Source organism: Platalea leucorodia, assembly GCF_965183815.1.
Source record: "Platalea leucorodia genome assembly, chromosome: Z".
Taxonomy (NCBI): Eukaryota; Metazoa; Chordata; class Aves; order Pelecaniformes; family Threskiornithidae; genus Platalea; species Platalea leucorodia.
Genome location: NC_138858.1, coordinates 81,454,316 through 81,578,061, shown reverse-complemented (window position 1 = coordinate 81,578,061; position 123,746 = coordinate 81,454,316). Strand labels below are relative to the sequence as shown.

Here is a 123,746-nt window from a genome sequence, read left to right as displayed (position 1 = left end):
GGTATAACTATATGGGTTTAATTTCTGTGCGTGTATAAAGTTGAAGAAGTCATAAACTTTAATAAAATCCATGTAGTCCGATACTTCTTGGAGCTTATCTCATTCTTGGATGTGGAGAGGCTGATCTTGGAAGGAGACTTATTAACATTCACCAAGACTTATCCCCAGACAATGATTTTTTTCATAATATTTCTCTAGTATCTTGCTCTTCTTTTTTATCCAGTCATTATATATATATATATATATATATATGTAGTTTGTGCTAAAATTTGATGCTTTCATCAGTTAGAGGCTGAATGAAATGCCTCCTTGTGCTTGCATTTTCATGTACCATGTTAGCTTGTACAATCAGTCCTTACTCAATTTACACGGTGGGGGCAAACCTTTTTTCCCCATAACCTCCTGACTGCAAGTGAGGGAACCCAGAAGGCATTCTCAGCAGCAGGTACGACTATCCCTGCTCATTCCAGACTGAGAAAACACAAGCAAATACAGCTTCACACTTCAGGTAGGAGTGGTTTTGAAGCACATTGGTACTCATGGAAGGGCTCAAGCTACCTCTCTGCCTGACTTGCCACTGCCACCTGCCATGAAGGGTAATAAACCTCCTGCCACCTCTAGTTGCTCTCACCACAAAATGTCAATACTGGGTTGGGAGGAAAAGAGATGTAGAGGTTTGCATTAGACCTTGGTTGCATTGTGCTCCAAGGTTAATAAGCATGGGAAAGGCTCCCAAAGGTGATGCCAAAACTTTCGCTAAATATAAGTACCCACCCAGCGAGCTATGTGGGTAGGTCAGACTTGAACTGTACTTGCCATAAAACAGCCAAGAGTCATTACAAAACTGGATATTTCAGATCCAAATTCAAGGGCGTATCAGTCCCTTGATTTGGGAAGATCGCTTTTTCCCCTCAGCTGTACAATTCTGTTGCAGTTTATTGACATACATTCTGGCCCAAGTTTCAAATGGGTTTATTTACCTGCACAAAACCAGATTACAGTAAATCACAGCAAAGGATTCTTCCTCTGTCCTGCTTTCTATGATACTTCCAGCAATGGTTTTGCGTCGGTTGTTCAGCACATCTCTTTGCCTTTATGTTATCCTTGAACTTCACATCATAGATAATTTAGAGTATCTGAGAACAAATACTGGATGACTCTGCTAATGATCTGGTACTTATAGCGGTACCTTCACACTTCTTCCTGGGAATCCTTGCTGAGTTCTCCTGCACTCAGCTTGCACAGAAATACACAAATGGTTGGGTGAATACATGAAATAGTGGGAAATAGCTGCTCAATTTTTTAGTTAGCCATTACCTACACCTTATGTCACAAAAGTGGTCATGGCACAATTTCCATCTGAAGAGTCTGTGTTTGGACTAAGGCAACATGATTGATAAAAGGTGAACTTGATTTCTCCAGTTTTGAGAATTTAACATCCCATTTACTCTTGATTGAGTCTGTTCTTAAAACACGTGATATAACTATTTCATGCAAAATGAAATTAAAGTGAGATTAAAGCTACTAAATATTTGCACTTTCTGCTTACTCCAGGAGAGATTCCTCTTATTATGATACACAATACATAATTTCAAAAAATCTGTCAGCATTTATTAATTTATGAAAGCTGGAGAGCATTAATTAATGAAACACACTTCTCAGGTGAGATGGAGGGATAGCTGTTGATGCATGTTGAAAACAGTTGGTTTTTTTTTTAAATGCTTGACTGTGGAGGGTCAGGGTGGGATATTACTGTTGTCATATCTGAAGACTCACAAGTCTCAAAAACATTTATTATAAAAACTAAGGAGATAGGAGCAGTTAAATGCTAAGGCTATTGGTTACATAAAGAGTGATATAGCAGAGATGAGAAGAAAAAAGTTTTGTACTACACAGAATTTGCTTGTTTCCCTTTTGTGCTCTTTGCTCACCATCTGTGGAGCACAAGTTAAAAATTTACAACCAAAAAGGGTTATTTACATGATGTGAGACCAGCTAGAGGCATTTTACTCTGTCTATCACACAGAATATATATGTACCAAGATCTAAAGAGGTGTCTCTGCCATGAGAAGGTCACAGAAAACTTCAAGAGGCAGTCCTGGATTTCCAGGTATAGACAACAGCAGACTCTTTTAAGAAGGTAAGATAAACAAAGGAAAATAAAACAGTGTGTTAACTTTTGTAGGTTATTACCATAGAGGTTGAGAAAATTATTTTGAATGTGCAATATTTCTTTGCACAGGAAAAGCAAGATCTGTGAACTTCACAGAAGTGAAGCCTAGCAAGCAGCAGAAGATGGTTTGGAGGAGATACAACCTCGAGGGAAAGTGGCTATGCCAAGCCATGAATGCAACAGAGTAGCTGACTTTGCTACATATAGAGATAATAGTTTTGATCTGCAGCCACTTTTGAAAAGCCATGACAATTTAACAGAAAGGAGACTTGTTCCCCGAGAAATGAACTGAAACTGTCCTAGCAGCCTGATGATTTGATGGACCATGTGTATTATCTTTTGCCGCAAATTTAATGGTGGTTACAGTTGCTTTACCTTGGCCATTTTAGAATTGGGTTAGCCTAATAGGAATGTCCCAGCTCCTTCATATAGCCAAAACCACAAATCACATCACATCAGGGAAGGTTTGAGGTCTGATGCCTGCCAGCACAAGGTGACAGCTCTCATGGGCTCCCCAGCTGTTTCTCCATGGGATGGAGCTTGTCCAGGCAGGGGGTTTGCTCCTGCACTGGCTCAGTGACTCCAGCCTCAGTTATCCTGCTTTTTCCCTTTTATGGCACTCACCTGCTATCCCATGCTGGCACTGCCCTCCTGCTGCTCCAGGGGCTTGGAGCACATCTCAGCTGCTCAACAGCTGCAAACACAGCAGCCCCAGAGCCATCCTCAGCAACCCAGGGCAATTCCCATGGCCTTTTTAAGATCAAAGCTGTGCTCAGAGTCAGCTGGGGCAGGGCAAGGGAAAAAGGGTTGGATTTCTGTAATTTTATTCATCTCTCCTTTGGCAAATATTTTTTTCCTCTAAAGTAAGTTAGCCCTGATGCTGTTAATGATGCCTTGGATTCACTATGTTGAGTGAATCAAAATACACGTCTGATTTCTTACCCCTGAAAAACAAAGAGTTTCTATATACAACTATAAAACTATGTCCTAAAAGGTAAAGGTAAACTTGCTTCTCCATGTAATTATTTGTTAGCTAGTATCCAGTATAGTGTAAAGCTCAAAAGACTTTTGTAGACTAAACCCCAAGGTTTTCCTTAACTTTCACATTTGGACTCTCTTCTTTAGGAAGAATCTTCCACTCAAGAGTGACAGTAAGCAATGCTGGATGTCCTAAGATCTTCTCTTATCTTTAGAAGTTATTTCACTTCAGCAGTATGTTAATGTCACTTCAGGCAACTCGAAAATTCTCTGTGTCCGCATTGCCTGTCATTTTAAACTCAAATGTTTGGCTTTACAAGTACAAACAGCTGTTCCTAACAATTTTCAAGGACTGGAGAGTGACTCTGAGTATAGCGCACTTGTGCAAACACAGGCTAAAAGGTCTGTCTTAAACAAAGTCCTGAAGGATTGAAGTAGCTTTTTAAAAAAACACCTGTAACCATAGGCTGCAAACAAAAACTACTACCAAACAAGGAGCACACACATTTAGGCCAGTTTATCAAAAACTACAATACCATATGTTCTACATTATATGTAGTTATTATACTGATGTGCACTTACTGGGAACATCACTGTCTGGTTGGTACTAATTCATTGGTATAAATTCAAATTCCTCCTTAATACAAAGCTAACATGGATTGATTTTCCATTTTCAAATCAATACCCATGTATTTTTCCTTCCATCATTCTTCCTGCATTTTTATCTCTGACATCACAATTCCCTTTCATAACAATATTATTTGCTGATGATTTTTGTCCTTCTTACTCTGCTCTTGAAAATGTCAGTCTGGAAAGCACACCTACATGGAGGGAGCCAGGCTGCTGGCACAGGAAGGACATGGGGGAGAAGGGATCAAAACATCACTTTTTCCAATCACGTCTTTTTCATTAAAGTGTCTTTCACTGGTCTCTGTCAGTGATGGCACAGTGCAAGCAGACAGACAAGCTCCAACACACTGCAGATCCTCTTACGGAGATACCTAATGGAGATCGTTTCTGCAAGACTCAATCGGGTTTAATTGATTTGGTACCATGATCAATGACTGTGTGCTGGGTTTAGGATTCTCTTTACAGCCTGAAAGCATGAGAAAAATCAGCATTACCTGTTCAGCCTACTCAGAGGAAAACATCTTTATGTTCCCCAAAAGCATAGGGGAATAGCTGACATTTCAGCCCTATATCATCAGCTGTTTTCAAGCTGCAAATACCAGCCTGGGCACAGCATGGTTCGAAATACAGCAAAGTCCACAGGTTTTGTCAACAGAGCACATGTTCCCACTGAAATGCCCTTTTGCTGAAACACGGGGCATTAGCTCCAGCCTGGCACTTGCACCTCTCAGCCACCTCATGCTGCAGGTAACGCAGGTACAACATCGTCTCTGCAGCCGCATGAAGCTGGGGTCTGCCTCCTCTCTCACAAAGAGGTCGACATGGAAAATGCACTGCAAGTGACCAGTGGCCCTATTACCCTGCCATATACTGTCCTCAGTCAGGATTTGATCATATCTAGAAGCTGCCATGGTTTAAGATGAGCAAACTGCAGTGGAAGAACAGCTATAGTTTTCACGATTAAAGGGATCCTTCATTCAGCAAGCAAATAGCACCATCAGCAATATCTGCTGCTTTTCCCCCCCTTTTCTAAGCTTATTAAAAAAAAAAAAAATATTGACAAAGATGCAGTGGTGTGCCCAAGGTTTGTTTTAACCCTGAAGAGGGCAGTCTGGGATCCTACTGCTTTTGGAATCAAAATTTCCATCATCTGCTTAGAAAAGTTACCTTTTTTTTTTTTTTTTTAACCTTGTGATGGAACAGAACCCTTGGTAAACACGGATTCATTGCCTGAGTCTGCTGCAGATCTTTGTATATGACCTCTGCCAAGCCTCTGCATTACTTTTTTTCTCTACTGCATAGAAACATTATGTGTAATTATTACCCCAAACACTGTAGTGTTAAGAAACAAAGGACTAAAATTCCTGCCATTCTCCTGCTACGGAAGACAACCACACCATTTATTCCCTTTCCTAAACTGATTACCTCTCATCTTAAAGTGATAAGGACTTTTACTGTCACAGAACTTCTCATCACTACACAGTGAAACTTCTAGAGCTTAAAACTGGAAGCCATGTAATTGCTCCTTAAGACTGCTGCATCTGTGCAGGACTACCACCAGTGTTTGCCTTCCTTTTAGCTTCTCCATTCTTCTGACCATCCCAGAAGCAGGCTGCTGGACCATTTCCATTCATTTCTCCTGGCTATTGGCAGCTGGAAAACTGGAGGCATTTTGGTAGTATCATGAATCCATTCCCACCCTTGCAATAAATTCCTCATTAATACACCTCAAGGTCCCATTTCTCTTTTTTATCCGCATTTACACAGTAACTTAGCCTCTATAGCAATAACAGCTGATGGTTTCTCCACTTGAAAATATATATTTGCCATGAAAACCAAAATTTGCCAACAAATTGCACTTTACAGGCTCTTAAGTTTCCTTCCAGGTCTACTGCTGGAGTGTTCAAATGATACATCTTTTTCTGGATGATATTTCTGTCCTTACAATGACTATGCTTCTTGACTCCGCTGTGCTAACAACTTTGCATGATCCGTAAGTTTTTGTCCATGCTTAGTCCAAACACCATTTGTATCTCTTTCATTGTTTGTATCCCTTTCTTTGTTTGTCAGGAAAACACAGTGCGCTCATAGAGTCCTATGCATGTTACTGCTTACAATCAATAATACAAGTTGTATGTTTTCTCTGAAAAAAACACATTTGCATTTGTGCATTAATGCAGTTGCACTGAACCCAGAGATTTTTCCAATCATTTTTGGTATGCAACACCTTAAACATTTCCTGGTGAAGGAGCAATTTTCTACCTGGGGAGCTGAAGCCTACAGACAGTTTAAGTCATCTTCTACCTCTGGGGGGACAGGATGGCATGTTGCAAGCCTTTTAACTGAGCAAAGAACATGACCACTCTTTTTCCCTACGATCTGGAATAAAAAATAGCTCCGGTCCACACCAGGAGTGATTCATACCCCTCTGCCTACAAATGCCATTGAAGTTCACAGATCTGCCCAGAAGCCTTAGGAGGCATCTTTGCAGCTGCTGCTCCTTCAGCAGCCCTACTCATGCTGAGAAGGAACCGTCTGGGGTATTTTTTTTAAGACACAATAGCAGTAAGACTTCTTAGCAGACAAAAACACAGCTCTTTCAAATGCAAAAAGTCAGCATTTATAGTGTGGAAAAAAGAAAAAACCAAACCCCAAACTTACTAGAGGTGCAGAGCTTCACTGAGGATTTAATTATATCCACAAGTCATGCTCTTAGCAGGATCCAGGTTCTCACAAGTTACCTAATAGGATTTACATTGGTAGCTGCTCTTCCTCCTCTTCTTCTTGCTTCACTTCCTCCTCAATCACCCCAGGCCGCTGTGCTGCTGAGTTTTTACAGCTCAAACTTGCACCAGCTGTTGCAGTTTCAGCCTTCCATTGCCAAGGGAATGTCTCTGCTTCATGTGCTGGCTTCTGCATATGGTCACAGTAAAGATGCTGCCTACAGAAATGAAGACTTTTCGCTTAAAAAAGTATTATAGTCATAGACCTTAACCATACCCATGGGTTGAACCTCAATGTTCCTCCAGCCACTGCCCTGGCAAAGCAATTTCTGACTGTGAAGCCCTCTTTGCGGGCTATTCTTTCCAATGCTGCCAATGCAGCCCCTTGCCAGCCCATTTGTACCTTGCTGGCCCACTTGCTGCACTTCCAGGGACTTGGGTTTTCTCCAACATGGTTCATCCATTCCCAGCCTCTGACGAGTCGCTACTTGCAGCGACATCTCAGGCAAGGGATCTCATAGAAACCAATGTCCCTCAAGATCTGCCATCAGGGAGCTGTCTCTTCCTCCCTAGCTTCAAGAAGATGTGTGTCTTTTAGGGTGTAGCTGGACTACAGGCATGTTTCCACTAACCAGCACCTTCTCTTGCTATTTGAGAAGCTCTAATGAAATACGTGGCCTGGCTTATTTCTATCCTGTGTGGTGTTAACCTCTGCTCTGAGGTTCATGCCAGGAAGTCAAATACTGTCAATATCGGAAGGGACAGGAAAATTACTAGAATCATAATAGCTACTCTGCAGAGATTTTCATGGGCACACAAAATGTAATTGCTCTCATGTGGCATTTTTTGCTCTGTGCACAAAACTGCAGCCTGAGACTTGGTTGAACCAGATACTCCATGTGCTGCTGGCAACCCAAGATGTGCAGTGCACATCTGAACTCCTTTAAGCTAATGACTTTAATCATCAATGCCCCACTCTCTCCTAACCTTTCCACCTCCTAGTCTACAGCTGGCAGACAGTGTGTCAGTAGAGACAAAAAGTTTAATACTTATGCAACGGGGGAAGATTACTACAGGAATGCTACTCTGATATATGTCTTGCCTGTACTTGTAAAATACAATTTAAAATGGACTCTTCTATGTCTGCAGCAGACATAGGGTAACTTTGAAAAATAAGTTAAAAAGAGTTCTTGTTTAACTTAAAGGCAAGAAAGCAGAGCTAAGAAACACTCACTCAGAAAATCTGTATTTAAATCTCTAGTTTTGTCTTCTATCTCTCTACTCCAATCCCAACACGCTTCTGCATACTCGAGTTCAGAGATGCTCCACGTAAAGGAATCACAGCACTCGTTGTGGTAACGCCCTGGTTTCACAGTAGACCTAACTGTGATATGAGTGGGTGCATTTTGCAGGGGGTTGGTATTGGAACATTTGGGGTTTAGATCAGTATTAGAAAAAGTCTCCAAAACTGAATAAAGTTCCATTCTCTGTCTAAATAAACAAGCATGGGGAACAAGCATTTTTTGTTTTTTTGTTTTTTTTTTTTAATAAGGAATGTTGTCAGTCCTATTTTATTATGCGTAATAGAAGGAGGTGAAAAAATCAATATAAGCACTGTATCTAACCTATTTAAAACTACAATCACAATGTTATCTGAATGCCTTACAACATTGTTTAAATCCAACAAGTAGACAAGAAAACAACAAATCTATGCAGGGTTTTTTATACATATGGTGAGAAAGTTTGCAAAGTGTTAAAATATATTTTCTGTTCTGTATGCTTCTGGTACAAGGAAGTGATGTGTAGAATACTGTATATTTATGAACAGAGCCTTGACTTATACAAGCAATAATCAACTTCAAAACATACAATGTATATCTTAAAATATCCCCTAGAGCTGCTCATATAGTCAAATCCAGCACCTACTAACGTTCAGCCAGCTGACTCTCTTTGACTCCAGTGGGCACTTGACTAAGCCCATGATAATTGTGAAGTACCTGACAGTCTAATTGTATTCATATGAAAAAAATCACATTGCATAGATTTAAACAGGAAGACATGCAATAACAAGACAAGTCACAGTATAGCAAAACCTTGTTTCTTTGGTGAAACAGAAGCAGATATAAAAGTTACAAAGATCTTAGACTTTCATTCACAAAAAACCAGACATTCACATTATACACTATACAAGATAATAATATAAATAGAGAAAACTATTATGTGCATTGTTTGGGGGTGAGAGGTGGGGAATGAACCGGCCAACACAGTGACGCATTGCCACGTTGAACGCACAAAGATTGGGTACGCTCGATGGAGCAGTCACTGCAATTTCTTAAGAGATGTTGTCTGGAACTGTTAATTGTTCCCAGTGATGTATGGCAAGGTCACTCCATTGGCAGCTCTGCCTAGTACAAACTGTTACTTGTTGGCTGGGTTTCAATTCTTCTCCTTTCCCTTTCAACTTTTTGCATCATATCCCCACACTAACACAAAGGTGTAAACCTCCCATCTGTGTTTGTATTTGTAATGTTATTTTAAAAGGTATATCATAGGGAACTTACTGTTCTTTATTTTCACTTTTTTTTTTTTTTTTTTTTTTTTTTTTGTCCTGTGCCCAAAGGTGTGCAAGGCACTTTGCAGAAATAACAGTCCTTTCTGTGGAGAGGTCGTTTCAAACATTACCTTCTACACTTACTGTACACATACAGGTCAGTCGTCGAGCTGACCAGGGTAAGAAACCATAATAGAAAACTCCTACGTACACACTGCACCAACTACAACCTATATTCTCTTTGTGCACACATTTCTTTCTAGAAAGCCAAGATTCTGATTCTTCTGTAAGTCACACAGTTCTCACCCATCTAACCGCAAATAAATGATCCTGTTTAGTAGGAATTTTGTTCTCCAGGGAAATAGCAGTTGAACTGAAAGATGGTTCCAAAAGTGGAGCTCAGGGGCTAATACTGCACTGGCGAGCTCTTTTAATCTTCTTTGCATGGGTAAAATAACATCCAATAAATTAAATCAGTATGGCTTACTTCATTTATTTATGTACGCTTCACAGCTGCAGCATTCATACACAAACATTCATTACTTTATAAAAAGATTAAAAAATGGTTATATATACAAAATTATTTACTTTTTTGATTTTTGTTTGTTTTTTACAAAAAAAATCCCCCAAACACCAGGTCTATCTCCATTTCAGAATGCAGAGACCTGTAATATAGACCTTGTGGTTAATGTCGTGAAAGTAATTTTTTTTCTTTTTTTTTCTTCTTTTTTTTCTTTTCAAAAAAGTGGCCCTGGCTGATAAAGTTAATGTATTAGCACTTGGATTTTTACAGGCCCTCCTTGTCATACACAACTCCTCCATGCAGTCCTTTCTTACGATTGGTGAAGCTGGAATGGAGAGCAGGAAAAAAGTTCCAGATTGCAGTCCCTAGTTCATGCTTCATGCCATGTTTATGTGCTCTGTCTAAACTTTGCGTCACATGGACACAAACTGCACCTTGGATGGGAATTGGCACAGTTCCCATTAAAAAAAAAAAAAAGTCATGTAACTTGTGTGTTTATCTTCACCTGATAATAGCAAATTTCAGTCAGTGAAGTTATTTCAACCATTTCCAGCCTAAGTAAACAACATAAAAACGTCATAAATGACTGAAGACCTCTGAGGCCATTCTAACCATAAATATGCCTGAAATTAGTGTGACTTTTCATTTTATATACAGGATTTTAAAAACAACACACAATTAAACAACATTAAAATCATCTTATTTACATTTTCATTGGTGCTAAAATTGAGCTGTTTAAATATTGCAGAAGGCTGGTATATATCATAAAATGGTCCACACCGATGGCATATAGAAAACTAATAATCTTTATAGGCTGGAAATGGTTTCCTTTTATCCCCATAAGCACTTCTCCTTTTTTTTTTTTTTTAATTTTCTGATAAACACCATATTTTTGCAAAATGCATTGTGAATACCGCAGTCCATAGTTTCAAAACAATTTGATAATACTCCTATAAGTGATAGAAAAGGCACAGAAAGTTATGACTTTGGCTGAAATGGTGGAAATCCCCATTCACCATTTAGCTCTCAGCGCCTTGAGTCCTGCCACGTCCTGATCCAGCGATGATAGTGTTTTGATGAATTTAATGGTGCTCCCTTTCCTGATGAAGAATGTTTATAGTAGTATTTCTTAGAGTAAGTCCTTTGGTATGTGGACGCTGCAATGAGAAGGAGGAAAAAAGGGAAATTAGTTTAAAATTATTTAAGTCTCACTTCACATTACAGTTCCACTTATTCTTGATTAATTAGAGGGTTAAAAAATTATTAACTGGTACTATGACCATGTTACAGACAGGAGAAACATCTCTTACACACAGTTACACCACAGTTGCAGAAAGAATTGTTAGTATTATTAGGAACCTGTTGGTTTCAGGGGCTTTGTAAGAATGTTGTTGTTTACTTTAAAAGAATCTTAATGGCTTCTGTAAAAACAGAAAGGGAACATTTTCATTAATTTTGGAGGCCTGATGTTTTTTCCTACAGATAGAGTGAGCAGTATTGCTGTCATAATTTGTCATACCAGATTTGCACTTCTCTTAAAATATATGTTCATTACTTATTAATCTTAAATTAGTCTATTGTTTCTGATCCAGCACTGGTTTGCTTTCAAAGAACTCACGATTCATGCAAGTAATTTTAGGCATATCCCATCTTCCATTCCCTTGACACCGGATGGTTGGAATATGACGCTGGATGAAACCATCTTTGCAGTGATATCTAATAAGGGAGTTGATCTCATAACGCGGTTTCATCTTCCCAAAGGTCTTTGCATTTTCCACAACAGGAGGCTGACCGCAAGCAACTGAAAGGAAGAGAGAACATAAACCAAAACTTCAGTTTGTAAATGCACTTCTGAATATGGTAGTGACCTCCTAACTCTGGCTAAGGGAAGATGTCAAGGGACCTCAGTTAGACTCCCAAGAGACGCATCCAAATAAGGACAGGGAGATCAGTCCTTTCCATAGTTCTCCAGTCTTGTAGACCAAATACACTAATGATGAAAATTGGAACACAGCAGATAGTATGGTTAGTATTGCCTTTTTGGTTTAAATTTCTGAGGTAAATTTGAACCAAAAAGGTTGGCATACTCACACAAAGAAGTGATTTTCACTGGAAAGCTGCAAAACCTGAAAACCAGTGAAGTTATTACAGGCATTTAAGAAAACAATACTTCTCATGTCTTCCTCAACAATAGACTATTTAAAAGCACTTAGAACTGGTGGACCTGTCAAGGCCCAGAAAACATGTTAACAAAAAGTTGTAAATGGTAATTGGGAACAATGGAGCACACACAAGATTTTGGCTGCTTCTTTACTTTCCCAGTCTCAAGAGGCAGAAGCAATTCCTAAAGTATTGCTGTACAGCTCCTGGTAACAGTCAGGTTTCCTGTAAGTATCAGCTCTAACAGCGTATAAACCAAATGTGCTTTTCAGATTTCAGTGGTGCCATTAAACTTAATGGTTTTGGAAAAGAAGACGACAAAGGTCAGCATTACTCGATGGGTGAAAGGTATGCTCAACTGAAGCTGAAAAGCTAACCACATACCAGTGGTGAGCTGCACGCTCTGACTGCAAACCAATATTCTGCTGCCCACATACTTCCCAGTGATGCCATCTCAGGAAAGAAGAGTTGGTAATATTTTCATGTTATGCAAGTAAAGCAGGCCTGCCAGGCACATGAATGCCTCTTTTGCTGAGATCTCTACCTAAGAAGAAATTTACCTGTCTTTAACCAAGAGTTTCAACTGTGTACAGTTTTGTGTCTGACTCAAGAACAGATTAGGTAGAGATGTGATACGTGGATACAGATGAAGGATGACTTTGTGAGGCTAACTCAGTTGAAGGCTCACTGTACTCGTCACCAGAAATCAGCTAGAATTTGTCATTTTAATTTTATAAAACAGGAATTTAGAGAATTATGCTATTGCTACTGGAAAGTTTGTACCTGTTCCTTTCTTGCAGGTATAGGTAAGGTGATAATTGCATGGTACATCATTCCACTGCCCATTCTCATGCCATATTATAACAACACAGTCTTCTCCAGCAGAAAAGAAGCTGTCTGGCTGGTTCGGTCGCCAGTTCTCATATTGCTGCAGAAAAGAGGAGCAAAACCATTATTCCCAGTGCTGGAGTACATTTACATTCCATTTTACAGAAGAACACATGATATTACCTTTGGTGAAGAGCAATCTCAATTGTTTGATTCAGGCTGTTAAGCATAACCTAAACAAAGCTAGATTTATAATATCCTCCCACTTTATTATCAGATTATCTCAATGGGAAAAAATATTCTGATCTAACTTCTCACTTATTGTAAACTAATGTCAGGTGAACAAAACAAGGTGACAATTCAGTGCAAGCAAAATCTGATCCTAAGTGTGTTGAAACACACCCTTTCCTACATAGACAGACATGAAGGGGAATGCCAGAAAATGCAGTAAATAGCCTATTACCCTCGTTAGTGCACATCTACTAAATGGCAAATTACAGGCTAACTTCTCAGACTCAAATTATTTATTCTCTGACCTCATTTAATGAAGTAATTCAACGGGATGACGTGCAGAATTAGGTGTAAAATAAGTAAAGGTGTCAGAATGTACCCGCAGATCATTGCAGATTGGTATTTCCATTAAAAAGGCCTAGGTGGCAGATTCAGCATATACAGCAGCCTTTCAGCTTTAGAAAGGATGATCCAAATTCTGCCTACTGTAGAAAAACTAACTCCAGACATCTATGAATAAATATGAATAAAACCAGAAACTGGCACACTAGTTTTAGAAGTAGAAATCTGATTGTTGGTATGTGACAAAAAAGAAAGAACCTTCAAATGGCTAAAAAATATCTTTAGCATAAAAAAAAAACGGTTCTTAGCCCTGCACCTGGGACACACAGCTGGCATATTGATTTGGGCATCCAAGCTGACTACATGTGGGTCTGCACTTATTTAGCTACACAGCTCTGCAGCTTTCAGCTCTATCTACCTAAAGATATGCCCCCACCAAGAGCTGTGGATGCTAGCTGCTGGCAGGCTGTACACGGCTCCATGCATGGGCTAAACCCACATTTATTCCACTGTAGAATGCACTCTTTCAAGCATGGGTAAGTTCATCATTGCACGATGTCATTTTTGGGGTGAAAATTAGGGAGGATTTAGTTGTTTTTTTCAATCAATAAGCAGGAAAAATAGAAACAAAGGGAGTGGCACACCAATTGAAAATCTACGCAGTAGTCCTCGTTAGGGGACATATAGCTTACAGTCAGCAGAGGTGGGATAATCTTCATCCCACTTCCAGTTTCATCTTGATCCCAAATGAAGCACAGTAATTTGAGATTTGCATAACATTACATAAAGAAAAGCGAGAGAAGATTTGGGAAACTATTCTTAGTGATTTTCTTTGGAATTTCTGTTGTGTCACTCCAAGAAGAATTTAATGAAGGATAAAATTAGATATCTGAAAGAACTGGAATTCACATAAATGTGAGACATTAACCAGGCAGCTAGCCCCTTGTATGGTCAAAATGACACAGTTTCTACAGTGCTTATAGTTTCCTCACTGCTTACTTCTTTCTTTCTAAGGCTGGCCCATATAAATGTTACAAAAATTTAGCTTTCTATTTTCTTAACTTTATGAAATAACCATTACTCACTGCCTGGGTGAACACATTTTAGAAATAAAGTTAACGTACCCCACACAAGTAGTATTTACCTTACAATGAATCAAACTATGAAAAAACTGAGTTAAATACTTAACTTTTTCCTACCACATGCCATCTTACCCATCACAGGTTTTAATTATCCAAGCAATTGAACAATCGTGGTCTAAATAAATTTGTTCTGCACTGAATTTATTACCTCTAGTAAAACATCCCCCTTTTTACGTGGAACTAACTTAATTCCATCTCTACATTTCAGTGTTTAATAGTCCTAAACTACAATACACACTAACTCATTTACTCAGGTCCAGAATTCAGCATTTCACATTAGCTTCTAAATCAGAGTAAGAATTTTGCAAGCACAGTAGCCAAATACCATACGTATGAGTCAAATGGGATCTGCGATGTGGGGGGCTTCCTGCAACACCTAGTGCAAAAAAGAAATGCAAGCTCTGTGCGTATCTCCTGAGCCAGCGAGAAGGAAAATGGGGAGGAAGGAATATGCCCATGCATAGTGTGTATTAATGTAACTCAGAGTGCTCCAAGACCTCTTTTCCAAAAGGGCATTTTGGAATGGCCACTGAGCCAAAGGTCTAGCACCTTTTTACAGCAGAGCTGGTTAAGGATGCAGGAGTCTGATCCAAAAAGGTCATGTTATTACAACATAGAAAGCTACTGCCTGCTAAACCAGGGATAGCTGAGTGCATGCACACACTGAAGGCTTAGGCTTGCCAATGCTGCTGCACCAGATACCTGCTCCACCTTCTCTACATGGCAGGCTGTGATGCACCTTCAGGAGCACCACAAAGCACAAGGCATTGAAGGAAAATTGGTGTACGTTTCCCTCGCACTGCAGGGAAGTCTGTATGTGTTGCAGAGGTGGGGTAAGCAGAAAGAAGTGATCACCTCTCACTTTCACCTCTGAATGGTAAAAAACCAGCTGCTCACTCACTCTCTCCCTTCCCCAGTGGAATGGGGGAGAGAATCGGGGGAAAAAAAAGTAAAACCCATGGGTTGAGATGAAGTTATTTTAATAGGACAGCAAAGGAAGATAAAATAATACTAATACTAATACTAATACTAATACTAATACTAATGTTGATAAAAGAACATACAAAACAAGTGATGCACAATGCAATTGCTCACTACCCACCAACTGATGCCCAGCTCATCCCTGAGCAGTGATTGTTGCTCCCCAGCCAACTCCCCCCAGTTTATATACTGAGCATGACATCATATGGTACGGAATAGCCCTTTGGCCAGCCTGGGTCAGCTGTCCTGGCTGTGCTCCCTCCCAGCTTCTTGTGCACCGGGCAGAGCATGTGAAGCTGAAAAGTCCTTGACTGGTGTAAGCCCTACTTAGCAACAACTAAAACATCAGTGTGTTATCAACATTATTCTTATCCTAAATCCAAAACACAGCACTATACCAGCTACTAGGAAGAAAATTAACTCTATCCCAGCTGAAACCAGGACAGATAGGCAGCAACTTCTCTAGCTGAGGCAATCCAATTGCTTTCAGGAATATGCCCAGACATACGGACACATAGAAAAATTAAAGAAAACATCCAGGTTAGTGGTAGAAAAGTTTGATCAATAACGTCCTGACAGCAAAGGAAAGACTTCAACAAGCCTTGCAGCTGTTTCTTGTGGAAATGATACTAGAGAGCTGTTTGCTTCCATAGGGATCAGAGTGTGGGAATGAAGGATATTTAATGGCTATTGGGGGCATGTAAGCCGAAGGTGCTCAGCAGCTTGCCAGCTCCCACCCTAAGCACATAGACTCCACATGCTCTTACTTGCCTTGCCATAATGACTCCAAAATTTGTGTTTGCTTTGCTGGCAGGGCTGCAGCATAATGGCAAAGGAATATATCTAGGCCCTGTGGTTTATTCAGGAATGTCTGATATCCTCCAGTGTGGCTTGCTGTTACCTCACATCTGATATCATCATTGCATGGATTTATTTTGGCTGAATAACTCTGATTTTGCTTGGGTTTAATGCCAGAATTGCTTAGCAGAGGAAGTTCCAGACTGCTGAATTGCTTTCTTAGGTCTCCACCCAGCTCTTCTGTAGTTTTTCAATGCCTTATTTAGCCACTGATAATGGGATAATGATACAAAAAGATTCTCACAGTTTGAGTGGAATAAGTTGCTAGACAAATAAACTAATATTTTTGCTTTCCTCTTACAGATTACATTTTTGCATGACCATGAACATGATTCGGGTTTTAACTTACACTAGTGTAAATCGGGGGTGACTGCACTATCTCCAGTAAACCTACATCAGCAAAAAATTAATGGGAAAGAACCAAATCCCATAAGTTATGTACTGATTTGTGCTGTTTGTTTTCAAAGGTATCCCTTACAATCTCTCATACCAAGTATGCTAAGTGTAGACTCCCCTGCCCTTGCAATAAGTGCAGTAAGTGCCTAAGATACTCTGATCATAATTATTTTGTTGGGAAACACTGCTCAAAATATCCCGACCAAGATGTCCTTTTTGAAGTGGCTATGTCATTGTATTGCCTGTGTCCTTGTATTTCAATGCATTACAGTCTTTTAGAAAAGTATATTGTACAAAAAAAACCCAAAACAAAACAAAAAACCAAACTTCATTCGTTGGTAACATGTACCATATAGGTTTTTTTTAGTTTTTAAGATCATATCCAAAAAAGATCAGCCGTATTCACAGATGAGCCAAAAACTGCTGGCATCGTTCCAGCCACCCTGCTGCTAGGTTATATCTTCATGTAAACCGTTATTGTCTCAGCAGACCAATGAAACCACACTAAGGAGCACTGTGTTTGAATTGATAAAGCTCAAGACATCCTTTTGCCAACAACCAAGCTTCAATCAACACCTTTAGCAATACTCTTAGCTGCATCATTCATAAGATACGACTTATGTTTCTGAAAACCTAGATAGATTCAAATGCTAAGTTAATACATGGAAGAAAACCGGCTATGACCCTTTTAGTCCTCAGCAGAAATATTTGCACTGTGTGATCGTACAGAGGGACCTAAAAACTATTACTACCCTGTTTTTTAAGCAACATTAACGCAAAACATGTTAAGTTTTCCCCTGGACTAAAATGCAAAGCACCTCCAGACTGTACATTTTAGGACATACAATCTTAATTATGTACATGACTCAAAATATACTTCGAAGGAGGTTTGTCCCACTATACCTTTCTCCTCCAGCTATGAAGCATGCTTTGCTGAGGTGGCTGTGGAGAGGGAAGTTCAAAGCAATGCAGGGGGATGAAGGCTGGAAGCACACACCTTAGGCTCAGGCAGACACCACTGCACCAGCCACCCTGCAATGCTCTCAACATCCATGATGGCAAGACACTTGGGGTTTTTTATCAGAAAACTGAGGTTTCTGTGTGATCAGGTAACTGCAGGACCTAGCCTTGGGGACAGGATTTTGGTCCCTGTACGTTCATTTGGTCCTTTGGAAGCCACACCACTAGTCTGTCTTGCCATCATTTCAGGCTGAGAACTGGAGCTCCTGTTATGCTCTTTATGCCATTAATTATACCATAATAATTAATTAATCTTTCTTGTACAGTTTTTTTGCTGAAACCAAAGCCTGCACTGACACATTGGATTTACTTGTTCTAACTTTCTCTGCTAAAGAGCACTGAAAATTTTCCTGCAGAAAGAGGGTAAATGGACCATGGGTTAGAGCTGCAGCTCAGATGGGGTTCAGTTCTTCAGGCTTACTACGTGGCATTGGACAACGCACTTGGCTGGCTGATTCCCAGTCTGTAAAACAGTGACAATGTATTCTCTTGCCTCACAGGAGGAGCTTGGATGTGACGGTTACAAGAGCCCTTGAAGACATTTTATTAAGTTCCACATTTTTGGGGAGGATTTCCTTATATGGCATTGAATTAACTCACAGCCATAATCTGCCAGTTGGGTGATAGGCTGACTTTTCACATAAATTAAATCTAAGATAGCCAGGACCATAGCAAGAGCTATAAAGCAGCTAACTTTATTAGCTAGTCACTACTTTTTCTCATTCAGATGGCTGCTAATTAAAGTGAATGAACATAGCCTTCCCTTCATGAACAAGATCCTACCTTGTGGGAGATTTGTTATTTAAATTTTCAGATAATCAGCCTTATTTGAAGGACTCATTTCCTTATTAATGAGTAATCCACTCAGATTTTTCAGATGTTTGCACTGCCAAGGTGAATCTACAAGTAAGCAGTATCTCAGCTTTGTGACACTCATTTGGAAATTTCAGCCATTCCTTTATCTCCAAAAGGCACACCAAGTGGCTGAGATCAATCACTTGGATTTTACATTCCAAAATAGTCAACAAGCACTTTGTTTAATGAAGCACAACAACGTAAACTACTGATGCAAAAAAAATTTACTGCTTGACCTCCTTATTGTGTAAAGGCCAATAATCTTTAGTACATAACTAAAGCTAGGAAATAATTTACTTGAAATACATCTATTTAGATTTACAGGGTTAATACTTTTCCTTCTGGGAAAAGGAAGCGTGTTTTCAGCGTGTTTTCAGCATGTTTAAATAAGCTTAAAGTACAAATATCTCTTGGCACTTTTTGGCATTTGTAATTTCCAATGTGATTTTTATTTTCTTTCATTCTGGCTGCTTCCCTATCTGATTGTTTCTTAATGCAAGACTAATGAGGTGAATAAAAAAAAAACAACGAAAGATGTAGGAACTGGCTGACTGGATGCTCTCTGTTCCATCTCATTTTAAAGTGAAGCAACATTTCCTCCCTGGTATTTATCACTAAACAAGCTGAGACTACCACTGCAAAGCTTACGGGCTATTGTCCTTCCCCCCGCCCCCTAACTCTGCTAAGAATAGGAATACGCTTTTTTCACAATAGCAGACAACTTCTTAGAAATCTTTATCACGAAAGCCCCTGAACAAGTCCCTTGCTGTGGAGGTTCTGTTATAATTGGATAGCTTAACTAAAAATTACATTTCACTTTCAGTACATCCTGGCAATTACCCAGTTTTATAGGTTGGCTGAACTACAACAAGATCAGCACAAGGTTACAATGAGTACATGGATCAGTTCAGAAAACTCTTGTTTGTGGCTCATGGTGTTATACAGCACTGATTCTGTTACATGAGACACACACGGGAAATTTGAAAGGGATTGCATTTCCTTTCAACAGAAAAAAAATCAAACAGATTACTGTGAAGATTTGGCAATGTCTGAAATAATTCCATTAAGTTCACCTAGTATTCAAATGCATTTATACATTGGGAAAGACAAGAAACTACCTTACAGCATATGCTCTGTTTCACTTAATTTCACCCTAGTCCTGCAAAGGATTTTTCTGTTTAATTTTATGAATGAGAGCAGTCTGACAGAACTCACCAAAAGCACTCATGAGATTAGAAACTCCATTCAGTGAGTGCTTAAGCATATACTTTGCTTTAAAGGCATAGGTGGTGCCCTAAACTCTATAGGGTAGATCACATGCACCGTTCAGACACATGCTAAAATAACTTGCTGAAGGAGGGACCGAGCTAAGTGTGTTGGTAAATCTTTGCTGGGAGAAACTGTAGTCAATTTGAAGACAACTGCTATATTTAAACTTATCTACAAGTACACACAAAAATCACAGGTCATGATCCTGATATTTTTTTAGATCATAGTTGAATGGCTTCCCTCAAGCCCTTAATCTGGGCTTTATTTGCATGGGATTTGGGAAACAGGTAGGATTTGGATCAGGCAGGCACTCAACACTGCCCATTACAGAATCACACTGTGAGCAAAACAAACTCCCAGAAGGAGCTTTGCAAAAGATTTCACTTGAAAGGGTTTTTTGGTAACAGAGCAGTGAGATGCACTGAAAAACTCTTTGATTTCCTATGCAACAGCTTGCAAGAAGAGGACTCTGAATAACATACACTCACATGTATATCCATGAATATCCACAAGCACTGATTGGAGATTGAATAAGCAGTAAGATCTATGCAAAAAATAATTTGGGAAAGAAATCTAAGGAATACAGATGAAACAAGTGAAAAAGGGTAGCTGATAAAGCTGAAACATAAAAGCACTGTCAGTCCTATCTTTTGAGGGGAGTTGATCATGTGGTGGAGCAGATGACTAGCTCTTTGACTTTTTTTTTAAACAATATCATAGTATGACAACTTTTCCATGAGAAGCAGAAACCACTAAGTATGGCAAGAAGCTCCCACTAGATGGCAATGTCTACTCAGTACTGAGTCATGATACTAACTGAGTAGTTCCCAGATAATTATTGTTCAGAAAAGAGATCTCTTTTATTAACTCTTTAAAAGCTAATTGAAGCCAGTGGACACAACTCCATTGACTTTTATCTGCTCTGTACCAACTCTTCGTAGAGTAATAACTTTCATCATGGTTCACACACTGTATAGTTCAATTTTGTGGGTGTACTGTGTGTGCTGGGCTTTCAGAAGTCACCTTAGTACAGAGACTGAAAAACGAGCGGCAAAGAGCTGGTGAAATTCTCTTGCTAATGGGCAGGTGTTTTACTGTGGAAGAAAAGTATGGTAGGGTGTTAAATGCTGGTTGGTATAATACAAGTTCTTTGGGAGTCACACTAACATAATTGTATATTATCAACACGATGCAAATTGCATGGGGTGTGACTTATTCTTTTTGTGCAAAACTACCAGGAGAGCCACTGAAAAAAGGAAAATCCTGCACTTTGTCATTTATGTCAACAATTACTGCAGGTTTGAAGCTGTCCAAGAGTTTAAGCCCAGAGCCAACTATAACGAGGCTCTGAAGTAACTGCTGACCCCCCGGGTAAAAATGAGACAAAAAACCACTTTGTCTAAGAGGCCCTCCTTACTGCCTATGACATACTGAACTAAAAATATACCTGTCATTAATAACATTATATAGTTCTCCTCCATTTAAATGCAGGTCAAATGAGCATCTTAAAAAGAGGCAGTAATGACTGACTGCAGCACAAAACCAAAACATTTGGTAGATTTAAAATCTCCTTCTCCAAGGATCCTGTGGGACATGGGCACAATGAGCTTTTTGTTTGCAGCTGACTACAGTACTTTTTAGTTTGTTTGCTTTATTTAACCCTCAGAGGCAGGCTCCTTCCCTACAATACTCCATGCCTTTTGAACGTCTTTGTGTTCAATAAAGTTACTCTTTCTGAGAGGGGTGCAGTTACAGATTTGCGCAAGTTAAAGCATTCTGATTCACTGACCAATAAAGGAAGGAAAAAAGAGGGCTTTGTTTTTGCCAGAATTAAACTTCTGTTTTGTTTTGCATTTGTTTTTTTTAATGTAGCTACCTAACACTGACAACCTGAGGTCCAGCATTGCAAAACACAAAGCATAAACGCTCCTACGCTGAAGGGAAGAAAAACTAACGTAGAGTCTCTGGACAGTTTTAAAAGTGGCAATATGCCCCATTACTTTCCTAGCTGGCAGCATTCTCCAAGTGACAGACAATCTGGCCACAGACACTAGCCAGCTCCTTATTACAGCACTAATCTTATGTAATGGGAGTGAGCTCACCGCCCTACAAAGCACTAATTATCAACAGCATTTTCCAAAGGATATGAATAACTCCCCTTGTGAGACGGAGGCCCAAGGCACAACCCCAAGTAGCTATATGCGCTTAATCCATAACATGAATAGCTCCAAAGGACTCCTTTACCGCTGTGCCTGCTCACAAGGGTCCTTAACAGTGAAATGCCAGCAATCCAAATACAATGGAGAAGCTGCCAAAAGCAACACCAGATTTTTTCTATTTGGATGGGTGTGCTTTACAGCTGTAAAAGTTACTGTTCACAGAACTAAGTGAATTATTTAAATTCAATTTCCCTAAGATATTTTCAAATGTCACATTGTGTTCACTCTTCCTTTGATCAAGCCAATTATTAAATGTCTCCACTGATAATGTAAGTTTTGTTTTTTTGTAGTTTGTATCACATCAGGTTTAAAGTATACAAAGATCCACGTAGGCATGGACAAATTCTTTTCACACAGTTGTGTATTTAGGCCTTGCTTTCTTCCCCTGTATCACTCTGATTATTCCAAGTGTATTTGTTTTTATTGCTTAGAGATTTTTATGATAATTGTGGGATGAAGACTGTCCATGATTCATCCACAAAGAGTTGTTCACTATCACAGAAATGTTGGGAGAAAAGTCTACAGAAAAGTGCAAGAATAATTTTGATTCTGGAATTTTTTAAATGTAAACAAAGTCTTACATATAGCCATTTTCATTCCTGTGTAGAATGTAAATCAGAGGAAAACTAACACTTTCCCACACCAAATGCCAACAGAACAGCCTTATAACTACACTGCAATAGAAGAAAAGCAGAGCTAACAAAACATGCTCTTTAAAATACTGTATTATTTTCTTCTGCCTTTTGCATCTGTCAATGTAATCATACCTGAAATGTCTTGAACAGAAATTGGCTTGATTTTCAGGAAGTAATGAATAATGCAGCTCTAAAAATGTTGGGGTGCTGTGAGTTCTCTGAACACACTTTGGTACCTGCTTTCACTACCTTCACCTTTGAGACAAATTATCTGAAGTTAGGGACTAGGCAGATAAGCCAAAGTTTGCAGCTTACAAATTCCCTTCCTAGTGGTCCACGCGATCTCAGATGTTGCTGGTATTCCAAGCCCTTGCTTGTGGCAGTGGCCCCTAATCTCCAGCTCTCACTGAACTTGCACCACAAGTGAGGATCCAGGTTTCCTGAAAGAGTATTCACTTTTTATGTTGTACTAGCACAGCTGGAATCAACTCTTTTCCCTTGATACAGAAAGGGAATGGTTGCTGCTGCCAAAGTGTTTTTCATATGGCCTATCAGCTCCAGAACACAAATCCACCTCTCCCAACCACCAGAAACACTGAAAAAGTCTTTCTTTCAAAAACAGAAAAAAGAAAAGAAAAAAAAGAGAGAGAGCAGGAACACACTGGAGATGAGAAAAGATTACTTCCTGCTATACGGATACAGTACAGAAGATCAGACAAATTAGATTCATACAGGTGGCCAGCAATGGATCCCACAGTTTAGTATAATTATAGCTTATTTTGTTCTGCATATTGGGCAAGGTAGCCTCAGCTTATCCAAGCAACTCCTTTGAAGATGTTCTCTGACCTTTGCCAAGAAGCTCCCAATTTGGTTTTTAAAGAAATTGCAAAAAAGACAAATATAAGGAAATTGGCCTTGCCAATAAAATTCAGTATAATGAAATGTTACCTGGAAAGTAATTTGTTTATGGAAAAGTAGCACCTGGACTGAAAACTAAACTTTAGGGCATGAGAGGTATGACCCAACTACTTTATTCATGTTCTTTTGCACTTGTCAAGCCCAGTCTGTGTTTGGGATGTAGTGGGTACAGCATGCTGAAGAGGCATCTTTTACCAGGAGATAGTGAGACTTTATCTACACAACCCAATCCATTGCGTAAGATTATGCTATTTTGTCTGAAAGGCAAGAAACTGCTGAGCAGTTTTAAATTAAAAAACGTTTTACAATTAAGAAATAAACCTGCCAAAATCCCCTAAAAGCACACAGATAACTATGCATCGAACACTTCAGTGAGATAGATCAAAAAGCCTCCTCAAATTCTCTTTGCAGGAACAGAGCCTACAATACTTTGATTTACAAGGGTGCCCATTTCTATTTTGTTAGGATAATTTTCCTTGACTTAAAAGTTCTTGTTATGGAAAACAGGTAGACTCAATACAGACACGGACAAATGTCATGTGGACCAAAATTTTAAAATACTGTTCCTTGCTTTCCCACAGAATCTGATTGTACTTGCTTCATTATTCAAGACACCAACATTTTCCTTGAGGAACTCTGAGAATCAGAGCGTGTATTTACAAGATCACTCTTCATTTATTCCAAGGCTTGCTTACTGGCATTATTTTTGCAAGTTAAATATAAATTCCAGTTGATACATGAAAAACATGCACAGGAATAGAGGGGTTTTTTTGATCGCTGCTGTTTTTGTTGAATTGGGTTAAAAAAAAGAATGCCAAGATATTGAAGGTGGCTGACTATAGTTAGTCCACCACCAGGCACCTAAATAATTGCCCTTGTTTTCAGTAAGGCTGTGCGCCTGTCAAGGGTACTCTAGGTTCAGTGTAGGTTTTCCAGTAAGAACCTTAATTCTATATGCTCACTTTTTAAAAATCTTGGTTACATTGTCCCACATGCCTTAACAAACCAACCAACCTTCCATCCCACTGAAGGGGCATGAACTGATCTCATCTGGACACTGCACAGAAAACTGAATGGCCCTTGCTTGTTTGACTGGCGAAACTACCATCCACGGATTCATGAGGTAAGGGAAATTTCCGCAACCTCATCTGAGAATTTAAGCTTTCTCACATTACCAGACCAATGACAAAGGTGAGTTTATCACTCTCATCTCACATGAATTGACAAGAACTGTGCTCAAAAAAAGCCCCCCCCTGTATTTTGGGAGCCAATGGAAGTGAGGCAGCACAAGATTTATATGCCAGGGCTACACATGACTACGAAGTCCACAAAAAATAGCTAAGGTGGGCATGTGTATTCAATAGCTCACTGTAGTTAGAAATAATGTGCGGTGCACTTGGAAGTACATTTGTTGGTTTTCACTAAGGAACTCATAAATGTGCTTTGTTCAACTATCATGTTTAATGGTGGCTGGCACTTAGCTTTTGGCATGAGCTGAAAATGTCAAAAAATGACTGATTTCCTTCCATTGAACTCATTGGTTGAAAAATCTTTTAGGTGCAAAGAAAAAAAAAAGGTATTTGATCCCTTTTCCAGAAATTGCTAATAAAATACATGCCAACACCTGGAAAAAGAGTTCTTTTCAACATACTGAATATTTAAGTTGTGGGTTTCCTTATGTCCATGGAAAATTAGTACCAAAGTAATCCAAACCTTGTTCCATAATCTCCAATGGTAGAGCCTGTGGTCCAATGATTCCCAGTTCTAGGGGTTTTCTTTTGGTTCAGAAAGAAATCTCATGGGAAAGAGAAATCACTAAAATGTATCACGGCTATTTCATCTGGGCAGTACTGGGTCAACTGCAGCACTGGGCCAACAATTCCATCCACAACATGCCTTGCTGTTGCTGTTGTTGTTCATTTGCTTTTTCTTTTAAGTCTACCAAGCATCAGAACTCTTTTTTTTAATCCAAAACCTAATAAAATCGTGTAAACATGATTTTCAGATTACACCAAGCTGTTATTGAAAAAAAATTCAAAGATCAAGATAAATGTACATCATAAAAAAAAAAAAGATGAATGTACATCACTTGTAGATACATAGCCTAGCTGAGAGCTGGAGTGACTTCTGATAGCATCTCCAAGAAAACTCATATCAGGGGAATCCTCAGCAGACTTGACATTTTCCTTTGTAGAACTGTAGATAGATAATATTATTTTGGAGAAAGCATGGATCTGGGCAACAAAGTTAGAAACAGCTGAATTACAGATGCACCCTGATATGTAAAACACAAGAAGGCTATTTAGATTTTGGCTACACACAAGAGCTACCTCTAATCTCAGAAATTAAAGTTAGAACCTGAGTGTTGATAACCATAAAAATGCTTATTTTTATGACCACAAATTATATTAACGCATTTAATGCCATCATGACTACTTACTGTTCACCTGCAAATACATAAATGATGTAATTTTTTGACGTACACAGTATTCAAATTCATTGGAACTTTAAGGCATCATCAGGGAAATACATTTGATGCATATGTTTAATTATGTTATTGTTCCTGTTAATTACTAGAGAAGTAATAAATTGCTGTAACCAGAAGAGTGGTTAGAAAGTATGAAAACTAAGTTAAAAACTAGGGAAAAGGGGCAAATGAGGAAGCTGCTCAGAACCATGGTACCCAGAAACCATATGGAATAAGTTATAAGGGAAAGCTATTGAAGCAATGAACATAAATGATTTCAAGAGACACCTAAATTGTTTCCAAAGGAAGAGACAGAGGGAAGTTGTTAAAAAGAAAAGAAAAATAAAGTGGCAAAAAGATCAATCAAAAGAGAAATCTGTTGGACTGATGGTCTTATTCTGTTCCTAGAGTGTCCTCCTTTCTTAGAATTGAAAATTAAAGTAAAAATGTAATACCACATTTGCCCATTAGCCTGAATTAAAAAAAACAGAATCTCAGCCCTAATTTTAATTTCCTTGAATTCATCGTTCAGTGACACCCCAAATTTTTCTTTGGAATATATGCGCATGTATCTTGTTTTACACTTCCCAGTGTAAGATGGGCTGCCCCTTCAGGCACTACATTTATGCCCAAATTTATCTCACCTAACTTTAGACCCCTTAGTGAAGTGTAGGCTCCTTGACCAACCACTGCAGACAGCCTGGACCACCCCTGAGCTCCAACCAAACGTAAACCACCCTCAGAGGGTGCCTGCTACTCTCAGTGAGGTGCAAGAAGCCACATCAGGAGACAGAGAATGAACTCATCCAGAATGAGTAGAGTTCAAGCCCATGGCCCACCTTGTGCTCCCAAAAATACATGAGGATAGGCAAGAGAAAACAAAGAAATGAAACTCTTCTGCTTACAACCTGCAAAGACTTTGTGGCTCCAAGCACAAATGGGTGCATTGGTACCACCACAGATGCACTGAGCAATCAGTCAGGCAACAAAAAGTTTCATCATCTTTTTCCTCCCAGCTGTGCTGTCACCTGCCACACATGATAGCTTCCCCAAGAAATGGCTTATTTGCAACTCATTTTAGAGAACTTTAAACCTCTGGTTATCTACATGAAATGGCAATAAACAAAGCTTGCTTTATCCCAGGTGTCTTTCTGTGTAAGTTGCAGCCACGTGGTATCCAGCAATGATCATTGTGTGCATGTGTTAGCATGTGCACATGTGTGTCCAGATGCTTTCTGCTTTAAGAATTTGCAACTGGAAAGGAAAATAATAAACATAACCAGTTTGCGTTTATTTTTATGTAATGTTCTTCAATGGCTGTTAAACAGCAATAAATCACCTGTCCCTTCTACAAAAGAGACTGTTTTGAATTGGAAAGAGCTCTTTCCTGTATCCATCAGCTCTTTGATATAGGTTAGTTAAAGGTGGGTAGCCAGTGTTCTCTCTCTCCTTCTGTTGATTTTCCTTCTTGTTTTAAGGCAAAGAGGTATCAATAGCATCTTAAAATTTTATGGACAGATTATTGGTTACAGGCGTCCTGAACCACCTAAGGATGGCTGCTTCTCCATCCTAGCTATAAAGCTGCCATACAGATTAGAACAATCTCCAGTAATACTTGAGAGGCTCTTTTGTGCACTCTCACAGACCCAGCAAACGCAAGAGCTTGAATGCCATATCTTCATCCGAAAAATGCATTCTGCTCCATATACAGAAAGGAGAATTGCCACACGTGTGTCCTTGTGTAAGACCAGAAAAGCACAAATCAGCTCCAGCAGAGACACTGAAGTTACAGTCTCAGATTTTTTGAGTTTTTCTCTTTGGAAGCTTTGAGAGCTCCCACACATACAATAATAACTAAGAATAAGATTTTAGAACTATACCGCAAAATATTAGCTATCCTGAAAAAAGAGTTTGCTGGCTGTTTGCTTGGGTGCATATTTAGTGACTGCATTTTTCCATGCAGCTTCCGTCATTGCTGGTGGGAATTTGATAAGCCACCACAAAAAGAAATGAATGAGTTATTTCATTTTAAAGGCATCTTACCAGCGGGCTACCATCAGTCCAGCGGAAATCACGCTCAAACATCTTGTCATTGAGGCCAATCCACTGGTAGTCATGCCCAATACCTAAGGAACCAGATGGATATTTTTATTAACCTTCCCATAAATGGAAGAGATTTCACCAAAGAAAATAAAAAGAATTCGCGCAGAATGAATCAGACATCCTGTTCTGCAGATTCTTCTACTCATTATGCAAACAACTATTCACAGGCTGGTTTTCAGCTTTTCAATTTTAATTTGGGATGTCTATAAAAATGAAGATTCTCATGTAACAGTTTTAAACAATCCTGTCTCTTCCCTCCTGATGGCATCTCCTCAAGAAAACAGATTAATTTCCCACCTGAGTGAGTATAAGGGGAAGAAAAAAAAACCCAAAAGATTAAAATAATAAAAGCACATATTTTAATCTACGTTTTTCAAGTTGTGGTTAGGCTATGACCAGTGTTGTCTAGATTGTGCAACACAACGTACAGGAACCATTTCTTTATGCCTACCTAATACAATATATGGTGGCATGGTCATTGATGTCAGGTGCACAAAAAAACTAAAACCTCCAGAAAAAAATGTTTCCTCAATTTCCAATGCCAAAACAACAGTTTGTGTTCTCTTCCTCTAAAACAAAGTATTTTCTGTGTAAGAAAAAACAACTTAATAATGATAGGGAACCTGCACTGACTGCAAAAGTAAACATGAAGAACACAAAGTGTGCCTTGTAAACATTTTAAAAGTATGTTTTAAGATGGAGATGTAAAAGCTGAGTGATCAGGAGGATATTTCACTAGCTCTAAACCCTCAGTGACCACTCTTGTTTAGAGGAATCCTAACAGTACATACGGTTCACAAAGATCTGCTCCTCATGAGACAAGATGCTTGTCAAGTGTGCTCCCTGGAGACGGCATTCCCTTTCAGCTGTGTCCCATGTACGCCGGTGGGCAAAGTATTTGTAGCACTGTCCTTGGAACTTGTGCCAGCCATAATCACAGGTCTCTGTGTCTGTGACAAACAAATAAATCACATCTCCGTCAATGGGCGTGAAACACAGGGATATTTCATGCAAGCAGATGGATTTTCTGCAGGGCAAAGGTTCAAGAAGATATCCACCCATCAAGCAGTACAAACAATCAACACTCATCCTTGAGACCTCATTACATTTTCAGGTAGTTCTGTTTACCCAGTTTCAGTACAAGCTGCAAGAATATTACTTATTTACAGAGTATAATTGCAACCGGCAACTTTGTGAGCTTCCACTGATCAAATTGTGCTGTATCCGGACAATCTCAGGAAGACATCTTCAGTCCATAACTCTGGATGAATGAAATGTCTGGATCTTGGACTGCAGTTAGTCTACATTTCATCTGAGTTTTCTGACTCTGTATATGGGGATGGGAATTTTTACTTGCAGGGACAAATAGTTCTTTGAGTGACTGTACTGAATTACCTTGGTTTGGAAGAAACTGATAACTGAAAATAATATCAAGGAAAGTGCTTGCACAGTGCAAAGCTGCAATATTATCTTTCTAAACTTACCCCTCCAAATCCTCCTCCAAAACCCATCTTCCCTGACACAGTCTAATTTAATAAACTTTAGGCATCAGTTTCTAAGGAAGGCTGGAAAGCTGAAATACAAAGTAATGAAATGCACATTGTCTGTGCTTGTATGAGGGATGGTACTGATAAGAATGCATAGTAGACAGAAGTTCACACCAGCCAGTATATCCTTTCATCTAAAGAGAAATAAACATGAGCCTTGGAACAGTAACAACCTGTGGATTTGACGTTAATTGTTTTGTCAAGGTTAGGCAGCTGTAAACAGAATAGATGGCAAGAAACAACAAAGTTCCGGTTCCAAGTTTGCTTCTGCACCAACACTGAGGGAACGAATTGTAGACAAAAATCAGTATTAATAAGATCAGCATAACAAATACAATGCCTGAATGTGCCTGAGCTGTGCTTGAAAATGAAAAGAACTTGTAACTGAGAAGAGAGGGGTTTAGGAAGGAATGGGAGAAACAACAGGGAAAACTGAGACTGTTTTGAGTTATGGCAGATGAAATGGCATCACTTCAGCACAAGATTATAGCTTGTTCCGACTACAGCCAGTTCCGTCTACCCAAGTACATGATGGCTGACCCTGAAGGGCCTCATTTGCAGGATGCTTGAAGAACAGAAACACAAAGTATGGCCTTCTTCACCCCACCCACCAAACAGGAATTTGCCACTTCCCACCAAATTTTATCAATCCCTAAACAAAACTGTGCCTGAAATTAACTGTCTGGCCTTTCAAGAGATATAGATATGTTCTGGGTATGAAACTGGATTTCTTATTTTCAGTAAGTCAGTATAGTCAATAGTCAACAACATGCTTTGGCCAAAGGGGCTCTTTTGGCACTAGTGCAGAAAGCCAAGTATTACAGAATGTGCCGGCGGCATATGACCGCAAATTCTTTAACTATGATATTTCTTAGGTTTGAGCAGCTACCACCTGAAAGACAATTGTGGAATAATTTTTTCACAATACAAGGCTGGTTCTTTACTGATAGCAGGAAGAGGCCATTCACATCCTAAAGCACTAAAGTCTCAATTTTTTTTTTTTTTTTTTTAAGTTTTTAAATGTCCCAAGATAAAAAGTAGACTTTACATGTACATAAATGAATTTACAAGTGGAAACATATCACTTCAGAGGCTTACCAGAATTTCTCTGACAATTCCTGGCAACACTAATAACACAGCAGTCATTGTCTTAGGAGTCTGGTACCAAAATCATTTTCTAAAAGTCATCAGTACAGACATAAATGTACCAAATACAAAAGCATAATAGAGCTTATCTCTCTTCTATTTTCAAGAAGTTAAACTGTAGAAAACTGCTTGTGCCTTGAGTAATCCCAGCTATGAAAAAGGAATGTAACCTATACTATCAACTTGTTAGTTTTTTATCTTTTCCCTCTTTGTATTCTGTATGAGGTGCAGGCTGCAGATACAGCTTTAATCTCTGGCATCTAGGCCATTTTAAAGTTTAGTCTGCCTTTGGCTTTCTAGAACATTTGTTTAACCACACGATGCTGACTAACAGTGCTATGTCCTTTGTGAAGGCACTTAAGATTTTATTATTAATCTTGTTCAGGGACTCCTTTGTCCCACAGGAAAGAAGTCAGATAATAACGAGCAGCATTGCATGCTGAGAAAATCATGGCCAGAGAGCATTTCCAGGCTGTTCTAATCAAAGCTTCCCTGCCCTCTGCTAGGGAAGAAGTACATGATTTGAGAGAAGATCTGCTGAAAGGCACATGAGGGAGGCAAAAAGGCTTGAAAACACAAAACCTAGAAGACTGGCTTCAAAGAATGCGATATAATGGCCTGAGCATGAATCATAAATAACAAAATTTCTCTTCTTAAGATAGAGGATGCCAAATGGTGACATAGGTACTCTTAGTTGAAATGCATGCACTGCAGTGCACATATAACTCCTCTCTCCTATTCAAAATGGTATGGTGTTTTCAAAAAAAAAAGTTGAATAACAACTTCTGCACCTGTTTATAGCCCAAATCTACAAAGACAGAAAAAGACAGGGCTGACAGCTACAAAATACATAGAATTTTTAGAAGGGGAAGAGAGGACTTTTTTGTGGTTTTTTTCTTCTTTTGAGAGGAGAGGTTGATGAGAAAAGGGGAAAAAGGAATGGAATGGGGAAAGGGAGAGTCAGGAGGCTAGAGGATGAAAATGCAATCCAGGCAAGTAAAAACGTGAGGACTGTTTCACCTCTGCAGTGCTTTGTCCTGATTGTGTGTATCTTACTACATTAACAAAGCTGAAAGGGTGACACAAAGGTAAGGGCTCCATATGGGTGTAAGTTTTTAATGCCTTTACTGAACCAGTAAAGTCTCACTGCAGGTGACTGTAAATTTTCTGACCCAATCACCTGTAAGGAGAGTAGGTGCAAGCACTTACTGAATACAATACTCCATGTTCATTGTATACTTATCCAGGGAGGTAATCACAGCTTTCTGTAACCTTATTCTAGAACATGATGGAAAGACTGAAACATTTATGGTGTTTTAAAAGTTGTCTAACTAGTCTTAACATTTATGACAATTTACAGGCTTTTTCAGTGACGTGTGCAAGGAGTTACTTACACAGCTTCTGTTCTCTGTAACTGCAATGGTATAACAACATCTCTAAACATTGCATTAAAAAAAAAGTTCTCTGTAGGTTTAATACATAGATAGGTACTGCTTTGTCAACAGCTGCAATAAGGTGCTGAGAATAGGTCCCTTGTCTTTAAAGAAATTCCATAAGAGGCTTAAAGAAAATAAAGACTGAAACACAGGTACTAGAACATGACAGTCTTACTCAGCTGTGAATTTTATCTGTGACTTTCTGCCTTCAGCTAATGAACAAATGCCTGAGGCCCATTAGCCCACACATCTTGAGGAGAAACCATTTCTCTGGTAAATATTCAAAATAGTCCCTTGTCAGCTGAAAGACATCAGTTAGAGACCATCTGTTTTCAGAAAGTATCTTTGCACTGAGCCCTTCTCAAATGCTTCCATCCCAAGCTACCAGGTCCTGGGAACAAAATGAATCAAATGAGACCAGAGTAATCACAGACATTTGAACAATGAACTTGAGTTATAAAAAACCATTGTTCCTGACATGATGATTAAAAAACCTAGTTGTTTTGTTTTCAGAACCTGGAAGAGAACAGCTGGTTGTATTATTCCAAGGAAGCATGTCCTGTAACAAACACATACGTGCCATTTTGGCACACAGGTCCATGCATGCAGCTGCATTTGGTAAACAGGCTAGCCTAGGTACACCTGCAGAGATCCTGCAGCAGAGAAAGCCAAACCTTAAGTTTAAAACACAAACACCATTCATTGAAAGTAGGTAGACACCAGTTAGAATAGCAAAAAGAGGAAAAGAAAAGGAAACTCTAGCCAGCCAAGGAAGGAAGAGGAAAATCTAAACAGGTGCTCATCCAGTTCTCATAAAGGACACTTATTCTTGAAATTGAGGTTCAAATTGGAAGTCTCTAGCATTTTGTTGTTTCCCATGTAACTATTTATGCAGTAAAGTACTCCTCACCACAAATATAGATGGCCAGATAATGCAACAACAGCCGTAGACTTTCATACACCTCACTATTCTCTGCAGTTGGTTCCAACAGCCCAGTGTGAGACAGGGTGTCAAACAACCCTCCTCTCCTCTTTTGCCAAACACGCAGCTTGCAAACCAATGCTTCAGGCAGCAAAACTGGGAGGATCTGAGCTCTGGGCTCATTTATCTGATCACCAAGTGCTCTCATAAGGGCTTTTCACAGAGGGATGACAATGGAAAGACTGATGGCTCCCCCAGGATAAGACTAGCATCAAGATCTATTGTAGCCAGCAGTCACCCTTTGAAAAAAGTGTTTTTGGGATATTTCTGTATTTTAAGAAGTGATGTTCAAATGTCACCAAGCGGCATGCAGAATATGCATCTGTACATTGAAAAAGTACATGTAGTGGGCAAAAAAGGGTATGATCTACAGAGGTACACCACTCACTTTTAATCTAGTCTGAATGAGAAGCAATGCTGACTTACTGAGCTACCAATCTAGTTTAAAAAGGAAACACCCTCAGCTGCTCTATTTCCAACATCAGACAACTTTAGCTCTCTTCAGGAAGAAGTTCCTGGGCTCAGATTGTCTGCTGAACTGTTTCCACCTGGCAAGAAAAATGTCTGTCAGGGAGCCAATTACAGCTCATTGAGTCTCAGGATTGATTTCCCTCACCCTAGGTTAGATCACCCTGAAGGCTGCTCTAACTTCTATCACCTGCCGGAGCTCCCTGATGTGCACTGCACTGTCCTCTGGTCACATCCCCTCCTGACACTGGCACAGGCGTAATACATCAGCTGAAGATCGCTTAGTCTAGAAAAGTCTCACAGGGACATTTGTGAGATATTCTGAGCTCTACATTTTTTCTACACCAGTGTCGTGGGACCAGGACATGGTGGAGTTGTCTCCTCCTTTGAGCTTCATTTCCAGAGGCAATGCACACTCGCTATGTCCATTCCCTTCCATGGCATTTTGAACACTCAGCACCATCCTTAAGAAAGTGCTTCAGCTTGACTTTTTTCAAAGCTTTCTAAAATGAATAGTATATATTGGAGAGAAAAAAAAAAAAAGAGTAATGAAATATAATCTTGGTGTGTTCAACTCCACCTTTCCTGTGGCACTGAGGTACACATTCTGTCGTTCTGGCTGGTCTTTAAATCTAGTGAGGTCAGGACTGGTGCCTTGAAATAAAGCCTGCTTGCCAGACAACCGTGTGTGAATTGCCAGCACAGTTTTATTTTGTCTGGTGGAGTGGAAATTTGGCACTAAATGCTTTTCCCAAGTCCCAAACCACTGCAGGACTTTAAGTGGAGGAAATTTAAATTCCAAAGCTGAGTGAGCAGGGCTCTGGTTCTGATTGACAAACTAGGAAATGTTCCCATTAACCACCTAAAATGTGCTCTCAGGTTGGTCATAAAAAGTAGCTTAAAGCTACCATGGTACTCAGAGCCACTCACTACTATGGATTTGCTGGAATGAAGGGGAGGAGGAAGGGAGTGAGAACACTTATTTCTTTTGTTGTGAAAACACTGTCAACTTATAATTTTGGAGAACAGATTCAGAAAGTCCTTTCAAATTACGTTAGCCAGACTACTGAAAAAGTTAAACAGTGAAAAGTGCTGGAGCTGGTCAACTTTGAGAGTTTTCAGCTCTAACAAACAAATCTCTATAGGTTGAGCTGGAAGAGTTTGCAAACTGCCTTTCACTGAAGGTGAGAAATAAACATGAAAATACACAACATTAACTAAACAAATCCGAAGATCTAGTTCATTCACCTGTGACCAAAACCATTTGGCTAAAGAAAAAGAAAAAAGTATTTTCATAAGCTTTAGAAAGTACTCTTTAAAACACCATTTCTTTTTCCCGTGGAAATGCCTTCATTAATTTTACTGGTAGAACAGATTTTGCTACTTTATTTCTCCTCCTACATGCACATATTGAGTGAGCATCTTGCACTGTAAATATTTCTTGTAAATAGAGTGGGATTTCTTGCAGGCAATGTTCTAACAATTACAGAGACTTGGATGTTTAATCTGATTTCAGTTGTCCAGTTTAGAAAGCCTTTTACAACTTCCTTGTAATTGTGATCCTGCACCTACTTTTCCTAAAATAATCACAGAACAAATCAATTTGAAAATTCTGGGATAAAGTTGTCAAGGCTACAGTCCCCAGTGGATGGAGACATAATCTGGCATATTCAGTAGACTATTCCTACTTTCCAGCGATGCTTGTTGGAAGTGACAGGTTCTGATATGTCTTTCACACTCCATATAATTTTTTAAGACAGAAGCTTGGTCAGAGAGTAACTCTGCTCCCAGTCTTTATCCCATAAGCATCACTACAGTAACGAGAAAAGCTCATCATGTGTCTTCCCTGTAGTTTGCAAGCCAATATAAGCAGGCTGTGCTTGCCTTGGAGCTACCTGAAAACTGTACGGCTGTTGTTATTTTGGCACAGAAACTGCCCAATATATCAGTTTATATTTGGTACAGCAGTAATGTGACTTCCAGTCAGGTCAGCATGTGGATAGAGTTTGCTCTTATCCATCTGCAAAAGATGGTGCAGATGTAACCTTAAACAAAAAGTCCTTAGACACAAAGCATGTGAGTCTAACATACTCAAAAATTGTAATTTCTCCTCATGACTGATGACTTCCCACAGATTTTGACAGTTTCTTCCATCCTCTCATTTTTAAGGAGGCTTTGCCTAGTTACTCCAGAAGGGTGTTGAAATGGAAACAGATGACTTCAATCACCACTGATTATAGAATACACCTTACCTTGTTCACAGAGAGCACCTATATAGCTTGGCAGACACAAGCAAGTAAAGGTATTGAGGCCATCTATACATGTGGCTCCATTCCGGCATGGGTTAGACTGGCATTCATCGATATCTACAACATAAAGATAAAAGTGTTTTTATAATCCACCCACCTCCTAGAAGGGAAATGTTCTTCAGCCTTAGTCATACTTATTACTAGAACCAGTTCAATCCAGAAGAATGAAGTATTGCAAAAGATCCAAGTGACTGGTTTATTTGCATGATAACTGATTTCACTATGCACAACCTTCCTTTCTTTTCATCCACAAGCCAAGAAGCAGTTTCCTCAGGAAATGTGGCATTACTGATCCACAATTTTATATCCTGCACTCTGATTCCTGAGTTAATTTCTAAAATCTAGACCTTCGATTCCTCATTGTGTAGCTGAGAAAGAAGTGATACTGTGCAATATGTAGTATTTTCCTGTACTGGTGGAAAATTTGACTTGAGTGTGTGACCATGGCACAAAAAATTCTCATCAAGTACTGCAGATCTCAAATATCTTCACGAATCTCCAATATTGGAAATCTTGTCATATACCATCAAACAGACCGCTAATTTCAGTCTGCAAAGCACGTGCCCCAGCATCTTATTGGTTTGCATTGCTCATTTCTTCCTTGTCTAATCTTATCAAGATAAGAACAAAGCATCATAAAGACAATCTCACTAAATGACCAGATAGTAATATTCATAGCCATGCACAGGTTTACTGCTGAACCTATGGCTCTAGAGTAAACAAATAACATTTCTCTCCCCCACTCCTCTGGCTGCTAAAATACCTTGTCTTCGCCTTTTAAATTGGAGCACTAGTTCATTTAATATAATTGCTTCGTGCATGTATTTGCAGAGGTTATGAGCTAGTATGTCTTTTTATAATGATCATATGGTGTTTTCTAATGAGTGCTGTTCCTCTGAAAAAATCACAGCTTAAATTTCAATGCAGATTTTGCAAACATCTTAGTCCAAAGCAAACTGCTGGTAGTGATTGACTATTAAAATATAAGAAAGAATTTAAATATATCTACTAACCAACAAACAGTTGTGCAATCCTAGGAATAATTGCTGCATCATGTGAAAGGCTTTTTTAAAATATTTTTATTTAAAAAAAATGTATTTAAATATTTTTATTTTAAAAAAACTACTTCTGCTCAAATTTTATGCTAGGTATTATTTATTCCAGTCATTTGGAAAGCTTTCAATTCAACTTTTTATGCCTTATATACAGAATATCCCTGAATCCAGGGCTAAAAATGCTGAGGTTTACTTTCTTAAGCACCACAGAACATATTTCTATATGGCAACTGGCCATGGAGTGTCCCACTCCCATTCATTAATAAGCCACCAAGAGTTCTAGGGGACAAGAAGTGCCTAGATTATTCTTTTATAATCTGAAAAAAACCAGAAAATTATTATCTCTGACCTCTGGTTTGCAACCAGGAGGTGCCATATTCCTTGACAAAGAAGAAGATTTAAGATGCAACATCTAAAACTTTATATCTACCAGCAACAATGCACTAGGGAACTACTAAACTCATCAAAATGAGCTAGGAAAGCAGAGAAAAACACTGGCTAATTATTTTTTTAATCAATCACATACTGTCTTGCAGAACACAAATAAAACCATAGTAATCCTGACAATTATGCTGCACTGATATCAACCTTTGGGTGGGGTTGGGTTTTTTTCTCCCAAGCTATATATGATGATTTGAACTCATTTTAGCAACATTGCATAAGTTTTGTTCTTTCAAATTTGGCAGGGAACTGCGTAACAGGAAAATCCATGCTGTTTATCAGGGAATGAAACTTACAACTTTTCAAAAGCCTAAACCAGCTCTACACTAAACAGCCAAGCTACCACTTTTGTCATACTTTGGCTTGCTGGTTGGACGGAAAAGCTGGTTATTTACTGGTGAGTCTCTTGAAACCCAGTCATAGCAGGTAAACACAGATGTCAGAGGCATCATCTTCATCACAGATTAAGAAGTCCTCAGCTAGAAGAGTTACCAAAATACTAATTTATACCAAAGATGTAAAAAAGATTATTATCATATTTACAATTTCCTTGAAAAAATATCAAGCTGGCATTCAGTGCTCAGCTTCCCAGTCACATCTGGGATTAGTTTATTTTACCACCCTTTCAAATAATTACAAAAAGCTCTCAAGAACTATCCCAAATATTATGTTTATTTGGTTTTATCTGATGTATTTATGAATTTAATGTTATGAATTCTGGGTCATGTAGTTCATTTACAATTCTCTTACATTTGTGTGTGTGTACACATCTGTGCACTTTATGAGGAGAGAGAAAAGGGGTAAGTGGACCTCCTTCATTGTGTTGTTCTCTTCTTAAGGCCTCACTGTAGAATTTTTCAAATGTGTATGTGTTCTTCAGCCTCAAAACACATCACTTCTGCCAATCTCATGTATGAAAACTTTATACTTGACTTAATCAGTATCTAGATGGCATCAGCTTACCTAATTCACACTGCTCGCCGTTGAAACCTGGCAAACACGTACAGATGTAAAATGAACCACGCGGATAGCAGGTACCACCATTAAGGCAGGGATTGCTTTTGCATGGATCTTGGCCTGTTAAACAAGTAGAAAAAGAAAATTGACTCTGTGGTTTCAGGGAACTGGTGTCTTTCATTTTTTGGAAGAAGAAATCTCTTTTCATTTCTGCATTGATGTTGCAGGCTTTACTGTAGTTACAGAAACTCTATTTACATAATACACTACTGAGAATAAGATAGTTTTGTATAATAGTAAAGCTTATTTTCAGGTATCACTATTTTCAACTTTAACAACAACATGGCATTTACTATGAACCAATATAAATAATTTTCAGAATTACATTTTGTCATAGCAATTTGTACTATATATGGCAGTCATGATATTCTATTGAGGATTTAGTTTGCATGACATGACAATTAATTATAGCTGAAAACAGTTAAACATATGCAAAATGAATGGAAAATGCTTTTTTTTTAACTGAACAGGGTTAGTTTATGTAGAATGATTGGGTACGCAGAACATACTGGCTGGCTGCTGTTGTTTCACTTTGTTATATTTAATCAATCAATGCCCACAAAGTCTTATTTCTTTGCAAGGATGTTTTCACACATGCATATTTCCCATCTGTCTTTCTTAAAAACATATTTCAAGAACAGAAATAAAGGTACTGAATACATTCGTAATTGAACTAAACATTAAGATAAAAGCTTACCTGGTGTGAAATCTTCAGTTGTTATGGGAGTTATTTAAATAGCTTTTCCTTGAAGAGCTTTATGCCTTCTAGTGATGTTTATTTCAACTGAGTTTAGACACCTAGGTATTTGCATTTGATTTAATGCCTAGGAGCAATCACTCACACAAACAAGTATGTACTAGATAACCATTTCCAAGTATTAGCTTCTCAGGGTTAGAGGAAAATCAGGAAGACATGTCTACTGGGATACAAGAAGAAAGCCCTGGCTTTGAAAACTTACAAAATGGGTAAGAGAGTTCCGTAACCTAAGTTAATTCAGAGACATGAGAGAAGTTTAGATTTTTGGTTACATTTTTCCAAAACAATCTGACTATGGTTTATGAAATAAAAGATAAGTAACATCTATTTTACCCTTGCAGGTTAGACATTCAAAGTCTTTTTAAAGTACCAGGTACCCTATCTAGTCACTGGAAAGCAGAAGGTTCAGTTGAAAGACCCCGGAAGAAAATCCCGTCTACATAAGTTTGGGATTGTAATTAAGCGGGCAGGATCTCACTTTGGAGGTTTTGAAAAGAACCTGATCATATCCATAAAACAGGGTGCTTGTTTTAGGACTGCTTCACTGAAAGTCCCAAATGTAGGCCTATGTTAAGCACCTAACGATGTTTATTGTGCATTTACTGTCTGTTTGTCCTCCTGCACACTGGATATTTTCCCAGTAAGGATTTTCAAATTGACAGCTACCTGCATTATTTGAGGAAAAATAATAGAAAACTCTATAAAATTAAGCCAATTCAGTTCTTTCCTCAGCTATATCTAGATAAAATATGAATTGAAGCAATGCTACTCATACTGACCCTACCTGCATCATCTGTGCATTTGGTGAAATGGTGTCTAATAACCATTATGTAAACAAAATACTGTGCCAAATGATACCGAACAAAAAGATCCATAATTTATAAGAGACAGACACTGTATCAACCAGGTAAAGCTACAGACAGGCTGAAAATGTGAAGTCTCAGTTTCCTCTTGTCTGGAAAGTTATCTTGTAGGTTAAGAGAAGTTAATTTTTATAGAAAATTCCAATCCTGAAATGCGCACTAGATCTGCTCTCTAAGTCAACTGCAAGATGTTATAAAACTACCCTACATATAAACCAATTGTATAAGTACTATCATCATGGCAACACAGAAAAGCTATCAAACAAAATTATCTGTTGGAAATTGGAAAATTAAATAATTACAGCTCAATTCTCTATCATAATCAATGTTACCTTCCTGTCTTTTAGAACTGGCTGGTCACCTCAAGTCTGATCCAGAGCTCCACGATGCAAACACTCAGGAAAAGTCACTGAGCTTGATTTTTGGTACCCCCATCCTCCTTCACTTTGTAGGGGTTACAATCATGCCGATTTCAAAACTTGAGGCTTACAAGTTCTGTTGTTATTTCACACAATGCTCTGATTGTCACACCTCTTACCAGAGTTAAGACACACATTTAGAAGTATCACAACAAACATATATGACAGTCATCATATTTGGAAGTTACCTGGAATTTGCACTGCTGTGCCTTCAACTGAACCCACACTGGTGCCAATCAGGAAATCTGATCCATTAGTGACTTCCGGAAGGGAAAATGATGAAGTTACAAGTTCAATAGTATTTGGCTCCTCAGAGCTTATCGTTGACTGTTCATTTTGATACGGACTGTTTCCAGGGGCAGTGCTGATTGTTGCAATGTTAGAAGAAATTGTTGTGATCTCCTCTTGACCAAACAAAGCTGATTGTGTTTCCGTGCTTCTATCCAAAGGTTGCGAAGATGAAGCTTGCATTGTAACTGCTTCCTGGTCAGGCTTAAATATTTCACTTTCACTACTTTTGGGTGAATCTGAAACAGGTGTGGAAAAAAGCCATGGGATCTCGCTTTCATTACTCCTGTCATCTTCTTGATGAGGGTTGTTCACTCTCCCTGAGGATGCTTCAACTTTTATTGTACTAACTTTCGGAACATCTGTGCTCACTCTTTCTCCAAAATTCAGAAAAGCAGTAGGCAAGACATATATTGATGGAGAATCTCCAGAAACAGTAGCTTCTTCCTCAACAGCCAAATCAGTTACAGAGGTTTCTGTCTCCTCTGTCCTGTCTGTTACAAGTCTATTAAAGTGAGGAGTACTTTCAGTAGCTGTGCTTTCTGAAACAGTCTTGGGAGAAAACTCCAGCAGAGAAGACTCTGTTCTGTCAAGGTCTGTAGTGGGTGGTTTATATGTTGCCGCAATATCAGAACTAACCTCTTTGAAGGTTCCTTCTGATGAATGATTGGACTGATCTGAATCCTTTGATGATGATGTACTTGGAATGATTACCTCAGGATACTCAGATACTCCATTAACTAACTGAACAGTTACTGAGGATTTAGGAGGTTGAGGTACAGAATAAAAGCTCGTTGAATCTATTTCTTCATACTCTGCTGATGCTGATTTTGTGTTTGTGTATACTGTAGGATGTTTTTCCTCATTCTTGCTAGATGATATAGTTGTCAGTTGCGATGTATGCTGTGTGGTGTCAATACTTACATCAAGCATGTCAGTTGTCAAAGCTTTTTCTGTTTCAGTAGTTAAACCTGGTGTAAGAGAAGGAACCACGGGCTGCTTATCATCCAGTTCTTCTTGGCCCATTCCAGAAAAGCCAGAGACAGAGATTGTTTCACTTTGATCTGCTATTACTTGGTTGTTTGCTGAAGTATTCAGCTTGTAGGTGTCTTCTGTTGTGCTTGTGACAACATGTTTAGACTCATGAGGCACATGAGGGCTTGCCAGTGATGGTACTGTAGGAAGGAAAATGCTCAGTTCAGAGAGTTCGGTAGTGATGAGAGTTTCTGTTGTAAACGTCATGGCATTCCCTGAACCCAAATCCTTGTTGTCTGATTTTGGTCTGTGCCCAGCTGTTACTGATTCACTGCTTGGCTGACTGGAAGTAGTCAAAGAAAGACTATCACCAGATCCAAGTGTCTTCTCTTTGGTTATGGAAAGTGTAGGTGTTGAATCATATTTCTCCCCTTCAGCTGTCATGCTATCATCACCACCATATGTTGATTGTATAAGAGGGTTTGGCATTGTCTGCACACTTATTATATCTTCAGGCATTGATTTTGAGTGATCCATGTCTATAATAATTGTTTCTTCTGATGGGATTTGAAGTCGCTCTTCAATTAGTGTAATATCACCATAAACAGAAACATTCAATATAACACTTCTTTTATCATCATCAATCATGGGAATAATTTTCTCGTATATCCCAGTATCACTTGTTAGTTCTTCTGATGTAGCTGTCTTTGGTTGAACAGCAGATGGGTTTGCCATGATCTCTTTTTCTTCTGTAAAAAGGGATGCTAGCCCTGTGATCACAGTCTGTGATCCATTTATTGGTGCCTCTGTTGTCATAACTTCAGAATAAACTTCCCCAGGAACACTAGATGAAGTGTTTAGTTCTACTTTTGACACGGGGGGTATTGACAAATGAGTAAACATATCAGGAGATGATGAATCCAAAACACCAACCCAGCCAGATCCTTCTCCAGAGCTTTCAGGTAATACACTGCCTGGCATTTTCGTTGATGATGTTACAAGAGATTCTTCCATTTCAAGATCAGGAGTCCCACTCAGTATTACAGAAACAGGAGTTATGCCATCTTTAATTAGCAAATGTGAAGTTTCCTCTTGAGAAACAGCTTTAGAAGTAGCTGTCATCCTAGCTGTTTCATTTTTTCCTCTGCTATAGTTAGTTTCCTTATTGTGAGGTTCTTCAATCACAACAAAATAATGCGTCATCTCTTTAATCTCCTTAGAGCTGAAGCTCTTGGAACTCTCTTCTGCTAAAGCTGGGGAACTGGTGATCACTGAACTGGGGAACTGGTCTTCTGTTTCTGACAGCAGCTCAGTTACAGCACTTGTAACTTCTTCATTAACTTCAGCATTTGATTCAGTGCTTCCTCTTTCAAAGTCTTGTGTCTTGTCAGTTGAAAGTTTGGGTCCCATATTTGCAGGATGAGAAGTTTGAGGACTTGAAGTACTCATGATTTCTTTGACAGCCAATGGCACTACAGAAGGAATAATAGCAAGGTCATCTCCCGATCCTTGTCCTGAAAACAATGGATCACCGACGAGCTCATTATTTGTTAGCTTTTCATCTTTAGGTGTCAGGAGTGATCTGGGAATATCTTTTGTAGGGAAAATATTTTGTACCAACTCCTCCTCTTGCTCTATATATGTAACTGGAGAGCTTATGTATTTCCCTTCAATCTTTACAGGCTCAGTTACTCTGTCATCATTAAATGGCAAAAGTATTTTTTTAATAGATTCAGTTGCTAATTCCTTTTCTTCGGAAAATACGGAATACGGACTGATAGTTGGAATATTCAAAAATCCCAGATGTTCATGGTTAGCCTGTGTAGTTTTAAAGAATGGGTCTGTTGTTGTTTCTTCAGAAGATTCTATAGCTTTTGGTGAAATTTCCCTTGGCCTGTCTTCCCCAGAATGTATATCTTCCACCAAAGGAATCTTTGTAGTAAAATCTCTCACTGTCAGTTCATCAACTGTTTTCTCTTCCATTCTTATGTCTGTTACAGTTCCCATTGTGGTTACTTCACGTTCAGTACTTGTGACTAGCTCATCATGTTCAGTAATGAAGGCATAATCCATAGGTGGTGTGCTGACAACTTTTTTGTCATACTTTTCTTGTGTTTCTGGTCTCCCAGTGGGTGAAACTGTTGGTTTTGTAAATGATTCAATGAATGTGTCTGCTTCTCCAGATCCCTGATCAATGAATGAGAAATGACTTCCAAGTATTTCTTCAGTAGGTCCATTAGACATTAGTTTTGTGGTGCTGCTGTCACCTTTGAATTCTTCTCCAGAGCCATGCTCAATCAGGAGAATCTTGCCTAATGAGACAGTTGAAGAACTAACTTTTGCATTTTTGCTTTCTGTAGATTCAGCTGCTGCTTTTATACTGCCAGTACCATGTGTCATCATGATGTTGCGAGGGCTGTTACTAACCACTGATTCTGGAGATGATGTGACCTCACCTGTTTCTAAATCTTCAGTTTTAACTCCTGGTGCAACATGAGATGTTATCTCTTTTCTAGAATCAGGACTAGATTTTACTTCAGAAGGAGTTGTGTAAGTTGGTTCTGTTTCTTGTTTTTTTTCTATTGGGTTTCCTGTACTAAACACATCCTGGGGCAACTGACTTGCTATTCCAGGCTCCTTTGTCAAGCCATCTGACCCAGTACTTGAAACCGATATTGCTGATTCATCTGTTCTTGCATGTTCTTCATATTCTGTTGTTGCATTCCTCAGTGAAGCATCATCTATGCTGTAAATTTTTCCTTCATGTGTTTTTGTTTGTGTTTCAGTGACAGGCCTTAATGGAACTGAAGTCAAAGTAGCAGACTCAATGATAACATCTATGTCTCCAGAACCTGGCTCAATAAACAGGGAATCAGTGCTTACCACTTTTCTTGTGGGACCCCCTGAAAATATGTCTACTGGTTCTTCTGCTGATCCTTCATTTATAAAAAGCTTTTTCTCTCTCATGAGAGGAACAGTGGTGACTTTTTTGATTTCAGAACTTACGGTACCTGTTACTGGTACTGTTTTTCTGAGTGGGGTGGGCTCTTGACTTACAGTTCTGAATTCACTAGCAGTGCTCCCAAGTTCATTCAATTCCAGATTTTCCTCTGCAGCAGTAGCTGTATTTTCCTGACTTGAATAAACAGTGGTCTGTATTTCTTTTTCATCTTCAATGTTCTTTTCACTTACAAGAGAGCTGGCAACTACTTTTTCTGTAATAAACTCAGACACAGAACCGGTGGCAACAGTTACTTCAGAACTTTGATCAAAAGCAGAATAAAGAGTGCTTATTCCTCTGGGCAAAACAGAGGTGGTTCCTGAAATGGTTACAGAAATTTCTGTTGGCAGTAGTGTGCCAGAGCCCAAAGAAATATCTTGCATTGAAAGTGTTTCTGTTACTGATGTTTCTGTTGTCATGGCTGAAGTTATAGTGGTGTCCTCTTCTACACCTCCAGAGCCTTCTAGAACTATAAAAGAAGAAGCACTCATCTCAGGCTTTGCTGTATGACTACTTGTTTCCAGAAGATTTTTAACAGGAAAATTTGCATGAAGTTTAATAGTTGATTTATCATGATCTTCTGGAGCAGGCATTGCCTCTTCTGGAATACGGTCTTGCACACCTAGGCCTAACGTAGCAGTATCAAAAACTGCATCCAGAGAAGCAGTTACAGCAGAACTTTCCACAGTAAATGCATCAGGAGCAGAAGTTATACCTGAATTTTTTTCATCATCTTTCTTTCTTGACATTGTCACAATTTCTGAGAAGACAGAACTGGATAAATCAGATTCAGTGGAGCCATCTCCAGAAGATTCACTAGTAATCAAAAGCAAGTTTTTTGTATCTTTAGTAGAGGTCTCCTCAGTTCCATGCCATGCTACGGTCTCTCTATTTTTTTGCAGAGACTGCTCATATGAAGAAGTAATGGCTATTGATTTATCTGTTGTGGCAAGTTCTGACTCACCACTATAAACAGGTTCTAACATTGCAACATCTGCTGTCGGTTGTGTAACTTCAAATGCCCCTACTACTTCTCCAGCTTTGCTTGGTTGCATAGTACCAGAGGCTTCAGTTTCAGGTATTATAAATGTGTTCGTTTCATTGATTTGAGAAAAGGTTACATTTTTGGAATGTGCAACGCTTTCAATTTGGTCACTTCTTGCTTCCTCAGCTTTTGTGCTCTTAGGTGCACTAGTAACTTGTTGCTTTCCATTGATGAACTGCAACGCTGGAGGAGTTGTAACGTCAGTAGTATTTTCACAGTCTTCCTCTTCTTCAAACTCTATAAAGTTTGGAAAGAAAGGATCCAGTATTATATATTCAGATGAATCCTGCACTGATTCTGAAGTACAGGGTTCAGTCTGAGCTGATTCTGCATCAATGTGGGGCTCATCTATTGCATGAGGAAGCATGTGGCGACTGAACAGATCCAAAAATTCATTCACGGGATGATCTGCAAAAAAAAGAGAGCTTTTCATAATCCCTAAGTGACACCGACAGTTGCGCATTATAGTAGACATATGAAGTACAAGAAATCCATAGGAGAAAAAAAAAAATTCAAAATTAAATATATTAAATTCAGTATGTTCTTCTACTGACACAAAGTTAAATGCTGCCACAATGTTTGACTTTCGAGTTGAAGCCTTTGTGTACATTGAACACATTGATTATGTAATACTGTCGATTGCCATGTGTGTTTAGTCCCAAACCCACACCTGAGCTAACTTATCCTACACTATTCAGCAGAGATAAGAAATGGAGAAGATGAAAATCATTTTTAGACCAAAAGACTCTGGTCCCAACCTGCAGCAACTGCTTCTGTGGATTTGAGACACTATCTAACCTTTACTAAAAATTGAACTTAGGCAAAGCTAAGGAAAGCAAAGTCTAAAATAACATAGGACATACATAATATGCCTCTGCAACTCCATTTATTCTCAGTATAGACTCATTCAAATTACTAGGAATACCATAAAAACTACACCAATTGCTCTATTCTTTACACTTGGACCCTAGGTCAGTAAATAAAGTCTCATTTTACTAAGTTGTTGCTATTTGGCACTATACAGCACTACGAAGCAAATAAGAAAAAATATCCCAGATTAAAAAATCAATCACCATTCAGACAGTAACATGAGTAAAGTCCAGCTGTTTTCTTTTGTTTACCACTCACTTTGAATTACTTATCCACTCCCACAGATCGCAAACCTCTCAAATTTTTTTCTAGGTGGCCAAGTAGATAAAGAGGCGGAAGGAAGGTCTAAGTAGACAAGGTTTTAGCTGCACAAGCCCTCGTGAATTCCATTAAGATTTATGATCCCAAATTCCACAGACACTTTTTAAATGTGCCTTCTCAGCACAAACATTACTTCAAACCTTCTGTTCCAGACAATAGATGCTACCCTCATTAAAAAAAAAAAAAAAAAAAAAAAAAAAAAAAAAAAGAGGATACAACAGACCCAGAAAAAGCCAAATTTCAGGTTTGACTGACTGACTTGAAGCTGGAAAGTTTGTGAGTTTGTGCTGAAATCTTAATCCATGAATGAATCTTTCTTCTGGGTCTATGTTTATAACTACTTTGTCCAAAGCAAAATTACTGTTTGCTGGTATAAACAGGTGTAGCTAATGGAGATTTGTCTACATCTGCCAGTAGAGGATCTGAACCAACATACAGGACTCTCATCTTACAGTACTGTCAGCAATGATTGCTGCCCAAAGAATATTTGCAGGTATTCTGGCATACCCAGTATATGACAGAGTGCAATTTTTAAGTAAATCTTCCTCATTAAAGCTATTTACAAGACGTAAAAAAATTAGAACCTGACAGGTAAAGTATTTCATTAGTTTGAAGTAATTCCCCTACATATGAACATCATTTAACCTCGGCGACTACTGAGCCCTCAGAGATAATTCTATCCTGATTATTCAATCAGGTGATCATTCTGGAAAAGAATGTGTCAAATCACATTAACTGACAGAGCACTGTGAAAGGCTTGTGATTCTTTGGCTCAGGGTGCCTTGTGTGTGCAAATTGACTGCAACAGGCGTTTTGAAAAGGTCATTGGAACTGTATTGAGAATTAATGGTCTAATATCTCACACTGTGTTTACAGCTAAACTCAAAAAGTATTACTGAATCTTCATTTTGCTAAACCTCCAGCTGAAGAGTAAATGTCAACTTCAGGTCTGTTTTACAAAGAACACGTAATAAGGTGCCCTGAATCCGAGGCTTTGATCTAATTGTTAAACAATTTGGGAAAAACTAAGATCCATGCCAGCCTTAGAGAGAATAAATCACCTTCAGCATTGTGCATTTCCACTAAAATATTCAGTTTGTACAGTACTAAGCTCAGTGTTCCCAGTGCAACAAAAAAAAGGTTATTTTTAACCTCATTTCTGCCTGGCTATACTATATTGCCCCAATGAAGCCTTGTGTTCACTTTGTGCTATGACAGTTCTATTAGATGACTACAGAATTGAAACTCCTTCTCTCCCCCTCATATGTGTTTGTTGGTAGTTGTTTTATGCAATGCTTATGAGGTGAGAATTTCTCCCTGTTCCTTCCTCCAGTAGGTTAGAAATATTTACAGAGGCTGCCCGATGCCACAGAAAAATATAGCTTCTGCAGCCCTTTATTTGAGTCTTCCCAGATCTCCCTTTCAAATTTTGTTCAAGCACAAAAGGAAGAATTTAGTTATTTGTCCAAGGTTTGCAATATGACATGGAGAAGCATGTCTAGGAACATCACTTTCAGAATCCACAAATTTTAGCAAATAGCAATGCTAGTCATACTGAGGAATCATATCTTCATAAAAGCAGAAGCTCTAACTGAGTGAGTGCAAAAATACGTGGGAATTCAATAACTGAAAGGGGAATGGCAAGTCAAAGCTGCTAGGGAGCTTTGAGAGTTTCTGATTCTCAGTAAATTCACTATAAAATAACTGCACCAACATACAGAACCAGAGAACTACATATAGAAATGTGTATGGGCAAGAAAGATGGCTTGTACTGTGTGCACAGCTTAGGAAGGAATATGTATAAATAACCTGGCATATAGACTAATGTGACATAAGGATTAACTATGATTTCATACACAGCTTTTAGGATTGTGGGCACAAAGCACGTAGCATGCTTTTGCACAGAATTATACATTAAAAAAAAATTATAAAACCTGGATGGGACTGGATAGGCTGTAATTTGTAGGAGGGTACCATGACTAACAAGTTCTGACCAGTGTATTATTTTTGTAGCAGTGCACACCTGGGAGTCCCTCAAATTACTAGCTCACACTAAATCATTTATGGTAGGTAATAAATTTAATGAACAACATCTGTTCCAAATTCACCTAGAAGACATATACAAATTCTTACATACAGAAAGATCTCTATCAGACCTTACTTTTACTTTGTTAGCTTTTTCAAGATCTCACATGCCACAAAGATCCACATAAAAGAACCTTAGCTAAAGGTATGATATTCCAATAACAAACTTTCAGGAGGCTCTTTCATTAAATACTAAGCGTTTTTGTGTTGGGCTTTTTTCCAAGAAGAAAATAACCAGCTTTTAAGAAAATAGTAAAGGATCCAATTGAATTATTTTTTTAATTAGAATTTCTTCTCCTTTCTAGAGCTTTGACTACTCAGCGTTAGCAATCAAGCTGCCAATACTCAGAGTTAACAGCTATGGAAAATTCTCTTAAACCCCAGAGATGTCCAATAATCTACGTAACAATATAGCCTATATAACATATAACCTTGTCCTCTAAGAATAAGCAAGACATTAGGATGAAAACCTAAGTGCTACCATAAAATATGAATACAGGAGGGAAAAGTCTTATCTGTTGAACTGGTTTATTAGATCCGTAGGGCAGACACACGAGCACTTGCAATAGTTTTAAACTGGCTAGATGCAGATGACATATGTTGCCCCTATTTATAATCATGTCCATTCCAGCTGCAGGTAAAGACATACGTACCTGAGACTATTAATAAGAGGCGAAATGAAGACTTTAAAGGAAAGGAGTTTGGCTCCTCAATATGTTTATCAATAGTTCACATATTTTCATGTAAAACAAGCCAAAAGGAGCACTTGTTCAAAGACATGCTTTGTTACTATGAATTCAAGAAAAAGAAAGTAAAAACAAGCAGGTAAAAAGTAGTAAAACCAAGGGTTGTCAGTTCAGACTGCCAATCCAAACAAGTCCCAAATGAGATTTCTCAGTAAAGCCTGTTATTGGGGAAAGTGATGAGGTATGCACTGAAATAGAGATTGAATAGATAGGTGGATAAGTGTATATGCAGCCTAGAGTGTTTCTTAATCCATTTAATATGTCTAGATGTTTTAAATTACCTGTATGGAATAGGCATCTATCTCAATAACAGTCAGCTATGTGTAAGAAATGGAAATCTCTCTGGCTACAGGGTGTTTTTAGCCACAAGAGGACTTGACTGTTACTACATATAACCACAGAGCGAGCGACTGAGGTGACATAAATTTCCATTACAACCCTTGTAATGACAATTGGTTCTAAACCCACATCAGTTTTTCACTGGATCAAATATAAAAGTTGCCTCCATGTTACTGATGGACAAGGTAACTTCTGCACATCCAAAAATGTGTAAAGTGTAGTAACATTTTTTCTTGAGAAGACTTTTAATATTCTTCAAAGAATCCTAAAGGGCTTTTCCAAGATCATTTTTGAGGGGGCAGGCAGTAAAAAGTATTTTGTCTCTCAAAAACCTTCAGATAAGCAGCTGAAGAAAAATTAATAGAGAACAAAATAGAAAACAGTTTCTGTCGTTTTCCAATTTTTCAAAAAAGAAAATATTTCATTCAGAAGACTTATGGATTTAGCATGGGTTTGTGAAGTCTCATTCAAAATGAGACTGTTAACATCTAATCTGGCATCCTGCAGATAACAGAATTTCACCTATAGATTCCTACAATTTGTCCATTTATTGCTTCAGAGCAACATGCTGAGTTGTTTGTTGACTACCAAAAACCCATAACCACAAGACAGGTTAGCATGAAAAAAGAAAATAGTTTGCATTAGTCAAATTTCTTCCTGCACTTGATAACCAGAAAATTTTGGTTTTGGCTTTGACAGAATTATATCAGGGTGAATTTAGACCATAGTATGACTAAAATGTCATTAAAATATTGTATATATGTGTTTTTGTATCAAATTTCTGCAAATGTAACATTTGGTGACTGTGAAAAAGGTAATGCAGTAGCTTACAATGAAAAGAAAAAATAAGTTTGGCTCAGAGAGAAAAGCAGTAAACAATTTAACTTAAGATAAAAATTGATAAAATCTCTTCTTTTTTTCCCCTGTGCACACTTGTTAACTACTCTGTTTTCCATGTTAAGTCACCTTGTTTCTTTCCCACAGATACGTACTCTACATTTATTTTTATATGCCTCCTCTTCTTTACTACAGTTGGTCTGCACAGTACCACAGTCATCACCTCCTGCAGAAGACTTCCATCACACACATGATGATAAAATTGCGCTCCCTGGCAACAGCCTTAAATGTCACCTCCAAATGATTGGACACTCTGAGATCAAGGTCAGAGGTGTCTAGGACTAGGACCAGGGGACAAGCGAAATACCTAATATCTAGCAGTTAGCACAATAGTTCAGCTCATCATGGAAAAACAGACCATCAGCTTAGGTAAACTGTTAAATGACAATTAAAGTCAGATGTCTCAAGCTTCACAACAGCTATTGATCAGATCCTTACTTGTTCAAAAAATATTATTCTAAGAAAGTCATTGCAGGAACAGATTGTAAAAATCTGCTAAGGAAAGCACATTGATAGCAATGAGGACCAAAGGCAGACACATGAGTTGTCATCTTCCTCATTTTTGTACATTCATAGAATTTGCTGCAGATTGAAGCTGCTATGAAAAGCAGATCCAAACAGACAATCCACAGAATAATTCAGTAAACATGCACACTGTGTTTGATTAAGACTCTCTGAATAACCTAAACAAATGGCTTTAATGTGTTATCTCAAAATCCCCACACATTTGTGGGACACTCCTGATGGGTTTGCAAAGGTGACCTACCAAGAGCAAGCCTACAGTCAGCAGACTTAAATTCAGCCAACAGGTGTCTCCACTTCATCTGGCAAATATTTAGGAATCTTCAAAGTAGAAGAGGTTCAAAATGGTTTATTTAAACCCTCTGAAAGTCCAGTGAAGCCTTGTATCTGGGCTTGGGAGAGGATCTAGCATGAGGAAGGACTTAAACAGCTTTATGTCATGTATTGATTCCCCTGAACCTCAGCTCTGCCAGGGACCAGATTTGCAGTTTGGGTGGATTCAAGCAGTTTTATGACTACGGCTTGCTGAAACTCTTCCAGAGAAACAAAACTCAACCAATTCCACAGGAATGTGTCAGTCTCATTGAATATATTTTGTTTTAAAAGCATACTGAAGAAGTAAAGAAGCGATCTGACAAGTTGGCCCCCATACAAAAAAAAAACTACTTATTTTTTTTTGTTTCAAAACCTTTGTATTTAAGGGGGTTTTTTCCCTTAAAATATTACATTTAAATTGGAACAGAAAGCTTCAATTTTGCAGAAATAAAACATTCTGATAACATCTTTTGGGCCATTTTGTTTCATAGAAAAGGGATTTTTTTATTGTTCTTTTCATCTCATTTCAAAAGAAATAAGATTTTGAAATACAGAAGTTTCCTGCTGAAGGAAAATTCCAAGTGTCAGCCTTCAGTACATACAATTCCTCTAACTTGTGCCATCTTGTAATATCATTAACCTACCTAAGCACGGTCAAAGTGCAACAGTGCTTCAGGCATACCCCATCTTCCTCGTCAGGAAAAGGTGGGAATACTGCCAAGGAGCTGGTCTAAGGTGTTAAAGAAACATGGCTACTATTATACACACCTAAGTAACAGACAACAAAGAAAGGTCTAGAAATAATTAAATTTTTTATTATTTTAATCCTTCTACCTCACATTAACATGACTAGTATGTACGATGAGGTCCAGTAAAATCCAGTTCTTGATTACTATTCAGTTTAAGTGAACAAAAGGTTTTATTTAGTTCACTTAAAAATGCTCCCCAGCTAGACATATATTTCTAAAAGTTTTGTTAACTTTGGCTCCCTTTAGAAATGCTTAAAGATGTAAGGCATGTTTCAATAGTTTTGGGTTTTTTTTTTACTTTCTAAATTTTATCAAAATTTATATTTTGTTCTCTCTCTGATAGTCAAAAGAGAAGTTTGCATTTTTTAAATCTCATCAGCAGTAAAAAAAAAAAAAAGACAAACATATATAAATTGACCTTGCATAAAAATCTCAACTACTCAAGTAAATTTCTGGAAGAAAATATTTGAAAAGAATGATTTTTGCACAGCTGGCTGGGTAGGAGTTGAAAGTAATTCAAGGTGGGTGGTCAGTCTTGCCTACTCAAATTCACTTATCCAGTCTGCTTTACCATATTTGGGTGTCTCTGTTTCCATGCAAGATACAGCCCTGTTGAAAACCTGAGTATCAATTGCTGGCATGTTCCTAAACTGCAGCCTTTTTACAGCTATACCATTCCCCCAAGCTCCATCTTGACAGAGCTGTTGGCTATGACCAGAAACACCTGTGGAACGTGGATGTCGCTTATGTGGACATCTGTTTTGCACAGGGCTCTAGCCTACATGGCTGTGCTTAAACACTCCTGCCAAATTTTTAAGTAATAGACACGATGATGCAAAAACCATGTCAGAAATAAAGGAACCATTTTATTATAAAAGCATATCATGAAGCCTTCTGGCAATCTCTGGCATTTCCTTCAGCCTCATTGCTTCCTGTGTTGCCCCCCTGACGCAGCGGTAAACTTGTTAAGAAAAAACAGATTGAGTAAAATATCAAGTTGTTAAAAATGGCAGCCCTGCAGTGTCAAGTCTGAGCCCCAGCAAGTGCAGGATACAGTTCCCTGGATAATGACTGAATATTTGTCATACAATATTCTAAGGACAACTATTCCCACTTCCTTTCTACTTTAATATTTCATTAACAAAACAACGCTCCAGCCAGCAGTGTCTCCTCCTGAGCGGTCCCTGACACGAGCATCCTTCCAATGACAACATTTTACTTACTGCCTACGGAGAAGAAAATTCTAAAACTCTGCAGGGCTAAACAACCCCAAAGCAAACAACTGGCAAGTAATAAATCATTTTCTCCAGCTGCAATCCTAAACAAAGGAAAAAGCCTGTGCAGTCACATGGTATCTACATTAGCTGGTCTGTCGGGATATATATATATATATAAAAGTCCAACTCCACAGGACAAATCACCAGGTCAGGTGGTAAACAGAAGAGCTGGCTGGGAAGGAAAGCAACTGCTCAGCAAAACAACTTCAGCCTTGATCTCATATGTGGTATTCCATGACTGAGGTGGAAACAGTGAGATATCAACGGGTCTTGCCCTTTCCTAGCCCACTTCACCACCATCCCTTGGTTACACTTACACTGTGTAACACTGGGGCAACCTCAACTGCTTCTGTCATTGCACATATGGAACAAGAAGGAACCAGTTCTGGCCTTACTAACATGGGAAGAAAGTGTCCTCTTCCAGAAGAACCAACAAAAATTTGGGGCAAATTCAAAATACTACAGTTAGTTACAATGTTGAAGCAGATGTCCACCATTTGACTGCTCCTGTGGCTGCTCAGATGTGAAATGTCCTGTAATGGATATTCCTTCCCCTGTCCCTTTCTCCAGCAATGTCAACAATATTTGGCTTTAGGAGCAAACTTACAGTATACTCCTTAATGTGGCAGTTCTGGAAAAAATATGGTTGATATCATATCAGTGTAGGAGGAATAAAGGTTGGTTTACATAGTAGGCATGCTAAATTTTACTTTCTCAGTCAAATTAATTTGTCTCAAAGGAGGAATTTTATGTAGCAAAAATAAAACCAGAAAATATGCTGATGCTCAAGTTCTAAGACAGACAGCAGCGTTTATATATGTAGCTGTATATTTGGGGGGGGGAGGGCGAGATAAGACAGACAGATAAGGAAGGCAGGCAGGCAGGCAGGAAGGAAGGCAGGCAGGCAGGCAGGAAGGAAGGCAGGCAGACAGGCAGGAAGGAAGGCAGGAAGGAAGGAAGGAACGAAAAGAAAGAGAAAAAGCAAACATACATTTTCAGAAGGATCGTCCCTATGCAAAATGGCTTCATTCTGAATAACTCTGTTTAAAGAACTAAAGCTATGATGATGATTACCCCACCTGATCTACCCCACAACTCTCTTTTTACAGATATCTGGAGAAGTTTATGTATCTATACTGCCACTTAAACATGATGCTTTTCTGACATTTTATCTCCTACAATTTTTCAAGCATCTTTCAAGTACCTTATGAGCACACTTTTAATTTAATGTCTGCACAAGCCTACTGGTCGTGCAGCCAGCACTCAAAATCACAGTTGATTAGATACACTGTTTGGCTGCAGTCCCTGCTCCTGTTGGGGAGATATTTAGAGCTATTAATCATGTGGCTACATACACTCATTCTGTCATGGCAAATCTTTTTTTAAGTTTCAGTTTTCTTTATTGAAATATGACCAAAGCTTTGCTGGAATAGTCCATTGCGGGGCAAATCACCATTGTCCTAGACCCATCTGCTTGTGCAAAATGACTTGAGTTAGTACAGCAGTAGCAGTAGTAACTCAAGTTACTACAGTATCTTCATAATATCTTAAATGCAAATATTTGTTTTAGAATATATGATTAGAGTGATTATGCACATAAATATTGACATACATAGAACATGGATTTTTGCACATAGATCTGAGTCTTGTGCTTTGGAAATATTTGGAAGACACAGAGTGGATTCTGTAATTGCAATTTTAATGGAGTATTCTTAGCATCATCCCTCGATTTGTGGAAAAAAAAAAAAGTGAAAAAAATTGAAATTTAGCTATAGGGGTTAATAAACATGATTGCTTTGGGTATTAAAGATCCAGAGCAGCCTAGGGATAAACCAGATTCTCAGTTAAACCAACATAAGATTGTAAAAACCCCACTGCTGCAGATGGAATGACACAAGTGTGCCTCTCTCTTTCAGACACAATTTTAGGAAAAGGACTGCAGTACCATGTACTTGAAAGCCTTTCAAAAATCAAGTACTAAACAGTATTTTCATACATGATTTCTACTTGGATCAACTTTTGGGGTACCATCGATCCTCACACTTTCCTGAACTCTGCAGATACATGTGAACAGCAGATGAAATAGAAAGAAGAGCAGAGGAGAAAAGGATCTCAGAGGTCCTTTCCAATCTTAACGATTCTATGATTCTATGAAGCCTGATGCAGCAAATAGTCCAGAATAAGCTTATAACTGGAGAAGACTTATCTGAGAGCAAGCTACCTGTAAATATTTAACCATTTAATTGCTTGGAGCTGGGAAAAGACCATATCATGCATACAGAGCATGAGCTTCTTTTTAACTATATAATTACATGCATATATAAAAATGAGAAATAGTTTCATTTTTCTTTTCAAAGCAGAACTTTTTCCATCTAGTTTGTTTTTTTTTTTTCTTGGCAAAACTAGATCATTTGTTTTGGAAAAATAATTTGTTTTTAGAAACACTTGGTTTTTGAAAAAGACATTTTTGTTGGACCATACTTGGGAACAAAAGTTTTCAACCAACTATAGCTAAAAATAGATGTCTAGCTGTGGCAATCTTGGTGCAGCACTAAAAAAAACGGCAGAAGGGGACAGACTTTTGAGTCTAAACCTATCAACACAAACCCCATCCTATTCTGACGTGGTTATATGGCTACTGACTCAGAATTAGTTCACATCTGACAGGCTCTGAATGTGGGCAGAATGAACTCAAAAAAAGCATATGGCCCAAGAAGCCAAATAATTCAATTAAGGTACGAACAAATAAATACTTGAGTAACATTTTGGAGATGTAGAAATACTTCAGTTTCACTGATTTTCATAGTGTTCCTCCTTCACATAGGGTAGAGTATACAACCAGCTTATGCCCTCTTAGGTCATATGGTAATCCTGGTAACTCAATACCATCCTAAACTGCTGTCCATTGCATGCAGTGCAATGCTCAGCAGTGGTTCGCACTTGGCAATGCTGGACTCCTATATCCAGCACCCACCCACAAACAGCAAAACCAAACGTCAGTGTCTTTGTTACCTGTTGCAAATTAGTAATTTCCAAACTGTGAACAATTTGACATTAGTGCCCTTCTCTCTGATGGCATGAAATCAACGAAATTTAGTTGTTGGTCAGATGATTAGTCCCAGAAATTTTGTGCGAACTTACACTAACTTTGGTTTCTTCAAGCATGAAAAGGATTACCTGCACTAAGACAAAAGACACCATGAACACTGAAAAGCTGTTTCCAGGTTCACTCACCACTACAACCCCATTATCACTATCTGGTTTGACCAGAGGATATATCCCGTGGTCTTTATCCTTGCCTGTCAGTTGGACCAAGTGTACATAGTATTTCCAAACGACTCAAGAATTTTGCTGGTAATATTTAACTAAACTTGTCACTGGAAACTCACTACAAGCCTGAGTAGTAAATGCATGAGTAACCCAGGAATCATTTCACTCCCCACTTCCAAGAAAGGAAAAAAATACTTTAGACAAAATCCCACAATAAAATCATATAAAAAATCCCAATGCTACTCTGTGTAAATATAGGCATATTCTTTGCTGTTATTTTGGCAAAAAAATTACATCAAATACGTGGAAATTCTTTTCCTAATGCCAAAAACCTCCCACTGAAACTATGGAACTCTCATTTGATGAGGTACTACATGAAAAATCCAAGATTATTGTTAAAAAAGTTAAAAATTAGTGTTCTTTATGCACTCTTTAAGCTAATGTTGGGTAATAAAAAAATAATGAAGTGCAGAAGAGGCAATAACAAAGCAGGCACGGATTGCTGAAAGATAAGATTGCTCCTGGTCAGGAACAAAATTCCAACTGCATTTCACCTCCTCAAGGATTTCAGCTCTAATCATTAATGAAGAGAAATTTCTATACAATTTTTTATACTGAGTTCTCCTCATTTAAGCAAATATAGTAATACGGGACTGGTAAGACAAGTCCTAATACAATTCACTGAGCATTTTTTAAAAACATATGAATTACTCCATAGAAAAAGATAGATAATTTCAGTCCCATGTTCCCAAAGGCAACACAAAATATGCAGCAGGCGCTCTGAACACATCCTGACTTGTGCCAGGAAATAATTCACAAGTACCTTGAAAGACACCAGCAGGTATTATGTATATTATTGATCAAATTTGTCATCTAAACACTTTCAAAAAGAGGGAGATAGAAAAAGACTAGCTGGATTAGCAAGGATTAATTCAATCATTAAATCTAAAATGTGCAAAGAATAACTGAAAAAAAGACCGCTGAAAACTACACACTCAAAAACAAAGAATAGCAAACAAATATTTGTAAAATGCTATTATCAGACTAATTATCAAGTGACCCATCTTAACAGAATGAGTCTCTATTAAGATCCTTAGCCTTTAAGCCACTTATAAAAATATCTTTATTTACATTTCTAGGATCACATTCTGTATTCACTCAGAGTTTCACTGTATCCAATGAATCATTTCATGTAAAGTAAAATGGTATAGATAATATTTTCTGAAAGAGGCAAAAAAGATTATATCCGTATGATAAGTGCTAAGATTTGTTACAATCTGGACACATTCAGAAAACTTCGGTACAGAAACCTACTTTCCTCAAAAAAAAAAAAATATCTTTCTGAGTTTCCATGTAAAAGACAGCTCATCTTTTCTGCAATAGGATTTCTTAAGACTTTCTCCATGTGTAAACAAAACTTCTAAAAGGATTCCTCTCCTTCACAACAGAAGTATGAAAAACTGCATTGTACCTATGAATAAAATTCCTTCATTTCTCTCATGAATAAACAGAGCTATAAGAAAGCTAGAAATGTGTAATCCCTATGTCTAGATCTGAGACGTTTCCTTGGAAACAATGCAAAAACAGCAGGGAATGTGTAGGCATCCTCTGACAAGTATTTAATGTGAGGGCACTGTTCCTTGTATCTATGGAAGTCTATAAAGGAATGTGAAAAAAGAAATTATTGTTCTATAATAAGTCTTCAGGAAGAGCCAGCAACAGTGGTCTAAACACTAGTTATTAATTCACAGTCTTAGCTTCTTGTGAAACTTTCTAAGTATCAAGTTTCAGCTCTGTTGGATATGGGTTTGCTTTTTTTCTTTTCCTTAGTTTTGGAAAAACGAGTAGTGTACAAAAAGCTTGAATTTATTAAAATTACTTGTTTATTAGGGCTTTCTTTCATACAGGGCATCATTGCTGTTGCATTTTAAATATGATTTATATGTGATGTTGTCCAACATATTTTAAAAAGCCCTTCACAGCACCAGTACAACATGAGTATTCTAATATAGAAAAATTCCAACTGGTTTAATTAAGCAACAGGTCTATCAGTTTGGGTTAAATACGTGACACAAATTTGTTCTGAAGAAAAAATCACCTAATTATAGAATGAACCAGAAGCTGTAAATGTTATGAAGACATTCTGGTATCTACTGTCCCCACTTCCCCACAACAATTCTGCTCTCAATCACCTCATTGGCATTACTATGGTGTAATTACACTGGGGAAGATGATATCAGAATCTGGCCGTGTTACTTAGCATTTAACACTTCAGTTACTCTAGACAAAATGAGAACTTGGCTGTCTCTATGCCAGGTTTTATGAATAACACAGAGAGTTCGGTCATCCAGGGCATGCAAATGACTTAAGTAGCTATCGGACATTGACAAACCTGTTTCATTTGGAAATGTGTTTCAAAACCAGTAGGAGGTTTTCTTTCTTAGCTGAACACACAAACCCAGGGCTCAAAACAAAACACTACCAGGAAGGACCGCATTACTAATTCAAACACTGAAATAAGACCATGTCCATTGACTGCAGTGCGGTCAGGGCAGCAGGGAATGTGGTCTCTCTCCAGGGTTGATGAGGAGCAGCAGCTGCCATAGTCTTAATGTCGTCTGGAACATTACAGTTAATAAGGAGACAAGCCCAGCCTCCAAAATAGGAGATTTTGTATTAAATAAGATGGGAAGTTGTTTCAGCCCATGTAAGGCCACTTTTACTATTGTTTCAACATCCCGCCAGAAATGCTTTCAGGTCAATCTAGTTGCACAATACCAATAAACCATGGCCACAGAACACCACGTGCAAATGCATACAAGCAGAAATGTACTTGTAAATTATATGGTACTTGGCTCACCGCAATGTTTAGGTAAATTTGGAACTTTTCTTCTCTTAAATGCATGACAGTGATATCAAGAATTAAGCATTTGTTAAGAAAGCTGAACAGCGTGCACAGGCAAGGAAGTCCTATTCATACACATCCACTCGGGAGTGTTATTGGTCACTGCATAAAGCAGCAGAATGCAGTGAATGCAAAATAGCATCTTTCCTTTACAATAAACTTTGATTTGAAATATGTCCTATGAATAAACAATAGGTTACAGTAGCATATACTTTTCATTTGAGGAATAACAAATGGTGATTTCAGCACATAAAAGACAAAGTCTCCTCACCTTCAGCAGAAGTCTCTCTAACACAATAATTAATACATGTAATTTTTGAAAGGTACACCAAAAATTGCACATAGCACATGTGTGTATTCTACAAAGAACAGTGTCCAGATAGATATTTGCCAGTGGGCATAAATAAAATCACTTAAAAGAGAACAATGTGGATACAGGTGCAGACAGATACAAGCCTACATGCTACATGCTTTTAAGCTGGCTCTACAGCAAGCGAGGTGCTGCCTGGAAATGGTGTTGCGAGGCATGCTGCTTCTGTCCCTCTACACCATCATCTGGTCTGGTCATAGCACCACCCTGACACCCACAGCCTCCAGAACAGAGCCAGCGCCTTTCCTCCCAGCATGCTCCCAGAGCACTTCCACTCTCCCACGCACACATTCCCCTCAGAAGTCAGCAAAATGAAGGCTGAAAGGGGACATGGTTATTCTCTATAACTGAACAGAGAAATAAAAGTATCAAGGGATAAGTGTCAGGAAGAAAAAAGACCTATTCAAGCTAAAGACAATGCTGGCAAGAATAAACATGGGTATAAACTGGCCAAGAAGCAATTCAGGCTAGATATTAGAATCAGACTTAAAGAGAGCCATGATGATCTGGGACAGCCCTCCAGAAGGAGCTGTGAAGACAACAGGATTAAATGAATTTTGAGACAAGGCCTAAGATGGACTTGAAAAGACTCTATTCTGCCTTCTTTGTTAGGGTTTATGACTATGACTCATTATCATTCCACATTTCATTCAAATTTCACATGCCCTCTTACACTGCTAAGACAGAAAAATGCATGTCAGAGAATTACATGTTGAAACACAAAGGTTTGTAACCTCTTTCCATAAAATTCCACATCTACAAAGCACAAGTTCCTGCAATTTTGTTCTGTTCAAAGCTGGAGGGGACAAGAAACCAGACAGAGCTGGTGTGAGTCCCAGGGTCCAATAAGCACTTTGAAACATATTCACTAAGTAAAGACTTTTAAATGTCTCCAAAAAATGCAGGTGTGCAAATTACTCCTGATACAGACAGGAGTTATGTTTCCAGCATCCCCTCAACCACTGTTAAACAACACCCCCACAAGCATTTTTCAGCTCATAAAAGCTTTATGAGCTGAAAAGTTCCTTCAGGTTTGTTTTGGTTTTTTTTTCAGCTGCTAATCCATTACCTTCCAGCAACAGCATCAGCCCTCACCACTACAATACATAGGAGCTATGAGAACATAAAAGGGCACAAGGTGGCAAGTTTTGCATCTCTGCAGTGAAAGACAAACTCCTCTGTCCTATCTGATGCAATGGAAAGCTGCTAATGAGATAACACATTACAGTGCAGGGTTATTTTGCTTTCTCACTTTCACAACACAGTCACGATCCCAAGGGAATAGCCTGCTGTTCCACTCAAGTGAATGAAGTCCCAAGCTCCTTCTATTATGAAACATGTGCCTGGTCCTTTTTGCAGCATGAAAAGGGATGTTTCCCCATGCACAAATATATTTTCCTCATTAATAGGAACACCTGCCCTATATCTGCCCATGTGCCATAGGCTGTCAGAAAAACCGTGCCTTATATCCCTCATTAATTTGTGCACCTGCCTCACACTTGCTTACATAGAAGTATATGGATTGTTTGTACAATACATTTTCTCAACGAAAACTGCTGTATTCTTGTACAAATAACCAGCTTAATCCATTCAGAGCTGTGTTCTTTCTTATCAGCACTAGAGTGCATTTTCCAGAATTTAAGCTAATGAGCTTGACCTTCCAACAGGACCCCAAATTATTTCTGTTTCCATGGGTAAATTTTTTTATCTAAAAGCAACTGAAACTTCCTTTATGAAAGTTTTAATTGATTGCAAGCATGCATTTTAAAAGCTAGCAGTATAACTATTTACCTCTTGGATGGCATAAGAAAGGAAGTCCTCTAGGAGAAACCTTTTCTGGTCTAATAAATTTAAGGGCTTATTGTATTAAAAAAATGAAACTATTTAATATCAACTTTCAGTTATATATTGTACTACTTTATATTAAGGGGGCTGTGTGTGTCTAAGACAGCCTGAGATCCTTGCCACTATATTTAATTGAATCTAACCCAGTCAACATTCAATGTCTTTCAAGTGGAGCTTGAGTCTACAATAATAATGAAGAATAATATCCCCCACATTCCATACATCCGTAACACATTCCATACATCGGCTACACATTCCAGCCAAAGACTTCAAAGCACTTCAGCAAAGTTTGTGCCAGTTTAGCAAGGGTTTGAGACCAAGAAGAAAGGCACAAGAAATCCTTCCCGCTTCTCCCTCTACCAGCACGTGGCCACAGGTGAACTCACCAGACCCAGAACAGCAATGGGCTGCTCTTTCCACACTTCAGTGGGAGGTAGGACACCCACCGATCACAAAGAAACTCCTGTGCTGCAAGGGGTATGCCCTACCTGCTTGCTGGGAGCTGCTAAAATTGTCTGCATCTCTCAAAACTCCATTTCAGAGTTTGGCATGACCCTTCACTTCCACATGCTCATAACTAACAAAGCCTAATAGCACCTCCATGGAGCACTTAAAGATTATTATGCCTACGCTACGCAGATGGTAAATGGAGCTGCAGAGAGTAATATTCAGCTGTGTTAGTATAATAGCAAGTTTTTACTGTAATTAAATGATACAGCTGATAGAAAAAAAACATGGTACCATATTTCTGCTGAGCCCTGCTTCACTATTAAACTGTTGCTTCTGGCAAAGGCTGAATAATAAGGAGGTGAAGAAAGATGAAAAAAAATTAATCTCATAAATCTTTCCAACACTTGTGGATACACAAAAAGGAAAATATTATATTCAGTTATACACAATACCTTTTATACAGCAAACCTCTCATTATTATTCCTATTTGAAACAGCTATTATTTGAAGGGCTTTGGTAAGCAAGTTGTCATTTCTTAGGAGGCACTTTTGGACTCTTGACTTGAAAATCATGAAGACCTTTGCTTATAATGCTCACTGATTATTCTATTTAAGAATGCTAAGCTATATTACCTTGAAAACTTGCCAAAGCAAAGGAGGAAAAGCCTTTGTTTTATCAGAGAGATGTAATGATGAAAACTGCATTTCTTGTTCCCATTTAGCTGAGAACAAAAAGCCAAAGGTACAGTTTATGTACGACTGTATGACTGTGGATCAATTTTCAAACAAAGAGTGATAGAATAAGAAGTTGAACTATGTCCTAGTGAAAGGCATACGTTAGTAATATTTGCCAAATTCATTCCTCTTCAGCACCTCCTATGTACATTTTCTTCAGCACAAAGAAAAGTTTATGGACTGAGGAACAATGAAGCAAAACTGGGCTTGAGAGGATTTTTCAGATGCAGTCTTTCACCTCTGAAAAAAGAAAAAACACTAATCCGAATACCCAGAATAAATCTTCAGCAGCTCTAACTTAACTTGTGGTAAGTAGATATAGAGCGCCTTTTCTCTGTGGAGAAAATTCCTCTAAATGGAGGAATATCCACTGACAGATTCTGAAAACAGAAAAATAAAGAAAACTCCTTTTGGACCTTGCAGTAGATACATGATAAATCCCTTTCTTTTTAAAGAGAATACAGATACTGCCATATAGAGAATTTAATAACATTTCAAGAAAAAGAAATATTTTTCTATGCTGACAGACTAAATCATTCCTAAAGGCAGAATTTTAAGGATTTTAACTCTGCTTCTAAATACTCTCACACATATGCACATCTATACCTGGAAAACACATGCACAGCTTTAGAAAGTTTGTAAAGATGAAGAAGACAAATCCAGAAGAAATTCTGTCCTAAGGACCTGATCACCCAAGTGAAAGCAAGAGTAGCCATGAAGAGCAGCTATGCATTGATCCACTGTCCTTTAGATAATACAGCTTGAACTAATTCCTGACTTAATGAATCACAGTACCCACACCATTCTGGAAAAAAGTGTAAAATAAGACTCTCCTTGATGTATATGCAAATAAATCCTGAATCAGGTACTTTGTTCACTGTCTGAAGAAAACACCAAGTTTCCACACCCTCCCAAACCATCCTACTTCTTTCCGTTCGCCTGGAACATGCAGCTGCCCAGCACAGCCCACTCTCCCATATGCAATAAACTGTAGTGTAACTCAACAATGTAACAGGGAAAACTAGTTCACTATTACACAGTCCAACTATTAATTATTAAGCCCAATTAACCAAATTTTCACAGGTACAAAAGTATTTAATATGTGGCATAAGTCTAGTCTTCAGAAATTACCCTTCTGTTCTGACTTACCGGATATGTCTCATTTAATTGAGACTTCCAAGACACTGGCAACATCTAAAGCTTTAGACAAAAAAATTATAATATACCACAGAAAAAAGTAGTGTTTCAATGTTAAAGTAACAGAACTATTATTTTCCAAAATAGAAGGTTAAGCTACCACTGATATGACTTGTTCAGTTTTACATCTTGTAAATATAAAGTAGGAAAATAAGCATAAAGTGAATAAAAATACAAAATCTACTATATGAAAAGTCCAATAATGATATGGCATATCTCAAGGAAAATACTTCTGCCTTTTGATTTTTCAGTGAAACTCTACCAAGTACAAACCTGACAAAACCAACCAAAAGACTTCCATAAATTTTGAATTCTGTTGGATAAGTTCTTCAAATATATGGATGTTATGGCTAAGAATCAATGAGAAAACAGTTTCTTATATAACCATTCAAAAGCATTGCATATAGTTAAGGTATATAAGACATAAAATGAATTTTCAGTGTGTTCCTTCAAAAAAAAAAATTATAAAATAACTGTAAAATAATTAAACAGAATGCAACATTGAACATAACAGATATTTTGAGCTTTATCCTTTTTGTCAGTTCTTTTACATTTCATTTTAAAAACCAAGATTTTACCAAAACATCTTAAATAGTAGTCAGTTGACAGGCTTCTTTAATGTAGAATTGCATAGCCTTCAGCTCTTGCATTATGGAGATATATTCATCATAAAACTCAACATTCAGTAGTTCATTGCTACTTCAGGAGTTTCTGTTCTGGATACCCATGGAATTGAAGCTATATACACATGTACAGTGCCATTAGCTAAAAAATGCAACAAAACTAAAAATTATGTCAATTTGCATCACAGGTTCTGTAAAATGGACTAAGAGAATATTATGATATGCTATGAAAATGTGCAAAAACCCTTCCCCCAAATCACAGGAGGTCCACTTGTGGACACAGTAGAGTGCCTCAACCTTTTTTAGCTGACTACACTGTACATGGCATTGTTAATAGCTACAGACTAATGGAATGTTAAAATAATCTAGTGCTTTGTTTAGGACTAGTAATGCATGGAATGGAAGCTGTGAAATTAAAATGCTTGTTTCACAGATAGCTGAAGTTAAATCAGTGACTTGACAACATTAAAAAAGAAAACTGGACTACAGCCATCATGACTTTTAAGAAGAAATAAAACAGTTTCGTATTCATTCTTACATAGAAATTAATCTTACCCCAAACCATATATATATAACACATTTCTGAGTTTTTTTTTAATGGATAGAAAAATAGACCTACCAATATTTAGTAAGTTGCTGTCTAGATAAAACTTGTACTTTGCATCCTTCAGTGATCCAAGAAACATCTCCAGTATATTCTAAAGTACACCAATTTGCTATGATAAACTGTCCATTCTGATGGACTGCAGGTCTAAAAGGCAAAATCTTACCTGTATCATTGCCTGTGATTTGAATAACATACAATCTTATGTCATTTCCACTATCAGGGTGTGAAGTAGAAGGAGACACCTCTTGAGGTTGTAAAGCCTCTGTGGCCTCCTTCGCTTTGGGTGGTGCAGTAGGTCGTGCAACTGCAGTAGCAGTTGATGCCGTGAAATATTCCTTATCGATTTCTGGTTCTAACATCTTTCCTGTCAGATCATCATCAGCAGTGGCTTTACTGGGAGAAATAGATTCATCAATTATGATGATGTCATTGCTTGTTACCTCCTCTTCTTCCTCAGGAATGATATGTGGTGACTTTTGAGTAACAATAGGTTTGGATGCTGATGTAGGCTGAATTTTGTCTACAACACTAATGGAAGGTGTTGTTACATCGCTGAGAATTGTTGCCTTATCTGTTGCATTAGCTGAAAATACAGCTGGTTTGATTTCTTCATGTTCTTCTGATATTCCTGAGCCTTCCAGAGTCTGGCTTGGAGAAGCTCCCAAAGTCAGATGAGTAATGCTTTCCACCGTAGAATGACCTGTCGGCATCATATAGGGGGGCAACACAGATTCCCAGCTCACTACCTCACTGGCTTCTTCCCTGGCAGGGGTTCCTCTGCTTTCATATGTCTTTGCTTGGGTACCCGCTGTTATAGGCATCACTTCAGTGACCTTCTCTTCTTGATCAGTAGCAGTTTCGACTTCTGGAGTCACTGTTAGGTGCAATGTCCTGGTGCTAGTTTCATCAGGTCCCAGAATGCTTCCATAATCTGTGAGCTTCACTGCAGGCACTGATAATTCTGTTGCTGGATATGTCTCATCATAAGCTGAACCTGTCTCATCCTGTTTTTCCTGAATAGCTGTTTGAGATGATTCAGATCCTGGTGCTGTCTTTTGTTCATGTATTTGGACAGATGTAACAGATAAGGTAGACTCTGTGGCAGTATCTGTTTCCTTATCTTGATCTTTCGTGGAGAGTTCCTCTGGGAACACCTCGCTACCTTCTGCAGTTGTTCCTGTTGCTTCTGTATGAAAGATACCATCAAAAGGATCAGTAACTGGCGTATCTCTAGTGACCTCACTCACTACAATAACTGGAACTAGGGAAGCATCATGCTCTTTCTGTGGAACTGTAGTATCTACCTTTGTTACATCTGTAAATATAATAGATTCATTTGTCCCTCCAAAGCCAGCTAATGGTGTTCCTTTTCTCTCTTGAAGTGTTGCCACTGACTCCTCCTCAGTTGATGTCGCAATGCTTGTCTGGCCTTCCTCTGTCACTGTGTATTTTGAGGCCTCCATTTCAGTAGAAACTTCTTCAGTAGGCTTTGCTACCAATGTCTCAGTAGCCTCTCTTTGTTCAACTTCTGGGGTAGGAATGGATGCTTTTAAAACATACCCTGATGTTTCATCTCCGTCATGTTCAGTTACCTCCATGACTGTGGGCATAGCAGTTGGCAATACAGTAACACTTGAGGAGCTAAAAGACTTTATTGTTGCACTACTTTCATCCACTGGTATTTTGGATACTGTGATCATTTCCAAATCCAAAGAGCTGCTTGTGTGGGAGACATCCGTAGTATCTCTACTCTGATCAAAATCAGCTGATACAGCTTCTTCATCACTTTTCGTTTCTGCTGGCTTCATGCTTGTCTCAGTTTCATCTGTAACTACTGAAATCGGAGCTCCTGGATGCTTTGTATATTCTGTAATTTGCCCTGGAGATGATGTAGGCTCCATCCCAGAGATACCATCTTCTGTATCTAACTCATGTATTCTTTTAGTATGAGATGACTCTTCTGTCATATACTCCTGATCTTTATCTGTTGGCAGCCACATGCCAGAAGCTGGAGGAGCCTGTGTGAACTTCTCACTTGCAGAACGTCGCTCAGATTCTGCTGTAACACTAGTAGGAATGATGGTTGTGGCATGAGGGATCTTAACATCCATTGTTCTCGTTTCAGGCTCCTTTGCTTTTTCCTGCTCTTCTAAAACGGCTGATCCTTCCGTTTGCTGAGATAAGTGGGTAACAGATGTGGTGCCTTGTCCAAAGTTTTGTGGGGAAACAGTACTTCCTGAGAGAGTGATGGCCTCAGATTCTGTTTGATTAACAGTTGATACAGAAAAGGATACAGGTATTCCAGATGACATGGTAGGCTGCACATCTCTCAGGTCCTCTCTGCTTCCTTCAGCTGACGCCTCATTATCAAACGTTGCAGAACTAAATTTAATGAATGGAGTTGACTCATCTGCTGTAGGAAATTGTCCAGTGGTTACTGCATGCTCGTCTACGAGTGTCTCTGATGCAGCAGGCACATCTGATTCCAGGACACTATCAGTAGCCATGCCAGAAACGCTATCAGGCGTAACAGTGTACATGCTTTCTCTGCCCTCCCCCTCTGTAGTAAGATCATACTGATCAGTGAACAAAGCTTTACGGTTTACAACAGTTGTAAGTTTCTTGTCAGATTTCACCTCCATTGACTTTTTTGTGGGTTCTTTTGTTGAGTGGGCACCAAGATACATATTCTCTTTTGTTTGTGAAACTGAAGTCCCTGTCCTGGGAAACTCTCTCCGAGAAGCTGGTAACAAGCTATCTGTAGCTGTCATCATAGGACCCACTTCTATTGGTTCAGTCTGGTTATCAGCATCATGTTTTTGTGTATCTCCTGTTTCAGTATCTTCCCACGAATCAGTGGAACTCTTAGCTACAGCTGTGCTATCCTGAAAAATTATAGAGGTCAAGAAAGCGTCCTCAATGCTTTCAGACCTACCTTGTTCCTCGGGCAATTCTGCTTCAGAGTAAGTGTGCTCCAGTTCCAAAGCTGCAGATGTGCTCTCTGTTAGCCTAGGTGAAACATCATATTCAGTCCTTCCCAGTGTATCATAAGTGCTTATTTCGCCATCTGTGACAGTCTGAGGTAGAAGGGTGCTTAACTGAATGTTCTCCATAAGCACCTCCATTTCCCTTTTTTCCTCAGCTATGTCAGTAGTCATTTCTGTACCTTCTTCAGTCTCTAGGGTTGTTTTCTCCAAAGCAGGGACCTCTGTTTTGGTGACAGCCACTTTAGTAATCGAAGTCTCAAAAACAGGAGGTTTAAGAGTAACTTTAGCAGATGACGATTTCACACTGTCAGTTTTCAGAGATGTAATCAGCTTAACAGTTGTAGGCTCTGATATGATTTTCTTACCTTAAAAAAGAAAAAAAATGTTAAGTCAGAACATTCAGTCAGAACACCAACAAATGTTATTTTAATTCAGTTTGAATGATCCCAACAAAAAGTAAATGCTACTCTGAGAAATAAGTATAAAGGTCAAAGCTTACAATGACATAAAATACCTCATTATAAAGCTGTAGAACATCTAATGAAGTCAGATGAAATGAGAAGAGTAGCAATATTATTCGTATTCATCGTTTATATAATTACCCCTAGAAGTCCTCATATTATACAAATACCCATCAAACAGCTAAGTACCAATAAGGGAATATAAAAGTTTATTTCATGATGTCATGAATGAGTGGCACTGCAGACCTGTGGGTTTTCTTCAAAGCTTACTGTTGCATACAACTCAAATGTATAAAGGGAGTGAAATACCACTTTAGATTATTTTCAGCACATAATTACAAATTGTGAAAAGCAACCCTCACAGGAGTGAGAGCATGCTTAAGCAACAGGAACAAACATGCCATCAAAAAGTACTGTTTTATAATGCCGCAAGAGCTGCTGCCCTGCATTTAAATTATACTGAGAGAAATTTATTATGGGGAAAGGTGAGAACAGTAAACCATAAGATCATAAACTTAATACTCTAATGATGTTGATCTTTGGAAAACACTTCAAAGATATACATCTGAAACTCCTTCACACAAAAAAGTTCTTCTATGTGAGTGCTGAACATGAAAAGGCAGAGTGTTGAACCCTCTGAATGATGGGAGGAGTAAGGGGGTAGCTATCCTAGATTCATCCAGTAAACCAAATTGTGATGTTTTAAAGAATCTTCCTGCCTTATTCCTTGTCCACTCCTTCTGCCACAGATATCCATCCTATCTGATGAGGAAATATGTGCCAACAACGATGACACTGCAAAGTCTGGTGTCAGATTTTAAATTCCTGAAGAAGGTGAGTTTGTGCTGAAAAAACAGGATTTACTTGGGAAAATCCCAGGGTGGAAATGTCTCCCCTTCTGCCAATTCTTCCAGGTCGGTAATCTTCAGAAGGGCAATGGCAGCAGAGGTAGAAGATGTGAATGTCTTAAATCAGTGCTGTTAATTGCTGAGTGACTGAGAGTCAACAGCCTTACATGGATGCCAGTTAAGAGCAAAATATGGTCCTTTAAATCACACTAAGCATATGAAGAATGCATTAAATGGATTGTGTATATGAGGACTAACTGCTTACCAGACAGACACAACTACACATATAGCTTCTTGCAAAAGAAAATATTGCTCAACTTCTAATAGAGCAAAGAAGTCTATTCCCCTATCATGCAGAAATCAAAACAGCTACAGTACCTTACAAGGAAATATTGAAGCCAAAGGCTCATTATTACAGCTGTGAGTTAATAAAAGAGATCAAGAAACTTTACTCAATGTAAGGTATGAATACAGTTATCAGGTGAAAAAGTGAGTTCTGAGATTGCATTTTTACTGCCTGGCATATGGAGATGAAGATGATCTAGATGATGGTGCAGCCTCTGACTGACTCAGGACTTGCAGGAGCTAATAGTATGAGCAAAGAAGAGGAAGAAAATAAATGAAAAATTTAGAAAGACTCAACTTAGTCACATATTTGTGCAATGACAGTTTATACTCAAGCATATGCAGTATGTATGCACAAATCAGTTCTTTTCACACACCCATGTCTAATTAGGTACCCCTTTGATATTTGTAGATATGAATTCCGCATGTGTAAGTTAGGGTCACACAAATATTTGTTTAGTTTCACACACTAAGCTTTGAAAATGCCACCTTTGCAAGAGAGCTATTTGATTTACTCTAAAGTAGCTAGGCTTGCCAGATGACGGCTGATTAAGATTTCTAGAAGAACGGGTAGATTTACAGAGTAGGAAAATGTGGATAAAGAGCTGATATTTCAGCTTTCTTGAACAAGAAGTGAAAGTGAAAAGGAAATTGTGACGGTAAGAAAATATGACGTCGCTGTGTTTAGAAGTGGTGGTGTTCTTTGCCAGCAGAAGAAGGAATGGATTCTTTTCCCTACCAAATCTTTTAGTGGTTTTACAAAGAAGACTTAGCTACTTATATGCTCTTTCTTTGTAGGTTAAAACATTCTGTTGAGCAAGAAGAAGTAAAGTTCTTGAAATCTCACTACGCAAAGCACAGCCTTAACACAAGTAATTTTTGTGTTTTGGGGTTCTACAACCTAAAGTGGATGTTTATTTCTCTTTTCAATGCCTATGTGGTCCAAGTGTGAGATGGTGTTCACACAATCAAGAATCAACAAATTTTTACAGTTTTTTTCCCTCCCTGCTTGCATGAGGATGGTTTAAACCATGGAGTTTTACTTCACAACTAGGGAGTGAAGAGTGCACACAAGTAAGTTAGCACTGTCCTCCTGACTGGTAGTTGGTAATTGTTAAATTTCTACCAAAGAATCTGCCAATTTGCCTTAACAGCTCTTTTTTATGGCAAAATGAAAAGGAGACAGTATAATCTCATATTCTCCCCTCTAACCAGAGAGTGAGTTTCCTTAATGCAGATTGAATTTGTTTTGCAGCCAACATCAAGTGCTCATTCAGACCCCAATCACCATATTTTAAGTGACTATCAAGATCACTGTTTGAAAGAATATGAAAACATAATACCCACTAACAAAGCTAGACAAAAATGAGGGCATGAGAATAGATTTTAAAACTTGTGGAAAAAAAAAGGTAACTTTATTTCATCACCACTGAGAAATTGTGTATACTTAATCACAATCATTTATGTAGCTTCCCGATTTCCAAGAAATGTTTGGAAGTCACAAAAGTTCACATATTTATGCCTCAGATGTAGTTATTTGTTGTTCATGACTCATTATCTGCTAATTACTTGATAAAATAGGTACACATTTATGAAGTAAACCTGAAAAAACACCAAGTGTATTTGATTCACTTATATTAATAAGTGAATAAATAAATATTAAATTCATATATTGGTGTAAGAAAAGCACATATCTTTTAAGAGTTTATCAATAAACAGTCAAGTTTTCTCTTGTGGAAACTGCCATGGGATTACCAGTGTGCAAAGAGTACTTATGGTTAAAATCAACTACAGGGCCTCTAAAACTGCTCTGTCATAAATATGATACATAAGATTTTTCATACGGATCATTCAGGTTTGCAAACTTATTTGAGTGGACCGAAAAAAGATGCTTCTTCAAAGAGAAATCTATCAATGCTATTTTTTTTTTCTGTGGGAAAGAAAAAAAACAAAGAGAAGGTTGCTTTTTTAATGGACTGAACATCAGTTTGAACTGTCGTCCTCTCCACCCAGATGTTTTGCATTACTGTACTCCTTGCATCATGCATGCAATATGCTATCTCTTTTGTCCTTCTTCTGACTCAAGACATGAGGCAGATTTTCCTAATAAAATTTATGAACAGATTAGCCACAAGAAAGCAAATTATCTCACCAACAGCTGCTCATATCAAAGAGTATCTTGTCATTTTTTAACTGATTCCTTTTATAATGAACAACCTGCATGAAGTTGATTTTGAATGGAGTCTATGACTTTGCAGAGATACTATATTTTTTCACTGTTTATTTTATGCTTTCACTGTACATTCAGGATATCTGAGTGTACTTTCTGGAGGAGAAAATGCTTATTTTAAAAATTATATCTATTATATATATGATAATTTATATATATATGCATTTTCAGCATAACCAGTTCCACAAAATTTTTAACCATGTGTCTAACTTGAACCACTTGAGCAATTTCCCTGCACTCAGAAATATTGTTTTGTGTTTACATTTAGGTATGTACTTAAGAACCTGAAGGAACACAGACCCTACAGATAAAAAAAGAAATTGTTTTGAGTTATTGCCAACGGCCAAAACAACAAAAAATCATTTTAAGTCAGAAGAAAACCTGGAAATAGTGAATTCTTTCTGTGAATAACAGCCAAAATAAATTATTCCAAAACATCAGTAATGTTGAGACAGTCAAAATTAATGGTTTGACATCTTCCAGCCCATTTAGAGCATGATGTCTATGCAGAGAGATTGCTTTGCTTAATTTTTATATGTTGTTGTATGTTAGTTTCTGTTTGTGCGTTGTTAAGTTTGTTCTATGTGTCTCTCCCTTCCCTGCTACCAACCCTGGCAGAGAGGACAGTCTTGATTGTTCCCCTGGCTCTAAGAGTTATGCGACCTGGCGTTTAAATTACTGGCAGAACTTCCCAAACTGGACAAGACTAAGAGTAAGAACAGATCAAAAAAAATAAAAATTGGTGCTCTGGGTTACAGACTGAGCCAGAAACCTCTCATTATTACACCACCTCAGTACCCGCTCATTCACTCATTTCAGGAAGCAGAAAGGTGGACAGGGGATGTGGAGTTTGGCTCATTACTTATGAGATGAGTGGTAGCATAAGGAGGATACAAAATACGATACTGCAGCTATAAGAGTTTCTCCATAACTTCAGGTGTACACTGCCATTTACCTACACTGTGTTTTGATATCAAAACATGAGCCAAATGCAATGAGAAAAATAATTTAAAAATCTAAACGCAGTATTCATTTCCACGTACAAAATATGTGCAATATCAGAGAATATGAATGTGATTCTTAATAAAAATAAATTTAAAAGCTATTGGTCTATCTTATTTGTAAGGAAAAACTTAAAAACATGACAAAATGTCATGCATCCCCTTCACACCATTGCCCAAGGTTCTTCTCTTTCAGCTAACAAAACAGCAGAGGCAGCAGCTCTATTAGCTCTGTGAACACAAATACTCTTAAGTAAAACCACTTGCTATTTCATAACTTCTGAAGTCAGACAGTTAAAGGGGGAAGGATATGTTATCTCCTGATTTATCCACATGAAAGTGTATTTCTGTGAACAAATTATAGCCTATCCATCTATCCACAAAAGAACAATAGCAAAAAGCATTTTTCCTTCCACATTATTTATAATAAAAATGCCAAAGAGGACAAAAAAAATTAGCAAGCCTCTTTAGTCAGCTCTTCCTAATGAAATCTGTATCCCAGCACCAAATAAAAGCAACAATCTTTGCTTCCTGACTGCAAAAAACAATTGAAGAACAAAGAAAGCCAAGACTGTCACTCGGGTCAGGAGCCAACAGCAAAAATCTTGCTGCTTTGCTCTCCCCACCTAGTGTGAAAGGAGGCAAATCACCCGTATGTCCCATGAGTGGTACCCAGTTCCCACAGCAGTGAGCAAAGGTAATAAAGAGCAAAACTACTTTATCTTTCCTGTAGTTGAACACCTAAAGGGATAGATCTTCTACTTCTTCACTTTGTTGCTCCTAATCCAATCCTTGTTACCTGATCCATTCAGTGATCCGAGGGAATGAAAGAAAAATGCCTTCGACTGTGTTCTCTTTTCTTTCTTCTTTTCCTCTGTCCACAATGTTTGCACTTAGGGATTATTCTTAAGGAACCCAGTTTTTAATGACTCAGATAAATGCAAGTTCACTTCCTCAGGCAAAAGAAACATCTCCTCCTGAAGCTCCACCTCCTGAGGCTCCAAACAGTTGCCTCACATACATCAGCTAGATTGATAAATCAGGTTCTCTGTCCATACTTTACGTACCATTTAAAAGGTTAAGCTGCACCCAACCACCTCCTCCTCCTTCTCCTTCTCAGGGTGAGGTACTAGTGAGGTTTATGGCACAGGATTGTCTGAAGTGGATTGAAATCCTCTTGCCATTTTCAGCATGGTCTGACTGACTTCTCAAAATTCCTTCATCATGCAACTGAAGCAGAGTGGGGCAAGAAACATGCTGCGAGCTGTTAGTGTGCACAGCCTCTGTGGTGTTTGCCTGTTGCTATAAACCCAGCAGAGAGCTTCAGGGATTTATTCCTCCTACACCCGGTCCAAGATATTACTGGAGATCTCTGCAGGTATGTAGGTCTTGCTAAACTGCATATCTGAGAGAAGTACAGAGATCTACCTTCTAAGCAAAATAATAAAAGCTAGAGAATTGTTATCTGGTGGTAGCTGCCTCACTAAGGCAACTTAAGCCCTTCGCATAGCTTCACCTTCACAGAGGGGAAAGGAAGCATGAGCAGAGCCAACAGCTTTGAATACACTGTGGTCAGTACCATGACCTTGAGATGCTTGCCTGCTCAAAGGCATTTTACCCATTCTTATACTGGACTGTGAAATGATGGAGGACACTGGCTTTACTTTGTTCAGCACTCTATTGTGTTTCGTTTTCTTCAGATAGACAATTTTGTTCTCTGGGTGTCACCACGCCCAATGTCTTCAGTATTCTGTGGTCATTCCCAACCTGAACAAAAATCTCCTGTAATGCAGTCCCTGACATCAGGCTGGAAATAATTTCCTCATCCAGGAAATAGCTGGGACATGTAGCTACCAACGGTTGCTGTGGAGAAGGACAGAACTGCCTAGTTATTCAAAGTTTTCCAAACTAAGTCACATGCAGCAAAAGGGAAGACAACATTTCTTCTGCCAGCTTTTGAGCTATGCCTAAAAATCTTATCCTTTCTGCTGCCGGACAAGTGGAGCACAGTTGACGTTTTCTGAGCCTTAGCTTGCCAAAATGGTGGCTCATGCTGTAGGACCTCTGAAAGAAGGGGCTTTTTTCTCTTTCCCTGCTCTGTAGTCCTCCATAGAAGAACACTGCTTACAAGTTGTCTTGCATTACCAAACACCCCGTCCTAGCGAAACACTCTTACTTGAACTGACAAGAAACAGAGGGTTTGTGTTGGAGAGGTTTTGGGGTGAGCAGGGGAGATCTTTGCAGAGAGACAATTATTCTCCATTTTCATTTTGTAAAGGTCTGTCCTGCTACATACTATGAAGGTTGCTGCTTCCTCTATTTCTTCTATAAAAGTGTGCTCTGATTTTGAGCTTTAGACAGATGAAGCATCAAAGAAAGAGGCCCTCAGTCACAAGCAGCAGTTGACTTAGATACACTCCTGATGGGGCTGTATTGAAACAATCAAAACAACGTGGACTCCATTCATGACAAACACATATGGAAATGCTGTCTCAGAACTGGAATTTTCCAACCTCCAGCTAAAATGAAATCGTAATGCCAAACCAAAGTGGCATAACCAAAGAGAAACAACAAAGGTGCATGAAACAAAGTCAAAATGAAAGAGCAAATCTAAAACAAAATGGTCAAATCCAGTGCAAAATGGTCAACATGTGTTTTGAGTCAAGCAAAAAATGTTTTGCTGAAAGATTTGCCAAAATCAATACAGGTCTATGAAAGAATTCAGCATTAATAAATCAGTGTTTCTCAGCAAAACATAGATTTATGTTTCAAAAATTCAACCACCTCTGTGTGTGAAGTTCATCGAGTTCAGTTTTGTTGCAAGTATGTAAGACAAAAACTGCACACATTTTGATTAGTGCATTTCTGGAGTGCAATTTATTCTACAGATACTATAATATAAAACGCTCCACCCAAGGTCAGTTGAAGCCTGCGGCAAAATTCCCACAAACTTCAGTGAACTAGACCTGGCAAGACTGGGGGGCTGAGGGATGGAATTAAATAAATACCCTATAGCTCTATGCAAGAACTAACTATTAAATAAGTACCCATTAAAAATGAAATTTTTTTTTGCTGATACAATATTTTATTCTCTTACAAATAAACGTAAGTATTCAGCAACAGTTGTTCTACCTTTTTTTTTTAATTGTAAATAGAAATTCTATATGTTAACACTTGGAAAACTTTTCTTCTGACAATGGCCTCCAAGGAGCTACAAGTACTTAATCATGTGTCTAACCTGAAACTTTTTCAAGCCCCATCAGATACATGATTAGGTACCTCTCAGACAAAAAGAAGAACTAAAAAGTCTGGCAAAAGGCTTGGAGGGATGAGAGGAAACATGCGGATAATGTTTCAGAAACTCAGAGCCATGTGGTTTCTGTAGAGTAAAAAAAACTTGTGATCAAAGTGAAGAAGTTTTCTTACTTTTTAACAAGATTTTTAGATTTTAAATCATGTATTATTAGTCTGGGCCGCTTTTATTTTCATAAAGTCAAGAAACTTTGTACAATATAATTTTGTAACCAGAACACTGCTGAAGTTAAAATCTGGAACTTAACTGTACTATTAAATGTTGTCCAGGTTGGCTGTTTTATTGAAACTAGTGCATATCATTTGTAAGTTGAATTTACTGCTTGGGTTACAGTTTTTCATGTATTTTAATAAATGTGATTCCTTTTTAAAAGTAAGTCAAATGTTCATAATACAGATTGAGGTTTCTTTTAACTGCAATTTAAAATTAATATTTTCCACCAAAGAGACTTTTAATCACAGGATAGGAGTGAAGACTCTAAGCAGGGCTACAGAAAGATATAACTCCTTTCTTAAATATACGATTTGTCTTCGTAATGACCAGAACACATGCCTGCTTTGCCACAAATCTATTGCTTCAGAGTATGTGTAAATTCAAGCACTGGACTCATCCCTTCTGTGGTTGGGAGGCATTTGTTTTGGTGGCCTTACTCAGGGAGTGTAGTATTATGCAGCATGAGTAAAAGTGGCAGACGCAGGTCCTTCATCACTGCCATTTCACTTCAGACTAAATGTGCAACATGTGGCCATAACCATCGAAGCTAAGTCAATGGGAACTTCACTAGCTTTCACACAGGATGCAGAGGAAGCTTTACGGGGTTGCTGTAAAAAAAACTGAGATCACCGCATGAAGATCTGCGCTGCAGACCTTCGGTGCTGGTGCTACCTGGGTAGCTAGCTTAATCCTGCCCTGTTCACAGAGGCACTCTGCATTTTTCCCTTTATCTGACTAAGATCTCATAAATACAGGCAATGACCTCCCTTTTTCCTTTGTCAGTAACAGAAGTTTTTTGCTGGTGTGACTGGGTACGCAGGCAAGGAGGGAAACATAACAATGTAATGTGAGACACCTCACGAGCACAGTAAGAGCTATAAGCACTGCATTGGAGTTATGCGGAAAGAGTCAAGATCTTAGGGAGGACTGACACGGTGGGAATCGCTGTGTAAAAGCTTCATATCGAGCTAAAAGCAGTCAGAGCTTGGGGATAGTGGACTTTATGTGATGGGCTACTACACTGAAACTTTGAAATAGAGATACTAGTAAGTTTTGGAAGAAACTTCCAGACAAAAGACGATTTGAAGCAAGGACTTAAATTCAAGCCTCCTGCTATACTGTAGAACCATTTTTTAATTTCTGTCCCTTCTTTTGCCCCCAAAAAGGGACTGGCTCCAAGGCCCCAACAGGAGAGTGTGACTCACTCTACAGCCGCTGCTTCAGGCAGCTGCTTGAGATGTGAAAGACCAAGATGCTAGGCAGCAAGCCTCATTACTCACCACTTGCATAAATCTTTTAGCAAAAGCAATGATTCCTGTGAAATCCTGAGCACCTTCTGAGAGGGAGAGAGAGCTTTCAGTAACTTCTGAAATATGTGTCAGACAGGCACCCTGAAGGACGGTACACGGTTCAGCATTACACTCCTGCGTTTCCCTACACAAAACCAGATGTATTTGGCAAAACCTGAGTCATCTAGCTAGCAGCATTTAATTAATTCTGATGTAATGTTGACTGAAATCAAAAATTGCTAGAGAGCAGCCCACTGTCTACCAATTTGTGTTGGTTCTGTTTAGTCTTTTTTTTTTTCTTGTAAAAGGGTTGACAGTCGTAGACTGTCTACTTCCTGGCTTGCAAACTGATGAAATATTTATTCTTCATGTATCGAGGGCAAGAGTTTGCAGAAAAAGCAGTTATACAAACGGCAACAACCCAATACTTATCAAGGATGTTTTCAGAACAAATAGTATGTCACTAGAATTTGTTAACTAAAACTTCCGGAAAGAACATTGAAAAGCCACATGTTGTCTGAAAGGGGTGAAATTCACACAAACAAACAGAAAGTTGGAATTTTTCCTAACTAAAGATTAGATTACAGGCAAAATGTCCGGTCCCTACTTCAGTCTTTTAGAGGAACTGATGAATTTCATCCTTATTAAAGTCAATTTGACCCACAACACTTAAAACTGATCATAAACAATTTGAGGGAGGGACAGAAGGAGTGGTATGACAAAACTCTGCTCTGCAGATTAAAGCACATACTTCTGAACTTAACTAGTCCTTATTCCTGTATGCCGTTCCCTTGAAATCCATTAGGACTACTTTCACATGCAAAGTTTTGGAACATCTTACCCACAAGCAATAAAGGAAAAAAAAAACCAATCCTATTTTAAAATATTGCAGAGAAGAGTGTCTGAGAACAGCCAGACTGTAACGTTACACCAGATGTTGGGATTTTATTCTCAAGCAGTAAGGTTTGTTCATAAATGAGCCTTCAATGCCTGAGTTGGAAAGATCTGCAGCTGCAGTTGGTTCATCATCCACAAAAATGGGGACAGTACAGGCTGCATATTTCAAACAGTTCTGACTTACAGTCACAGGACTGAGTCCAAAAAACCTAGATATTCACAGTTAAAGACCAAGTTCTGAACTTTTAACTCAACACAAGCAGCCTTTACACCTTAATGTCAATCGTAATATTTGTAACCACAGGAACTTCCTTGAACAGAGAGGCCTGCAGGAAAACTGTTGAGCGGTCCAACCTGCCTATGCTGCTGAGGAGGCTTTAAGTCTCAGGGAAGCAGGATGTTCAGCCGGGAAGAAGCAGTCTGATCTCTTACATGTGATGCACCTTCCAACAATATCAGCGTCCTCTTGCACAAAGAACACTCCTGTGATGGAGGGGATCTTAAAGGACAGAAGTAAGGTGATGGCATCCTCTTTTAACAGACACAGACAGCTGGTCTGTGGTGTTTGAAAGGGCTACACAGAAACTTACATGTTGCACATCATGAGATGCATGAATGGGTTTCTGGAAGTGTAGGGAAAGAGTAAGTAGTCATCACGAATGACAGACAGAAATGTAGGAGGGATGTTCTGGAGGAGGCAAGGCAGATGAGACCAGGACCTCCATGGTGGTGGTCTATGAAGCACTGCCAGTTCCCGGAAGGCCTGGAAGACAGGCAGGGATCTGGAACTGAGGCACAGGTGAGATGACATAGGGAAGAGAAACTCAGGTACACCAGAAGCTGCTGAACCTTTTGGGACAAAAGGAACCTATGCAAGGATAGGCTGCACCATAATAATAGCAGAGCCAGGCTGCTGGCACTGAAAATGGAAGGGGTTACAGAAGAATATTTAACCCCGAAGCCAAAGGAAAGATGACAGATGTGAAGGAGATCTGGTTTAGACTGATGCAGTCTACCAGGTGAATGTGCCAAACGCTTGATGCGTCTCTGAAAATACCAGGAAGGAAACAAGCAGCGGTAAGAAAAGTAATTTAGACCATCCACGTTACCAGCTGACTGGCATGTGAAACACTGAGCGAGTTAGAGTAGAACTTACAACTGCGTTAGAAGCCTAAAAAATATGATGGGACAAAATGCCTGGAATCCAGAGACAGCACCCAAATTACCGGCATCTCAGACACCTGAAAATAGCCAGGCTTGTATGCAGTCTGTAAACAGCCTCTCTTATTGCCATGACTGGAGACAGGATATCAAGTTAGATCACAGTCATTCACCCAGTCAAGTAGGACATTTCTTCTGTTGTTACATTCATTGACGTGACACAAAGATACCAGGGTTCACTCAGGCACTGAAATATGTAGCATCCACAGTCTCAGGGTGACTGTGGATATGGTGGGTCACTGTGTATAAAAATACTGCTCAGGCTAAAATCTTACCATAAAATTTTGCCTGTCTTTATCTGCCAACGTTACTTTAAGACATTTGTTTTAGTTCTGTTTTTCTCTCTTTTTTGCAAAGCCATAGTAATAAAAGAATTTTTTAAAAACTCACACACACCACAAGAACTGAAACAAAGCACATATTAAAGAAAACACTTTTCAGGGTTAGCATGGTGAGCATACTGAAAATTATAACTAAAAAAAGCTTACGTTCATAGCAGTAGGCATCAAACTTGCTATCTGGGTAAGGAAAGCCTGTTTGGTTCTCATAGCGATACAGGGTTCTCACCCCAAGTAAACCTCCACCACACTGGGGCCTGGCCACCGAGGCTGGGTAACGAACGCTGCCGTCTGCCAGCCAGCCATAGTCACACTGGTCAAAGCCATTCCTCCAGGCGACATACAGGTTCCCAACGGAAGCAAGAACGCCATCTCTTTTCCGACACAGCTCTTTAGCTTCCTCAAAGGTGAGCTTCTCAGGGACTGAGACATGAACCACTTCATCTAGAGGAAAAAAACAAAGATAACAAAGACTAAGTATCACATTCCACCATCAAATCAGCTTAGCTCCCCTCTTCCAATATTTTTGTCCTTAAAACAATCAGATAGGCAGAAAATCAAATGTCTCAGATTTGAATATGAAAATAAGCCTACCACAAAGCATGAGCATTTATATGCAAACTTTATGCGATGAAGTACACTGTGATAGGAGATTGAGTCCCTCCCTCAGTATCTAGGCAGAGGCAACAGCAGCCTTGAAGGGCCTCTGTGACCTCGGCTGGAGTAGACTTTGCAACTCAACCGCATTAATTAAATCCAGTCCAACAGAATTTCTTTTCTCAGTAAAACAAATCATTTACATCTGCAAGCCTCCTACCTGACCTTTTTAGTCATCACTAGAATCTCACTTGAGACACATAAAAAAAGCAAATCATCTTCACTGTCTGCTCCATAGCAGCTTCTAATGTCATATTTCCATGAGTCGTCATCTTGCCTCATGGGGAAACAAAGGTGAGGGAATGCAGTAGATATGTTGCGGGCAAAAAGCCCTTTTTGTGTGAAAAAGCTGAATTTGTCTAAAATGATGCTAGTATAGTTTAGCTTCCATGGAATAGTAATTTGTAAACAACAGTCTTCCAGCTGGAAACTGAAACAAAACAAATAACACATCTAATATTTTACTTCCAAGCTAAACCACCATTGTGGAGTTGGCTTGGTTGCCTCATTCACCCAAACACTATAAAGAAAATCAAGGCTCTAATGTTCATAACGTGGGAATGAAACAGTAAACCGACCCCTTTCTAATTTTTGCTCCGACTTCAGGTAGAACTGATGAGACCTAAAACCAACATGTTCAGCTCTAGAAAACAGAGCAAATTCAAAATATTTTTATGAGACGGTTATTCTCTTCTTCAACTACAGTAGGCCAGAACACAACAGTCAACTGTTGCAGGAGAGCACTGCTTATTCATATTGGACATGCAATCTGTCTTACCTCTGCAGTTGTCTCAAGGCAACCTAGCAAAAGGCAGAAACTACATCACCCCAAGCAGTTTCATGCACATGAATATTAAGCTTGTTTCAGGCTTGAAAGGAATGCAAGTGTGAAAGGAGGCAATGTGCCAATTTTCTTTTTCCTCCTAGGTAGAAACTCTGATTTGTTATTACAGCTGTAGTATCAATTCCACAGTGTAAGTTACTTTATACATGTTGTAGGGAGTTTCTAACTTAGAAGTAAAGGGACAGCGCATGTTTACTGGACACATTTTCATATAAGGAAAACAAAGAATCATTCACCCTCAGAAGAACCAGAATGCTTCATTCAGCTCTTCAGACCACACAGATAACATACTTTTTTATTAAACACTTCTGCAGAAGACAACTTTTTTTGCATGAGGGGGCAGATCTGGTACCATGGCCAATACAGAATGATGGATGCAGTTATCCTACCACACCGTCCCAATGGCAGCATGATGAAACAATGGAGCAAAGAAAGATCTCTCCAGGGCAGCCCCCTCTGTTCTGAGGACACACAGCAGCCATGATTTATATGAAAATTAGCAGTTAAAATGATTGCAATTAAATAGCAGATAATATCGGTCCAGTTAGACAAGAAAATGAGACAAGTAAGAAAAACAAAGAAGTATGATGGATCAAAAAGTAAATAATGTCAAACAATCCCACAACATTCTTTTGGGGAGAAACTTATTGAAAACATAGGAAAATGGGTAAACAGTGCAAGATTAATAGCAAAGCAATTTTTACATCAGCTGATCTGGATCACTGCTTCCAAATGGAGCTTGTGCGTAACACCATTAAAGTTAGCTCTGAGCTGTCATCTGCACTCTGTTAAAGCAAGGAAATTTAATGCATGGCTATAAGACTTCGAAATACAGGGTTCAATCAGTACTTGTGTAAAAGTGGTCACTTTAGCAGAGAACCTACTCATCCAAGTTGCACAAGAGCATTTCTACATGGAAATCTGCCTTAAATTTGTCTTGGAGTATACCTGTATACACAATATTGATAACACTGCACATTTAAAAGATGGGTGGCATATCTTTCTTTGTATTGATTCTGTTCTACTGACCCCACATGTATTTGATTCATCTATTAAAGTCAGCTGCTGTCATACAGATACCATCTTTGTCAAAGGGTGTTTTACCACAAAAACTAAATGATAAAAAACATCATGTATTTAAAGAAAAATGCAGCCTAACCAGAACAGTCCAATAAGTTAAGTCCAAAGTCGCATTCTTTGCCACCTTTTTGGTATATTAAAGAATTTGTGAGGATAAATTCACAAAGAATGCAAAAAGGTGCCAGAGCCATCAGCAAAATGCCCTTATTGTCATTCCATCATATACCAAGTAAACATTCATTTATTTCAGGAACACTAGCGATAAGATAAAGGGTACAAAGATGTTAAAACATGGCAGCTTGCAATTGCTCTAGTTAATGAGTGTTTTGCTATGATTCCAGAATTTCTATTAAAAAAAAAAAATCCAGTAAAGTGCAAAAGTCAGATTCCAAACAGCAGTCATTTAGCCTAGGAGATATGACTCTGCAATTTGTCTGTCCAGTTTGAAAATAAATTAAAATTCTGTATGACTGAGGGTGCATTTAATGTGCATAATAATTGTTGGGATGAAACGTAAAAAACAAAGCAAGAGCTTAATAAGGGCCTTGCTATATAAATCCAAAAACACTTAAAAGTTGTCCTGCCATCTTCCAAAACTATATTACAAAAAAAAAAAAAAGAAAGAGAAAGGTTTATGGTTTTTGTTGAGCGCTTGGGAAGAAAACAGTGCTCAAAACACTTCTTCAGCTGGATGGCATCCGTTTGTTTTCAGCAGCCCTAAATTATGTGATGAGAAAGTTTGCACAACCTTTCCTGCACTTCTGACCTGGAGTGGACTGTGGGCATGCACACTTCGTGCAAAGCAGACGTAGCACTTCAGGGATCTGGCGACCCATACAGCACAGAGACAGCTAACCAGGAGCTGCTGTTTGTGTGCAGTAAGTGCAATCACTTGGAAGGTGCAGAGATGACATTTTACTCTCCATGTCACATCTCTGACATGATTGGTGCTGAGACACTTGCTCACCACCAGTCTCCTTGGTCAGAAAGAGATGGCTGCCAAACCATTGATATTTTCAGTGCATGTTCTGGAAGCGGTACTTAATAATCCCCCAGCTCTTTATCCTCACAGCAATGTGGAAATTCAGTCTACCGTATGTGAAAAGAGCGCTGGTCCTACTTCACTGTCAACATGTCTTTTTCTCTCATAGTAAGAACTTGGGTTGGAAACCCTATTGTTCCCCAGTCAGCTTACACAAAAGCTGGGCAATAGAACAGGAAGGACAGAAGAAGGCATATGAAGAAAGGTGTTGATCGCTGAAGGAAGAATAGCAAAGAGCTCTGGGAATTTCCTCTGGCACTGCCAAGCACTTGAGGAAAAACTGTACAATGGAGCTTAGGTTCTGCTGAGTTCTTTCATGGACTCGGCCTCAAAACTGACAGAGGCTTTCAAGAGGCCATGGAAAAAGGATCTATGCTTCAATCCTGATTTCCAGAATGCCAGTCAATGTAGCTTAAACATCCTGCCTCCTTCAAAGTACCAAAGAGAAAAGGATTCAACCCTTGCACAGAAACTTCCTCTAAAAAGCAAAAAAGTTAATGGTGAAGCTAATAAAATGTACTTAATCCATGCAGTCTCTAAAATTAAGTCCTATTTTTGGAAGCACAACGGGTTCCATATTTAGCAGGAAGATTCATCCTGTCACACTCTTACAGTATCTTTATTATGATGTCTGAAAGCACTTCAATTTCCCAGCCAAAACACTGGAAACAAGGAAATTAAGAGAAAACTTGCCTGGTCGATAAACAAATGACATAGCCACCAACACCAGCAGGGCAGATTCAATTTTTGTGTGGGTTAAAAGCCATGTGCAATGTTTTTATAGCTGGAGTACACTCTGAGTAACTTAGCAATATTATTCAGGCAAACCCCAGGGCTTAGACCAGCAGATGAAGAGAAACTAGTCCTACAGTACCAGGGGGTGAAATGGAGACCATGACAATGTTTAGACTGCAGACAATAATATAATGTATATTATTGCTGGCTCCTGTTTAAAACCAAGCTTCAGGTCGATCATCCAGCCTCAGCAGTCAGAGCACTTGAAGAATCCCCAGGATTTTCCTGTTACATGTGTTTGTTTCGCTTGGTTAAAAGAGACACCTGATGAAAGTTATGCTTTTTCCCTCTCTTTCAAATATATCAAGGTAGATGAAGAAGCCAGTTTTTTCTCTTGAAGACAAAAGCTGATTCACTACAACCCCCAAGGAAAAAGCTTAAGATCTACAGACTTATCAGCTGGTTTTGTAGCAAGCTTCATTCCTTTGAAGGTTAATTCATTTATTCTCTCTCATCAGGAGACATCTCACTGAGCTGGGCATGTTTGTAGATGTGAATTTCATGAATCACACATCTTAAAAGCAAGCACAGAAATAAGGGCAGGCTAGAACCATAGCCGGGGGTCAATATACAACATGTATTGACTAGGGCAGAAGTAATGAATCTAGATGTAAGCCCTCCAGCACAGACCTCACCAGTAATTTCTTTTTCCATAGCTGAAAACACAATTAAGGGACTGGTGGGCTGCTACTTCCTAGAGGAGATCTTTGAGCCTAACTATGTGGCACTCTCTTCCCAGAGCAGAGCATCATCTCCTCAACTTCACATACCATCACCCACCATGCCAGGCCCAGGCACAACAAAATGAGCTACAAGTCACTCGGATCTGGCAGCTGAAGGCATCACATGCAAGTCCATGACAAAAGTTTTACAGATGTCTGAAGGATTCTCCCAAACTGCAGAAAAGCTTAAGAGTGAGTCACTCACTGAATGCTTTTGACACATCTGGTAACACACCAACTGGATGGTGGCTGGTCAACCACCCGTGACATGTCCTCACTATTATCCAATCCATGTGAGAGAATGACAAATACTAAGGAGACATAAATTTATATTTTTTTGGTTGTAATATTTTTAGTCTTTTTTCCCCATTTTGCTCTGCCAGAGTAACAGGAGCATTCATTATTAGTGTCTCAACTGGAATTTGTTACTCACAAGCTTTACTTTGTGGTTGGGTGCTCAGATTCTACAACCTCCACTACCTTCAGCATCAACTAAAGAAAGACATAAGAATATCCAAAATTATATTAAATACACAAAAAGCTAATCATTCCCACTGATGGAAATGCTTAACTCTAACAATTTTAAATAAAAACAAGACAAAAAATTTCCAGTACCTTTCCATCTTAGCTTCTTGGTGGTATTCTTGCTTGAGAAGAAGAAACATTATCCCCCACTAAGAATTTGGCAGCTCTCCTTTTTTGAGCATAGTGGGTCTGTGGTGAGCTCCATACTGTTCACTAGCTGTTTCTGAGATGAGAGTTCTTTCTGGAACCCACCAAGCTCATCAAGCAAAGATGCCCTTATGGGGATATTAGACCTCCAAGACTCTGTGGCTGCAGTTGCAGATCAGGGTGCCCTGGGTCAGGCATGAAAGATGCCTGAAAGTGACAAAATATCATCTTTTCTGATGTTATATGGAACATCCTAAGGACATTTCCCCACCTGCAGCTGTAACCTGATGTTACTGCTCCTCATTTTGTCACAGCCACATGGTTGGCAGTTCAAAGATCAAGCAGTCATGAGACACTGACACCACAATTTCTTTTTCCTCAGAAATATGGTATCTGTCCAAATCTTCATTTCTAGAACACAATCAAGTGTGCCAAGAAGCCGGAATATTGTGGCCACCTTAAGGACTAAAGCATTTACCTTTGCACCTGGAGGACCACATGTCCCAAGAATTTCCATTTCCTCCTCCTCTCTTTCTCTCTTTGGCCAAAAGGCCCACAGAAAAAGGCAGTAGCAGACACCAGCAGGACTGCCAGGCTGCTTGTGCACCAAACAGGAAAGAGATACTGCTCACATCTATCCTTCCTCTCCACACATGCGTGAAGATAATGGAGACCACTACCCTCATCTTGAATACTCTGGAAAAAACATACAGATACATTTGGGCCAAGACAGACCTGAAAAGTTTCATCTGTCTTCACCATAGGCAGCGGCCTTGGAGGCTACATATAGTTAGCCCATTTATTAATCCAACTCGTGCTCCAGCGTTCCCCCTCTTTCCCAAACTGCACAGACAAGACACCTTGTCTCAGCTGTAGTTCTCTTCATCCATCCTGCTGCTGCTCTGACACACCAGACTAGTAAAGAGGTATCCTTAACAAAGTCACAAATTACTGTGAAACACTCTCTAGGACTGGAAAACCACAAAGACCTAAGCAGCTAGGTCCAACTTTAAAGCAGAAGGCTAGACAAGCTGAAGAAGTCTCTTTCTCTCACACGTTAGAACAAGCTAGTTGATTATTTTTGATACACATCAGCAATGATTTAATTAAACTCTCCTGAATGTCTTAGGTCTATTCTATGCAAAACCATAGGCTGAACAGGAATCCACTGCATTTGACAAGACTGGAAGTGTATACTTTTCCCACAGGCTTGCCCTCAAGCATGAAGAGTAGCATGGCAACTACTATACCCTTAGAGAGCTCTGCTGTAGTTGCAGTGTCACTGGTTTTTACTCATATAGAGAGGGAAAATGAACTTTGCATTCTTTATGATTCTTTTTTTTTTTTTTGTGCCTCACTCTCACAGAAATCATTTAGACATCAGGATTTTCGGATCTCCCCAAAGATGAGCTTTATCACATTATGACCTCAAATACAATGATGTCATGCATAAAAACCACCATGGCATTACTTCTTTTTTGGTTTACTCTATTTGGGCTCTCTACCCATCTTGAGAACTCTTGGATCCATGATGCTGCATTAGGTCACACAATTCAAGGCTGGAGAAATGTCCAGTGTAAGCCAATGCAAAGGATGTGACCCTACCACAGGCCCTGAAATAAGAAGAAAGGAAAAGACCCTTTTCTCTGCATCCCTGTTTTAAAAACTAATCTAATTGTAGCTCCAGAATTAGAATGGACTCCGGAAAAGATCTTTAGCTGCTCAAAACACAGAAGAAACTTCTCATCTGAAGCTATATGTTAGACTATGACTTCTTTATTATTCTCACAGAAATTTCCATGACAATATCAAAACTGCATGAGACTAGGTGGAAAGTATTTAAAGGACATCTGGTTTTGTTTTTATTTTTTCTTCCCTGCATCACTGGGAGGGGGGGCAACAGTGCATGGAAGGGAGACTGTATAATCTTCCCCACAGCCACCCCAAAATAACTTTCTTAGCATGAGTCCTCATCTGCATGTTACATACGCTTGTTAGACATATATGGCTTCTAACTGGCTTTGGCCAGCAGACAATGCTGCATGGGGTAGTTTGTGCTTTGGCTCCACACCACACACTCACAGCCCCTCACTTCATCAGTGGGCTTTGGCAAGCAGATCTCACTTTGTCTCCGTTTCTGACACCACAGCACTGTCAAATCAATCACACACACACTTATCTGAAGACAGAATGGAAACCCCGCCTTCCCCATCACCCATTTGCATTCAAGGGGTTATTCCATAGAAGGCACTGGTGCAGACACCGCTTCAGTTGGAGGTGTTAAGAGAACCTCAGAGTTATACCCAAATATATTGCAGCTCAATCACTTTGGATTAAACTTTTTATTAGTAAATCATCTCCCACAGTTCAGGTATCCTAAATGTTTTTGTTAGTGCTTAGTACACTGAAATATGCAATGAAATATGAGGAATGTAAATCGGTTTGTAACAAGAGACCATGCCCAGTACCTATTTAATGATATTTTGACTCCAGATTCTTATTTTTATCACTAGGATCTCACAAATTTTAAATCCTTCCCATAATTATTCTTCTGTGCTTTTTAGCAAAACTCAAATATTTAACTTATAATTGTGCAGTTTTTAATTTATCTGGCTTTCCTCAGAACAAGGAAATGGTAGAAGTTAGCCTCAACAAGTGGTTTTAATTTAAGCTAATAGTTTGTGTTTCAAGGAGAAATCCATGTTTCTGGCTAACTTTGTGATTTCATATGGCCAGAAATGAAGAAAACTGAAATGATGTTGCTCCTACAAATCCTTAGTGCAAGTACCCAAATTAGTACTGTAAATTCAATACATATTTATGTTAAGATGTATTGCAAGAATTCCTACCACCATTTATGGCCTTCTGGGGTAACATGCTAATAGCAGCCAACAGATCAATAACTGTTCAATGACTTCCATGATGACATTCTCATTATGGCCCAGATTTCGATATCGTTAATCAACCACCATCTTATTCCATGAATAGTCATCCCACTGACACAGGCTTTCCAAATAAGGACCTATTTAGTGCAAGTAAGTCTAATAGATTTGGCATTGAATCAGAATAGGCTATGCAGATATGAACTTTCAAATTCACATGGAAAAAAAGCATGTTTAAGGACAGTTCTACAGTATACTAAGTACCATGAATATCCTTTGTTATTAAATGAAGTGTTGAGAGTGTTCATCACAAGAGAAAGTTCGTACCTTGCAGAATCAGCCTTCGGTGGACAGAGTAATCAGAATTTTGGCATAACCTTAAGTCTTGAACTGTAAGTCTTCTACCAACATACGAATGTGTTACAAAACAGCAAACAAAACACAGGATCTAGTTTACTGCAATGTTTGCTTTCCAGTAACTTCTGTTGACGTTTTATCTAATTCTCTGTCTTTTGTGGATGAGTGGTTCCAAAGTGTAATCTCATTGATGCTATGTAACTTCAAACAAGCTCTGCATTTGAAATTAACCTTTGTTCTTACAGAAACTGCTTCAGTCATATCAACAAAGCCATCTTGGTTCCTTAGCCCCATCTTGAAAAGGAAATCTGGCTCAGAGACTCAGGTTTCTGTGAAGGCACTGAAGAATAATTTATCCTGTGCTATACCTTGATGTGGTATTGTGTCTTCCTAACATGCACCTGTTTCTTTTCATCCAAACAGAATAAACTAACTCCTCTGCATGTCAGTGTAACATGCCTATACCCTATATCCATAAAACCATCTCTCCTTCTGAGTGCTAGAAGTTATTTTCTGACCCCAATTCATTTGAAAACTTCTGAGAAAATAGGCAAAAAAAAGGGGGGTGGGAGGGAATTTGCCATTAAAATTGATCAATATAATCAGAAAAAAAATTTCCTATGCAGCAGCTTGAGGCTGTACAGCTAATTGGCAATTATCTCGTCCACAGCAGTCACCTCTTCACAGCACATACATAGATAGCTTAAGGATGAGTTTTCCTATGTGCTCAGTGTTGCCCTGACTCTGCTTTCTTGAAGTCAATAGTAAAACTATAAAGGGAATTCTCCACTCTTCGCAGATTCATCTTACTGCCACAGTAAAGTGCTTCTAGTAGCAATGCCATTACCTATTAACATAACAAAACACACAGCCATCATTTATCACAGTTTTGTCTCACACCCTCTTCAGTGAAAAAAAACATACAATATGTACTAGCCTAAGATGAAGTGTTCTCTCCCTAATTTGAGAGAAAAGATTCTAGAACATCTTTATAAATCCATATTCTGAGAATCATTTAGATTAAGGCTAGGTGAAACACACTTTGCCTTTGGGAAGGACAGTAATGAAACTCACAGGCATCTTTAACTCCTGCAGAGTTTCATTCTGAATCTGTACCCATCTTTATGAGCATTCTGTAACCATACAATGGGCTTTGTAACCATCTTGGAGAGTTTCAATGGATCCCCAAGGTGAAGTGGTCAATCATAGTCTTCAAGTCAGACCTACAAGCCCTTGTCCTTGCAAATCTTTAACCCTGGTCCCAGGCTATGGGGCCTTTAAGATAAAGGCTGAAACTGCATTTGCTTTAATCAGTTTTCCACAGGAAGCTACTGTGCAAGGAAGAACGTAAAATGAACATGCATATTGTTACCTGGTTTGAGAGACCAAATCTCCCCAATATTCTCTGCTTGCTTATATTTCTTAAATGCTGAAAGTTACATATCCAAGCAGATCACATTACGGCAGCCCAGATGACAGGCCATGAAGACATGCATATGTTTAAACAGATCATCACCCACAACAACTGGACAGAAATGTATAGCTATCCAGTGAGGAAAGGCAGCTCATAAATCTTGGTAAACGAAATTTTGTAACAAAGAAGAATCAATTAATGTTCATGAGAAATTGAAAACCTATGCATGTGCATCTTCATCAAAGAAGACAGCACAGTCTCTGCAACCTCTTTGAACCTCATGGCCTGGTTCCAGGTTGTTCTGAGCACAGAACACTAGCCTTAGTGAAACAGGCTTCAATTTTGACTTTTTTTAATTTTTATTTTTAAAAGCTCAGTGAAAATATTTGACCCTGAGAAATTGCTGGCTCACATGCATCCAGGGTAAGCTTCTCTATATTAGTTACACTTCTCTGTTCTTAAGAGGGAAAGGAACAAGGCATTGCTCTTCATCCAGGAACAATACAGATTAGTGAAAACTTCTCTTTGTAAGCTAGGAAAGACCCAAACTGAATTTGAAAGCCTTGATTCAGAGATGATTCAGTATTCAATCCCATCAAGGACTGATGGAGGATCAATGTTATATACTCTATGTGTTCAGATGTGCTGCTCACTGACAGATATAGATGGAACATAAGTAAAATTAAGAAAATGCTGAGCACTAACAAAATTCTGTCACTTAATTTTCAGAGTTCCCAAGCTTATATGTTCTTTTGAGTCTTTCCAAGTCTTGTATTGCTTGTATTTCATAACTCTGCAAGCTGACAAGAGCACTAAACTAAATGCATATCAGTCAATGATCAGCCCAAAAGATATTTAATTATGAACTATAAGCATTTTGTTAGAAAGGAACCGTGAAACTTGTATGGAATAAAAACCTGTCAAGACAGAAGCAGTGTGACACACTCAGATCACTGCAGTAAATGGAAAATGTACTTTGGTCTTGGTTGCAACGTATTTCTGTACCAGAATGAAGTTCCCATGTGTATAACCAGCACAAAGCCAAAAAAAAAAACAGGCTACAGGACAGGAAAGGCTATTTCTGCATTTATATTTTAAGTACACATATTTAACTAGTCACAGTAATGTCTAAGCATAAGGATATCTGGTGTCTGGAACATAGCTATAGGCCCAGTGAAAGGACATAGTTAAATTCACTTCCAGAAGAGAGATTATAAGAAACAATTACAACATCACACCTGTAATACAGAGATTTGTGCATGTTAGAACTGCCCAATCACAGAAAAAAATTGCCATATTTTTCTTTTTACCATCAAACTCTTCATTGAATAAAGACCGATCATAGACCCTAACCATGGATCACAAGGTACCATGGGGTGCACAATATGATCCATGTTTCACAGTCACCATGTGGCAGAATCATAATCACTGTGCTGCATTAGAGGTGTTTAATTAGAAGCTTTTGCAAAGACTATAGTTGTACTATGGAACCGGAAAGAATTTTACTAAAGAAGATCCAGATTCCTCACTGGAAAGTTTTTGCTTGTTTGCTACTTTTTGATGCTGAGACGCCCCTTTTTTAAAGAGATATTATTAAACTTGGATTGCAATTAAATATCTGTCTAATTTTTGCCATGGACACGTAAAAACCTTAATTACATGCTTTACGAACTGTAATACAGTTAGCACATGTACTATATCCATCTTTATATATATATATATTGTATATATAGTTTCTCAAACATTAAATGCATTTCTTTAGAAATCCTTTTATAACATTCAAAAAATAAGATGCTTCAACAGCAACTTTTGTGAGATCTCCTGCACTAACTATAGCAGCTTTAAACCTGACTGTCTCTTTGTAGACTCCACATTCTCCTTTAATTAAGGCCTGCTAGACCACAAACTATAGGTTCACTTCACTTAGCAGTCCTCTTCAGATTCAAAACAGCCAAAACTTATTTTACACAGAATTTCTTATTTCTTTGCCTTTTTACATTAGAATCTCCAGTCATTTTTAAATTTTGCAGTTCAGAGTAAATATGGACCTATCTTACCTTCCATGTGTTCCACATAGCAATACACATCATAAGTTTCATTAGGAAAACGGCGCCCATATGTTCTGACTCCTTTCTTTCCCATTTTATCTCCAAAGCAGCCAATTCTTGGATGTCTAATTGGATACCTGAAATGCAGCATGCTCATATTATCATAAATCAGCATTTTAAGTCTGTACAGGCTAAGCATATTAATTTTGCAAAACTGTGTCAAGGGGCCTTTTAAATGTCTCACCTAACAGTCTGGTCAGACAACCAGCCAGCATCACATTGCTCAAATCCATCTTCATAGGCTGCTTTCAGTTGTTCTGGGCTTGCTATGACAGCACCGTTGTCCAGACAAGTCTGCTGAGCTTGTGTAAAATTCAGAGTATACCTGCTGGTTGCTGCACGGTAGTGAAATACGACACCTGAAAAGACAAAAACTTACATAAGTGACACATTTTGCACGGTTTTTGCAACCATCATCACATTGTAACTTTACCTAGGTATTGTTACAATGCGGAAAACAGATGGGTACAAGAAAAATAGTAAAAGGCTAAGAGATATGCTGTAATATAAATGATGTCCTCCCCTCTAGTGGCTGCTACCAGCAATTATAGAACACCTTATGTTAATAATAGTTGGTGAAATTATATTCACTGCACACACAGAAAAAACTAATTAAACCATATGCGCATTTTCACTGCTGTATTACAAAAAATCGTGATAAAAAGGGAGAATGAATGCTAGAATATGTCTATGATATCACACATAGTTACCTGGACTCTTCCAGGTCCAAGTGCTCGTCAGCTATTTGCACGGCAGGCAAGGTTGCTTATGCTAACAGCGCTACCGGACATGTTGGCTTATTGGCCTACATGACACATCCAATTACAAGTCAAACTGCGTGACCAGACAAGACTAAGCACATCTAGTCCTTGGAAAAAGTGGGCTTAAAAATAGACTTTCTGAAGCAGCCAGCTGCAGTAACTGCATGCAGAAGTGCCAATAGCGAATGGGGGATCCCTTGAGTGCTCGAGGTCTGCTAGCTGCAGTGAGACATGTGACCGATAGGGACACCAAAAAAATTGTGCTTTTGATGCAGATTTGATAATCGGTGATGGCCCTGATGTCTGTTCCTATGCATCAAAGCTTACTACAAATATAACATTTATAAATATATGGCTGTTGGTCAGTTTCTCATAACTATGTTTTCCTGCACACACTACACACGACACAGACAAAACAAAGCTTGCTTATATTTGGGGCCTTTCTGGTTCTGGAAAGAATCTGGACAATTTCAAAAGTTACTTGAGCACGTCAGACATTTGGAGAGGGAGGCCTAGAGTTAAGATGGTTTTGGTTAGGACAGGATCTCTCTAGAAGCCACATTCTGTTTTCTATATATACATAATTCCCACTGAATTCGGCAGCAGCTGCACATGCACACCTAAAACAAACCATAAAGGGCACCCTCTCTGAAGGGGCAGAAAACAGATATTCCACCTCGCAAAATCACTTCCCCCCTATTACCAGTGTCTTTTACAGTTTAGCATCAAAAGGATGTGCCCTGATGATCTCTGAAAAATAACATTCAATCTCATTTATTGAACTCTAAAATCTTCAGAAGCATTGCAACACCATAAAACATCCACTACAGAGAATAGCTACAAAGCAAGAAAAATAAACCATAAAATGTTCCTTCTCTCTGATGATTTTATTGGAGTACTTCATGATGAGGAAATAACATATTGTAATACAGTTTGGGGAAAATGGTGGCATTGTAGCAATAATGAATTTAAAAACCAGTCTTTGTTATTAAAGCATTGTTGAAAGATGGAAGAAGTCTGCTAATTTACGAGTTAATAGAAATATGGGTAACTTAATAAAATGTTGATTCAAGAGGTTCCAATGTACTTAGAAATACTTTTTCTCATGCAGACAAATTCAGTAAAATTTTGCTACTTATCAAAGGTCTGCATATGGCCAATAAATAGAAAATACACATTTTTCTTCTTGTCATTCACTAAGAAAGTTTCTGAAATTAAAATAGAATACGTTATTGGAAAACTACTCACAGGTAGGTTAAACCCTAATCATCAGACACCAATTTTATCAAAGCTACAGGCAGAGAAACAGGAAATAGAACAGGAAACCTGGGAATCCCCATATTTCATCATTTAACATGGAGTCACACAACAGCTGCAGCCACTAACTGGAAGCTTACAGACCACTAGCATCCCCATAAAATGCCTTTTCAGAACCACTGACAGAACCCATCATGAGCAGTACTTCTTCCAAGCAACAGTGTAATTTCAGCTTCAAATGGACCCAAGCGGTATTTGGCAACAGTGACAAGTGAAGAATACACCCTGAAAAATTATGGCTGTGTTTATATTACTAAATTAAACATTCCAGGTGTCTGCAATTCAGTCATCAAGACTGTTAAATTGTTAGATTTGTTCACTGCATTATTTGGCCCAGGCCCCATAACACCCTTCCAAACAATTTCTGGGCAGACTTCAGGAGCCAGCAAAGACCAGGGACAACTTCCACTGGGCATCTTCATCCTGTGCTGGAAGCCAAAGGAGCATAACAGCATGGATGGGAGCCACACCGCTCCAGACAGCCTCAGTGCTAAAGTACAGCCTCAAGCACATTTTCTTATTAATATGGACTATCTGTACCAGGAGAGATTGAAAGGGAATGTCAGAGAGCGAGCTTACTAGCTCCTGTATCCCTGCATTTTCTCTGTTACAGAGCACCCTCCATGGCCTATTTAGGGCAAAATTACATACCATTTACATTGTCTTAAGATATGCAAAACTTTATTTATACATATATGTATATATTTATATATGTGTGTGCATATTTTGGTTTTGTGTACCCTAAACAACACAGTCCTTTACCACATGTCCAACACAGAGCACTACCTCACAACATAAAAAGAGTTAGGTAACAGCAACTAATCACGTTTGGAATTTAAAAGCTTAAAATAACAAAGATACGATTTGGAGATTTTTTTTAAAGCTGTGGTATGCACTAAAATGCTTATTTTAATATATTCAGAATTTAGTAACATTGGTTGACACTGTGAGCAAGTTATTCGCTGGTATAAATTAGCATTACTATATTCAGTGGGAGAGTAGTAAATAAAAACCTGAGTTCAAGTGACCTGCTTGGTGTTCTGGGTCTAGAAACAAGAAATGGGCAAGTTTTACAGAGCTCACAAACAGAAGCGGATAAAACATTTACCCTGAATCATAAGTATGAATCCATAATAATATTCATAAACTGGGAATCTGGCTTTACTGCATATTATCATTGAATATATACAAACATTTTAAACCTTTTTTTTTTGTAGAGTTGGTGTTTCTGTAGCATACAATGTTTCACATTGACTGTATAACTCGGGGTCAAACCAGAAATGCCCAAATATGTGAAGCAATTTGTTCATTTGATTTGTTGTTTTAAACTTAACTAAAATTATTTTATATGAATTTAGATTAATTGCCTCTTTTTTGGTTTTTTGTTTGTTTTGTTTGTTTCATTTTGTTTTGTTGGGTTTTTTGTTTGTTTCTTTTTTCCAAGATTGCTTAACTGATCCTATATAACTTCAACTGAGCACAAAAGCACTGCTTCTCAGTACAGCCACAAAAAGGTTCATTAACTTAGCAGGAGATGGGAAAATATTTCTCTGAATTTTTTTTCTTTTAAGGCTTCCTACTGCTTAAATACAGGAGTGCATTCTCCACAACCAGCTCTCTTGTCTCTCTTATTCTTCCATGTTGGAAGTAACCACTGCCCTTCCTAGCTGGCATAAGTTTGGGATCCCTGTGATATCTGAAAAAGGCAGGACTAAAGAGTTAATATCACCACCAATTTAAAGTAGCCTTTGCAGTGCTGAGAAGAGCCTTTGGTCATTTGTAAATCCTGGAAAGGAACTTAGAGAATGCTTTGTTCTCCTCACCCTGATCCAAAAGGTAAACTTCACCTATTCTTAGAGTTGAAGGCTCTTCCATTTCCAGTGAGGAGCTAATGGACATAAAAGAGCTTCCAAGATGAATGGGAAGGAGGACGTCAGTATGTATAAGCCTGTGCAACAGCTGCAATAATTAGAATACCCCCTGGGGCTAAGAAGATTAAAGTGCAGGACTGTCATTGTTTCAGTTAGACAGAAAGAGAGGGGCAAAATCCATTGTCCAAGTTTTTGCACTTTAAAACATTTGTAAAGGATTTTTTTCCCTTAGTCTATTTCCTCTCTGAAAGAAAGGGCAAGAAAGGAGTTGTCCTAGGAACAAATAAAGCAACTGGAAAACAGACTAGAGCAGTATAATGTTGTCACTGAACATCTGGCAAACAAAGTCAGTGTAATTACAGGAAGGAGTAGCGGTGTCTGCAAGAAAGAGCACTCACAGGAAAGTAATTTGTAGCATCCAAAAATTCACTTCCGTCTGAGCAAGAGGGAATGTCTTTTAATCACTTATATCTGTCTTAGACCAGAAAACAAAAACATAAAGTATTTCACTTTTAACAAACTAGGGCTTCCACAGGTTAGAGCCTGGTTCTGTGGTTTCACACCTTTGGGTTGCAACTTTGCTTTATTACTTGCCAGGGTATCATGCAGCAAAACCTCGTGGAACTGCAGGGGAGGGCCTCCTGATATGGCTAATAAATTACAGTTCACTAGTGAGCTCACTCTGCTGCAAGACGCACTCCTGGAGTCACATAAAGCCTGAATTTCAGTTGTATCACACAGCAAAGATTATCTAAAGAGAAAAGATTATGATGGTAGTAGTTGTTATTCTGTTAATTTTTATGTTCAAACTTTAGCCATTGTGGTGCAGATCCCCGAAATAACCCCCAACCCACTGCCAAAGCTACCACACGGTTTTGTGATCCTCCTTGCCTTTAATGCAGAAGACAACTCACATCACAAGTACATGCCAAAATAGAGGTTACAGGACCAAACACTGTATGAAAGGAAGGAGTAGGGCAGCATTTTAGGCTTCCTGCATGAATAATTCATTTGCGTTCCTCATTTGAGGTTTTGCACCCATCTTGTGACCCCTGTCTTAGGCCTTGGCAACCTGGGAAGAACGGGCTCGCCTTGCATCAGCAGAAGCTGCCTTGCCAAACACCTCAGGGAACTTCTCATGGGGAGAAAAAGTGCATACCACCCCCTCTGCTCTGTCAGACCCAGTGCCTCCTGTGCTCCAGGGACAGAGACTTCTTGCACTAACTCACATGTTGCTCCTCTGTGCAAAACCTTTGTATCTGTCCTCACAGAGCAATGCATTGCATGCAGGTGTACACGAGCTCCTCTGACCAAGTTGGTCTAGATAAGGAAAGCGACTGATGCTGAGCTTTACCTGTATTTTTCTTAGGGGGCAGACTCCTTTACGACATCTGTATTAATCTCTGAATACACAGTGGGATCACCTGGCCCACGCCGTTATCTCTGCACGGCAACATACTAGGTCACACAAGTGTTCACTGAGGCCAAGGCACTGCTATTAAATTAAAACTACTTAAAAAAAAAAATACACAGCCGCCTCATACTGGGGGATGACCAACATCCTAAAACCAGTTTAGCCATTAGTACTGGCCTCTGCTCTACCACCCTGCATGCGAAGGCACACCATGCGCTGCCTGGGCTCAGAGATCTCCCATCAAAGGTCCTCCATCCAGCCTGATGCAGAAACCCCACCAGCCTGCCCATCGGCTGCCATGTTCCCAGTCTCTACGTGAGGGACATGGCAGCTTGATCAGAACATTTGCTTCCCTGTTCCTGATGTGCATTGCACGTAGACCCTGGGTCTTTCTCACCCAGAAATAAATTTCCCTCTCCCATCCTTTGATGGCCACTACCCATTGTGCTCTTTCCTTCCCAGCTACAGAAGTCAGAGATTCCTTGGGATCCATAATGCAGGAGAGTAAAACACAAGCTTAAAAATGCAGCAGCCCATGTTAATTTACTTAGCAAGGAAGCATGGAAGTTCAACATCAAGAGGCAGTAAGGTTTCAAGACAGATAAGTCTAAAAGATTAAATAAAAGCATCTCTTCACATGCCATACGTAAAAGATAATGAAGGGGAGTTCTAGCTGTAGAGAGAATAAATCAATTAGGTTGTCAACATACAATCTCTCAGGGCTAACAGCACAATTGAGTGGCAGCGTTCCCACATTGGAAACAACTCCCATTTATTATCATTATAATGCCTGCAAGAAAGAAGAGTTTGCATAAAAATGAAAATGTGAATTACCATCTACTCTGCTTCCCTAATTGCTGCTTCTTTCCATTAACAAGGTCGGTATTTTAAGCCTAGGATTTTCTTTACTGGCATTTAAAAAGAAAAACAAAACAAAACCAACTAAACTAAAAAGACTAAAAATGTCTCTCAGACTCGCAGCAGAATCAAACAGAAATTACAAAAACGAGGCCCATGAAAACAGCGGTCTCCCAAAATATCACTGAGGAAAGGATAAAGTGTTCTCACTATTGGTAAAAAATTTTCACTGACAAGATAAGGAAAAAGAGCAAGAAAACTGGAAGGATCTCATTTGTCACTTTGATCCCTTTAAATCCAGTCATCTCCAAGGAGGATAACAAAAATCAGCTCACGAGTGGTTTGTTCAGATTTTTTTCTTTTTAATTATACTTGGTTATACATGTTATTTTTTACTGCCCAATATCATAGCACCTCACAAAACAAGAATTTCATTAAATATTCAATTATGTTCCAGAACAAAGAGTACTGTTACATTGCACTTCTAGGTCAGCTTTTTACAAGGTATCTCAAAACTATTTTATACAAGTGGACTTTGTTATAACTAGAGAGAGGGAATAAACGTGGACATAGAGAGGTACAGCAATGTTTTTATAAGATCCTTTCTGGGATTCAACTCTTGAAAGTTTGCTTTGCCTAAGGTTAGCAGTCTAGTCTAAACTAGTCATCTAAATCTCTAATCGGTGACCAGGGATATGGACTGCCAGAGAGCTCATCTCACCCAAGACTCTCATCAGAGAGGAGCTGAAGGTAGCACGAGCCCGCGTGTTTAGCTTAGACTAGGCACGCGACCTTAAATTGTCAAAGGCGAAATAAATCCCACCTTGACTTCAGGTTTCCTGATTTCAGACTTGGCATCCAAGTCAAGGTTGTGAAATTGCATTCAGTAAACTATTAGCAGGCAAGTGAACACTTGGGGATGATCTTCAGAAGGTATTACCTGCTGGTTGTCAACCTCCACCTTGTTCCCAAATGTCTCTACTGGGATACAGTGAAAATCCACTGGTGTCCAAAAGCAGCTTAAAGTGGGAAGCTCAGGGTTAGCTACTGAGAAGGGAAAACCATCCTTCTTAAGTATCTCAAGGCTCCTGAGGCCTGACATTTTCAGACAGCAGTGGCAAGGAAACAACTAAGAATGAAGACAAAATAACATTAAGCATTCAAAAACTGTGAGGCCAAGAACTCCTAATGTGAGACAGTTCGACTTGTGGGTTTAATAACAGCAAGAAGGGTCAGAAGAAAAGTTCAAAACAGTGTAGAAATATGAAATTAAAAGAGCTGACAAAGGAAGAGTTGCTCCTGAGAAAAAGGGAAAATTTCAGAAGGACGTGCAGAGAAGGCAGAGAAGACAACACGTGGAAGTAAAAAAGAATACGAATTACTTATTCTGCATATTTCTCTTCTTGTAAGGAGTTGAAGCATATAACACTGTAATACTCTTAGATCTATTTTGAACATAAAAACATCCCTGTCTGAGAGGTCAATGTAATTATAGCAGCAACCAGGGTGTAAGGAAAGCATTTACCACAATTAGTAACAGGAAAGAAGGTATCTAGTGTGACAAAACTGCCCTTCTGCATGAGCCTGCAGACCTGTCGGCACTGGTGCTGTCCCCTGCCTCAAGGACAGCTCTGCAGTTGCAAGTAATGAGCACGGCAGGCATCTGGCTGCCCCGAAACTTCCTGTGTAGGCTAAAATTAAGTGTTTCACTCCTCTATCCTACACTTTCACCAGCTGTGAAATGAAAATAGTAACATATAGGGTACAGGTCAATCTAACCCCACTGATCTTAGAGATGAAACATGCAAAGCACCTGATAGCCCATGTGAATGGGTGCTCTCGCTTGATTTCAGGATTAATAAAGGCATGTAGCACAGCACGTAACATGGTTACTTGCAATATCAAAGGAACTAGATTAAGTGACCCAGCATGTCCTTCTAGTCCTACATCGCTATGACTTTCCCAGAGCAGATCCCCAGGACTGTACACGCAACCAAGTGACCCCAGCTAGTAACATGAACACAACCACTCTTACACCCGTAGTAAAAACAAGGCAGTTCAGACCTAGCTTTAAGCTGAGCAGTTTAAACAGAGTTCAAATCAAATTATTTCACCTCTGTCACAAGCTCATGACACACATACATGTAAGCACTGCTCAGTGGATACAAGACACCATGTGAAGCCACAGTGTCTTGGTGATGTCTCTGAGCTCCTAGTGAACAGAATGTGAGCAGCTAGTGATACCCAAGTAGTTAGCATAGGTTTTTCCTATAACCAAAGCAAAGAAAAAGAGCTGAATTATGGCAGTTTCCAAGATCCTGCCATTCTTTAGAAAGATTTTACCTGTCAAAAAAGGATGTAGTAGAAATAACCAATGTAGAGACAAAGGTAACATGGGTGATTAAACATGTATATCTTCCTTGTGAGTTACAACTAAGTTAATCAGCTGTGGTTAAGTGGTGGCTTAACCAGGAGTCCAGTTGTAGATACTAAAAATTTACATACGGTCAAAAAACAAATGGAAAAAAAAAAATCTGCGCAGGATTGTCTAACATAAAGCCATCACCTCTGCTGCAGGAAGTCCATGGGTGACAAGTCTCTGACAGCAATAGAGTATGCAGGAAAAATGGTTATGTTTGCCATTTGGTATCAGCTATTGCTGCTTTCATTGGAACAGGACATGGCAACCGATAGATCTTTTGTCTGAAATGGTACAGACACGAGTTTGGTTTTGGCCTAATTTGCAAGGAGCATAAATTAGGCTACAGCTCATTATATTAAAAACAAAATCTTCTACTCAAACCCTTTATAAATAATCCTATGGCAAGGTAGGAGTCAATGCTGAAGCATTTTGAGTCAAAGCACTGAAATACAGGTTTGTCATGGTTAAAGAAGGCAGTTTTGTATTTACATCCCATTTTGCTAAAGCTAGTATTTATACTGTTGTTAGTAACATATAAATCTGACTTTTCTGAACGTCGGAAGTTCATTTGGCATCTAAAAACAGCAAATTAACTGGATATTTACATATAAATTATCAAATTTGTCTGTTGTGATAGCAACACAGAAAAAATAGATGCACGATTATACACATCTTTTGCAGACAGTCTTGGTCTTGAGACTCAGGCAAAAAAAATGAGGCATTAGAAGTTTTACTCTTCACTTTCAATGACTAATACCACCTGTTCTTGTACAGCTTAACCTGGGAAAAACTATATGCTACAGAGAAAATTATTCTTTCTTAGAAATCCTATTTTTCATTTACAATACATTCCATCACTGGTAAAATACAATCATTTGATGCAATAGCATTTGGTTCAATAGCAGTTTTATATTCCTAACATACCTAAATGAAAGGATAGAAATGGTAATTACAGTAATTTTTTTCTTATTCAAGTTAGCTCTCCCAGTTAGCTATTATCCTACTTGCAAAGGTTCCTTTGAAAAACAAACGGCACAGCTGTCTAAGCTTATCTACCTGACTTCATTGATGCTGGAATGTGCTTTTTGTTTGAAAGTTTCAAATGAGGGAATGCCCGTAAAAAAAAATGGAAATCCTGAATATATCTAGAACTCAAGTCCTGCATTGGTTTAAAAATACCCAAACAAGCAAGCATACAAAACTCACAAAGTTATCATAATAACAAAAGAGCAATTTCACCTACTTCAGCAGAGCAATGCAAATGCTACTTCATTTGGCCATTTCTGAGAAAATTATTAAATTAAACTTAACAGATATAACAGTGCTGGCACTTAAAGAAACAGATAAATATTTCTTTCTAAAGCATTAGTAACATTTCTTCCCACACCTAAATTGCCCCACACAAGGAATTTTGCAGAAGCTTCCTATCGTTGATAAAATGATTCTGCTTCACTTTAGAGTTAAGCTATATGATCAAGCAAGTACTACTTGAGCCAGAGTTATCACTTTTTCTGCGTACTTTTAACCCACTGAAAAGCTAAAGCAACACATGTCTGCTTGGTCCTCAGAGAGAGAGTGCTACACAAATGCATTTTATTTTTCACTTGTGATGAGCATAAAATGTGCAGAATAGCAAAACTGACAATAATTTTACCAGGACTTCATGGGTTGCCCTGCTAGCACCAGCACCAGCTCCACCCAGGAGAGCTGACCAAAGCACAGTGCTGAACCATGCTAGCTGTCAGCTCTGACGTTGCCGCAATTAACGTGGAAAGATCTCCCCACACCATGCTAACGACAGGCAGCGAAGAATGCACAAAGAGAGTGTACAGAAGATCACGTCTCTCCAATTGTTACCACTTTGGGGTGCAGATTCAAAAAGAAAATACAATGGAAATAAGGTACATTTGGGACTAATGGGGTTTTGTGGTTTTGTGTTTAAAAAACCCATAAAGCCTTACTGAAATGAGGGCAGATTTGAGCAGCAACATTCATATGAAATCCTCACGAGTCTGATAAATGGCATTTGTTTACCTAATGTAGAAAATGGAGAATGGAGTGCACAAATAACAATCTAACAATGCTATTTTCCATTTGGGTCAAGATCTGGCTTTTTTCCCCTCCTGAAATTTTGACATTAAAGCAATCATGGAAAAGAACATTTGCAGAAAGAAAATGGAGTATGTGAAATTTTCTTTCAATTAAAAAAAAAAATCTGATCAGTTCATCTCATTTCAGTGTTTTGCAGGAGCACTAACTACAGAAGCTAAAGTATTTCCATAAATCATCAGATATTTTATTGTAGTAAACATCTGCTGCTTCTGGATATAGATATGTAGTCAAGGGAGCACTTGAAAAGGAATAAGGAATGCCAGGTACACTAGTTACTGGAAAGTAATGTTCAAACGGGGATTTCTTTTGCTTTTGCCATTAGGACTAAACAGTTTATGAAGTTACACAGGCATTAATGCTTACACGGATTTATTGTATTTCCAAATTAAGACTATGCCTTCAAAACCTTTCATTGAATCAATGCCAAAAGACTGTTCAAGTTAGGTTAAGCATATTGGAAGAATAATGCAGTATTAAGCTCACAAAAAAATCTTAGCTAAAGCCATCATTTCCAGCAGCAGATATTAATGTTTGTTTTGGGATTCAGTCATTTGAGTTCAATACTGAACTTTCAGAAAACACCTAAGTGCAGAGGAGTGCAAGGCAGAGTCCAAACTAAGGCTCATACGAGCTGGTACATCCACACAGCACAGTGTTGTTCTAAGCACACAGAGTAATCTGGGTCCAGAATTTGGAGCTCAGACTCAGTGCCAAACTGACAGGGCTATAGAGCATCAGGCTCTGGAGTGGTCTCTACACTGTACTTATCATGCTCTATAAGCAGCCTCTTAGGAGAAAACACCTATAGATCAGATGCTGCTTTTGCTACTTACATGCTTTTAAGAGTCTTGTCTATTCTATCTCTTTACATGTACACTTCTTCCCCTCAAAGTTTTGGAGGCTATTTCCTTATAGTGATGTCAAGCAAACTCTTAGCTCTCGATCCTCCACATGGAAGAACATTAGCAGCCACCTGCCTACTTGTTATCCTGCATCTTCTGACAGATGGGTTTCCGCCTACCTATCCAACCTTTATTGCTGGGACAAAAGAAACTACTCCTTTGTGCTTGACATTCCTATCACAGAAAGAGTGGCTCCCAGTTTTGTTGGCATTATGGTTTTGTATATTGAGTGGCAAGATAGCCCAGCCACAGCTCCAGTAGCAAGGCACTTGCTTCTTTTCATCCTACACAAATAATTAAAGAGAAACTGCTTCTGTCTGCCTAGTCTGTCTTCTTGTAAGGACACTGACATTTTCAGACAGATGTATTAGTACAATATGGACCATGTTTCAAAAGGGCTTGTTTCAGAAAACTTCAGAGGTATCTCCTAAAAAAAAAAAAAAAAAAAAAGTAAAAGAAAGAGCTTGTCTTGCAAAGGATATAAATCCAATCAAAGTATCAAACTACTCTGGGAATAACTGAACTGCATTTGTTCCAGGAATCAAGAGTAGTCTCCCCAAAGGTGTAAGTGAGAAATGAGAGAGCTATGGATTGGAAAAGATTCAGAAGAATAAATAAAAGACAGAAAGAGAATGGGAAGAGTGAACACTTAAGGAAGGGCAAATTGCTGAAGATGCTCCTTTAAATGCTCTCTAGTTATACGTTAATTACTAACTTTTACTGTTTTAAAACTGGAATCACTGTTGACTACAAATGAAATAGATAAATCCTTACCCTCAACAGCCAACGATACAATGCCTTGTGTGTCTTCAACTCCGTACATAACATCACAGCGATACACCCCTGCATCACTTGCACGCAGCTTAGAGAAAGTCAGCGAAGCATCACCAGTCTCCTCTGAATGGGTGGGAACAGACACTCTGTCTTTGTAGCTTTGACCGATTTTGATGTTGCCGTTTTGGGCCACCAGGACTGTAGATTCTTTTGCATCTTTTCCACTTTTATCCAGTTCAACCTTTGACCATTTGATTCGAAGATACTCAGCTGCATAGCTGGAGGATATAGTGGGTGTGGTTGAAAAGAAGCATGGCAGGACTGAAGTCCCAGAAAGGGATCCCTTTACCAGGGTTTTTTTTTCTGCTTTAACTAGAGAAAGGGGAGAGGGGGAAGAGAAAGGAGAAGTCACGTTAGTGAAACAGTGAAATCAGACACAAATATATTTCATTGTTATTTAACGATTCACAGATGTGCACAACCTGAAATCCATGAATCTTAGCTGATTTGTAACAGGACTGATGAGTATAAGCTAAAAAAAATTTGCACAAATATCCTAGGCTGCTGATGGAGCCCTCTTCTGTTTGGGCAAATTTAATTCACTGCTCTCTGACTTATTTCTCCATTTGTTACAGTTACCATGTTACTGACCTTCTTTGGAAACTGTTTTGAAATTTTAGATGACAGATGAACTGTAAGAGTTGGTTTTTTACTTCATAGGAGGAAGACCACTCTGAGGGAAAGATGATGAATTACCTCGCATCTATTGCTGGCCAAGAGCATGCATACAGGGGAGCTACTACACCTTCCCTTACCTCACAGTAGCTTGTTCATTTGCTCCTGTCCCAAGAGTAAAACATAGCCTACGACTTTGAATACATGACATCCCTTACTCCATTATTCTTTCAAGGGTTAACTCTTTCTATTGCATACATGCTGAAACAAAAGCCTTTCCAGTGAGATTCTCCCAAATAGTCATTCTTTTAAAATTATTTCCTTGTAGCCTCAGGGACTTTAACACATTGCAGAAATAAAGTATTTCAGGATGTTAAATCAAAGAAGGAAGTAAAGAGCAGAGAAAGTCCCTACTTGGCTCAGACTTGACATGATAGGACCTTTATCATTTTTTATGACATCTCCAGCTGCAAACACTTTACAGTGAAATGCTTCCATCTGACAATATCCTGAGGGGAAAGTTGACTACTGTTCATCCAAACTGCACACAGCAACTGTTTGAAGAGAGGATTTCTGTTAGATTTATTTTTTTATGTGATGTTATTTCACCACACATAATGGCTTAATGAAGATTAAAAGCTAATACACAACAGTATCTATCTTACCTCTTTCACTGTCCTGCACTCTAACATTTTTTAAAAGGTGGAACATGCTGATCATTAATTTGAAGTGAGCTAGGATTCATAAATTTTTGAAATACAATAACTTCAACTACTAGATACCAACAGAGTGATACATGAAATAGGAGACATGAGCACATGAAAATTATCTAGTTATTTACCTATCATCAAAAATATCACCTCTCCATGGAGAGTAGAAGATTTTTTGGGGGAAAAAAAAGAAGAAAAAAAAGGGGGGAGGGGGAGGTAAAATTGCTCATTTAGTTGATTATTTTTAACAGAGACAAATGACTTTATAGAGGATAAAGTATTAATAGTATTATCTAAAAAGGTTCAACAGAAGAATCATCAGCTTGATGGCCAAGCATTTTAATAGTAAAGTACTAACTAGAAAAACAAACTTTTTGTTTGCTGGACTGACCAAGGAAGACCCAGAAGTTTAAATGGAAGTCCTCAGGTCCTTTCCATCCATGCCTACCTAACTAGAAATTCTTGGGAACACAATGCAGATACACTCAAGATGACTGTATCAAAACTGATTAGACAAGAGAGAGTACAACAACAATGGGGTAGTGCTGTGTCAAAACAGCTGCGTTGCACCCAAAGCTCAGCTGAAAAGTTCACATAGAACGGCACTGTCTGAGCACATTTACCAGCAAGATGCTCACTCTGTGATATTTATTCTTCCATCAACTCGTAAACAGACCGGTGATGGTACAACTCATATTTAATAGTCAAACCAACCAATCACTTCATACACTTCAGGCCCAGACCTAGCAAGAATGTATTTGTAAAAAAGGTAAAGACAAAAACAGGTCCAATATAAAATTAAAGACTGGAGAATTCACAAGGCTTGAAGACAAGCCTGTAGAAGTTACTGAAGACTAAAGACTATCTCAAAGGCTTTGATTGCATAAACATTTCTTTAGGAAAAAAAAAATTCCATTGAGGTGGTTTTTTTTATTTATTTCCATAAGGAAATAAAACTCAACTCACCTAGAGTCAATTGATTGCTAAAACTAGAAAGGACTGATTTTATCCTGAAGACATACAGTCTTGAATCACCACTGCCTTTTATATCACCTTTAATTTCTTGAAACTTCACTGAGTTACAGTGGGGTAGATATAAAGAAACAGACTGAATACTCAGTCCTATCAGTTCTGATGGAATTACTGCCAAATTGCACAGGTGGGAGATTAAAATCAATCTCAAAATGTTTAGTATTTATTATGATCTCTTGTCATCTATATACATTATAGAAACTTCTTAAATGAAAAATGACCTAGTTATAATTATCCTGACTGACAGAATTTTAATAAACTTTTGAGAATGCTGTTTCTGGTTATGACTGATCTGGAATATCAGCTCTGAACCCTGAGGAAACTTCCTCTTTAAAATTTGTGTCTTCACATCAGCAGACTGAAACCCTTGGCAAACAATATGTCACTGTAATATGCAAACTAGATTTCTCCTAAATTCTGCTACCTCCAGAATAAGAGACGATGTAGCTACAAACATGCCCGTCTAACTGTAGAAATCATTATAAAACACTACAAAGAAGCTTTGTTTTGACAAGAAGAGGGGAGAAGGTTTTCCCTGCTGGGGAAAAAAAAAAAAAAAAAAAAAAAAATTGGCACTGAAATGTAAGATTAAGTGATGTTCTTGCACAGTTTCAAAAAGTTTGATTTGTTGCAGCAGTCCAAGTTGGTTAGTCAATCAGAATTTACTGGTCAATGCAGAAAGCATCAATATCTTCTGCTAATCCATGTACCCCTTTTGTTCCTTTAGCATTTTCCCTATGCTTATACTCCATATTATGTGTCCTTTTCAGCCACTATCAATGGTATGTGATAGACTATTCCTTAGAGGGGACATGGAGGGCAAAAATATGAACAAAACATTTTGTAACTGTTTGTAAATGGAACACAAGATGAGAAAAGCAGGTATTTGCCAACACAGTTTTATACCATATCTCCACCTCACCATGTAGGACCTAGAATACTTGTAACATCATGCACTCTTAAACAAGAGGATGATTTTGAAACGACTAAGCTGGTTGGCAAATAATATAAGGATTTTTTTCTGTTGCTAACTAATATGTATCACTCACGCATAATTAATTAGGGAAAATACATAGACAATAAAGAAATAACATACACAGCTAAGTCCAAATCACCTCGCCACAAACATATATCTTGGCAGAACTCCCAGCAAAATCAATGGGAGATTTGTACAATATGATGGGACTACAGAGTTGGGCCAAGACCAGCACAATGCAGTCAGATTATGGGCAGACTCAGCAGATAGCGTGCCTTAGCAGTTGGGTATTTTTGTTGTCTTCTCCTGTTTAAATATTAAATATCTCCAGCGCCAGAATAAGTAGCAGGAACAGAATGCAGAATGAAAACTTCTCCCATGCAATGTCCTGACAGAAGACAGTCCTGTCAGGTCTAACTTACTGGATAGGATTTTGCCACAACTTATTACTGTCTTATTTTCTCCAAATATAAAGCTATGGCTATGCATTTGTATCAGTTTATCATGGAGATGATGGCATGTGGCACGCTCTTTCTTTAAAAAAATAAAAATTCCAGCTTGACTTTTCATGGTTTTTTTCCTCAGCAAAACTGCCTTAGGTCCACCCAGTCTACCATTTCAGCTGCAAAGTCAACTTATCCTACCAATAACATATAGCTCGATATCTTTCTTTTGAAGTGGGAGACAAACTACAGAAGAATGTCTTGCTTGAGAACAAAGTCTCTTTCCCTAGAATTTGTACATATTTTTCTGTTGTAAATGTTACAAAACCCTTAAAATAGAAACCTAAAGAGGAAAAAAAAAAAAAAAAAAAAGGATAGAATTCTGCCCTTTTGTATTACATTAACCATAATGACCAGACCAGTAGGTCTGTAATGGACAAGAAGTCTGAAGAAAATAATGTCCTACATGAAGTGACACTGCTTAGCGGAGCAATTTTGCTATTAAGCTTAACTGAACAGAATGTTGCTACTGAGTATACAGACAAAAACCACATGCTTAAAGAATACAAGATTCTATTTATTTTAAGCCAAATTTATGAGATGATAGAAAAAACTGAACCTCATTTTTTAGTTCATCAACAACCTGCCTAGACATATGGTATACTGCCCTGCCTACCAGCAGCAATAGAAAGGATCAATAAAATTATGTGTTCTGTTAATCTGACTACTAACACTGAGCCTGAGAAGTCTTTTCATTAACCATAAATCTTTGAATGAAGATAATGATAAATTAAAATGAATGCACCACTTACACATATTTGTAGGAAACTTTGACAGCAGAGGTAACAGATTGAGACCCAACAAAAACCCTCACTGAGTTCTCTACCAGGTGATCTGTGGTCTGAGCAACCAGAATAAAAGAAGGAGGCATAGAGTGATGAAGAACCAACTACTTTCATATTCTGCAAGAAACTCACAGGAAGCCAAGCAACTGTAAATATCAGCTGCAAAACTCAACATAACATATGCAGACATCATAGGCATGCACATATATATTTTATAGCACATATAGAACATAAACAAGATCAGATAAACTGATGTTCAAACGGGTATATTATTTATATACCTTTGAAAGAACATATCACACACTGCAATCTAGGGGATTTATACTGTATTGTGGATTACAGGGTTTTCATGAAAGCATACTCACTCATGGCATGATAAATAGTCACTTAAAATGGATAAGATAAACGCCAACACTGATCATAATCACAAGGTCCAGCTTGTAAACTACAATATCCTAACACCAGCTAGCTCAAAGTGAGCAAATGCCACGCTAGCAGTAGGTGCAAACCTTGCTCGTGAACTTCTGCCATTAATCCTTCATGTGTACCAGAGCAAACAGCAAAGGTCTTGCAGAAGGGCACTCCCGTGACCCCAGAAGCTTACACCGTATTTCCTGCTGCCTTCCTGACGCACATCTTCTGAGAATTTAAAGTCTTAAAGAAGCCATGCAAGACCATTCTCAATTTGCCCTCAAAGGAAAAATACTTCTGTTGCTACATAAAATCTAACAAGCATGCCATGCAAACATGATAGGTATTTACGAATGTGACCATTCACAAAGATGGAAGTGGAACAGAAAAAAAAGACGGGAATGATGATTAGTGGTGAATGCATAAAACTTTGCATGCTTATATCTTGCTGTGTTCTAAATTAAGCTTCAGTTTTGTTACGACTTAATATTAAGACTGACAGATTCCAGGATTTACACTTCAAAACTAACTGCTGATTTTGACAAATTTCCCATATGACTCTTGAAAACAAAATTTTAAACTTTCAGAACAATTTTGCCTGAAAGCTTTTTAAAGGAAATGTTGCGATGCATCATATTGAAGTGACTATTCAATTAAATTTAATTAAATCATATAGAGTGATCCAATCCATTGTGGGAATGGAAGCATGGGAATTTGTGTTTCATGAAAGATTTCAAGGATTCAATTTTATATTTGAATTCAGCATTTAAAAAGAAAGAAGTTGAAACTTAAGATGACTAACTCTTCAAAATGCAGATATATTTTAGAGTATTTTTAAACAAAAGAAACAGCTGTACTTGTAAAGATTGTCTGTAACCTTGTAACGCTCACCCTCAAAAATGTTGTTACACAAACTGACTGACATTTCTACAAAACAGAAGGATATGAGTTGATCCCACAGACTCTATTGGATCAATTCATGAAAAAGAAAAATTTTTTCATCTTTGTCTTCTTCACCACGGCCATACTTTGAACATGTTAAAAGACTCTCTATGGCAAAAGTATGGCCCCCAACGTCAAAAATAAAACCCACAAAGTTCACAGTGTATTCTAGGAACATGATGGTCTTTCTGAATTCCTTCTGAAATATTCAGGCAAACAAGGACCAGACAGAACCTGGTCTATAGTCCTGAGAAGCCCTTACCAAAATGTTCACATGGAACTTGCTTAAGTACTAAAAATTCTACTCTGGAGACAACACAAGCCATTTAAGAGGTGATAAAAGGTGGAGTAAGTCAGGGGACATCTAAAGGTGCCATCTCATGTTCTACCACTCTAAAGATCCATCCCACTCCTCCTCACTTCCAGCGATGCATTCCCAATCCCTGAATTCTGCCAGCACTAGCATGTGCACAAGGCAGTGAGTCAGATCAAAGGTCCGATCCAGTGGAAAAATAACCTGCAAGAAATGCCATACACTCTTTCAAACAAGTCATTTACCTGATTCAGCTGGCCATATACCCATATAAATACTAGCGTCAACACGAAGAAAAGCACGAAAACTAGGACCAGGGGATGGAAAAGGGGCAGGACTATCCTACCTACTGCTAAAATGTATGTGGGATTAGACTGACCATGGAACTATGCCTTAAGTAAACATGAAAAGACTTCCAATAGGTGATAACAGAAATGTTAGGTTTAAATTTCTTGTCAGATACCTTTGCCTTACTTATTCTGTCTCTTTACATGTTCTCCATCCCAAGGTTGATTTTCAGGTAACATCTTATCTTTAGACCTCTCCTCATGTGAGTGATGTACTGCCATTTACTCCATTTTGAAGCTGACTAATTATTGCTAGCAGGTCTTCCTTTTCCTATATCTTAAAACAGACATTTCTGCCTTAAAGAAAGCTATAACTTAGAATCACAGAGTGGTTTAGGTTGGGAGGGACCTCCAAAGATCATCTAGTCCAACCCCCCTGCCATCTTCTACCATATCAGGCTGCTGAAAGCCTCATCCAACCTGACCTTGAACACTTCCAGGAATGGGCCATCCACAATTTCTCTGGGTAACCTGTTCCAGTGTGTCACCACCCTTATTGTAAAAATTTTCTTCCTTATGTCCAATCTAAACCTACTCTCTTCCAGTTTAAAACTGTTGTCCCTTGTCCTGCTCTGATAAAAAGTATCTCTCCATTTTTCTTATAAGCTCCCTTTAAGTATAAGTAGCTTATCAAATAAAAACTTCCAAGTTCACCGTTTAGACTTACACTGCAAGTGCATGACCTCTTCTGACAATCGCTTACTTTGCCTCTCTGAACGCTTCATATGAGCAAATAATTATATGTCAGCTGTGGATGCAAGATCCATACATCAGTCTACACTTACAGATATTTTACTAAGTAAAAAAATGGAGGGAGAAAAAAAAAGCTTGACATTTAATAACCAAATCAGTCTCAGCCTTCCACAAATAAGAAAATGGAAGCCCAGTTTTACTGGCTTGCCCCCTGCCTGAAGCTTTGAGTCTGGTGTCCCTGAGGACAAGTCTAATCATCCTGGCCTGTTTTATGTTTAATGAAGAATGGAAAAACAAAACCAGCTTTAAGGAGGAAGATATGGTAGGAAATAGTAAAGGATGGTGCTCCCAACCTGCTTGAGGGAAAAAAACCCACTTCTTTTAGTTGGCTCCACTAAGCGCAATGGTCTTTTCCTTTATCTTACAGGACTACCTAAAGACTTTGCTAGCAACAATGTTCAAGCTGGGAAAAAAAATGAGTACATTTGATTTTCCCAAAGGCTAAAATCAGTTTGAGGAGTTCCTGGAATGAAAAGAAGACGGGGGGGGGGGGGGGGGGGGGGGGGGGGAATCAAGAAAAATCTTGCTTTGAGGCTTGGGAGAGCTATTATCCCAATTTTGTGAGTCTGCAGCGCTGTAGGGACCTTTTCCTTACTAAAGGTTTGACTCAAACTTCCAAATAACCATGGCAACCACACATGAATACATACTTCAGTGTTAGCATGTAATCACCAAGAGAAGTAGTAAGGGCTCCTCCTTTCCACCCAAATCAAAGACCTGCAGCTGCCCTAACACGTCCTTGCTCCGGACCCCAGCAGCCAAGGGACCTGGCACCAGGTCAGCTCAGGGCAGCCCCTCCACAACAGGGAGGTGGCAGCCAGACTGCCCACTCCAGAGGCATGTCCCCAACTGCTCCTTGACAGATCACAGAGGAAAGCAGAAACTGAGGCTACTGGTTTCCCCTGTATCCCACTTGCACGTGGCACCTTTCACCCCGAGTACAGAGAGGGTGTGAGCTGTGACCTATAGACCCAAAAGGCTGCTGTCGCATGCCATACATAAGCACATGCATTGGAATCTGACTGGGAGGTATGCCAAACCAGTATTCCTGTAGCCCCAAAACTCTGCAGTCTGGCTAGGTCTGTCCCAGGAACCTGCTCCTGCTCCCGTGCTGCCAGCACTGCTTGCTGCTCCCTCCGTGGCACCAGGCTGAAGCTCCCATGGAAGGTGTCTGCCCTCCACTAAAATTAGCCCCCCGTCAGCCCTCACCTCATCTACTGCAAGGAGCTCCTTAGTGGATCATGGAAAATGAAGGTGCAAGACATGTTGGCCAATAGGTCCAACATTTCAGAAGCATAGGTTAAAGGATTAAAACTCATTCCTGAATATTTGGAGAAGACAATATATTTTGTTTTTCACAATGTAATCCCATGGCACTTTCTTTATTACTACTTGAATTATAGTAATGGCACTTACAAACCTCAGAAGACATCACACAGGCATGCAAAAACCTTGTCAAAAACATCCCTACCCACCAAGAGTTTTCTATATAAATCGATAAGGCAATGAGGAGAAAAATGGAAACAAAGTTAGTTACACAGTGCAGCAAAGACAGTGGCAGAGGCAAGACCAGAAACTCAGTCTCCTGAGTTTGGGTTGTTTCCTGAGTCCTGGGAAATAGCCTACCGACTGAACCACTAAAGTGAATTTTAATAAATGGTTCTGTGTATAACAGACTTACCTTTAGGTAGCATATATGTTATAACTAACGTAGAGTACATCCATAAGATACTTTTTATACTCAACAACATCTTGACCTACAAATAAAGAACAAAGGAGTAAGTGGTTAGTATCGCATTGTGTCGTTATCAAGTGTTATAACTCAGTACATCAGTATTTGTCACTGATATTAGAAGCAGTCATCTACTTAAAAAAGATGTTCAGCAGGACAGTGAATGATTCTTAATATATTAATCTCCTGCCATTTTATTCACTGGTTTAAATTTCTTCCTATACAGTAGTAGCAGTGTATAGGTATAATCTGATTACTTTTTCCTGGTGTGGTGTTGTCAGTTCAGATCCAGCCTCTGGGTAGTTTTATGTCCATAACAGAAACTACCCTGTCATTTAACAACAGCTAACAGCCCGGTTCATGTCCAAAGGGGCTCCCATGACAAACTTCTCATGAATTTTGATGGTGAGTCAACGTCCACACTACGATCCTTCCCATCTGCTAGTAGGTTGCCAGATGACTTCCTGCTTTCAAGTTTCCTCCATATAATATTTTATGGTGGAAACTTATTATAATGACAGTGTGTCCCTATCGAATACAGATTCATAATGAGTTTTAGATTATTGAGTCCAGAGTGACACTCAGACATGTCAGTTCTCTTTGGGTTTGCTTCTCACTTCCTTTACAGGGTCCACCTTCCAGCAGATGAAAAGTTCTCCACATATATTGTACGTACATAACAATATATTGCACATTCATAATAGTAGATCTTCAATTTTATTCCAGTTCTTAGTTACACACGTTGAATCTGTAAATATGCCAAAAATTTCAAAAGTATGCTAGCAAAGGCATTAAAAGTCCCATAAACGTCAACTGCTCTAAAGGGTTTATAAATAGTCCCTCTTCCATATAGTTACACATATGTACTATCCAGTCAACATAAGAAATAACTTTCAGCTATAGTTTGTCAAACACTAGCGTTGAAAAACTTTTATCACAACATCCTGAGTTTCCTGATACTGCTGTCAAAATATGCTACTTGGGTTCTTTACTTGGGCAAGTAACCTGAACTGATAGTTTTTTCCTGTCCAAGAGGGATTACAGTTGAACCGCTTTGAGGAGCAGTGAAGCAGAGACTTAATAGATATACATCTGTGTTATAACTATAGAACTTGTATTGCACGTGTGTATTTTAGCATTTTTTATGTTAGCATTTTAGTTCTTTAGTACTTACATATCATGCCTTAGGGTTAAAACATTAACTAATACATTCAAAAACCTCCACGAGGTATATTGAACATGATAGCAAGACACACAGAGAAACACGTTCAGAAAACTACCGGTGACGTGTTCAATCTCAGGAAAGTTTTCTCCACAGCTTACAGCTGCAGCCCAAATTTCACATGAGTCTGTGTGAATTGGCATCTATCCTGTAACGGCTGAAGAGTTCAGAAAAGATGCAAAACATCTCAAGCCAAGCCCTTCCAATGAGGCAATCTCTAACATAACAGCATCATGTTAAAAATTCCACCCGAAAGGGCTGAAAACCCAAGAGCTTTTCATTCCCTATAAGTGGATGGCCAGAACCAGCTGGTTGCACTGGGAAACATATGCTGGAACCTATTCCCAGGGCGTGGAGGAAAGAATACAGCTGCTTTCCATAGAGCAGACTGCATACTGCCAAAGACGCCCCGTCTCTGCTTTGGCCATTCAATAGAGCTGAGTGTATAAGGTGATATCACTTATTTTGCAATATTAACTGCATGGAATTTGCACTTTTTATGACTGAGTACCAAACAAGAACCAAGACTTCTTTGACTTCATTCAGTTTGAGCCCTATCTGCCATAAAACTTTTTCTTAAGTCCCTAACACATACCCCTTACACCATCCAGCCAGTTTTATCTCTCCCTACACTTACACAAGACAAGCTGTACATAGAGAAAACAGAAGTGGCTATTTAACAACTAACTTGAAAAATCTATACTGTGCCCTGGTATACTATGTATACCCTAGTAATTCCCTGTAGATTGTTGTTACGAATGAGGAGGTTGCATGAGATAAGAGCTGCAGACATCAAGGTCCTTTTAATGCAATGGACCAGCTCTGAAATAGTCACGTGTTTGCTTAGATAAACACTTAAATGATCCTCATTATTACACAACATTTAAAAAAAATGAGAGGTCATGCTGAGCCTACAGATGTGGACAGACTATAAGGCCCTTCAAGCAACCCTTGTATCTTCAAACTGCTGGAAGCCTCAAGCACCAAAACCACTGCAGAGTAGTTCCTACAGTAACACAAGCACTCTGAAGAGAGCACAAAAAGAAGAACGACAGACTTCTTCACCTTCAAAGGCGGTGAATGCTGGACCCGCCTACAAGACAATGCGAAAGCTCTGATCCCTGTGAAAGCAGAGTGGCTCAAGACCTTCTTTTGAGATGTTCTGTCCACATGTGTTTCCCATGCGTCACACACTGGCCACATCAACAGCTAGACAAAAATCTAGAACAAACTGTTTACAAGTTTAGCTTTCCACGTTTACCCATAGACTTTATCTCCCTCCTCCCCCAGAAGGCAACCTTGGCTTTCGGGACCAGAAACAAGGGAATCAAAGAAATCTGCCAAGAAAAAGAATAAAGAATTTTCTTTTTCCTGGAAGACGGGCATGCCACCCTAAACAGGGCTGGCTGCATGTTGCAAACATCACCTGCTCCACTGCACCGGCCCTGACCAGGAGTACCTGCATACTTGGCACATGCCAATGGGAGGTCTATTGCCCTCAGAAGCTCATTGCAATACTGTCATGACAAGAGGTGGTGTAACCACTTCCACATTTGGTAAGACAACAAACCCTACACCATAAGTCCGGAGTACAGGGAGGACCCCATCTTCCCATTCCTCTCCACTTTGCACACAAGCACAGAGCACTGATCCTCCAACGGCATGTTGGTAACTGCATTACAAATGCAATTTGAGGAATCTTACTGGAAAAAAACACACATCTTCAGCTTCCAGTCACTAGATGCAATACATACACCCACAATGAAATATGAAAACAGAAAGACAACTGTGGAAAGATAATTTTCAAGATATCCTGTGACTGCTGAACTCAACTATTGGTACAGAAGGTAGCATTCGTGGCCATGATGGCTACTTAGCCTTTAACTGAGTAGTGCAGGAATTACACCTGCTGCACCAAGAGCTCAGATAGCTCAAAAAAATCGTGCTGTTTAAGCATGGAGCTTAATATGAGACACCTGCCAAAAATCCCCACCCAACCCTCGGAAAATCATCTCTCACCCTTTTCTTTTTCTAAACCTCCTCTACCCCGAGGTGCTTATGCAAGCAATGAAAAATGTTGGGGGAAGGATCTGATTTTCAGCCCTTACGCTCACGAGCATGATTCCCATGCAACCCTCCATGCACGAGGGTTTCCACACTCGGGTTCTTGGTGGGCTGCCATAAACATTCCCTAGGTTACTGAGTGCTGTTCCACGACAGCTGCCAGAACTAAATGTGCAATTACCCCTGACACCGTCTCCAAATGACAGCGTGAAGATCAAAACGGCAGTACCTCACTCAGCCCCCCAGGGCAGCCTAGCTTAGGAGAGAGCAGAGCTCTGCAGACCCGGTACCAGCAATCCTCCTCAAGAGTCACAGGCAAGGCAGAAGCTGCTGCTTACACCTAGCACCCTGATTCCCGTGCAGTGCTGCCCACATTTCCAGGCCACTGCTATCAGATGTGACTGCTCCTGCCTCCTCCTGTTTTGCTGGCAGAGGCTGCAGCTGACTGTGCTCCCTTGTAGCCTCCTGAGCAAAATCCCTGCTCTAAAACTGGTTTATATTTCCCATTCCTGCACTCTGCAATTTGCAAAGGCCTCTGCTGGCTGGCTGCCGTACTGCCTCTAAGTCTACTGTAATTAGCCAAAATCCTTCTAACCCTACCTTTTTCCACAAGCTTTTTTTTTTCCCCTTGGTGTCACTACACCTAGAGTAAGAGAAAGCTATAATACTATGGACACAGTAAGAAAATCCTGCCAACTCAAGACTGCAAGACTTGAGTAAGTGTTTAATTTCCACCTTCTGTTAAAAAAGTATCTCACTTAATGTGACCAAACTTGGGTTGCCTGCTGGTTAGTTTCCAACTGGACTGATCCATTTTATTAAGAGCTACTACAGGCAGACCAATCTACAGCAGTAATTTGCACTACATTTTTAAATTGTATGCAACCCTGAGCACACCGTCTTTTAACAAAAAGATGCCAAGTCCTTGAAAAACTTCACATCTTTAAAAAACAGCAGCAGAGGTTCTCTCTGTGGGGACAGAGCAGGGCTTCTATTTTTGCAGGCACTGCTACCTTGCCTTACCACAGCAAAAACTCGTAGGAGCAATAAGTTCTGATCAAATTCCAGCTCGTGTTTAGTTTACAATGTAAGCTTGATCTCACACCAATGCTATTTTAATTTAACCAGATGGGAGAACATCATGTCTCTCTGTTTTAAACTCCAGGTTAAAAAAGACAGTGAACTGTCCTGATGTGCAACAGACTAAAATCTACCATCCAAAAACTATTCCAAATTTCTCTGAAGTTGGGACAATGAGAAGTTATATACTGTCATAGAGGTGACACTGTCTTTAAAGGCTGCAGCTTCTCAGGTCACACTGAGATTGATTCAGCACATGCTCTACAGCTGTATTGTGAAAGCTGGACATGTTCCTTAAACACGTAAAAAGCAGCCTCTGCCCATTGACCCTCCTTGCCTCCATAATGAAAGTCAGGTTCACATTAAAAAAAAAAAAAGTATATAAGGGGGGGGAACCCTAACAGAACCTGGCACTAGAGAAGTGAATTGAGGTTGCTGCTCCTACTAATGGGTAAAACAATAAATTACACAGCTTTCCAGTGAAACCCAGCAAGCTAGAAATGACCAATCCCAGACGTAGCACACATCTTGCTACCTTCCGAGCTCTGCCGGAAACGTTCACAGCTGCTATCCTTTCTCAAATGCACACAGTCTGCACTTTCTTTTGCTTTTGCAGTCGTTGATCCTTTCATGTCATCTGACTGTTAATTGCTGACATGTATCAACCTCACCGTAAGTGCTGCCTAATTAACTTTGCCAGTTTCACCACGTCCCTGCCATGTGATTAATTAGCCCACTGTGCTGCCACATGGTGGACTCGGCCTGCATTTGATACATCAGTGGCGTCCACTTAGCCCATTATCACTTGCAAAGGTCCTCCTAAGGCCTCCGAGAAGGTTCTAGGGGCATCTGCATCCTCGCTTCCTCACCACCTCCAGCACCAGCAGCGGCAGGGGGAACTCTTCCCACGCTGCAGCCCCAACAAGGCGAGCAGCCCTACCTCCAGCCCCCAGCGCAGGCAGAGGCGCAGACGGGAAAAGTGACCAGAGCACAGCGTGTTCTGGCCTTCCTCGCTCTGGCAGCTGCCGAGAAGCCGCCGCCTGAGGACATCCCTCCCAGGCCTGCGCTAATTTATGCCAGAAGTGGCTCTGGGCTCTTGGACGGCCTCACAGAGAAGCAGCGGAAAATTGTCAGAGGCAGCGCATGGAGCGGCGCCCGCAGAGCCCGCACGCCTGCGGAGCCAGGCGCGCCCCGTGCTCCTTCCCGCCTCACCCCGAACGCGGCTCTGCCTCCTTGCCCGCCAGCCTGCTTTGCAGGAGAGCTGTGGACCTCTTCTGCCCCCCCTCTCCCCAGCACCCGCACCGCCGGCACGGTGAAGGGCGCAAGAGGCACGTGCGAGGAGAGGCAATGGGAAAAGGATGTAACGATGCAGCTCACGGCGCCGGCGGGCACTGCGCCACCACCGCGGGGCTCAGCGCAAGGACCAGTGTGCTGGCTGGACGAGGGTTTCTTTGGCGCGTTTACGGGCTCGTCCAGCGTCGGGCGTTAGCACTGGGCGCTCTTATCCCCCCTCAGCCGGGCCCCGCGGCGGCGTCGCAGCCGCGACCAGCGCCCCCCGCCCGGCCGCCCGCCCTGAGCGCCGCCGGAGGGCCCGGCCGGAGGCGGGAAACTCGCCGGTCCCGCCCCGCTGTCAACCACCACCCGACGGGGGGCCATCGACGGTGTCGGCTCCCGCGTCGTTCCGGGGAGCGCGAGGAAGAGCCCGAAACGCCGCGGCGACATTTTTTAAAAATTATTTTATTATTATCATTTTTTTTTCCCCTCCTCTTGAAGGTGAGGGGAAACCGGAGCCCTCTGGCGGGAAACGAGCCACTACAGAAACGACCAGCGCGCCGGCTCGCCGCCAGGGGGCGCCGCGGTGCTGCCGCCGCGCCCGGCCCGTCCCGTTCCTCGAGAGCGGCCGGGGCCGCGCCCGCCCGCGGCGGGACCCCCCGGCCCCGGCCCCGGCCCCGGCCCGCCGCCCCCCGCCAACCCGTCCTCCCTCCGCCCGCCTCGCACCCCCCCGGCGGACCCAGGACACGTCTGAGCAGCGCTCGTCGTCGACCCCCACAGACGAGGCCCCGGCAGAGCCTCTCCCCCCGGCCCCGCCCGGCAGCGCGGTCCCGGGGGCTGCCGGGTCCGCCCCGCCAACGTGCATCGTCGCCACAGGCAGGGCTCCCCGCCGGGCGCTGCGCCCCTTTCACTCCGCCAAGTCTTACTCCTTTTGGGAAGGAAACTTCCCCTTTCGCTCAGCCTTTTCAAGCAAAAATAAGAAAAAAGAATCCACAAAAATAAAAAATCCCAAACCCTCCCAACATTTACACTTTTCCATCCTGGGACAGGCTTCTGCAACACGTTTCAACACTCATCCCTTTGAAAAAAAAAAAAAAAAAAAAAAAAAGCCATCGGGCTTAATCCCGAAAGCCAGTGCTCGGAGGGAGAGGGGGTGGCCGGGGAGGACGTGACAAGGGGGACAATGAGGGCTGGCCCCGGCCCTCGCCCGCTCCCCGTCGCCCCTTTGTGTGGGGACGGTGCCCGGGGGCCGCCGGGATCTCCTCCGGGATGGCGGCTGCCCGCGGGGTCCCATCCCCTGCCCTGGGGATCCCGACCCTCTGCCGATGCCGGCCCCCCACACACACCCACCCGCTTCTTCCCGCCGTCGAAACTCCCTTAATTCCTTCCACGATGCTCTCACTTTTTCTGTGTAAAACAAAGGCGAATCCCGAGGAGGAAGGCAGTGCCCGTGCCCCGAGAAGCTGGCCGTGGGTGTAAAAAGGGGCGTTTTGCTCCACTGACCTTCTGATCCTCCTCCTCCTCCTCACCCACCGCCCCCCTTTCAGCAATGAAAATGTGGCTCAGAGAACGCCTCTGGACGTCTCCTTCTCCTCTGGAGAGATGATGCTGCCTGAGCACCTCAGCCCCGCTCTGCCCCGTGAGCAGCTTTCCAGGAACATCAGGGGAAGGAGAGGGGGGGGGGGGGGGGAAAGAAGAAAAAAAAAAAAGAAAAAAAGGGTGGAGGAAATGGGGGAACACAAAAGAGCGGAGGAGACTGAGCACACGCCTTTCCCAGCGCAAGAAAACCTGGTGGCCGGAGGAAAGGTCCATTCTCGTCCCTCCTGCCACACGGGCGCTTTGTGTATTTAACACCCGTACGAAATAGCTTCCTCCTTTCTCCCTCCTGAGCCCCATCGCACACCAAGGTGCAGCTCTACCTTCCCGGCCATTCAAACACCCAGTACCAAAGACTTCTGTCAGGCATCCCACCCCAAAGTCTTTTATTTCCTAGTTTTCTTTGTTCTCCTCTTTGCACCAGGGGATTTTTGTGGGTCCCCTAGCATCCCTTCTCCTCTCCCCCCGCGTGTCGTTGAACTTACCCCAGGTTGTTTAAATTCACCAATCATCGCTATTCTCTCCCGTTTAAGGTTTGTAGTTCAACTCTTTGTCCTTACAGGTACCAGCAGTAAAACAATCATTTTAAATCTTACCCTAGGTGTTTGCTGGCAATCATAGGTAAATAAAAAAAAAGAAACAACAGAAAAACACAAAAAAAACAACCCGCATTAAAAGAGTTATAGTTACCTTAAAAGGTAGTGTATTGCAGAGATTGCAAAAAATCACAACGTGGTGGCTGGGCTAGTCCAGAGATCCCAGTGGCCGCATGAAAGAGTAAATCCCCTCGTTAGTGCTGGAAGGAGACGGTGGTTCCGGGGGTCTCCCCTTCTCCCAGAGCTCGGTCTCCCCTCCCTCCCCGCCGGCGAGCACCTGACTCCCAGCTGCGGAGCCTGAACCGAGTTGTGGGCAAAGGGAGCTCGCCTGCAAGTTCAAATGCGAGCCTCAGCCACCCATCATTATTATATCGTTGTACCGTCAGCGCTGCAGAGGAGGGGCGCTGGCTCGGGGAGAGGAGGGTTCACAAGCTCTTGCAAGAGCCTCCTTGCAATTTGCAAAGCTCCCGCAGCTGCTGGGAGCAGGAGAGCCCCCAGCGCCTGCCTCTCTCCCCCCCGCCCTCCCGGGGACCCCCGGGGCCCCGCAGACCCCCCCCCCCGAGGGCCCCGCAGACCCCCCCGGAGCCCCGCAGACCCCGGCCCAGGAACGGCACCGAAAGTACCGGGATGGGTCCCACCACTCGCCCGGCATCGGCCCTCCGGGAGAGGGGCAAGCGGGTGCGAAAGGAGCATTGTTCCCCAATTAAACAATTAACC

At 39.5% G+C, this 123,746-nt stretch overlaps 1 protein-coding gene across 2 annotated transcripts; it reads right to left on the bottom strand.

The window, feature by feature from the left end:
- Positions 1-10,598: 10,598 nt before the first annotated feature.
- Positions 10,599-123,209, bottom strand: VCAN (versican). 2 transcript variants are annotated; one of them, XM_082337140.1, is made up of 15 exons: positions 123,124-123,209; positions 115,149-115,224; positions 106,021-106,392; positions 93,774-93,948; positions 93,539-93,666; positions 81,167-81,460; positions 66,037-69,225; positions 40,631-46,159; positions 38,350-38,463; positions 35,834-35,947; positions 28,794-28,952; positions 27,943-28,025; positions 12,522-12,666; positions 11,197-11,379; positions 10,599-10,735 (listed from the first exon to the last, which is right to left on the bottom strand). In XM_082337140.1, exons 2-15 carry the CDS (start codon positions 115,216-115,218, stop codon positions 10,605-10,607), a joined length of 10,686 nt encoding a protein of 3,561 aa, XP_082193266.1. In that variant the 5' UTR covers positions 115,219-115,224; positions 123,124-123,209; the 3' UTR covers positions 10,599-10,604. The 2 variants fall into 2 exon arrangements, with proteins under 2 accessions (XP_082193266.1, XP_082193267.1); XM_082337141.1 differs by having other exon boundaries at positions 68,809-69,225.
- Positions 123,210-123,746: the final 537 nt, after the last annotated feature.

Bases quoted from the DNA above. Each gene is read 5' to 3' on its own strand.
- VCAN (XM_082337140.1), bottom strand. From the start codon at position 115,218: ATGTTGTTGAGTATAAAAAGTATCTTATGGATGTACTCTACGTTAGTT. The intron at 93,949-106,020 runs GTAAGGATTTAT...TTGTCTTTTCAG, and splicing joins TGTATCGTTGGCTGTTGAGG to GTGTCGTATTTCACTACCGT. The intron at 38,464-40,630 runs GTAACTTCCAAA...CTTGTTTAACAG, and splicing joins CACAGCAGTGCAAATTCCAG to GCCAAGATCCATGCAAAAGC.